The sequence below is a fragment of the Oncorhynchus nerka genome, unplaced genomic scaffold, assembly GCF_034236695.1.
Source record: "Oncorhynchus nerka isolate Pitt River unplaced genomic scaffold, Oner_Uvic_2.0 unplaced_scaffold_1032, whole genome shotgun sequence".
Lineage (NCBI taxonomy): Eukaryota > Metazoa > Chordata > Actinopteri > Salmoniformes > Salmonidae > Oncorhynchus > Oncorhynchus nerka.
In genome coordinates, this window is record NW_027040272.1 from 96,525 (window position 1) to 223,254 (window position 126,730).

Sequence of the window (126,730 nt, forward strand, 5' to 3'; positions counted from 1 at the left end):
GAGGAGATACCTAATCATCATCTAACAGGGGGGGAGGAGATACCTAATCATCATCTAACAGGGGAAGGGAAGGAGAGGAGATACCTAATCATCATCTAACAGGGGAAGGGAGAGGAGATACCTAATCATCATCTAACAGGGGAAGGGAAGGAGAGGAGATACCTAATCATCATCTAACAGGGGAAGGGAGAGGAGATACCTAATCATCATCTAACAGGGGAAGGGAGAGGAGATACCTAATCATCATCTAACAGGGGAAGGGAGAGGAGATACCTAATCATCATCTAACAGAGGGGGGAAGGAGAGGAGATACCTAATCATCATCTCTAATCAACTAACAGGGAAGGGAAGGGAGAGGAGATACCTAATCATCATCTAACAGGGATACCTAATCATCATCTAAAGGGAAGGGAGAGGAGATACCTAATCATCATCTAACAGGGGAAGGGAGAGGAGATACCTAATCATCATCTAACAGGGGAAGGGAAGGGAGAGGAGATACCTAATCATCATCTAACAGGGGAAGGGAAGGGAGAGGAGATACCTAATCATCATCTAACAGGGGAAGGGAAGGGAGAGGAGATACCTAATCATCATCTAACAGGGGAAGGGAAGGGAGAGGAGATACCTAATCATCATCTAACAGGGGAAGGGGAAGGGAGAGGAGATACCTAATCATCATCTAACAGGGGGGGAGAGGGATACCTAATCATCATCTAACAGGGGAAGGAGAGGAGATACCTAATCATCATCTAACAGGGGAAGGGGGAGAGGAGATACCTAATCATCATCTAACAGGGGAAGGGAAGGGAGAGGAGATACCTAATCATCATCTAACAGGGGAAGGGAGAGGAGATACCTAATCATCATCTAACAGGGGAAGGGAGAGGAGATACCTAATCATCATCTAACAGGGGAAGGGAGAGGAGAGATACCTAATCATCATCTAACAGGGAAGGGAAGGGAGAGGAGATACCTAATCATCATCTAACAGGGGAAGGGAAGGGAGAGGAGATACCTAATCATCATCTAACAGGGGAAGGGAGAGGAGATACCTAATCATCATCTAACAGGGGAAGGGAGAGGAGATACCTAATCATCATCTAACAGGGGAAGGGAAGGGAGAGGAGATACCTAATCATCATCTAACAGGGGAAGGGAGAGGAGATACCTAATCATCATCTAACAGGGGAAGGGAAGGGAGAGGAGATACCTAATCATCATCTAACAGGGGAAGGGAGAGGAGATACCTAATCATCATCTAACAGGGGAAGGAAGGGAGAGGAGATACCTAATCATCATCTAACAGGGGGGAAGGGATACCTAATCATCATCTAACAGGGGAAGGGAGAGGAGAGGAGATACCTAATCATCATCTAACAGGGGAAGGGAGGGGAAGGGAGAGGAGATACCTAATCATCATCTAACAGGGAAGGGAAGGGATACCTAATCATCATCTAACAGGGGAAGGGGAGATACCTAATCATCATCTAACAGGGGAAGGGAAGGAGAGGAGATACCTAATCATCATCTAACAGGGGAAGGAGAGGAGATACCTAATCATCATCTAACAGGGGAAGGGAAGGGAGAGGAGATACCTAATCATCATCTAACAGGGGAAGGGAAGGAGAGGAGAGATACCTAATCATCATCTAACAGGAAGGGAAGGGAGAGGAGATACCTAATCATCATCTAACAGGGGAAGGGGGAGAGGAGATACCTAATCATCATCTAACAGGGGAAGGGGAGAGGAGATACCTAATCATCATCTAACAGGGGAAGGGAGAGGAGAGAGGAGATACCTAATCATCATCTAACAGGGGAAGGGAAGGGAGAGGAGATACCTAATCATCATCTAACAGGGGAAGGGAAGGGAGAGGAGATACCTAATCATCATCTAACAGGGGAAGGGAAGGGAGAGGAGATACCTAATCATCATCTAACAGGGGAAGGGAGATACCTAATCATCATCTAACAGGGGAAGGGAGATACCTAATCATCATCTAACAGGGGAAGGGAGATACCTAATCATCATCTAACAGGGGAAGGGAGATACCTAATCATCATCTAACAGGGGAAGGGAGAGGAGAGGAGATACCTAATCATCATCTAACAGGGGAAGGGAAGGAGAGGAGATACCTAATCATCATCTAACAGGGAGAGGGAACAGGGAAGGGAGAGGAGATACCTAATCATCATCTAACAGGGGAAGGAGAGGAGATACCTAATCATCATCTAACAGGGGAAGGGAAGGAGAGGAGATACCTAATCATCATCTAACAGGGGAAGGGAAGGGAGAGGAGATACCTAATCATCATCTAACAGGGGAAGGGAGGGAGAGGAGATACCTAATCATCATCTAACAGGGAAGGGAAGGAGAGGAGATACCTAATCATCATCTAACAGGGGGAAGGGAGAGGAGATACCTAATCATCATCTAACAGGGGAAGGGAGAGGAGATACCTAATCATCATCTAACAGGGAAGGGAAGGAGAGGAGATACCTAATCATCATCTAACAGGGGAAGGGAGAGGAGATACCTAATCATCATCTAACAGGGATACCTAATCATCATCTAACAGGGAAGGGAGAGGAGATACCTAATCATCATCTAACAGGGGAAGGGAGAGGGATACCTAATCATCATCTAACAGGGAAGGGAGAGGAGATACCTAATCATCATCTAACAGAAGAAGGAAGAGGGAGAGGAGATACCTAATCATCATCTAACAGGGATACCTAATCATCATCTAACAGGGGAAGGGAGAGGAGATACCTAATCATCATCTAACAGGGGGGGAAGGGAGAGGAGATACCTAATCATCATCTAACAGGGAAGGGAGAGGAGATACCTAATCATCATCTAACAGGGGAAGGGGAGAGGAGATACCTAATCATCATCTAACAGGGGGGAAGGAGAGGAGATACCTAATCATCATCTAACAGGGGGGAAGGGAGAGGAGATACCTAATCATCATCTAACAGGGGAAGGGAGAGGAGATACCTAATCATCATCTAACAGGGGGAAGGAGAGGAGATACCTAATCATCATCTAACAGGGGAAGGGAAGGAGAGGAGATACCTAATCATCATCTAACAGGGGAAGGGAAGGGAGAGAGAGATACCTAATCATCATCTAACAGGGGAAGGGAGGAGAGGAGATACCTAATCATCATCTAACAGGGGAAGGGAGAGGAGATACCTAATCATCATCTAACAGGGGAAGGGAAGAAGGAGAGGAGATACCTAATCATCATCTAACAGGGAAGGGAAGGGAGAGGAGATACCTAATCATCATCTAACAGGGAAGGGAAGGAGAGGAGATACCTAATCATCATCTAACAGGGGAAGGGAGAGGAGATACCTAATCATCATCTAACAGGGGAAGGGAAGGAGAGGAGATACCTAATCATCATCTAACAGGGGAAGGGAAGGAGAGGAGATACCTAATCATCATCTAACAGGGGAAGGGAAGGAGATACCTAATCATCATCTAACAGGAGAGGAGATACCTAATCATCATCTAACAGGGGAAGGGAGGAGATACCTAATCATCATCTAACAGGGAAGGAGAGGAGATACCTAATCATCTAACAGGGGAAGGGAAGGAGAGGAGATACCTAATCATCATCTAACAGGGAAGGGAAGGGAGAGGAGATACCTAATCATCATCTAACAGGGGGGGGAGAGGAGATACCTAATCATCATCTAACAGGGGAAGGGAGAGGAGATACCTAATCATCATCTAACAGGGGAAGGGAAGGAGAGGAGATACCTAATCATCATCTAACAGGGGGAAGGAGAGGAGATACCTAATCATCATCTAACAGGGGAAGGGAAGGGAGAGGAGATACCTAATCATCATCTAACAGGGGAAGGGAGAGGAGATACCTAATCATCATCTAACAGGGGAAGGGAGAGGAGAGGAGATACCTAATCATCATCTAACAGGGAAGGGAAGGGAGAGGAGATACCTAATCATCATCTAACAGGGGAAGGGAGAGGAGATACCTAATCATCATCTAACAGGGGAAGGAGAGGAGATACCTAATCATCATCTAACAGGAGATACCTAATCATCATCTAACAGGGGAAGGGAGAGGAGATACCTAATCATCATCTAACAGGGGAAGGGAGAGGAGATACCTAATCATCATCTAACAGGGGAAGGGAGAGGAGATACCTAATCATCATCTAACAGGGGAAGGGAAGGGAGAGGAGATACCTAATCATCATCTAACAGGGGAAGGGAAGGGAGAGGAGATACCTAATCATCATCTAACAGGGGAAGGGAAGGGAGAGGAGATACCTAATCATCATCTAACAGGGGAAGGGAGAGGAGATACCTAATCATCATCTAACAGGGGAAGGGAAGGGAGAGGAGATACCTAATCATCATCTAACAGGGGAAGGGAGAGGAGATACCTAATCATCATCTAACAGGGGAAGGGAAGGGAGAGGAGATACCTAATCATCATCTAACAGGGGAAGGGATACCTAATCATCATCTAACAGGGAAGGAAGGAGAGGAGATACCTAATCATCATCTAACAGGGAAGGGAAGGGAGAGGAGATACCTAATCATCATCTAACAGGGGAAGGGAAGGGAGAGGAGATACCTAATCATCATCTAACAGGGGAAGGGGAGGAGATACCTAATCATCATCTAACAGGGAAGGGAAGGGAGAGGAGATACCTAATCATCATCTAACAGGGGAAGGGAGAGGAGATACCTAATCATCATCTAACAGGGGAAGGGAAGGGAGAGGAGATACCTAATCATCATCTAACAGGGGAAGGGAAGGGAGAGGAGATACCTAATCATCATCTAACAGGGGAAGGGAAGGGAGAGGAGATACCTAATCATCATCTAACAGGGGAAGGGGAGAGGAGATACCTAATCATCATCTAACAGGGGAAGGGAGAGGAGATACCTAATCATCATCTAACAGGGGAAGGGAGAGGAGATACCTAATCATCATCTAACAGGGGAAGGGAGAGGAGATACCTAATCATCATCTAACAGGGGAAGGGAGAGGAGATACCTAATCATCATCTAACAGGGGAAGGGAAGAGAGGAGATACCTAATCATCATCTAACAGGGGAAGGGAGAGGAGAGGAGATACCTAATCATCATCTAACAGGGGAAGGGAGAGGAGAGGAGATACCTAATCATCATCTAACAGGGGAAGGGAAGGGAGAGGAGATACCTAATCATCATCTAACAGGGGAAGGGAAGGGAGAGGAGATACCTAATCATCATCTAACAGGGGGGAAGGAGAGGAGATACCTAATCATCATCTAACAGGGGGGAAGGGAGATACCTAATCATCATCTAACAGGGAAGGAGAGGAGATACCTAATCATCATCTAACAGGGGAAGGGAAGGGAGAGGAGATACCTAATCATCATCTAACAGGGAAGGAAGGAGAGGAGATACCTAATCATCATCTAACAGGGGAAGGGAAGGGAGAGGAGATACCTAATCATCATCTAACACAGGGAAGGGAAGGGAGAGGAGATACCTAATCATCATCTAACAGGGGGGAAGGGAGAGGAGATACCTAATCATCATCTAACAGGGGAAAGGGAGAGGAGATACCTAATCATCATCTAACAGGGGAAGGGGGGAAGGGAAGGGAGAGGAGATACCTAATCATCATCTAACAGGGGGGAAGGGAGAGGAGATACCTAATCATCATCTAACAGGGGAAGGGAAGGAGAGGAGATACCTAATCATCATCTAACAGGGGGGAAGGAGAGGAGATACCTAATCATCATCTAACAGGGGAAGGGGGAGAGGAGATACCTAATCATCATCTAACAGGGGAAGGAAGGAGAGGAGATACCTAATCATCATCTAACAGAGGGAAGGGAAGGAGAGGAGATACCTAATCATCATCTAACAGGGGAAGGGAGAGGAGATACCTAATCATCATCTAACAGGGGAAGGGAGAGGAGATACCTAATCATCATCTAACAGAGGGATACCTAATCATCATCTAACAGGGAAGGGAGGAGAGGAGATACCTAATCATCATCTAACAGGGGAAGGGAGAGGAGATACCTAATCATCATCTAACAGGGGAAGGGAGAGGAGAGGAGATACCTAATCATCATCTAACAGGGGAAGGGAAGGGAGAGGAGATACCTAATCATCATCTAACAGGGGAAGGGAAGGGAGAGGAGATACCTAATCATCATCTAACAGGGAAGGGAGAGGGAAGGGAAGGGAGAGGAGATACCTAATCATCATCTAACAGGGGAAGGAGAGGAGATACCTAATCATCATCTAACAGGGGGAAGGGATACCTAATCATCATCTAAGAAGGGAGAGGAGATACCTAATCATCATCTAACAGGGGAAGGGAGAGGAGAGGAGATACCTAATCATCATCTAACAGGGGAAGGGAAGGGAGAGGAGATACCTAATCATCATCTAACAGGGGAAGGGAAGGGAGAGGAGATACCTAATCATCATCTAACAGGGGAAGGGAAGGGAGAGGAGATACCTAATCATCATCTAACAGGGGAAGGGAAGGGAGAGGAGATACCTAATCATCATCTAACAGGGGGGAGAGGGATACCTAATCATCATCTAAAGGGAAGGGAGGAGATACCTAATCATCATCTAACAGGGAAGGGAAGGGAGAGGAGATACCTAATCATCATCTAACAGGGAAGGGAAGGAGAGGAGATACCTAATCATCATCTAACAGGGGAAGGGAGAGGAGATACCTAATCATCATCTAACAGGGGAAGGGAGAGGAGATACCTAATCATCATCTAACAGGGGAAGGGAGAGGAGATACCTAATCATCATCTAACAGGGGGGAAGGAGAGGAGATACCTAATCATCATCTAACAGGGAAGGGAAGGGAGAGGAGATACCTAATCATCATCTAACAGGGGAAGGAAGGAGAGGAGATACCTAATCATCATCTAACAGGGGAAGGGAAGGAGAGGAGATACCTAATCATCATCTAACAGGGGAAGGGAGAGGAGAGGAGATACCTAATCATCATCTAACAGGGAAGGGAAGGAGAGGAGATACCTAATCATCATCTAACAGGGGAAGGGAAGGAGAGGAGATACCTAATCATCATCTAACAGGGGAAGGGAGAGGAGATACCTAATCATCATCTAACAGGGGAAGGGAGGGGGAGAGGAGATACCTAATCATCTAACAGGGAAGGGAGAGGAGATACCTAAATCATCATCTAACAGGGGAAGGGAGAGGAGATACCTAATCATCATCTAACAGGGGAAGGGAGAGGAGATACCTAATCATCATCTAACAGGGAAGGGAAGGAGAGGAGATACCTAATCATCATCTAACAGGGGAAGGGAAGGAGGAGATACCTAATCATCATCTAACAGGGAGATACCTAATCATCATCTAACAGGGAAGGGAGAGGAGATACCTAATCATCATCTAACAGGGAAGGGAAGGAGAGGAGATACCTAATCATCATCTAACAGGGGAAGGGAAGGGAGAGGAGATACCTAATCATCATCTAACAGGGGAAGGGAAGGGAGAGGAGATACCTAATCATCATCTAACAGGGGAAGGGAGAGGAGATACCTAATCATCATCTAACAGGGAAGGGAAGGAGAGGAGATACCTAATCATCATCTAACAGGGGAAGGGAAGGAGAGGAGATACCTAATCATCATCTAACAGGGAAGGGAAGGGAGAGGAGATACCTAATCATCATCTAACAGGGGAAGGGGAAGGGAGAGGAGATACCTAATCATCATCTAACAGGGGAAGGGAGAGGAGATACCTAATCATCATCTAACAGGGGAAGGGGGAGAGGAGATACCTAATCATCATCTAACAGGGGAAGGGAAGGAGAGGAGATACCTAATCATCATCTAACAGGGGAAGGGAAGGAGAGGAGATACCTAATCATCATCTAACAGGGGGGAAGGGAGAGGAGATACCTAATCATCATCTAACAGGGAAGGGAAGGAGAGGAGATACCTAATCATCATCTAACAGGGGAAGGGAAGGAGAGGAGATACCTAATCATCATCTAACAGGGGGGGAAGGAGAGGAGATACCTAATCATCATCTAACAGGGGAAGGGAGAGGGAGGGGAAGGGAGAGGAGATACCTAATCATCATCTAACAGGAGAGGAGATACCTAATCATCATCTAACAGGGGGAAGGGAGAGGAGAGGAGATACCTAATCATCATCTAACAGGGGGGGGGAAGGGGAAGGGAGAGGAGATACCTAATCATCATCTAACAGGGGAAGGGAAGGAGAGGAGATACCTAATCATCATCTAACAGGGGGAAGGAGAGGGATACCTAATCATCATCTAAAGGGAAGGGAGAGGAGATACCTAATCATCATCTAACAGGGAAGGGAGGGGAGGGAAGGAGAGGAGATACCTAATCATCATCTAACAGGGAAGGGAGAGGAGATACCTAATCATCATCTAACAGGGGGGAAGGAGAGAGGAGATACCTAATCATCATCTAACAGGGGAAGGGAAGGGAGGGAAGGGAAGGAGAGGAGATACCTAATCATCATCTAACAGGGGAAGGGAAGGGAGAGAGAGATACCTAATCATCATCTAACAGGGGGGAAGGGAGAGGGAGAGGAGATACCTAATCATCATCTAACAGGGGAAGGGAGGAGAGGAGATACCTAATCATCATCTAACAGGAAGGGAAGGGGAGGAGATACCTAATCATCATCTAACAGGGGAAGGGAAGGAGAGGAGATACCTAATCATCATCTAACAGGGGAAGGGAAGGGAGAGGAGATACCTAATCATCATCTAACAGGGGAAGGGAAGGAGAGGAGATACCTAATCATCATCTAACAGGGGAAGGGAAGGGAGAGGAGATACCTAATCATCATCTAACAGGGAAGGGAAGGGAGAGGAGATACCTAATCATCATCTAACAGGGAAGGGAGAGGAGATACCTAATCATCATCTAACAGGGGAAGGGGAGGGAGAGGAGATACCTAATCATCATCTAACAGGGGAAGGGAAGGAGAGGAGATACCTAATCATCATCTAACAGGGGAAGGGGAGGGAGAGGAGATACCTAATCATCATCTAACAGGGGAAGGGAGAGAGGAGATACCTAATCATCATCTAACAGGGGAAGGAGAGGGGGAGATACCTAATCATCATCTAACAGGGAAGGGAGAGGAGATACCTAATCATCATCTAACAGGGGAAGGGAAGGAGAGGAGATACCTAATCATCATCTAACAGGGGGGAAGGGAGAGGAGATACCTAATCATCATCTAACAGGGAAGGAAGGGAGAGGAGATACCTAATCATCATCTAACAGGGGAAGGGAGGGAGAGGAGATACCTAATCATCATCTAACAGGGAAGGGAAGGAGAACCTAATCATCATCTAACAGGGGAAGGAGAGGAGATACCTAATCATCATCTAACAGGGGAAGGGAAGGGAGAGGAGATACCTAATCATCATCTAACAGGGAAGGGAAGGGAGAGGAGATACCTAATCATCATCTAACAGGGGAAACACCTAATCATCATCTAACAGGGGAAGGGAGAGGAGAGGAGATACCTAATCATCATCTAACAGGGGAAGGGAAGGGAGAGGAGATACCTAATCATCATCTAACAGGGGGGAAGGGAAGGGAGAGGAGATACCTAATCATCATCTAACAGGGGGGGAAGGGAGAGGAGATACCTAATCATCATCTAACAGGGGAAGGGAAGGGAGAGGAGATACCTAATCATCATCTAACAGGGGAAGGGAAGGGAGAGGAGATACCTAATCATCATCTAACAGGGAAGGGAAGGGAGGGGAAGGGGAGGAGATACCTAATCATCATCTAACAGGGGAAGGGAAGGGAGAGGAGATACCTAATCATCATCTAACAGGGGAAGGGAAGGGAGAGGAGATACCTAATCATCATCTAACAGGGGAAGGGAGAGGAGATACCTAATCATCATCTAACAGGGGAAGGGAAGGGAGAGGAGATACCTAATCATCATCTAACAGGGGAAGAGGGATACCTAATCATCATCTAACAGGGAGAAGGGAGAGGAGATACCTAATCATCATCTAACAGGGAAGGGAAGGAGAGGAGATACCTAATCATCATCTAACAGGGGAAGGGAAGGGAGAGGAGATACCTAATCATCATCTAACAGGGGAAGGGAAGGGAGAGGAGATACCTAATCATCATCTAACAGGGGAAGGGAGGGAGAGGAGATACCTAATCATCATCTAACAGGGGAAGGGGAGGAGATACCTAATCATCATCTAACAGGGGAAGGGAGAGGAGATACCTAATCATCATCTAACAGGGGAAGGGAAGGGAGAGGAGATACCTAATCATCATCTAACAGGGAAGGAGAGGAGATACCTAATCATCATCTAACAGGGGAAGGGAAGGGAGGAGATACCTAATCATCATCTAACAGGGGAAGGGAGAGGAGATACCTAATCATCATCTAACAGGGGGAAGGGAACCTAATCATCATCTAACAGGGAAGGGAGAGGAGATACCTAATCATCATCTAACAGGGGGGAAGGGAGAGGAGATACCTAATCATCATCTAACAGGGGAAGGGAAGGGAGAAGATACCTAATCATCATCTAACAGGGAAGGGAAGGAGAGGAGATACCTAATCATCATCTAACAGGGAAGGGAAGGAGAGGAGATACCTAATCATCATCTAACAGGGGAAGGGAAGGGAGAGGAGATACCTAATCATCATCTAACAGGGGAAGGGAGAGGAGATACCTAATCATCATCTAACAGGGGAAGGGAAGGGAGAGGAGATACCTAATCATCATCTAACAGGGAAGGGAAGGGAGAGGAGATACCTAATCATCATCTAACAGGGGGGGAAGGGGAAGGAGAGGAGATACCTAATCATCATCTAACAGGGGAAGGGAGAGGAGATACCTAATCATCATCTAACAGGGGAAGGGAGAGGAGATACCTAATCATCATCTAACAGGGGAAGGGAGAGGAGAGGAGATACCTAATCATCATCTAACAGGGGAAGGGAAGGGAGAGGAGATACCTAATCATCATCTAACAGGGGAAGGGAAGGGAGAGGAGATACCTAATCATCATCTAACAGGGGAAGGGAGAGGAGATACCTAATCATCATCTAACAGGGGGAAGGAGAGGAGATACCTAATCATCATCTAACAGGGGAAGGGAAGGGAGAGGAGATACCTAATCATCATCTAACAGGGAAGGGGGAGAGGAGATACCTAATCATCATCTAACAGGGGGGAAGGAGAGGAGAGGAGATACCTAATCATCATCTAACAGGGGAAGGGAGAGGAAGGGAAGGGAGAGGAGATACCTAATCATCATCTAACAGGGGAAGGGAGAGGAGATACCTAATCATCATCTAACAGGGGAAGGGAGAGGAGATACCTAATCATCATCTAACAGGGGAAGGGAAGGGAGAGGAGATACCTAATCATCATCTAACAGGGGAAGGGAAGGGAGAGGAGATACCTAATCATCATCTAACAGGGGAAGGGAAGGGAGAGGAGATACCTAATCATCATCTAACAGGGGAAGGGAGAGGAGATACCTAATCATCATCTAACAGGGGAAGGGGGAGAGGAGATACCTAATCATCATCTAACAGGGGAAGGGAGAGGAGAGGAGATACCTAATCATCATCTAACAGGGGGGAAGGGAGAGGAGATACCTAATCATCATCTAACAGGGGAAGGGAGAGGAGATACCTAATCATCATCTAACAGGGGGGAAGGAGAGGAGATACCTAATCATCATCTAACAGGGAGGGAAGGGAGAGGAGATACCTAATCATCATCTAACAGGGAAGGGAAGGGAGAGGAGATACCTAATCATCATCTAACAGGGGAAGGGAAGGAGAGGAGATACCTAATCATCATCTAACAGGGGAAGGGGGAGAGGAGATACCTAATCATCATCTAACAGGGGGGGAAGGAGAGGAGATACCTAATCATCATCTAACAGGGGAAGGGAGAGGAGATACCTAATCATCATCTAACAGGGGAAGGGAAGGGAGGAGATACCTAATCATCATCTAACAGGGGGGAAGGGAGAGGAGATACCTAATCATCATCTAACAGGGGAAGGGAGGAGATACCTAATCATCATCTAACAGGGAAGGAGAGGAGATACCTAATCATCATCTAACAGGGAAGGGAAGGGAGAGGAGATACCTAATCATCATCTAACAGGGAAGGGAAGGGAGAGGAGATACCTAATCATCATCTAACAGGGGGAAGGGAGAGGAGATACCTAATCATCATCTAACAGGGGGGGAAGGAGAGGAGATACCTAATCATCATCTAACAGGGGGGAAGGGAGAGGAGATACCTAATCATCATCTAACAGGGGAAGGGAGAGGAGATACCTAATCATCATCTAACAGGGAAGGAAGGGAGAGGAGATACCTAATCATCATCTAACAGGGGAAGGGAAGGAGAGGAGATACCTAATCATCATCTAACAGGGAAGGGAGAGGAGATACCTAATCATCATCTAACAGGGAAGGGAAGGGAGAGGAGATACCTAATCATCATCTAACTAGGAGATACCTAATCATCATCTAACAGGGAAGGAAGGAGAGGAGATACCTAATCATCATCTAACAGGGAAGGAGAGGAGATACCTAATCATCATCTAACAGGGGAAGGAGAGGAGATACCTAATCATCATCTAACAGGGGAAGGGGGGAGAGGAGATACCTAATCATCATCTAACAGGGAAGGAGGAGGAGATACCTAATCATCATCTAACAGGGGAAGGGAAGGAGAGGAGATACCTAATCATCATCTAACAGGGGAAGGAGAGGAGATACCTAATCATCATCTAACAGGGGAAGGAGAGGAGATACCTAATCATCATCTAACAGGGAAGGGAAGGGAGAGGAGATACCTAATCATCATCTAACAGGGGAAGGGAAGGAGAGGAGATACCTAATCATCATCTAACAGGGGAAGGGAGGAGAGGAGATACCTAATCATCATCTAACAGGGGAAGGAAGAGAGGAGATACCTAATCATCATCTAACAGGGAAGGAAGGGAGAGGAGATACCTAATCATCATCTAACAGGGGAAGGGAAGGGAGAGGAGATACCTAATCATCATCTAACAGGGGAAGGGAGAGGAGATACCTAATCATCATCTAACAGGGGAAGGGAAGGGAGAGGAGATACCTAATCATCATCTAACAGGGGAAGGGAAGGGAGAGGAGATACCTAATCATCATCTAACAGGGGAAGGGAAGGGAGAGGAGATACCTAATCATCATCTAACAGGGGAAGGGAAGGGAGAGGAGAGGAGATACCTAATCATCATCTAACAGGGGAAGGGAAGGGAGAGGAGATACCTAATCATCATCTAACAGGGGGGAAGGGAGAGGAGATACCTAATCATCATCTAACAGGGAAGGAGAGGAGATACCTAATCATCATCTAACAGGGGGGGAAGGGAGAGGAGATACCTAATCATCATCTAACAGGGGAAGGGAAGGGAGAGGAGATACCTAATCATCATCTAACAGGGGAAGGAGAGGGAGGGGAAGGGATACCTAATCATCATCTAAAGGGAAGGAGAGGAGATACCTAATCATCATCTAACAGGGGAAGGGAAGGAGAGGAGATACCTAATCATCATCTAACAGGGGAAGGAGGGAGAGGAGATACCTAATCATCATCTAACAGGGGAAGGGAGAGGGAAGGAGAGGAGATACCTAATCATCATCTAACAGGGAAGGAAGGGAGAGGAGATACCTAATCATCATCTAACAGGGGAAGGGAAGGAGAGGAGATACCTAATCATCATCTAACAGGGGAAGGGAAGGGAGAGGAGATACCTAATCATCATCTAACAGGGGAAGGAAGGGAGAGGAGATACCTAATCATCATCTAACAGGGAAGGGAAGATACCTAATCATCATCTAACAGGGGAAGGGAGAGGAGATACCTAATCATCATCTAACAGGGGAAGGGAGAGGAGAGGAGATACCTAATCATCATCTAACAGGGGAAGGGAAGGGAGAGGAGATACCTAATCATCATCTAACAGGGGAAGGGAGAGGAGATACCTAATCATCATCTAACAGGGGAAGGGAAGGGAGAGGAGATACCTAATCATCATCTAACAGGGGAAGGGAAGGAGAGGAGATACCTAATCATCATCTAACAGGGGAAGGGAGAGGAGATACCTAATCATCATCTAACAGGGGAAGGGAAGGGAGAGGAGATACCTAATCATCATCTAACAGGGGAAGGGAGAGGAGATACCTAATCATCATCTAACAGGGGAAGGGAAGGGAGAGGAGATACCTAATCATCATCTCATCTAACAGGGGAAGGGAAGGGAAGGGAGAGGAGATACCTAATCATCATCTAACAGGGGAAGGGAAGGAGAGGAGATACCTAATCATCATCTAACAGGGGGAAGGGAGGGAGAGGAGATACCTAATCATCATCTAACAGGGGGGAGAGGGAAGGGGGGAGAGGAGATACCTAATCATCATCTAACAGGGAAGGGAAGGGAGGGGAAGGGAGAGGAGATACCTAATCATCATCTAACAGGGGAAGGGAAGGGAGAGGAGATACCTAATCATCATCTAACAGGGAGGGATACCTAATCATCATCTAAAGGGGAAGGGAGAGGAGATACCTAATCATCATCTAACAGGGGAAGGGAGAGGAGATACCTAATCATCATCTAACAGGGGAAGGGAGAGGAGAGATACCTAATCATCATCTAACAGGGAAGGAGAGGAGATACCTAATCATCATCTAACAGGGGAAGGGAGAGGAGATACCTAATCATCATCTAACAGGGAAGGGAAGGGAGAGGAGATACCTAATCATCATCTAACAGGGGAAGGGAAGGGAGAGGAGATACCTAATCATCATCTAACAGGGGAAGGGAAGGGAGAGGAGATACCTAATCATCATCTAACAGGGAAGGGAAGAAGGAGAGGAGATACCTAATCATCATCTAACAGGGGAAGGGAAGGAGAGGAGATACCTAATCATCATCTAACAGGGGGGAAGGGAGAGGAGATACCTAATCATCATCTAACAGGGGAAGGGAAGGAGAGGAGATACCTAATCATCATCTAACAGGGAAGGAAGGAGAGGGATACCTAATCATCATCTAACAGGGGAAGGGAGAGGGATACCTAATCATCATCTAACAGGGGGGAAGGAGGGGATACCTAATCATCATCTAACAGGGAAGGAGAGGAGATACCTAATCATCATCTAACAGGGGGGAAGAAGATACCTAATCATCATCTAACAGGGGAAGGGAGAGGAGATACCTAATCATCATCTAACAGGGGAAGGGAAGGGAGAGGAGATACCTAATCATCATCTAACAGGGGAAGGGAGAGGAGAGGAGATACCTAATCATCATCTAACAGGGGAAGGGAAGGGAGAGGAGATACCTAATCATCATCTAACAGGGAAGGGAAGGGAGAGGAGATACCTAATCATCATCTAACAGGGGAAGGGAAGGAGAGGAGATACCTAATCATCATCTAACAGGGGAAGGGAGAGGAGATACCTAATCATCATCTAACAGGGGAAGGGAGAGGAGATACCTAATCATCATCTAACAGGGGAAGGGAAGGGAGAGGAGATACCTAATCATCATCTAACAGGGGAAGGGAAGGAGAGGAGATACCTAATCATCATCTAACAGGGGAAGGGAAGGGAGAGGAGATACCTAATCATCATCTAACAGGGAAGGGAAGGGAAGGAGAGGAGATACCTAATCATCATCTAACAGGGGAAGGGAAGGAGAGGAGATACCTAATCATCATCTAACAGGGGGGGGGACAGGGAAGGGAGAGGAGATACCTAATCATCATCTAACAGGGGAAGGGAAGGGAGAGGAGATACCTAATCATCATCTAACAGGGGAAGGGGAAGGAGATACCTAATCATCATCTAACAGGGAAGGGAAGGGAGGAGATACCTAATCATCATCTAACAGGGGAAGGGAAGGAGGAGATACCTAATCATCATCTAACAGGGGAAGGGAAGGAGAGGAGATACCTAATCATCATCTAACAGGGGAAGGGAGAGGAGATACCTAATCATCATCTAACAGGGGAAGGGAGAGGGAAGGGAAGGGAGAGGAGATACCTAATCATCATCTAACAGGGGAAGGGAAGGGAGAGGAGATACCTAATCATCATCTAACAGGGGAAGGGAAGGGAGAGGAGATACCTAATCATCATCTAACAGGGAAGGGGGAGAGGAGATACCTAATCATCATCTAACAGGGGAAGGGAAGGGAGAGGAGATACCTAATCATCATCTAACAGGGGGGAAGGGAGAGGAGATACCTAATCATCATCTAACAGGGGAAGGGAAGGGAGAGGAGATACCTAATCATCATCTAACAGGGAAGGAGATACCTAATCATCATCTAACAGGGGAAGGGAGGGAGAGGAGATACCTAATCATCATCTAACAGGGGAAGGGGGAGGAGATACCTAATCATCATCTAACAGGGGAAGGGAGAGGAGATACCTAATCATCATCTAACAGGGGGGAGATACCTAATCATCATCTAACAGGGGAAGGGAGAGGAGATACCTAATCATCATCTAACAGGGGAAGGGAAGGGAGAGGAGATACCTAATCATCATCTAACAGGGGGGGAAGATACCTAATCATCATCTAACAGGGGAAGGAGAGGAGATACCTAATCATCATCTAACAGGGGAAGGGAGAGGAGATACCTAATCATCATCTAACAGGGGGAAGGGAGAGGAGATACCTAATCATCATCTAACAGGGGAAGGGAGAGGGATACCTAATCATCATCTAAGGGAAGGAGAGGAGATACCTAATCATCATCTAACAGGGGAAGGGAAGGGAGAGGAGATACCTAATCATCATCTAACAGGGGAAGGGAGAGGAGATACCTAATCATCATCTAACAGGGGAAGGGAAGGGAGAGGAGATACCTAATCATCATCTAACAGGGGAAGGGAGAGGAGATACCTAATCATCATCTAACAGGGAAGGGAAGGGAGGGAGATACCTAATCATCATCTAACAGGGGAAGGGAGAGGAGATACCTAATCATCATCTAACAGGGGAAGGGAAGGGAGAGGAGATACCTAATCATCATCTAACAGGGGAAGGGAGAGGAGATACCTAATCATCATCTAACAGGGGAAGGGAGAGGAGATACCTAATCATCATCTAACAGGGGAAGGGAGAGGAGATACCTAATCATCATCTAACAGGGGAAGGGAGAGGAGATACCTAATCATCATCTAACAGGGGGGGAAGGGAGAGGAGATACCTAATCATCATCTAACAGGGAAGGGAAGGGAGAGGAGATACCTAATCATCATCTAACAGGGGGGAAGGGAAGGGAGAGGAGATACCTAATCATCATCTAACAGGGGAAGGGAAGGGAGAGGAGATACCTAATCATCATCTAACAGGGGAAGGGAAGGGAGAGGAGATACCTAATCATCATCTAACAGGGGAAGGGAGAGGAGATACCTAATCATCATCTAACAGGGGAAGGGAGAGGAGAGGAGATACCTAATCATCATCTAACAGGGGAAGGGAAGGGAGAGGAGATACCTAATCATCATCTAACAGGGGAAGGGAAGGGAGAGGAGATACCTAATCATCATCTAACAGGGGAAGGGAAGGGAGAGGAGATACCTAATCATCATCTAACAGGGGAAGGGAAGGGAGAGGAGATACCTAATCATCATCTAACAGGGAAGGGAAGGAGAGGAGATACCTAATCATCATCTAACAGGGGAAGGGAAGGGAGAGGAGATCTAATCATCATCTAACAGGGAAGGGAGAGGAGATACCTAATCATCATCTAACAGGGAAGGGGGAGAGGAGATACCTAATCATCATCTAACAGGGGAAGGGGGGAAGGGAAGGGAGAGGAGATACCTAATCATCATCTAACAGGGGAAGGGAAGGGAGAGGAGATACCTAATCATCATCTAACAGGGGAAGGGAGAGGAGAGGAGATACCTAATCATCATCTAACAGGGGAAGGGAAGGGAGATACCTAATCATCATCTAACAGGGGAAGGGAAGGAGAGGAGATACCTAATCATCATCTAACAGGGGAAGGGAGGAGAGGAGATACCTAATCATCATCTAACAGGGGGGGAAGGGAGAGGAGATACCTAATCATCATCTAACAGGGGAAGGGAAGGGAGAGGAGATACCTAATCATCATCTAACAGGGAAGGGAAGGGAGAGGAGATACCTAATCATCATCTAACAGGGGAAGGGAAGGAGAGGAGATACCTAATCATCATCTAACAGGGGGGAAGGGAGAGGAGATACCTAATCATCATCTAACAGGGGAAGGGAAGGGAGAGGAGATACCTAATCATCATCTAACAGGGGAAGGGAAGGAGAGGAGATACCTAATCATCATCTAACAGGGGAAGGGGAGGGGAAGGAGAGGAGATACCTAATCATCATCTAACAGGGGAAGGGAAGGGAGAGGAGATACCTAATCATCATCTAACAGGGGAAGGGGGAGAGGAGATACCTAATCATCATCTAACAGGGGGGAAGGGAGAGGAGATACCTAATCATCATCTAACAGGGGAAGGAGAGGAGATACCTAATCATCATCTAACAGGGGGGAAGGAGAGGAGATACCTAATCATCATCTAACAGGGGAAGGGAGAGGAGATACCTAATCATCATCTAACAGGGGAAGGAGAGGAGATACCTAATCATCATCTAACAGGGAAGGGAAGGAGAGGAGATACCTAATCATCATCTAACAGGGGAAGGGAAGGGAGAGGAGATACCTAATCATCATCTAACAGGGAAGGGGGAGAGGAGATACCTAATCATCATCTAACAGGGGAAGGAAGGAGAGGAGATACCTAATCATCATCTAACAGGGGAAGGGAAGGGAGAGGAGATACCTAATCATCATCTAACAGGGGAAGGGAGAGGAGAGGAGATACCTAATCATCATCTAACAGGGGAAGGGAAGGGAGAGGAGATACCTAATCATCATCTAACAGGGGAAGGGAAGGAGAGGAGATACCTAATCATCATCTAACAGGGAAGGGAAGGGAGAGGAGATACCTAATCATCATCTAACAGGGGAAGGGAAGGAGAGGAGATACCTAATCATCATCTAACAGGGGAAGGGAAGGGAGAGGAGATACCTAATCATCATCTAACAGGGGAAGGGAAGGGAGAGGAGATACCTAATCATCATCTAACAGGGGAAGGGAGAGGAGATACCTAATCATCATCTAACAGGGGAAGGGAAGGGAGAGGAGATACCTAATCATCATCTAACAGGGGAAGGGGAAGGGAGAGGAGATACCTAATCATCATCTAACAGGGGGAAGGAGAGGAGATACCTAATCATCATCTAACAGGGGAAGGGGAGGAGATACCTAATCATCATCTAACAGGGGAAGGGAGAGGAGATACCTAATCATCATCTAACAGGGGAAGGGAGAGGAGATACCTAATCATCATCTAACAGGGGAAGGGAGAGGAGATACCTAATCATCATCTAACAGGGGAAGGGAGAGAGGAGATACCTAATCATCATCTAACAGGGGAAGGGAGAGGAGATACCTAATCATCATCTAACAGGGGAAGGGAAGGGAGAGGAGATACCTAATCATCATCTAACAGGGGAAGGGAAGGGAGAGGAGATACCTAATCATCATCTAACAGGGAAGGGAAGGGAGAGGAGATACCTAATCATCATCTAACAGGGGAAGGGAGAGGAGAGGAGATACCTAATCATCATCTAACAGGGGAAGGGAAGGGAGAGGAGATACCTAATCATCATCTAACAGGGGAAGGGAGAGGAGATACCTAATCATCATCTAACAGGGGAAGGGAAGGGAGAGGAGATACCTAATCATCATCTAACAGGGGAAGGGAAGGAGGAGATACCTAATCATCATCTAACAGGGGAAGGGAAGGAGAGGAGATACCTAATCATCATCTAACAGGGAAGGGAAGGGAGAGGAGATACCTAATCATCATCTAACAGGGAAGGAGATACCTAATCATCATCTAACAGGGGAAGGGAGAGGAGATACCTAATCATCATCTAACAGGGGAAGGGAAGGGAGAGGAGATACCTAATCATCATCTAACAGGGGAAGGGAGAGGAGATACCTAATCATCATCTAACAGGGGAAGGGAAGGGAGAGGAGATACCTAATCATCATCTAACAGGGGAAGGGAAGGGAGAGGAGATACCTAATCATCATCTAACAGGGGAAGGGAAGGGAGAGGAGATACCTAATCATCATCTAACAGGGGAAGGGAGAGGAGAGGAGATACCTAATCATCATCTAACAGGGGAAGGGAGAGGAGATACCTAATCATCATCTAACAGGGGAAGGGAGAGGAGATACCTAATCATCATCTAACAGGGGAAGGGGGAGAGGAGATACCTAATCATCATCTAACAGGGGAAGGGAGAGGAGATACCTAATCATCATCTAACAGGGAAGGGAGAGGAGATACCTAATCATCATCTAACAGGGAAGGGAAGGGAGAGGAGATACCTAATCATCATCTAACAGGATACCTAATCATCATCTAACAGGGAAAGGGAAGGGAGAGGAGATACCTAATCATCATCTAACAGGGGAAGGGAAGGAGAGGAGAGGAGAGGAGATACCTAATCATCATCTAACAGGGGAAGGGAAGGAGAGGAGATACCTAATCATCATCTAACAGGGAAGGGAAGGAGAGGAGATACCTAATCATCATCTAACAGGGGAAGGGAGGGAAGGAGAGATACCTAATCATCATCTAACAGGGGGGAAGGGAGAGGAGATACCTAATCATCATCTAACAGGGGAAGGGAGAGGAGATACCTAATCATCATCTAACAGGGGAAGGGAAGGGAGAGGAGATACCTAATCATCATCTAACAGGGGAAGGGAAGGGAGAGGAGATACCTAATCATCATCTAACAGGGGAAGGGAGAGGAGAGGAGATACCTAATCATCATCTAACAGGGAAGGGAAGGGAGAGGAGATACCTAATCATCATCTAACAGGGAAGGGAAGGAGAGGAGATACCTAATCATCATCTAACAGGGGAAGGGAAGGAGAGGAGATACCTAATCATCATCTAACAGGGAAGGGGGGAAGGGAAGGGAGAGGAGATACCTAATCATCATCTAACAGGGGAAGGGAAGGGAGAGGAGATACCTAATCATCATCTAACAGGGGAAGGGAGAGGAGATACCTAATCATCATCTAACAGGGGAAGGGAAGGGAGAGGAGATACCTAATCATCATCTAACAGGGGAAGGGAAGGGAGAGGAGATACCTAATCATCATCTAACAGGGGGGGAAGGGAGAGGAGATACCTAATCATCATCTAACAGGGAAGGAAGGAGAGGAGATACCTAATCATCATCTAACAGGGGAAGGGAAGGGAGAGGAGATACCTAATCATCATCTAACAGGGAAGGGAAGGAGAGGAGATACCTAATCATCATCTAACAGGGGAAGGGAAGGGAGAGGAGATACCTAATCATCATCTAACAGGGGAAGGGAAGGGAGAGGAGATACCTAATCATCATCTAACAGGGAAGGGAGAGGAGATACCTAATCATCATCTAACAGGGAAGGGAAGGAGAGGAGATACCTAATCATCATCTAACAGGGGGGAAGGAGAGGAGATACCTAATCATCATCTAACAGGGGAAGGGGAAGGGAGAGGAGATACCTAATCATCATCTAACAGGGGAAGGGGGAGAGGAGATACCTAATCATCATCTAACAGGGGGGGAAGGGAGATACCTAATCATCATCTAACAGGGAAGGGAGAGGAGATACCTAATCATCATCTAACAGGGGAAGGGAAGGGGGGAGAGGAGATACCTAATCATCATCTAACAGGGGAAGGGAGAGGAGATACCTAATCATCATCTAACAGGGGAAGGGAGGAGATACCTAATCATCATCTAACAGGGGGAAGGAGAGGAGATACCTAATCATCATCTAACAGGGGAAGGGGGAGAGGAGATACCTAATCATCATCTAACAGGGGAAGGGAAGGGAGAGGAGATACCTAATCATCATCTAACAGGGGAAGGGGGGATACCTAATCATCATCTAACAGGGAAGGGAGAGGAGATACCTAATCATCATCTAACAGGGGAAGGGAGGAGAGGAGATACCTAATCATCATCTAACAGGGGAAGGGAGAGGAGATACCTAATCATCATCTAACAGGGGGGAAGGGAGAGGAGATACCTAATCATCATCTAACAGGGAAGGGAGAGGAGATACCTAATCATCATCTAACAGGGGAAGGGAGAGGAGATACCTAATCATCATCTAACAGGGGAAGGAGAGGAGATACCTAATCATCATCTAACAGGGGAAGGGAAGGAGAGGAGATACCTAATCATCATCTAACAGGGGAAGGGAAGGAGAGGAGATACCTAATCATCATCTAACAGGGGAAGGGAGAGGAGATACCTAATCATCATCTAACAGGGGAAGGGAAGGAGAGGAGATACCTAATCATCATCTAACAGGGGAAGGGAAGGGAGAGGAGATACCTAATCATCATCTAACAGGGGAAGGGAAGGAGATACCTAATCATCATCTAACAGGGGAAGGGAGAGGAGATACCTAATCATCATCTAACAGGGGAAGGGAAGGGAGAGGAGATACCTAATCATCATCTAACAGGGGGAAGGGAGAGAGATACCTAATCATCAGAGAGGAGATACCTAATCATCATCTAACAGGGGAAGGGAAGGGAGAGGAGATACCTAATCATCATCTAACAGGGGAAGGAGAGGAGATACCTAATCATCATCTAACAGGGGAAGGGAGAGGAGATACCTAATCATCATCTAACAGGAAGGAAGGGAGAGGAGATACCTAATCATCATCTAACAGGGAAGGAGAGGAGATACCTAATCATCATCTAACAGGGGAAGGGAAGGGAGAGGAGATACCTAATCATCATCTAACAGGGGAAGGGAGAGGAGATACCTAATCATCATCTAACAGGGGAAGGGAGAGGAGATACCTAATCATCATCTAACAGGGGAAGGGAGAGGAGATACCTAATCATCATCTAACAGGGAAGGGAAGGAGAGGAGATACCTAATCATCATCTAACAGGGGAAGGAAGGGAGGAGATACCTAATCATCATCTAACAGGGAAGGGAAGGGAGAGGAGATACCTAATCATCATCTAACAGGGAAGGGAGAGGAGATACCTAATCATCATCTAACAGGGGAAGGGAGAGGAGATACCTAATCATCATCTAACAGGGGAAGGGAAGGGAGAGGAGATACCTAATCATCATCTAACAGGGGAAGGGAGGGAGAGGAGATACCTAATCATCATCTAACAGGGGAAGGGAGAGGAGATACCTAATCATCATCTAACAGGGGAAGGGAGAGGAGATACCTAATCATCATCTAACAGGGGAAGGGAAGGGAGAGGAGATACCTAATCATCATCTAACAGGGGAAGGGAAGGGAGAGGAGATACCTAATCATCATCTAACAGGGGAAGGGAAGGGAGAGGAGATACCTAATCATCATCTAACAGGGGAAGGGAGAGGAGATACCTAATCATCATCTAACAGGGGGGAAGGGAGAGGAGATACCTAATCATCATCTAACAGGGGAAGGAAGGGAGAGGAGATACCTAATCATCATCTAACAGGGGAAGGGAAGGAGAGGAGATACCTAATCATCATCTAACAGGGGAAGGGAAGGAGAGGAGATACCTAATCATCATCTAACAGGGGAAGGGAAGGAGATACCTAATCATCATCTAACAGGGGAAGGGAAGGAGATACCTAATCATCATCTAACAGGGGGAAGGAGAGGAGATACCTAATCATCATCTAACAGGGGGAGGGAGAGGAGATACCTAATCATCATCTAACAGGGGAAGGGAGAGGAGATACCTAATCATCATCTAACAGGGGAAGGGAAGGGAGAGGAGATACCTAATCATCATCTAACAGGGGAAGGGAGGAGAGGAGATACCTAATCATCATCTAACAGGGGGGGAAGGAGAGGAGATACCTAATCATCATCTAACAGGGGAAGGGAGAGGAGATACCTAATCATCATCTAACAGGGGGGAAGGGGGAGAGGAGATACCTAATCATCATCTAACAGGGGAAGGGAGAGGAGATACCTAATCATCATCTAACAGGGGAAGGGGAGGAGATTCCTAATCATCATCTAACAGGGGAAGGAGAGGAGATACCTAATCATCATCTAACAGGGGAAGGGAGAGGAGATACCTAATCATCATCTAACAGGGGAAGGGAAGGGAGAGGAGATACCTAATCATCATCTAACAGGGGGAAGGAGAGGAGATACCTAATCATCATCTAACAGGGGGAGGAGATACCTAATCATCATCTAACAGGGAAGGGAGAGGAGATACCTAATCATCATCTAACAGGGGAAGGGAGAGGAGATACCTAATCATCATCTAACAGGGGGAAGGGAGAGGAGATACCTAATCATCATCTAACAGGGGAAGAAGGAGAGGAGATACCTAATCATCATCTAACAGGGGAAGGGAAAGAAGGAGAGGAGATACCTAATCATCATCTAACAGGGGAAGGGAAGGGAGAGGAGATACCTAATCATCATCTAACAGGGAAGGGAAGGGAGAGGAGATACCTAATCATCATCTAACAGGGGAAGGGAGAGGAGATACCTAATCATCATCTAACAGGGGAAGGGAAGGAGAGATACCTAATCATCATCTAACAGGGGGAAGGGAAAAGAGGAGATCAATCATCATCTAACAGGGGAAGGGAAGAGGAGATACCTAATCATCATCAGGCAGACAAGGGAAGGGAGAGGAGATTAATCCTAATCATCATCTAACAGAGGAGATACCTAATCATCATCTAACAGGTTGGGATTGGAGATACCTAATCATCATCTAACAGGGGAAGGGAAGGAGAGGAGTCCCTAATCATCATCTCAGGGGAAGGGAAGGTGAGGAGATCCCCCTAATCATCATCTAACAGGGGGTGAGAGGAGATACCTAATCATCATCTAACAGTGGGAAGTCCCCCAGTCCTGAGAGGAGATACCTAGTCCCATCATCTGTCAGGGATTGGAAGGGAGAGGAGATACCTAATCATCATCTAACAGGAGATACCTAATAATCATCTAAAGGGGGGAGAGGAGATACCTAATCATCATCTAACCCTAATCATCATCTGTCTGGTGATTGGAGATACCTAATCATCATCTAACAGGGGAAGGGAAGGGAGAGGTGATTGTAATCCCCAGGGGAAGTCCTGTACCACTGTGTTTTATATATTTATTAAAAGTTTTTGTTTTGTCAAACCTGTAGTGTTCATCATATTAACATGGCAGGTCAGAGTTCAGTTGTTGTTCCAATACACAAACATATATTTAGTCATACAAATGCAAGATCCTGTCAGAAAGTAATTTGATCCTCTCTGAAGCAGCACTAAAAGTCCCAGTCCCTGTCAGTGATTCAGGTCCTGCACAGCCTAGATCCACTGCACCCTGCCCTGTGGCATGTAGTGATTGTAGTCCCCAGCCCCAGTCCTGTCAGGTGATTGTACACCCCACATCCCTAGTCCACACGGTACAGATTCACAAGACAGGGAAAACAGTTCAAGCATGATTCAGTGATTGTAAAGAGTTGGATTCCCCCAGACAGAATTGTGGGAATCAGAGTTTCTCTGTTGAGGTTCCCCCCCATTTCTGAACAGATGTGATTGTAGTCCCAGTCCTGTCTGGTGATTGTAGTCCCCCCAGTCCTGTCAGGTGATTGTAGTCCCAGTCCTGTCAGGTGATTGTAGTCCCAGTCCTGTCAGTCCCAGTCCTGTCTGGTGATTGTAGTCCCAGTCCTGTCAGGTGATTGTAGTCCCCCCAGTCCTGTCTGGTGATTGTAGTCCCCCAGTCCTGTCAGGTGATTGTAGTCCCAGTCCTGTCAGGTGATTGTAGTCCCAGTCCTGTCAGGTGATTGTAGTCCCCCCCAGTCCTGTCAGGTGATTGTAGTCCCCCTGTCTGGTGATTGTAGTCCCAGTCCTGTCAGGTGATTGTAGTCCCCCAGTCCTGTCTGGTGATTGTAGTCCCAGTCCTGTCTGGTGATTGTAGTCCCCCAGTCCTGTCTGGTGATTGTAGTCCCCCCCCCAGTCCTGTCAGGTGATTGTAGTCCCAGTCCTGTCAGGTGATTGTAGTCCCCCCAGTCCTGTCTGGTGATTGTAGTCCCCCCAGTCCTGTCAGGTGATTGTAGTCCCCCCAGTCCTGTCAGGTGATTGTAGTCCCCCCCCAGTCCTGTCAGGTGATTGTAGTCCCCCAGTCCTGTCAGGTGATTGTAGTCCCAGTCCCCCCAGTCCTGTCAGGTGATTGTAGTCCCCCCAGTCCTGTCAGGTGATTGTAGTCCCAGTCCTGTCAGGTGATTGTAGTCCCAGTCCTGTCTGGTGATTGTAGTCCCCCCCAGTCCTGTCAGGTGATTGTAGTCCCAGTCCTGTCAGGTGATTGTAGTCCCAGTCCTGTCTGGTGATTGTAGTCCCAGTCCTGTCAGGTGATTGTAGTCCCTCCCAGTCCTGTCAGGTGATTGTAGTCCCAGTCCTGTCAGGTGATTGTAGTCCCCCCAGTCCTGTCAGGTGATTGTAGTCCCCCCCAGTCCTGTCAGGTGATTGTAGTCCCAGTCCTGTCAGGTGATTGTAGTCCCAGTCCTGTCAGGTGATTGTAGTCCCAGTCCTGTCAGGTGATTGTAGTCCCAGTCCTGTCAGGTGATTGTAGTCCCAGTCCTGTCAGGTGATTGTAGTCCCAGTCCTGTCAGGTGATTGTAGTCCCAGTCCTGTCTGGTGATTGTAGTCCCAGTCCTGTCAGGTGATTGTAGTCCCCCCAGTCCTGTCAGGTGATTGTAGTCCCAGTCCTGTCAGGTGATTGTAGTCCCCCAGTCCTGTCAGGTGATTGTAGTCCCCCAGTCCTGTCAGGTGATTGTAGTCCCCCCAGTCCTGTCAGGTGATTGTAGTCCCCCAGTCCTGTCAGGTGATTGTAGTCCCAGTCCTGTCAGGTGATTGTAGTCCCCCAGTCCTGTCAGGTGATTGTAGTCCCCCAGTCCTGTCAGGTGATTGTAGTCCCAGTCCTGTCAGGTGATTGTAGTCCCAGTCCTGTCAGGTGATTGTAGTCCCTCCCAGTCCTGTCAGGTGATTGTAGTCCCTCCCAGTCCTGTCAGGTGATTGTAGTCCCAGTCCTGTCAGGTGATTGTAGTCCCCCCAGTCCTGTCAGGTGATTGTAGTCCCCCCAGTCCTGTCAGGTGATTGTAGTCCCCCCCAGTCCTGTCAGGTGATTGTAGTCCCAGTCCTGTCAGGTGATTGTAGTCCCCCAGTCCTGTCAGGTGATTGTAGTCCCAGTCCTGTCAGGTGATTGTAGTCCCCCCAGTCCTGTCAGGTGATTGTAGTCCCCCCAGTCCTGTCAGGTGATTGTAGTCCCAGTCCTGTCTGGTGATTGTAGTCCCCCCAGTCCTGTCAGGTGATTGTAGTCCCTCCCAGTCCTGTCAGGTGATTGTAGTCCCTCCCAGTCCTGTCATTGTAGTCCCAGTCCTGAGGTGATTGTAGTCCCAGTCCTGTCAGGTGATTGTAGTCCCCCAGTCCTGTCAGGTGATTGTAGTCCCAGTCCTGTCAGGTGATTGTAGTCCCAGTCCTGTCAGGTGATTGTAGTCCCAGTCCTGTCAGGTGATTGTAGTCCCAGTCCTGTCAGGTGATTGTAGTCCCAGTCCTGTCAGGTGATTGTAGTCCCAGTCCTGTCAGGTGATTGTAGTCCCCCAGAGTCCCAGTAACAGAGAAAGCCCACTGACATTACAACTGTGGGTAGTACTTCAGTTGTTTGATTTAAGGAGAGGGTTTACAGTCTGAATAAAATATTGAGTTGGTGTCCATTTATAAGTGCAACACAGAGATGATATTAAAACATGTTAAACAAGAAAACAACAGAAGTGTTAAAAACCTAATGAAAGCACCTAAAAGCTGTATCCTATTTCGCACAATTTAAATCACGATACAAAATCAAAACATGAACAGAGCATAAAAAAAACAAGTGAAAAGTGGATAATTGAGTCTTTAAGACCATAGAGTCAGTCATGTCTGGAGTCCTTATGGTGCTGAAAGACAGAGCAAATACTATGACTGTTTAAAAGGCTCCAGAGCAGGCTGTTTAAAGGCTCCTCCCTCATGGTCACAGGCTGAGATTTCAACTGGAGAAGACGCCCATTATACACACAGACAAATGAAACCACAAGGAAGAGATTGCTGCATAGCCGGATTCAACTTAAAGCGATGTCATCAAAAAGAGACAAAGCGAGAGAGGCGGGGACACAACCAACTGCTGTTACAACAACACTACTGTCTGTGTTGTCCCTCTGAGGGTCAGAGTTCAGAGGCGGGGACACAACCAACTGCTGTTACAACAACACTACTGTCTGTGTTGTCCCTCTGAAGGTCAGAGTTCAGAGGCGGGGACACAACCAACTGCTGTTACAACAACACTACTGTCTGTGTTGTCCCTCTGAAGGTCAGAGTTCTGAGGCGGGTGTCGCTGGGTTCAGAGGTCAGATAGACAGCGGAGCTGGACTTGGGCCGGGCCTGACCTTCTCCCCTGTTGTTGTTCACCTCTGACCCCCTGGTATCTGTGGTGATGACCCAGGTGGCGGGTCGCCAGCGCTTCAGGGAGTCAGGCGGTGTCTTCAGGCTGTGAGGGCTTCTTAATCTTCTCCCTGTTCCCTGGTTCTGGACCAAGGCCTCCCCTGGAACACAAACACAGGGTTAAGGTCAGGGGGTCAGGGGTAGGGTCAGGCTGTGAGGGGTATGGTCAGGCTGTGAGGGGTAGGGTCAGGCTGTGAGGGGTAGGGTCAGGCTGTGAGGGTCAGGGTCAGGCTGTGAGGGGTAGGGTCAGGCTGTGAGGGGTAGGGTCAGGCTGTGAGGGGTAGGGTCAGGCTGTGAGGGGTATGGTCAGGCTGTGAGGGGTAGGGTCAGGCTGTGAGGGGGGTAGGGTCAGGCTGTGAGGGTCAGGGTCAGGCTGTGAGGGTAGGGTCAGGCTGTGAGGGGTAGGGTCAGGCTGTGAGGGGTAGGGTCAGGCTGTGAGGGGTAGGGTCAGGCTGTGAGGGGTAGGGTCAGGCTGTGAGGGTGCTCTGCTCACCCAGTGAGACCAGGTCTCTGGTGGTGAAGGACAGGTCCAGGGAGTTGGGTCTCTCCGGCCGCCGGCCTCCTTTAGGTTGCCTGAGTAGGGCTTCACCTCTCATGGGGACGGGGTTGGGGTCAGGTCCAGACAAGGAACCAGACACAGAACTCTCCCCCAGGGAGCAGGGGGTCTCTACACTGGTACTTCCTCCTGCTCCCTCCTCCTCTTCCTCTCCTCCCCCGTCACTCTCCCCCTCTCCCTCCCCCAGTACCAGTCCGTTGCTGTTGTTGTTGTTGTTGTTGGGCCGTGCGTTAGAGGAGTGGACATCTGGTTGTCCTGTCTCTCTGCTCAGCAGGGGTTGGTGTTCGTCTGGGCTGGCAGTGATCAGCCCCAGCTGGCCGTCCTCAGAGCTCTGGGGGTTCGTGCTCTGAGTTAGAGTGAGCCCCACCGCGCTGCTGGCGCCCCTGCTGGCAAGGACCCGGCCGCGTGCCCGTTGACAGAGAGGTCCCGTAGGACCAGCAGGTTGTTGGTGGCGCTGACCCGGAGGGGCTCGGAGGAGACGCGGTGACGTTGGACACGCCGTTGGTCTTAGCTCCGCCCTCTACCTGTCGTAGGTTGGACTTGCCACGGCGACCGAATTTAAACCTCAGAGAGGATGAGTCTTTCTTAGGCGGCTTGGTGCGGAGCAGCAGGCTTGAGGGTCGTTTGGGGAGGTTTTGCTGCTTGGGGAGAGGGAACGCGGCAGGGGAGACGCCTCGGCAGCCATCTTGATGAAGGGGAAGAGCAGGGAGGAGGAGGCGGGGCTCAGCAGGTCCGGAGAACAGAACTGTTTCTGGCTGTGTTCCATCAGGTTCTCATCAGAACTCTCCTTCAGGTTCTTATCCACCTCCCTGGGGTCCAGCTTGGTGGTCTCCAGATCCTCCTGGGTCAGGGTCAGGTGGAGGTTAGGGTTGGGGTCATGACCCTGGCTGGACTCTGAGATGAAGGTCATGGAGGTTCCAGCGGAGGGGTTGCCGGGGAGACGGGCGTGAGCCGCCTGCTGCCGCTCGTAGTTTATAGAGTTCCTGTTCCTCTCTCCAGCCACACCTCCATCTCTCGTCCGGCCAATCAAAGCGGAGGGGGTGTCGCTGTGTGTGCTCTTGCCGTCCTGCTCCTCGATGTAGGACGAGGCAGGGTCAGGGCCGGACTGTGGACCCATGCGGTTTCTGTTGGGGCCACAGACACGTTAACAACACAACAGGTACTTATCACCAAGGAGGACTACAAGGTGTGTGTGTGTGTGTCGTTGTGCAGTGCAGTTGGTATGAGTAGGTATGAGTGTAAGGGTGTGTGTGTGTGTGTGTTACAGCTGGGTTGAGAGGAGGGTGTGTATAGTGTCTGTACCTATCATTGAACAGTGTGGTACAGTGGAGGGTGTGTATAGTGTCTGTACCTATAGAGGGTGTGTATAGTGTCTGTACCTATAGAGGGTGTGTATAGTGTCTGTACCTATAGAGGGTGTGTATAGTGTCTGTACCTATAGAGGGTGTGTATAGTGTCTGTACCTATAGAGGGTGTGTATAGTGTCTGTACCTATAGAGGGTGTGTATAGTGTCTGTACCTATAGAGGGTGTGTATAGTGTCTGTACCTATAGAGGGTGTGTATAGTGTCTGTACCTATAGAGGGTGTGTATAGTGTCTGTACCTATAGAGGGTGTGTATAGTGTCTGTACCTATAGAGGGTGTGTATAGTGTCTGTACCTATAGAGGGTGTGTATAGTGTCTGTACCTATAGAGGGTGTGTATAGGGTCTGTACCTATAGAGGGTGTGTATAGAGTCTGTACCTATAGAGGGTGTGTATAGTGTCTGTACCTATAGAGGGTGTACCTATAGGGTCTGTACCTATAGGGGGAAGTGTATAACATAGTGTCTGTACCTATAGAGGGTGTGTATAGTGTCTGTACCTATAGAGGGTGTGTATAGTGTCTGTACCTATAGAGGGTGTGTATAGTGTCTGTACCTATAGAGGGTGTGTATAGTGTCTGTACCTATAGAGGGTGTGTATAGTGTCTGTACCTATAGAGGGTGTGTATAGGTCTGTACCTATAGAGGGTGTGTATAGTGTCTGTACCTATAGAGGGTGTGTATAGTCACCACCTATAGTGTAGGGTGTGTATAGAGGGTCTGAGTCTGTACCTATAGAGGGTGTGTATAGAGTCTGTACCTATAGAGGGTGTGTATAGTGTCTGTACCTATAGAGGGTGTGTATAGTGTCTGTACCTATAGAGGGTGTGTATAGTGTCTGTACCTATAGAGGGTGTGTATAGAGTCTGTACCTATAGAGGGTGTGTATAGTGTCTGTACCTATAGAGGGTGTGTATAGTGTCTGTACCTATCAGGGTGAACAGCATGTGTCTGTACCTATCATTGGGGACACAGTGTGGTCCCAGATCCAGTAGGGTTAACCATGCAGTGTGTGTGTGTGTGTGTTAACCTGGCCTCAGACATCTGGTCCCACCAGTCCTCCATGCAGTGTGTCTCCTTCAGGGACCCGCCTGGGGGAAGGGATAACTAACATACCACACCACAGTAGTTCAGCCATGCGCATACCCACCTAACACACCTAAGCGGTCAGCCTACCACACCATCCTGGTCCACAACAGTCCTCCATGGTCTCCTTCAGGGACCACACCGCCATACCACACCAGGGACACACCATAACATACCACACCACACTACACCATACCATAACACACCATACCACACCACAACATACCACACCATAACATACCACACCATACCACACCATACCATACCACACCATAACATACCCACACCACACTACACCATACCATACCACACCATACCACACCATAACATACCACACCATAACATACCACACCATAACATAACATACCACACCACCATACCACACCATACCACCACCACCCATACACCATAACATACACACCATAACATACCACACCATAACATACCACACCATACCATACCATACCACACCATAACATACCACACCATAACATACCACACCATAACATACCACACCATAACATACCACACCATAACATACCACACCACACCACACCATAACATACCACACCATACCACACCACACCATAACATACCACACCATAACATACCACACCATAACATACACACACCATAACATACCACACCATAACATACCACACTACACACCATAACATACACACACCATAACATACCACACCATAACATACCACACCATAACATACCACACCATACCACACACACCATACCACACCACACCATAACACCAACATACCACCACACCTCCATGCTCTCCTTCAGGGACCGCACCGCCTGGGGGAAGGGTACAGAGGATAACCACACCACACCATACCACACCATACCTCACCACACCACACCATAACATACCTCACCATACCACACCATAACATACCACACCATAACATACCATACCATAACATACCATACCACAACATACCACACCACACTACACCATATAACATACCATACCACACTACACCATAACATACCACACCACACCATACCACACCATAACATACCCATACCATACACACCACACCATACCATACCACACCATAACATACCACACCATAACATACCACACCATACCACACCATACCATACCCATACCACACCATATACCCACCACACCACACCATACCATACCACAACACCACACCATACACCATAACACCATACCATACCATACCACCATACCACACACATAACACCATAACATACCATACCACACATACACCATAACATACCACACACACCATACCACACTACACCATACACATAACCATACCACACCATACCACACCATACCATAACTCACTTCACATACCACACCACACCTGGGGACACCATAACATACACACCAGGATAACCACACCACACCATACACCATAACATACCACACCATACTACACCATAACATACCACACCATAACATACCATAACATACCATACCACACCATAACCATACCACACCACACTACACCATACCATACCACATACCATACCACACCATAACATACCACACCATAACACCATACCATACCATACCACACACACCAACATACCACACCATAACACACCATACCACACCATAACACACCACACCATACCATACCACACCATAACATACCACACACACCACACCATAACATACCCACACACACCACCACCATACACAGGAATACCATACCACACCATAACATACCACACCATAACATACCACACCATACCACACCATAACATACCATACCACACCACACACACCATAACATACATACCACACCATACCACACCATAACATACACACCATACCACACCATAACATACCACACCATACCACACTACACCATAACACACCATAACACACCACACCATACCACACCACACCACAACATACCACATAACATACCACACCATACCATACACACCATACCACACCACAACATACCACACCACAACACAACATACCATAACACACCATAACATACCACACCATAACATACCACACCACACCACACCATAACATACCACACCACACCATACCACACCATACCATACCACAACATACCACACCATACCACACCACACCATACCACACCACAATACCACACCATACCACACCACACATACCACACCATAACATACCATAACATACCACACCATAACATACCATACCACACCACACCATACCATACCACAACACCACACCATAACATACCACACCATAACACCACACTACACCATACCACATACCACACCATAACATACCACACCATACCACATATAACATACCACACCATAACACACCACACCACACCATACCACACCATACCACACCATACCACACCACACCATAACATACCACACCATACCACATACCATACCATACCACACCATACCACACACCACACCACACCATACCACACCACACCATACCACACCACAGGTCTCACCAGGCTGTTTTCCTTCCAGGCCTCTGGGAACTTGGGTCTCCTCTGGACACCAGGACCTGCATGTCCTCAAAGGAAGGGTGGTTCCCCGCCATAACACCTGGAGGTCTGGGACTGACTCCTGGAGAGAAAGGATACCAGAACACATGGAAACCACACACACCATACCATCTCACTAGAGGAGTCACTACCACACCATAACATACCACACAGACACTGGTTCAGTACCATAACATACCATACCACACAGCTGTCTAACCACTACTCACTAACATACAGACCCTGGTTCATAAGGCACACACCATACCACAGACAGTGGTCTAACACACACCATAACACTACAGACACTGGTTCATAACAAGGCACATACCACTACCACACTAAGGCATGCACCATAACATACCACAGACCATAACACACCACACCACACCATACTACACACCATACCAGTAACATATCTCAGTGCCACAATAGAGACTGGTTCACCTGTCTAAGGCACTGCACCACACCATACAGACCCACAGTGGTCTAAGGCACTATCTCCACACCACAGACCCTAACATGGTCTAAGGCACTGCATCTCAGTACCACACCACTACAGACCCTGGTTCAGTACAGGCACCAGTCATACTACACACTAAGGCATGCATCTCAGTGCACGTCACTACAGACCCTGGTTCAGTGGTCTAAGGCATGCATCTCATACCACACCATAACATAAGGCACCACACCAGTGCTAGACACTACCACCCTGGTTCACCATAAGGCACTGCATCTCAGTGCTAGAGGAGTAACCACACCCTGGTTAGATACCACATCCGGCCGTGAACATACCACACCATACATAAATAAAATACCACACACACCATAAGTACACCCATAAGGTCTCCCAGTAGACCAGGCCCAGGGTTACATACCATGAACACCATAACCATACCACACCATAACTCCCATACGGGGCCCCACACCTCATGAAGGTCTCCCATACCAGGCCCATACAGTACACCCATGAAGGTCTCCCAGTAGACCAGGCCCATAACATACACACCATAACATACCAGGCCCACCAGTACACCATAACATAGACCAGGCCCATACAGTACACCATAACACCACCACACCATGAATACCACAGTAGTACCACACCACACCACACCATACCACACCATAACATAGACCACACCATAACCTACCACACCACCACCATAACATACACCATGAAGGTCTCCCATACCAGGCACCACACCATTAGAGGTCAGGGTTATTACCTGGGAAGACCACACCATAAGGTCTCCCATAGGCCCAGGGCGTACATGTCCACCTGCTTCAACATCGCACCACAGCCCCCTCCAGAACCTCTGGGGCCATAGCGGACTGTACCCACCTGAAGAGAGACACCAGGGTTTAAATACGTAAATAACCACACCAGAATCCCAAGCCATACCAGTTAGATCCCACCAGGGAGAAACACGTGGGTACCAAAGGGTTCTATGGTCTCACCTCACTGATTAAATTGGTTTCAAAGGGTTCTATGGTCTCACCTCACCATTAACAAATATGGTCCACCTCACTGATTAAATTGGTTTCAAAGGGTTCTACCACACCATACCACAACATACATGGTTTCAAAGGGTTCTATGGTCTCACCTCACTGATGACATGGGTTTCAAACATACCTCACCTGTTTCAAACATACCACACCATAATGGGTTCTATACCACACTGAACATACCACACCATGGTCTACCACACCATAACATCAAAGGGTTCTATACCTCACTGATGACATGGGGTTCTATGGTCTCACCTCACTGATGACATGGGTTTCAAAGGGTTCTATGGTCTCAACATACATGGGTTTCAAACTACCACACCTCACTGATGACATGGGTTTCAAGGGTTCTATGGTCTACCACACCATGGTCTCACCCTGATAACATGGGTTTCAAAGGGTTCTATGGTCTCACCTCACCATGGGTTTCAAATACCACTACTCACCTACACACCACACTGATGACACCATGGTCTCACACATAACATAAATACTCACACCATGGGTTTAACATACCAGGACCATACCACACCACTGATGACATACTATGGTCTCACCATAACATACCACACCATAACATACTCACAACATACTATGGTCTCACTCACTGATGACATACCACACTCACTGAACATTCAGTGGTTCTACTGCACACCATAACATGGTCTCACTAACTGATGACATGGGTTTCAGGGTTCTACCACACTGATTAAATTGGCACATGGTCTCTCCTCACTGATGACATACCTCACCTAACATGACCTGGTTCAGTGGTTCACTGCACCTCAGATGACATAACATACTGATGACACCATAACATGTCTCCCCTCACATGACCATATGGTCTCACACACATAACATACCACACCATAACATATGGTCTCACTCACACCTGGGTTTAGTGGTTCATACACCATACCACACCATAACATCACCACACCACAACATATGGTCTCACCTCACCATTGATGACATGGGTTCACCACACCATACCATACCACACCATGCATACCTCACCATGACCAAAGGGTTCTACCACATGACCCTGGTTCAGTGGTCTACCACACCATACCACACTGATGAACATACCACACCATAAGGGTTCATACCACACCATAACATACCACACATGGGTTTAAGGGTTCATACCACACCATACCCTGGTTCACCATAACATACCACCTCACCATAAGGGTTCATACCACCTCACATTACACCATAACATACCACACCCACACCACACCCTGGTTAACATACCACACCATAACATACCACACATACCACATTGGTTTCCATAACATACCACACCATAACATGACCACACTCACTGAACATACAATGGTTCACCACTAACATACCACACCATGAACATATGGTCCACACTGATGACATACCATACCATAACATACCAGGGTTCTACCACTAACATACCACACCTGATGACAACATACTCACTAACATACCACATGGTCTCCTCACATACCACACCATGGGTTTAACATACCACACCATAACATACCACTGATGACCAGGGTTAACATCACCACACCATAACATCTCCCACTGATGACATGGGCAACATACCACACCATAACATACCACACCAGGCAACAGGGTACCAGGTCAGTCACATAACATGGTCTCCCACAGACCACCATAACACAAAGGGTTCATGGTACACCTCATGAATTGGTTTCCCATACCACACCATAGTCTCACCTCACATGAATACCACACCATAACAGGGTTAGGTTCACACACCTCATAACATACCACACCAGGGTTAACATACCACACCCACATGAAGGTCTCCCACATGACCAGGCAACATCACCACACCATAACATGGGTACCACACCAGGGTTCTAACATACCACACCAGGGTAACATACCACACTGATTAATTGGGAAGAGGTTCTAACATAGGTCTCCCTCACTGATACCACACCATCCACCTCACAGACACACTCCACAACATACCACACCATAACATACCACACCATAACATACCACACCCTAACATACCACACCATAACATACACCACACCAGGGACCAAACACCACACCAAACATGGTCTCACACCACTGAACAAATTGGTTTCACACCATAACTACCACATCCATGGACATGGTTTCAAAACACCATGGTCTCTCCTCACTGATGACATGTTCTATGGTCTCACACACATAACATTGGTTTCAACAGGGTTCTATGGTCTCACCCACTGTTTTCCTTCCAGGGTTCTATGGCCTCCTGGGATGACTTGGGTTCTATTCTCACACCAGGACCTGCATGGTCTCAAAGGAAGGGTGGTCTCCCCACTGATGACATGGGTTTCAAAGGGTTCTATGGTCTCACCTCAACGCCAAGGGTTCTATGAGGTCTGGGACACTATGGTCTCACCTTGATGACATGGGTTTCAAAGGGTTCTATGGTCTCACCTCACTGATGACATGGGTTTCAAAGGGTTCTATGGTCTCACCTCACTGATGACATGGGTTTCAAAGGGGTTCTATGGTCTCACCTCACTGATGACATGGGTTTCAAAGGGTGGTCAAAGTTTCAAAGGGTGGTCTCACCCACGAGACCTGGTTTCAAAGGGTTCTGTGGTCTCTCCTCACTGCATCTCAGTGCTAAGGTTTCAAAGTTCACTCACCTCAGACCCTGGTTCAGGGTTCTATGGTCTCCCTCAATGACACTGCATCTCAGTGCTAAAGGGTTCTATGGTCTCACTCACTGATGACATGGGTTTCCTGGTCTGTTTAAATTGGTTTCAAAGGGTTCTATGGTCTCCCTCACTGCATCTCAGTGGTCTCCCCTCACTGATGACAGGCAAAGGGTTCTACTCACCTCACTGACCATGGGTTTCAAAGGGTTCTAGGTCTCACCTCACTGATTAAATTGGTTTCAAAGGGTTCTATGGTCTCTCCTCACTGATGACATGGGTTTCAAAGGGTTCTATGGTCTCACTCACAGACCCTGGTTCAGTGGTCTAAGGCACTGCATCTCAGTGACTGGGTTTCCAAAGGCGTCTCACTACAGACCTGGGTTTCAGTGGTTCTAAGGCACTGCATGGGTTCAGTGCTAGAGTCACTCAGACCCTGGTTCAGTGGTCTCCCCTCAGGCATGGGTCTCAAAGGGTTCTATGGTCTCCCTCACTGCATCTCACTGATGACTGGGTTTCAATGGTGGCACTGCATCTCAGTGCTCAGGCGTCACTACAGACCCTGGTTCAGTGGTCTAAGGCACTGCATCTCAGTGCTAGAGGCGTCACTACAGACCCTGGTTCAGTGGTCACCTCAGGCACTGCATCTCAGTGCATGGGTGTCAGATGGTTCTATGGTCTCCCCTCACTACAGACCCTGGTTCATGGTCTCCCCTCACTGCATGACAGGCACTGCTCAGACCCTCACTGATGCTAGGGTTTCAAGGGTTCTATGGTCTCACCTCACTGATGACCCTGGTTCAGTGGTCTAAGGCACTGCATCTCAGTGCTAGAGGCGTCACTACAGACCCTGGTTCAGTGGTCCCCTCACTGAAGGCACTGCATCTCAGTGCTAGAGGCGTCACTACAGACCCTGGTTCAGTGGTCTCAAGGCACTGCATCTCAGTGCTCAGAGGCGTCACTCACTGAGAGACCACTGGTCTCACCTCACTGATGACTAGGGATGGTCTCACTCACTGATGACATGGGTCTCAGTGACAGGGCTAGAGGCGTCACCTCACAGACCATGGGTTCAGTGGTCTAAGGCACTGCATCTCAGTGCTAGAGGCAAAGGGTTCATGGTCTCACCTCAGACCCTGGTTCAGTGTCTCCCTCACTGATTAAAGGCACTGCATCTCAGTGCTAGAGGGCGTCACTACAGACCTGGTTCAGTTCTATGGTCTAAGGCACTGCATCTCAGTGCTAAAGGGTTCTATGGTCTCACTCACAGACCCTGGTTTCAAAGGGTTCTATGGTCTCCCCTCACTGATGACCTATGGTCTCCCTCACTGATGACATGGGTTTGGACTCCCATGACATGGGTTCAAAGGGTTCGGTCCACACTGATGACATGGGCCCATGGTCCGGGTTAGGCCGTCATTGTAAATAAGAATTTGTTCTTAACTGGTTGCCACCTTCTCCTCCTAGTTAGGTACACCTCACTGATGACCAGGTTCCAGGGTTGGTCTCTCAGATGACATGGGTCTCCCAGTAGGGCCCAGGGTTATGGTCAGTACACCTCATGAAGGTCTCCCCAAGACGGGGCCCAGGGTTAGAGGTCAGTACACCTCATGAAGGTCTCTCCCAGTAGGTCAGGGGCCCAGGGTTGAGGTCAGTACACCTCATGAAGGTCTCCCAGTCAGACCAGGCCCAGGGTTTGAAGGGTTCACCTCACTCCGAGGTGATCTCCGTAGACCAGGCCCAGGGTTTCTCATGAAGGGTTCTGATGGTCTCCCAGACCAGGCCCAGGGTTAGAGGTCAGTACAAGGGTTCTATGAAGGTCTCCCTAGTAGACCAGGCCCAGGGTTAGAGGTCAGTACACCTCATGAAGGTCTTCAGACCAGGCCCAGGGTTAGATGGTCAGTACACTCATGACAGGTCTTCCTGAAGGTCTCCCAGTAGACCAGGCCCAGGGTTAGAGGTCAGGGTTATTCACCTGGGAAGAGGTTCAGTCAAACACCTCATGAAGGTCTCCCAGTAGACCAGGCCCAGGGCGTACATGTCCACCTGCTTCAAGAGCCACTGGTGAAGGTCTCCTCAGGTTCACAGCCCCTCCAGAACCTCTGGGGCCATGTACCCACCTCCTGGAGTTCTGGTCCCACCTCAGGAACCATGGGAGACAGAAAGGGTTCGTAAACGTAAACCCTAACCACCCAATCCAGAATGTCCCAAGCCATGTGATGAAGTTAGATCCCACTGATGACAGGGAGAAACAGGTCTCTCCTCACTGTGACATGGGTTCCAAAGGGTTCTATGGTCTCACCTCACTGATTAAATTGGTTTCAAAGGGTTCTATGGTCTCACCTCACTGATCATGGGTTTCAAACCTCACTGATTAAATTGGTTTCCTCAAAGGGTTCTATGGTCTCCCCTCACTGATTAAATTGGTTTCAAAGGGTTCTATGGTCTCACCTCACTGATTAAATTGGTTTCAAAGGGTTCTATGGTCTCTCCTCACTGATGACATGGGTTTCAAAGGGTTCTATGGTCTCACCTGTTTCAAAGGGTTCTATGGTCTCACCTCACTGATGACATGGGTTCTATGGTCTCCCCTCACTGATGACATGGGTTCAAAGGGTTCTATGGTCTCCCCTCACTGATGACATGGGTTTCAAAGGGTTCTATGGTCTCTCCTCACTGATGACATGGGTTCTATGGTCTCACCTCACTGATGACATGGGTTTCAAAGGGTTCTATGGTCTCACCTCACTGATGACATGGGTTTCAAAGGGTTCTATGGTCTCACCTCACTGATGACATGGGTTTCAAAGGGTTCTATGGTCTCTCCTCACTGATGACATGGGTTTCAAAGGGTTCTATGGTCTCACCTTACTGATGACATGGGTTTCAAAGGGTTCTATGGTCTCACCTCACTGATTGAATTGGTTTCAAAGGGTTCTATGGTCTCACCTCACTGATGACATGGGTTTCAAAGGGTTCTATGGTCTCCCCTCACTGATGACATGGGTTCTATGGTCTCCTCACTGATGACATGGGTTTCAAAGGGTTCTATGGTCTCACCTCACTGATGACATGGGTTCAAAGGGTTCTATGGTCTCACCTCACTGATTAAATTGGTTTCAAAGGGTTCTATGGTCTCTCCTCACTGATGACATGGGTTCTATGGTCTCACCTCACTGATGACATGGGTTTCAAAGGGTTCTATGGTCTCCCCTCACTGATGACATGGGTTCTATGGTCTCCCCTCACTGATGACATGGGTTTCAAAGGGTTCTATGGTCTCACCTCACTGATGACATGGGTTCAAAGGGTTCTATGGTCTCACCTCACTGATTAAATTGGTTTCAAAGGGTTCTATGGTCTCTCCTCACTGATGACATGGGTTCTATGGTCTCACCTCACTGATGACATGGGTTTCAAAGGGTTCTATGGTCTCACCTCAATGATTAAATTGGTTTCAAAGGGTTCTATGGTCTCTCCTCACTGATGACATGGGTTTCAAAGGGTTCTATGGTCTCACCTCACTGATGACATGGGTTTCAAAGGGTTCTATGGTCTCCCCTCACTGATGACATGGGTTCCAAATGGTTCTATGGTCTCACCTTACTGATGACATGGGTTTCAAAGGGTTCTATGGTCTCCCCTCACTGATGACATGGGTTCCAAAGGGTTCTATGGTCTCCCCTCACTGATGACATGGGTTTCAAAGGGTTCTATGGTCTCCCCTCACTGATGACATGGGTTCCAAAGGGTTCTATGGTCTTCCCTCACTGATGACATGGGTTTCAAAGGGTTCTATGGTCTCACCTCACTGATTAAATTGGTTTCAAAGGGTTCTATGGTCTCACCTCACTGATGACATGGGTTTCAAAGGGTTCTATGGTCTCACCTCAATGATTAAATTGGTTTCAAAGGGTTCTATGGTCTCACCTATCTGATGACATGGGTTTCAAAGGGTTCTATGGTCTCACCTCACTGATTAAATTGGTTTCAAAGGGTTCTATGGTCTCCCCTCACTGATGACATGGGTTCTATGGTCTCCCCTCACTGATGACATGGGTTTCAAAGGGTTCTATGGTCTCTCCTCACTGATGACATGGGTGTCAAATGGTTCTATGGTCTCTCCTCACTGACATGGGTTCCAAAGGGTTCTATGGTCTCACCTCACTGATGACATGGGTTCTATGGTCTCACCTCACTGATGACATGGGTTTCAAAGGGTTCTATGGTCTCACCTCACTGATGACATGGGTTTCAAAGGGTTCTATGGTCTCTCCTCACTGATGACATGGGTTCTATGGTCTCCCCTCACTGATGACATGGGTTCAAAGGGTTCTATGGTCTCACCTCACTGATTAAATTGGTTTCAAAGGGTTCTATGGTGTCTCCTCACTGATGACATGGGTTATATGGTCTCACCTCACTGATGACATGGGTTTCAAATATGGTCTTCACTGATGACATGGGTTCTATGGTCTCTCCTCACTGATGACATGGGTTTCAAAGGGTTCTATGGTCTCACCTCACTGATGACATGGGTTCTATGGTCTCTCCTCACTGATGACATGGGTTTCAAAGGGTTCTATGGTATCACCTCACTGATGACATGGGTTTCAAAGGGTTCTATGGTCTCTCCTCACTGATGACATGGGTTCTATGGTCTCTCCTCACTGATGACATGGGTTTCAAAGGGTTCTATGGTCTCACCTCACTGATGACATGGGTTTCAAAGGGTTCTATGGTCTCTCCTCACTGATGACATGGGTTCAAAGGGTTCTATGGTCTCACCTCACTGATTAAATTGGTTTCAAAGGGTTCTATGGTCTCACCTCACTGATGACATGGGTTTCAAAGGGTTCTATGGTCTCCCCTCACTGATTAAATTGGTTTCAAAGGGTTCTATGGTCTCTCCTCACTGATGACATGGGTTTCAAAGGGTTCTATGGTCTCACCTCACTGATGACATGGGTTTCAAAGGGTTCTATGGTCTCACCTCACTGATGACATGGGTTTCAAAGGGTTCTATGGTCTCACCTCACTGATGACATGGGTTTCAAAGGGTTCTATGGTCTCCCCTCACTGATTAAATTGGTTTCAAAGGGTTCTATGGTCTCCCCTCACTGATGACATGGGTTCTATGGTCTCCCCTCACTGATGACATGGGTTTCAAAGGGTTCTATGGTCTCTCCTCACTGATGACATGGGTTCCAAAGGGTTCTATGGTCTCACCTCACTGATGACATGGGTTTCAAAGGGTTCTATGGTCTCACCTCACTGACGACATGGGTTTCAAAGGGTTCTATGGTCTCTCCTCACTGATGACATGGGTTCTATGGTCTCTCCTCACTGATGACATGGGTTTCAAAGGGTTCTATGGTCTCACCTCAATGATGACATGGGTTTCAAAGGGTTATATGGTCTCTCCTCATTGATGACATGGGTTCTATGGTCTCACCTCACTGATGACATGGGTTTCAAAGGGTTCTATGGTCTCACCTCACTGATTAAATTGGTTTGAAAGGGTTCTATGGTCTCACCTCACTGATGACATGGGTTTCAAAGGGTTCTATGGTCTCACGTCACTGATTAAATTGGTTTCAAAGGGTTCTATGGTCTCTCCTCACTGATGACATGGGTTTCAAAGGGTTCTATGGTCTCACCTCACTGATGACATGGGTTTCAAAGGGTTCTATGGTCTCACCTCACTGATGACATGGGTTTCAAAGGGTTCTATGGTCTCACCTCACTGATTAAATTGGTTTGAAAGGGTTCTATGGTCTCCCCTCACTGATGACATGGGTTTCAAAGGGTTCTATGGTCTCACCTCACTGATTAAATTGGTTTCAAAGGGTTCTATGGTCTCACCTCACTGATGACATGGGTTTCAAAGGGTTCTATGGTCTCACCTCACTGATTAAATTGGTTTCAAAGGGTTCTATGGTCTCACCTCACTGATGACATGGGTTTCAAAGGGTTATATGGTCTCCCCTCACTGATTAAATTGGTTTCAAAGGGTTCTATGGTCTCTCCTCACTGATGACATGGGTTTCAAAGGGTTCTATGGTCTCACCTCACTGATGACATGGGTTTCAAAGGGTTCTATGGTCTCACCTCACTGATGACATGTGTTTCAAAGGGTTCTATGGTCTCACCTCACTGATTAAATTGGTTTGAAAGGGTTCTATGGTCTCCCCTCACTGATGACATGGGTTCTATGGTCTCCCCTCACTGATGACATGGGTTTCAAAGGGTTCTATGGTCTCTCCTCACTGATGACATGGGTTTCAAAGGGTTCTATGGTCTCACCTCACTGATTAAATTGGTTTCAAAGGGTTCTATGGTCTCACCTCACTGATGACATGGGTTTCAAAGGGTTCTATGGTCTCACCTCACTGATTAAATTGGTTTGAAAGGGTTCTATGGTCTCCCCTCACTGATGACATGGGTTTCAAAGGGTTCTATGGTCTCTCCTCACTGATGACATGGGTTTCAAAGGGTTCTATGGTCTCTCAACACTGATGACATGGGTTCCAAAGGGTTCTATGGTCTCACCTCACTGATGACATGGGTTCTATGGTCTCACCTCACTGATGACATGGGTTTCAAAGGGTTCTATGGTCTCACCTCACTGATGACATGGGTTTCAAAGGGTTCTATGGTCTCTCCTCACTGATGACATGGGTTCTATGGTCTCACCTCACTGATGACATGGGTTTCAAAGGGTTCTATGGTCTCTCCTCACTGATGACATGGGTTCTATGGTCTCCCCTCACTGATGACATGGGTTCAAAGGGTTCTATGGTCTCACCTCACTGATTAAATTGGTTTCAAAGGGTTCTATGGTCTCTCCTCACTGATGACATGGGTTCTATGGTCTCACCTCACTGATGACATGGGTTTCAAAGGGTTCTATGGTCTCACCTCACTGATGACATGGGTTTCAAAGGGTTCTATGGTCTCTCCTCACTGATGACATGGGTTCTATGGTCTCACCTCACTGATGACATGGGTTTCAAAGGGTTCTATGGTCTCTCCTCACTGATGACATGGGTTCAAAGGGTTCTATGGTCTCACCTCACTGATTAAATTGGTTTCAAAGGGTTCTATGGTCTCTCCTCACTGATGACATGGGTGCTATGGTCTCACCTCACTGATGGCATGGGTTTCAAAGGGTTCTATGGTCTCACCTCACTGATTAAATTGGTTTCAAAGGGTTCTATGGTCTCACCTCACTGATGACATGGGTTTCAACGGGTTCTATGGTCTCCCCTCACTGATTACATTGGTTTCAAAGGGTTCTATGGTCTCTCCTCACTGATGACATGGGTTTCAAAGGGTTCTATGGTCTCACCTCACTGATGACATGGGTTTCAAAGGGTTCTATGGTCTCACCTCACTGATGACATGGGTTTCAAAGGGTTCTATGGTCTCCCCTCACTGATGACATGGGTTCCAAATGGTTCTATGGTCTCACCTTACTGATGACATGGGTTTCTAAGGGTTCTATGGTCTGCCCTCACTGATGACATGGGTTCCAAAGGGTTCTATGGTCTCCCCTCACTGATGAAATGGGTTTCAAAGGGTTCTATGGTCTCACCTTACTGATGACATGGGTTTCAAAGGGTTCTATGGTCTCACCTCACTGATTAAATTGGTTTCAAAGGGTTCTATGGTCTCGCCTCACTGATGACATGGGTTTCAAAGGGTTCTATGGTCTCACCTCACTGATTAAATTGGTTTCAAAGGGTTCTATGGTCTCACCTCACTGATGACATGGGTTTCAAAGGGTTCTATGGTCTCACCTCACTGATTAAATTGGTTTCAAAGGGTTCTATGGTCTCCCTCACTGATGACATGGGTTTCAAAGGGTTCTATGGTCTCTCCTCACTGATGACATGGGTTCCAAAGGGTTCTATGGTCTCACCTCACTGATGACATGGGTTCTATGGTCTCACCTCACTGATTAAATTGGTTTCAAAGGGTTCTATGGTCTCCCCTCACTGATGACATGGGTTTCAAAGGGTTCTATGGTCTCCCCTCACTGATGACATGGGTTCAAAGGGTTCTATGGTCTCACCTCACTGATTAAATTGGTTTCAAAGGGTTCTATGGTCTCTCCTCACTGATGACATGGGTTCTATGGTCTCACCTCACTGATGACATGGGTTTCAAAGGGTTCTATGGTCTCACCTCACTGATTAAATTGGTTTCAAAGGGTTCTATGGTCTCACCTTACTGATGACATGGGTTTCAAAGGGTTCTATGGTCTCACCTCACTGATTAAATTGGTTTCAAAGGGTTCTATGGTCTCACCTCACTGATGACATGGGTTTCAAAGGGTTCTATGGTCTCCCCTCACTGATTAAATTGGTTTCAAAGGGTTCTATGGTCTCACCTCACTGATGACATGGGTTCTATGGTCTCACCTCACTGATGACATGGGTTTCAAAGGGTTCTATGGTCTCACCTCACTGATGACACAAATGGTTCTATGGTCTCTTCTGATGACATGGGTTCTATGGTCTCACCTCACCGATGACATGGGTTTCAAAGGGTTCTATGGTCTCTCCTCACTGATGACATGGGTTCAAAGGGTTCTATGGTCTCACTGATTAAATTGGTTTCAAAGGGTTCTATGGTCTCTCCTCACTGATGACATGGGTGCTATGGTCTCACCTCACTGATGGCATGGGTTTCAAAGGGTTCTATGGTCTCACCTCACTGATTAAATTGGTTTCAAAGGGTTCTATGGTCTCACCTCACTGATGACATGGGTTTCAACGGGTTCTATGGTCTCCCTCACTGATTACATTGGTTTCAAAGGGTTCTATGGTCTCTCCTCACTGATGACATGGGTTTCAAAGGGTTCTATGGTCTCACCTCACTGATGACATGGGTTTCAAAGGGTTCTATGGTCTCACCTCACTGATGACATGGGTTTCAAAGGGTTCTATGGTCTCCCCTCACTGATGACATGGGTTCCAAATGGTTCTATGGTCTCACCTTACTGATGACATGGGTTTCTAAGGGTTCTATGGTCTGCCCTCACTGATGACATGGGTTCCAAAGGGTTCTATGGTCTCCCCTCACTGATGAAATGGGTTTCAAAGGGTTCTATGGTCTCACCTTACTGATGACATGGGTTTCAAAGGGTTCTATGGTCTCACCTCACTGATTAAATTGGTTTCAAAGGGTTCTATGGTCTCGCCTCACTGATGACATGGGTTTCAAAGGGTTCTATGGTCTCACCTCACTGATTAAATTGGTTTCAAAGGGTTCTATGGTCTCACCTCACTGATGACATGGGTTTCAAAGGGTTCTATGGTCTCACCTCACTGATTAAATTGGTTTCAAAGGGTTCTATGGTCTCCCCTCACTGATGACATGGGTTTCAAAGGGTTCTATGGTCTCTCCTCACTGATGACATGGGTTCCAAAGGGTTCTATGGTCTCACCTCACTGATGACATGGGTTCTATGGTCTCACCTCACTGATTAAATTGGTTTCAAAGGGTTCTATGGTCTCCCCTCACTGATGACATGGGTTTCAAAGGGTTCTATGGTCTCCCCTCACTGATGACATGGGTTCAAAGGGTTCTATGGTCTCACCTCACTGATTAAATTGGTTTCAAAGGGTTCTATGGTCTCTCCTCACTGATGACATGGGTTCTATGGTCTCACCTCACTGATGACATGGGTTTCAAAGGGTTCTATGGTCTCACCTCACTGATTAAATTGGTTTCAAAGGGTTCTATGGTCTCACCTTACTGATGACATGGGTTTCAAAGGGTTCTATGGTCTCACCTCACTGATTAAATTGGTTTCAAAGGGTTCTATGGTCTCACCTCACTGATGACATGGGTTTCAAAGGGTTCTATGGTCTCCCCTCACTGATTAAATTGGTTTCAAAGGGTTCTATGGTCTCACCTCACTGATGACATGGGTTTCAACGGGTTCTATGGTCTCCCCTCACTGATTACATTGGTTTCAAAGGGTTCTATGGTCTCTCCTCACTGATGACATGGGTTTCAACGGGTTCTATGGTCTCCCCTCACTGATTACATTGGTTTCAAAGGGTTCTATGGTCTCTCCTCACTGATGACATGGGTTTCAAAGGGTTCTATGGTCTCACCTCACTGATGACATGGGTTTCAAAGGGTTCTATGGTCTCCCCTCACTGATGACATGGGTTCCAAATGGTTCTATGGTCTCACCTTACTGATGACATGGGTTTCTAAGGGTTCTATGGTCTGCCCTCACTGATGACATGGGTTCCAAAGGGTTCTATGGTCTCCCCTCACTGATGAAATGGGTTTCAAAGGGTTCTATGGTCTCACCTTACTGATGACATGGGTTTCAAAGGGTTCTATGGTCTCACCTCACTGATTAAATTGGTTTCAAAGGGTTCTATGGTCTCGCCTCACTGATGACATGGGTTTCAAAGGGTTCTATGGTCTCACCTCACTGATTAAATTGGTTTCAAAGGGTTCTATGGTCTCACCTCACTGATGACATGGGTTTCAAAGGGTTCTATGGTCTCACCTCACTGATTAAATTGGTTTCAAAGGGTTCTATGGTCTCCCCTCACTGATGACATGGGTTTCAAAGGGTTCTATGGTCTCTCCTCACTGATGACATGGGTTCCAAAGGGTTCTATGGTCTCACCTCACTGATGACATGGGTTCTATGGTCTCACCTCACTGATTAAATTGGTTTCAAAGGGTTCTATGGTCTCCCCTCACTGATGACATGGGTTCAAAGGGTTCTATGGTCTCACCTCACTGATTAAATTGGTTTCAAAGGGTTCTATGGTCTCTCCTCACTGATGACATGGGTTCTATGGTCTCACCTCACTGATGACATGGGTTTCAAAGGGTTCTATGGTCTCACCTCACTGATTAAATTGGTTTCAAAGGGTTCTATGGTCTCACCTTACTGATGACATGGGTTTCAAAGGGTTCTATGGTCTCACCTCACTGATTAAATTGGTTTCAAAGGGTTCTATGGTCTCACCTCACTGATGACATGGGTTTCAAAGGGTTCTATGGTCTCCCCTCACTGATGACATGGGTTCCAAATGGTTCTATGGTCTCACCTTACTGATGACATGGGTTTCTAAGGGTTCTATGGTCTGCCCTCACTGATGACATGGGTTCCAAAGGGTTCTATGGTCTCCCTCACTGATGAAATGGGTTTCAAAGGGTTCTATGGTCTCACTTTACTGATGACATGGGTTTCAAAGGGTTCTATGGTCTCACCTCACTGATTAAATTGGTTTCAAAGGGTTCTATGGTCTCTCCTCACTGATGACATGGGTTCCAAAGGGTTCTATGGTCTCACCTCACTGATGACATGGGTTCTATGGTCTCACCTCACTGATTAAATTGGTTTCAAAGGGTTCTATGGTCTCTCCTCACTGATGACATGGGTTCTATGGTCTTCACTGATGACATGGGTTTCAAAGGGTTCTATGGTCTCACCTCACTGATTAAATTGGTTTCAAAGGGTTCTATGGTCTCACCTTACTGATGACATGGGTTTCAAAGGGTTCTATGGTCTCACCTCACTGATTAAATTGGTTTCAAAGGGTTCTATGGTCTCACCTCACTGATGACATGGGTTTCAAAGGGTTCTATGGTCTCCCCTCACTGATTAAATTGGTTTCAAAGGGTTCTATGGTCTCACCTCACTGATGACATGGGTTTCAACGGGTTCTATGGTCTCCCCTCACTGATTACATTGGTTTCAAAGGGTTCTATGGTCTCTCCTCACTGATGACATGGGTTTCAACGGGTTCTATGGTCTCCCCTCACTGATTACATTGGTTTCAAAGGGTTCTATGGTCTCTCCTCACTGATGACATGGGTTTCAAAGGGTTCTATGGTCTCACCTCACTGATGACATGGGTTTCAAAGGGTTCTATGGTCTCCCCTCACTGATGACATGGGTTCCAAATGGTTCTATGGTCTCACCTCACTGATGACATGGGTTTCAAAGGGTTCTATGGTCTCCCCTCACTGATGACATGGGTTCCAAAGGGTTCTATGGTCTCCCTCACTGATGAAATGGGTTTCAAAGGGTTCTATGGTCTCACCTTACTGATGACATGGGTTTCAAAGGGTTCTATGGTCTCACCTCACTGATTAAATTGGTTTCAAAGGGTTCTATGGTCTCGCCTCACTGATGACATGGGTTTCAAAGGGTTCTATGGTCTCACCTCACTGATTAAATTGGTTTCAAAGGGTTCTATGGTCTCACCTCACTGATGACATGGGTTTCAAAGGGTTCTATGGTCTCACCTCACTGATTAAATTGGTTTCAAAGGGTTCTATGGTCTCCCCTCACTGATGACATGGGTTTCAAAGGGTTCTATGGTCTCTCCTCACTGATGACATGGGTTCCAAAGGGTTCTATGGTCTCACCTCACTGATGACATGGGTTCTATGGTCTCACCTCACTGATTAAATTGGTTTCAAAGGGTTCTATGGTCTCCCCTCACTGATGACATGGGTTCAAAGGGTTCTATGGTCTCACCTCACTGATTAAATTGGTTTCAAAGGGTTCTATGGTCTCTCCTCACTGATGACATGGGTTCTATGGTCTCACCTCACTGATGACATGGGTTTCAAAGGGTTCTATGGTCTCACCTCACTGATTAAATTGGTTTCAAAGGGTTCTATGGTCTCACCTCACTGATGACATGGGTTTCAAAGGGTTCTATGGTCTCCCTCACTGATTAAATTGGTTTCAAAGGGTTCTATGGTCTCACCTCACTGATTAAATTGGTTTCAAAGGGTTCTATGGTCTCCCCTCACTGATGACATGGGTTTCAAAGGGTTCTATGGTCTCTCCTCACTGATGACATGGGTTCAAAGGGTTCTATGGTCTCACCTCACTGATTAAATTGGTTTCAAAGGGTTCTATGGTCTCACCTCACTGATGGCATGGGTTTCAGGGTTCTATGGTCTCACCTCACTGATTAAATTGGTTTCAAAGGGTTCTATGGTCTCACCTCACTGATGACATGGGTTTCAAAGGGTTCTATGGTCTCCCTCACTGATTACATTGGTTTCAAAGGGTTCTATGGTCTCTCCTCACTGATGACATGGGTTTCAAAGGGTTCTATGGTCTCACCTCACTGATGACATGGGTTTCAAAGGGTTCTATGGTCTCACCTCACTGATGACATGGGTTTCAAAGGGTTCTATGGTCTCCCTCACTGATGACATGGGTTCCAAATGGTTCTATGGTCTCACCTTACTGATGACATGGGTTTCAAAGGGTTCTATGGTCTGCCCTCACTGATGACATGGGTTCCAAAGGGTTCTATGGTCTCCCTCACTGATGAAATGGGTTTCAAAGGGTTCTATGGTCTCACCTCACTGATGACATGGGTTTCAAAGGGTTCTATGGTCTCACCTCACTGATTAAATTGGTTTCAAAGGGTTCTATGGTCTCACCTCACTGATGACATGGGTTTCAAAGGGTTCTATGGTCTCACCTCACTGATTAAATTGGTTTCAAAGGGTTCTATGGTCTCATCTCACTGATGACATGGGTTTCAAAGGGTTCTATGGTCTCACCTCACTGATTAAATTGGTTTCAAAGGGTTCTATGGTCTCCCCTCACTGATGACATGGGTTTCCAAAGGGTTCTATGGTCTCTCCTCACTGATGACATGGGTTCCAAAGGGTTCTATGGTCTCACCTCACTGATGACATGGGTTCTATGGTCTCACCTCACTGATTAAATTGGTTTCAAAGGGTTCTATGGTCTCCCCTCACTGATGACATGGGTTTCAAAGGGTTCTATGGTCTCCCCTCACTGATGACATGGGTTCAAAGGGTTCTATGGTCTCACCTCACTGATTAAATTGGTTTCAAAGGGTTCTATGGTCTCACTGATGACATGGGTTCTATGGTCTCACCTCACTGATGACATGGGTTTCAAAGGGTTCTATGGTCTCACCTCACTGATTAAATTGGTTTCAAAGGGTTCTATGGTCTCACCTTACTGATGACATGGGTTTCAAAGGGTTCTATGGTCTCACCTCACTGATTAAATTGGTTTCAAAGGGTTCTATGGTCTCACCTCACTGATGACATGGGTTTCAAAGGGTTCTATGGTCTCCCTCACTGATTAAATTGGTTTCAAAGGGTTCTATGGTCTCACCTCACTGATGACATGGGTTTCAAAGGGTTCTATGGTCTCCCTCACTGATTACATTGGTTTCAAAGGGTTCTATGGTCTCTCCTCACTGATGACATGGGTTTCAAAGGGTTCTATGGTCTCACCTCACTGATGACATGGGTTTCAAAGGGTTCTATGGTCTCCCTCACTGATGACATGGGTTCCAAATGGTTCTATGGTCTCACCTTACTGATGACATGGGTTTCTAAGGGTTCTATGGTCTGCCCTCACTGATGACATGGGTTCCAAAGGGTTCTATGGTCTCCCTCACTGATGAAATGGGTTTCAAAGGGTTCTATGGTCTCACCTTACTGATGACATGGGTTTCAAAGGGTTCTATGGTCTCACCTCACTGATTAAATTGGTTTCAAAGGGTTCTATGGTCTCGCCTCACTGATGACATGGGTTTCAAAGGGTTCTATGGTCTCACCTCACTGATTAAATTGGTTTCAAAGGGTTCTATGGTCTCACCTCACTGATGACATGGGTTTCAAAGGGTTCTATGGTCTCACCTCACTGATTAAATTGGTTTCAAAGGGTTCTATGGTCTCCCCTCACTGATGACATGGGTTTCAAAGGGTTCTATGGTCTCTCCTCACTGATGACATGGGTTCCAAAGGGTTCTATGGTCTCACCTCACTGATGACATGGGTTCTATGGTCTCACCTCACTGATTAAATTGGTTTCAAAGGGTTCTATGGTCTCCCCTCACTGATGACATGGGTTCAAAGGGTTCTATGGTCTCACCTCACTGATTAAATTGGTTTCAAAGGGTTCTATGGTCTCTCCTCACTGATGACATGGGTTCTATGGTCTCACCTCACTGATGACATGGGTTTCAAAGGGTTCTATGGTCTCACCTCACTGATTAAATTGGTTTCAAAGGGTTCTATGGTCTCACCTTACTGATGACATGGGTTTCAAAGGGTTCTATGGTCTCACCTCACTGATTAAATTGGTTTCAAAGGGTTCTATGGTCTCACCTCACTGATGACATGGGTTTCAAAGGGTTCTATGGTCTCCCCTCACTGATGACATGGGTTCCAAATGGTTCTATGGTCTCACCTTACTGATGACATGGGTTTCTAAGGGTTCTATGGTCTGCCCTCACTGATGACATGGGTTCCAAAGGGTTCTATGGTCTCCCCTCACTGATGAAATGGGTTTCAAAGGGTTCTATGGTCTCACTTTACTGATGACATGGGTTTCAAAGGGTTCTATGGTCTCACCTCACTGATTAAATTGGTTTCAAAGGGTTCTATGGTCTCTCCTCACTGATGACATGGGTTCCAAAGGGTTCTATGGTCTCACCTCACTGATGACATGGGTTCTATGGTCTCACCTCACTGATTAAATTGGTTTCAAAGGGTTCTATGGTCTCTCCTCACTGATGACATGGGTTCTATGGTCTCACCTCACTGATGACATGGGTTTCAAAGGGTTCTATGGTCTCACCTCACTGATTAAATTGGTTTCAAAGGGTTCTATGGTCTCACCTTACTGATGACATGGGTTTCAAAGGGTTCTATGGTCTCACCTCACTGATTAAATTGGTTTCAAAGGGTTCTATGGTCTCACCTCACTGATGACATGGGTTTCAAAGGGTTCTATGGTCTCCCCTCACTGATTAAATTGGTTTCAAAGGGTTCTATGGTCTCACCTCACTGATGACATGGGTTTCAACGGGTTCTATGGTCTCCCCTCACTGATTACATTGGTTTCAAAGGGTTCTATGGTCTCTCCTCACTGATGACATGGGTTTCAACGGGTTCTATGGTCTCCCCTCACTGATTACATTGGTTTCAAAGGGTTCTATGGTCTCTCCTCACTGATGACATGGGTTTCAAAGGGTTCTATGGTCTCACCTCACTGATGACATGGGTTTCAAAGGGTTCTATGGTCTCCCCTCACTGATGACATGGGTTCCAAATGGTTCTATGGTCTCACCTTACTGATGACATGGGTTTCTAAGGGTTCTATGGTCTGCCCTCACTGATGACATGGGTTCCAAAGGGTTCTATGGTCTCCCCTCACTGATGAAATGGGTTTCAAAGGGTTCTATGGTCTCACCTTACTGATGACATGGGTTTCAAAGGGTTCTATGGTCTCACCTCACTGATTAAATTGGTTTCAAAGGGTTCTATGGTCTCGCCTCACTGATGACATGGGTTTCAAAGGGTTCTATGGTCTCACCTCACTGATTAAATTGGTTTCAAAGGGTTCTATGGTCTCACCTCACTGATGACATGGGTTTCAAAGGGTTCTATGGTCTCACCTCACTGATTAAATTGGTTTCAAAGGGTTCTATGGTCTCCCTCACTGATGACATGGGTTTCAAAGGGTTCTATGGTCTCTCCTCACTGATGACATGGGTTCCAAAGGGTTCTATGGTCTCACCTCACTGATGACATGGGTTCTATGGTCTCACCTCACTGATTAAATTGGTTTCAAAGGGTTCTATGGTCTCCCCTCACTGATGACATGGGTTCAAAGGGTTCTATGGTCTCACCTCACTGATTAAATTGGTTTCAAAGGGTTCTATGGTCTCTCCTCACTGATGACATGGGTTCTATGGTCTCACCTCACTGATGACATGGGTTTCAAAGGGTTCTATGGTCTCACCTCACTGATTAAATTGGTTTCAAAGGGTTCTATGGTCTCACCTTACTGATGACATGGGTTTCAAAGGGTTCTATGGTCTCACCTCACTGATTACATTGGTTTCAAAGGGTTCTATGGTCTCACCTCACTGATGACATGGGTTTCAAAGGGTTCTATGGTCTCCCCTCACTGATTAAATTGGTTTCAAAGGGTTCTATGGTCTCACCTCACTGATTAAATTGGTTTCAAAGGGTTCTATGGTCTCCCCTCACTGATGACATGGGTTTCAAAGGGTTCTATGGTCTCTCCTCACTGATGACATGGGTTCAAAGGGTTCTATGGTCTCACCTCACTGATTAAATTGGTTTCAAAGGGTTCTATGGTCTCACCTCACTGATGGCATGGGTTTCAAAGGGTTCTATGGTCTCACCTCACTGATTAAATTGGTTTCAAAGGGTTCTATGGTCTCACCTCACTGATGACATGGGTTTCAACGGGTTCTATGGTCTCCCCTCACTGATTACATTGGTTTCAAAGGGTTCTATGGTCTCTCCTCACTGATGACATGGGTTTCAAAGGGTTCTATGGTCTCACCTCACTGATGACATGGGTTTCAAAGGGTTCTATGGTCTCACCTCACTGATGACATGGGTTTCAAAGGGTTCTATGGTCTCCCCTCACTGATGACATGGGTTCCAAATGGTTCTATGGTCTCACCTTACTGATGACATGGGTTTCTAAGGGTTCTATGGTCTGCCCTCACTGATGACATGGGTTCCAAAGGGTTCTATGGTCTCCCCTCACTGATGAAATGGGTTTCAAAGGGTTCTATGGTCTCACCTTACTGATGACATGGGTTTCAAAGGGTTCTATGGTCTCACCTCACTGATTAAATTGGTTTCAAAGGGTTCTATGGTCTCGCCTCACTGATGACATGGGTTTCAAAGGGTTCTATGGTCTCACCTCACTGATTAAATTGGTTTCAAAGGGTTCTATGGTCTCATCTCACTGATGACATGGGTTTCAAAGGGTTCTATGGTCTCACCTCACTGATTAAATTGGTTTCAAAGGGTTCTATGGTCTCCCCTCACTGATGACATGGGTTTCCAAAGGGTTCTATGGTCTCTCCTCACTGATGACATGGGTTCCAAAGGGTTCTATGGTCTCACCTCACTGATGACATGGGTTCTATGGTCTCACCTCACTGATTAAATTGGTTTCAAAGGGTTCTATGGTCTCCCCTCACTGATGACATGGGTTTCAAAGGGTTCTATGGTCTCCCCTCACTGATGACATGGGTTCAAAGGGTTCTATGGTCTCACCTCACTGATTAAATTGGTTTCAAAGGGTTCTATGGTCTCTCCTCACTGATGACATGGGTTCTATGGTCTCACCTCACTGATGACATGGGTTTCAAAGGGTTCTATGGTCTCACCTCACTGATTAAATTGGTTTCAAAGGGTTCTATGGTCTCACCTTACTGATGACATGGGTTTCAAAGGGTTCTATGGTCTCACCTCACTGATTAAATTGGTTTCAAAGGGTTCTATGGTCTCACCTCACTGATGACATGGGTTTCAAAGGGTTCTATGGTCTCCCTCACTGATTAAATTGGTTTCAAAGGGTTCTATGGTCTCACCTCACTGATGACATGGGTTTCAACGGGTTCTATGGTCTCCCCTCACTGATTACATTGGTTTCAAAGGGTTCTATGGTCTCTCCTCACTGATGACATGGGTTTCAAAGGGTTCTATGGTCTCACCTCACTGATGACATGGGTTTCAAAGGGTTCTATGGTCTCCCTCACTGATGACATGGGTTCCAAATGGTTCTATGGTCTCACCTTACTGATGACATGGGTTTCTAAGGGTTCTATGGTCTGCCCTCACTGATGACATGGGTTCCAAAGGGTTCTATGGTCTCCCCTCACTGATGAAATGGGTTTCAAAGGGTTCTATGGTCTCACCTTACTGATGACATGGGTTTCAAAGGGTTCTATGGTCTCACCTCACTGATTAAATTGGTTTCAAAGGGTTCTATGGTCTCGCCTCACTGATGACATGGGTTTCAAAGGGTTCTATGGTCTCACCTCACTGATTAAATTGGTTTCAAAGGGTTCTATGGTCTCACCTCACTGATGACATGGGTTTCAAAGGGTTCTATGGTCTCACCTCACTGATTAAATTGGTTTCAAAGGGTTCTATGGTCTCCCCTCACTGATGACATGGGTTTCAAAGGGTTCTATGGTCTCTCCTCACTGATGACATGGGTTCCAAAGGGTTCTATGGTCTCACCTCACTGATGACATGGGTTCTATGGTCTCACCTCACTGATTAAATTGGTTTCAAAGGGTTCTATGGTCTCCCCTCACTGATGACATGGGTTTCAAAGGGTTCTATGGTCTCCCCTCACTGATGACATGGGTTCAAAGGGTTCTATGGTCTCACCTCACTGATTAAATTGGTTTCAAAGGGTTCTATGGTCTCTCCTCACTGATGACATGGGTTCTATGGTCTCACCTCACTGATGACATGGGTTTCAAAGGGTTCTATGGTCTCACCTCACTGATTAAATTGGTTTCAAAGGGTTCTATGGTCTCACCTTACTGATGACATGGGTTTCAAAGGGTTCTATGGTCTCCCCTCACTGATTAAATTGGTTTCAAAGGGTTCTATGGTCTCACCTCACTGATTAAATTGGTTTCAAAGGGTTCTATGGTCTCCCCTCACTGATGACATGGGTTTCAAAGGGTTCTATGGTCTCTCCTCACTGATGACATGGGTTCAAAGGGTTCTATGGTCTCACCTCACTGATTAAATTGGTTTCAAAGGGTTCTATGGTCTCTCCTCACTGATGACATGGGTTCTATGGTCTCACCTCACTGATGACATGGGTTTCAAAGGGTTCTATGGTCTCACCTCACTGATGACATGGGTTTCAAAGGGTTCTATGGTCTCCCCTCACTGATGACATGGGTTTCAAAGGGTTCTATGGTCTCTCCTCACTGATGACATGGGTTTCAAAGGGTTCTATGGTCTCACCTCACTGATGACATGGGTTTCAAAGGGTTCTATGGTCTCACCTCACTGATGACATGGGTTTCAAAGGGTTCTATGGTCTCCCCTCACTGATGACATGGGTTCCAAATGGTTCTATGGTCTCACCTTACTGATGACATGGGTTTCAAAGGGTTCTATGGTCTCCCCTCACTGATGACATGGGTTCCAAAGGGTTCTATGGTCTCCCCTCACTGATGACATGGGTTTCAAAGGGTTCTATGGTCTCACCTTACTGATGACATGGGTTTCAAAGGGTTCTATGGTCTCACCTCACTGATTAAATTGGTTTCAAAGGGTTCTATGGTCTCACCTCACTGATGACATGGGTTTCAAAGGGTTCTATGGTCTCACCTCACTGATGAAATTGGTTTCAAAGGGTTCTATGGTCTCACCTCACTGATGACATGGGTTTCAAAGGGTTCTATGGTCTCACCTCACTGATTAAATTGGTTTCAAAGGGTTCTATGGTCTCCCCTCACTGATGACATGGGTTTCAAAGGGTTCTATGGTCTCTCCTCACTGATGACATGGGTTCCAAAGGGTTCTATGGTCTCACCTCACTGATGACATGGGTTCTATGGTCTCACCTCACTGATTAAATTGGTTTCAAAGGGTTCTATGGTCTCCCCTCACTGATGACATGGGTTTCAAAGGGTTCTATGGTCTCCCCTCACTGATGACATGGGTTCAAAGGGTTCTATGGTCTCACCTCACTGATTAAATTGGTTTCAAAGGGTTCTATGGTCTCTCCTCACTGATGACATGGGTTCTATGGTCTCACCTCACTGATGACATGGGTTTCAAAGGGTTCTATGGTCTCACCTCACTGATTAAATTGGTTTCAAAGGGTTCTATGGTCTCACCTCACTGATGACATGGGTTTCAAAGGGTTCTATGTTCTCCCCTCACTGATTACATTGGTTTCAAAGGGTTCTATGGTCTCACCTCACTGATTAAATTGGTTTCAAAGGGTTCTATGGTCTCTCCTCACTGATGACATGGGTTCTATGGTCTCACCTCACTGATGACATGGGTTTCAAAGGGTTCTATGGTCTCCCCTCACTGATTAAATTGGTTTCAAAGGGTTCTATGGTCTCTCCTCACTGATGACATGGGTTTCAAATGGTTCTATGGTTTCAAAGGGTTCTATGGTCTCACCTCACCGATGACATGGGTTTCAAAGGGTTCTATGGTCTCCCCTCACTGATGACATGGGTTCCAAATGGTTCTATGGTCTCACCTTACCGATGACATGGGTTTCAAAGGGTTCTATGGTCTCACCTCACTGATTAAATTGGTTTCAAAGGGTTCTATGGTCTCACCTCACTGATGACATGGGTTTCAAAGGGTTCTATGGTCTCACCTCACTGATGACATGGGTTTCAAAGGGTTCTATGGTCTCACCTCACTGATTACATTGGTTTCAAAGGGTTCTATGGTCTCACCTCACTGATTACATTGGTTTCAAAGGGTTCTATGGTCTCACCTCACTGATGACATGGGTTTCAAAGGGTTCTATGGTCTCACCTCACTGATGACATGGGTTTCAAAGGGTTCTATGGTCTCACCTCACTGATGACATGGGTTTAAAGGGTTCTATGGTTTCACTGAAATGGGTTTCAAAGGGTTCTATGGTCTCACCTCACTGATGACATGGGTTTCAAAGGGTTCTATGGTCTCACCTCACTGATGACATGGGTTTCAAAGGGTTCTATGGTCTCACCTCACTGATTAAATTGGTTTCAAAGGGTTCTATGGTCTCACCTCACTGATGACATGGGTTTCAAAGGGTTCTATGGGTTCTGATGGTCTCTACCTCACTGATTAAATTGGTTTCAAAGGGTTCTATGGTCTCACCTCACTGATGACATGGGTTTCAAAGGGTTCTATGGTCTCCCTCACTGATTAAATTGGTTTCAAAGGGTTCTATGGTCTCTCCTCACTGATGACATGGGTTTCAAAGGGTTCTATGGTCTCACCTCACACATGGGTTTCAAAGGGTTCTATGGTCTCACCTCACTGATGACATGGGTTTCAAAGGGTTCTATGGTCTCACCTCACTGATGACATGGGTTTCAAAGGGTTCTATGGTCTCCCTCACTGATGACATGGGTTTCAAAGGGTTCTATGGTCTCACCTCACTGATGACATGGGTTTCAAAGGGTTCTATGGTCTCACCTCACTGATGAAATTGGTTTCAAAGGGTTCTATGGTCTCACCTCACTGATGAAATTGGTTTCAAAGGGTTCTATGGTCTCACCTCACTGATGACATGGGTTTCAAAGGGTTCTATGGTCTCACCTCACTGATTAAATTGGTTTCAAAGGGTTCTATGGTCTCTCCTCACTGATGACATGGGTTCCAAAGGGTTCTATGGTCTCACCTCACTGATGACATGGGTTCTATGGTCTCACCTCACTGATGACATGGGTTTCAAAGGGTTCTATGGTCTCTCCTCACTGATGACATGGGTTCAAAGGGTTCTATGGTCTCACCTCACTGATTAAATTGGTTTCAAAGGGTTCTATGGTCTCTCCTCACTGATGACATGGGTTCTATGGTCTCACCTCACTGATGACATGGGTTTCAAAGGGTTCTATGGTCTCACCTCACTGATTAAATTGGTTTCAAAGGGTTCTATGGTCTCTCCTCACTGATGACATGGGTTTCAAAGGGTTCTATGGTCTCACCTCACTGATGACATGGGTTTCAAAGGGTTCTATGGTCTCACCTCACTGATGACATGGGTTTCAAAGGGTTCTATGGTCTCCCCTCACTGATGACATGGGTTCCAAATGGTTCTATGGTCTCACCTTACTGATGACATGGGTTTCAAAGGGTTCTATGGTCTCCCCTCACTGATGACATGGGTTCCAAAGGGTTCTATGGTCTCCCCTCACTGATGACATGGGTTTCAAAGGGTTCTATGGTCTCACCTTACTGATGACATGGGTTTCAAAGGGTTCTATGGTCTCACCTCACTGATTAAATTGGTTTCAAAGGGTTCTATGGTCTCTCCTCACTGATGACATGGGTTTCAAAGGGGGTTCTGACATGGGTTGGTCTCTCCTCACTGATGACATGGGTTCCAGAGGGTTCTATGGTCTCACCTCACTGATGACATGGGTTCAAAGGGTTCTATGGTCTCACCTCACTGATGACATGGGTTCTATGGTCTCACCTCACTGATGGCAGCGTTCTCCTCCTCTCCCTGTCGTACCGGCCGGTTCCCCGTCAACTTCATGGAGAGGCCAAAGTCGATGATGACACACGTTCCGTCGTTCTTCACCAGAATGTTCCGACTGTTCAGATCTCTGTGAGACACAGCTGGCTTGTAGAAGTCTGGAGGAGGACAAGGAGGGGGGAGAAGAGGAGGTATGGAGAGAGAAGGAGGGGGAAAGAGGAGAGAAGAGAGGATGATGAGGAATAGAGGGGGAGGAAGAGAGGAGGGAGAAGAGAAGGAGAGGGGGAAGAGAGGAGAGGAGGGAGAGGAGGGGGAGGAGGGAGAAGAGAGGAGGAGGAGGGAGAAGAGAGGAGGAGGGAGAAGAGAGGAGGAGAAGAGAGAAGAGAGGAGGAGGAGGGAGAAGAGAGGAGGAGGAGAAGAGAGGAGGAGGAGGAGGAGAAGAGGAGGAGGGAAGAGGAGGAGGGAGAAGAGAGGAGGAGGAGGGAGAAGAGAGGAGGAGGAGGGAGAAGAGAGGAGGATGAGGGAGAAGAGAGGAGGATGAGGGAGAAGAGAGGAGGAGGAGGGAGAAGAGAGGAGGAGGAGGGAGAAGAGAGGAGGATGAGGGAGAAGAGGAGGAGGAGGGAGAAGAGAGGAGGAGGAGGAGGGAGAAGAGAGGAGGGAGAAGAGAGGAGGATGAGGGAGAAGAGGTGGAGGAGGAGGGAGAAGAGGAGGAGGAGGAGGGAGAAGAGAGGAGGATGAGGGAGAAGAGAGGAGGAGGAGGGAGAAGAGAGGAGGGGGAGGGAGAAGAGAGGAGGAGGAGGGAGAAAGGAGTAAGAAGATAATATTTAGAACTAGGACCGGGGTGGTTCATAATAGATGAGGAGAACTGATCCTTACTACCAGGGCACAGGCAGAGATCTATTGACTTGGTGCAGTATCACAGTATCCACTAGAGGGCAGTGAGAGCCCTGTAGAACAGAGCAGTACTCTGGTGATAGTATTGTAGAATAGAGCAGCAGTCTGGTGATTGAACCACAGACAGAGGATGGCTACATTACTACTCTACATTGAACCACAGAGGATGGCTACATTACTACTCTACATTGAACCACAGCCAGAGGATGGCTACATTACTACTCCACATTGAACCACAGAGGATGGCTACATTACTACTCTACATTGAACCACAGCCAGAGGAAGGCTACATAACTACTCCACATTGAAACCCAGCCAGAGGATGGCTACATAACTACTCCACATTGAACCACAGCCAGAGGATGGCTACATTACTACTCCACATTGAAACCCAGCCAGAGGATGGCTACATTACTACTCCACATTGAAACCCAGCCAGAGGATGGCTACATAACTACTCCACATTGAACCACAGCCAGAGGATGGCTACATTACTACTCCACATTGAACCACAGCCAGAGGATGGCTACATTACTACTCTACATTGAACCACAGAGGATGGCTACATTACTACTCCACATTGAACCACAGAGGATGGCTACATTACTACTCTACATTGAACCACAGCCAGAGGATGGCTACATTACTACTCCACATTGAACCACAGCCAGCGGATGGCTACATTACTACTCTACATTGAACCCCAGAGGATGGCTACATTACTACTCCACATTGAAACCCAGCCAGAGGATGGCTACATTACTACTCCACATTAAACCACAGAGGATGGCTACATTACTACTCTACATTGAACCAATGTAATGTAATCAACACTGCTAGCTAGCCAGCTAGGATAGCTAGAAACTATTACACTCAACGGAACACATTGAACCACAGCCAGCCTACTTAGGATGCAGCTGCCATAGCCTACTCACATTGAACCATTTTAGTCAGCCAGAGGATGGCTAGTCCACTTGTCATTACTGCTTACATTGAACCCAGCCAGAGGATGGCACCCTACATGGTACTACTCTGGAACTCCAACAAGGCAGAGTTCATCTTCCTATGTCTCCCTCCAGTTGACTCTTGGCACTGACGGAAACATGGATCAACAGACAACACTGCTACTCCTCTGCCCACATTCGCACACCCCAGAGCTTCTGGTCATTGGCAACTCCCATCTCTCCCAGTGGTCATTCTCTCTTTCTCCCTTACCCATCTGAGGATGGTCACAGTTACATTACTATCCTTATCATTTATCGCCCTCCAGGTTTGAATCAAGAGCATGCCAGAGGAGTTCTGGCGACTTTAACCTCCCCACACCTTTTACTACTCTACATTGAACCACAAGGCAGACGGATAGATGCTGTTCTTACTAATTACTACTCACATTGAACCACACCTTGATCCTTTATCCAACACTTCCCACACTGCCCCTACTGGATGGTAACGTCCCAACCTTCGCTCTCTCCCCGCTACTCTCTCCAGAGGATCCTGATTCTGGCTCTCCTCCCTTTCTTACTACTCTCATTGAACCACAGCCAGTGGATGGCATTGCGAGCTCACAGAACATTACTACGGACATGGAGGAAAACCACGCCTCCCTGCGGACATCCTTTCACCATTTTCCTCTCTCTCTCTGCTGCTAAAGCCACTTTTACCACTCTAAATTCCAAGCATCTGCCTCTAACCCTAGGAAGCTTTGCAACCTTCTCCTCCCTCCTGAATCCTCCTCCCCCTCCCCCCTCCTCCTCTCTGGTCAACCATTTTGAAAAGAAGGTGGCTACATTGCTAAGTCAAACGACTGGTTCTGCTCACACTGCCCTACCCTACTGATTGAACCCCAGCTCCAGAGAAATGGCTACATTACTACTCACACAACCTGCCCGTGACCCTATCCCCTCCTCTCTTCTGAGACCATTTCCGGAGAGAGGATGGTCTTCAAGACATTGCACCTACATTGAACCACATGTCAACAACTACAGACCAGTATCCCTTCTTTCTTTTCTCTCCAAAACTCTTGAACGTGCCGTCCTTGGCCAGCTTACTATCTCTCTCAGCTCCAAACAGTCAGGTTTCAAGACTAGTCATTACTACTCCACATTGAACCACAGAGGATGGCTACATTACTACTCTACATTGAACCACAGCCAGAGGATGGCTACATTACTACTCCACATTGAACCACAGCCTACCTGACAGGGATGGCTACATTACTACTCTACATTGGAACCATTGAAACCCAGCCAGAGGATGGCTACATTACTACTCTACATTGAACCACAGCCAGAGGATGGCTACATTACTACTACATTGAACCACAGCCAGAGGATGGCTACATTACTACTCCACATTGAACCACAGCCAGAGGATGGCTACATTACTACTCACATTGAACCACAGAGGATGGCTACATTACTACTCTACATTGAACCACAGCCAGAGGATGGCTACATTACTACTCCACATTGAACCACAGAGGATGGCTACATTACTACTCTACATTGAACCACAGCCAGAGGATGGCTACATTACTACTCCACATTGAACCACAGAGGATGGCTACATCTTAAATGAATGTAAATGTAATGAACCACAGAATGCTACATTACTCCACATTGAACCACAGAATGCTACATTACTACTCTACTGGCTACATTACTACTCTATATTGAACCACAGAGGATGGCTACATTACTACTCTACATTGAAACCCAGCCAGAGGATGGCTACATTACTACTCTACATTGAACCACAGCCAGAGGATGGCTACATTACTACTCCACATTGAACCACAGCCAGAGGATGGCTACATTACTACTCACATTGAACCACAGCTAGAGGATGGCTACATTACTACTCTACATTGAACCACAGGCAGAGAATGGCTACATTACTACTCTACATTGAACCAGAGGATGGCTACATTACTACTCTATATTGAACCAGAGAGGATGACTACATTACTACTCCACATTAAACCACAGAGGATGGCTACATTACTACTCCACATTGAACCCAGCCAGAGGATGGCTACATTACTACTCTACATTGAACCACAGCCAGAGGATGGCTACATTACTACTCTACATTGAACCACAGCCAGAGGATGGCTACATTACTACTCCACATTGAACCACAGAGGATGGCTACAATACTACTACTCCACATTGAACCACAGAGGATGGCTACATTACTACTCTACATTGAACCACAGCCAGAGGATGGCTACATTACTACTCCACATTGAACCACAGAGGATGGCTACATTACTACTCTACATTGAACCACAGCCAGAGGATGGCTACATTACTACTCCACATTGAACCACAGAGGATGGCTACATTACTACTCTATATTGAACCACAGAGGATGGCTACATTACTACTCTACATTGAAACCCAGCCAGAGGATGGCTACATTACTACTCTACATTGAACCACAGCCAGAGGATGGCTACATTACTACTCCACATTGAACCACAGCCAGAGGATGGCTACATTACTACTCTACATTGAACCACAGAGGATGGCTACATTACTACTCCACATTGAACCACAGCCATAGGATGGCTACATTACTACTCTATATTGAACCACAGAGGATGGCTACATTACTACTCTACATTGAACCACAGAGGATGGCTACATTACTACTCTACATTGAACCACAGAGGATGGCTACATTACTACTCCACATTGAAACCCAGCCAGAGGATGGCTACATTACTACTCTACATTGAACCACAGCCAGAGGATGGCTACATTACTACTCTACATTGAACCACAGCCAGAGGATGGCTACATTACTACTCCACATTGAACCACAGAGGATGGCTACAATACTACTCCACATTGAACCACAGAGGATGGCTACAATACTACTCCACATTGAAGCACAGCCAGAGGATGGCTACATTACTACTCTACATTGAACCACAGCCAGAGGATGGCTACATTACTACTCTACATTGAACCACAGAGGATGGCTACATTACTACTCCACATTGAAACCCAGCCAGAGGATGGCTACAATACTACTCCACATTGAACCACAGCCAGAGGATGGCTACATTACTACTCCACATTGAACCACAGCCAGAGGATGGCTACATTACTACTCTACATTGAACCACAGAGGATGGCTACATTACTACTCCACATTGAACCACAGCCATAGGATGGCTACATTACTACTCTATATTGAACCACAGAGGATGGCTACATTACTACTCCACATTGAACCACAGCCAGAGGATGGCTACATTACTACTCTACATTGAACCACAGAGGATGGCTACATTACTACTCTACATTGAACCACAGAGGATGGCTACATTACTACTCCACATTGAAACCCAGCCAGAGGATGGCTACATTACTACTCTACATTGAACCACAGCCAGAGGATGGCTACATTACTACTCTACATTGAACCACAGCCAGAGGATGGCTACATTACTACTCCACATTGAACCACAGAGGATAGCTACAATACTACTCCACATTGAACCACAGAGGATGGCTACAATACTAATCCACATTGAACCACAGAGGATGGCTACAATACTACTCCACATTGAACCACAGCCAGAGGATGGCTACATTACTACTCTACATTGAACCACAGCCAGAGGATGGCTACATTACTACTCTACATTGAACCACAGAGGTCAGGTGGACAGGGCGTAGAGGTCAGGTGGACAGGGCGTAGAGGTCAGGTGGACAGGGCGTGGAGGTCAGGTGGACAGGGCGTGGAGGTCAGGTGGACAGGGCGTGGAGGTCAGGTGGACAGGGCGTAGAGGTCAGGTGGACAAGGCGCAGAGGTCAGGTGGACAGGGCGCGGAGGTCAGGTGGACAAGGCGCAGAGGTCAGGTGGACAGGGCGCGGAGGTCAGGTGGACAGGGCGCGGAGGTCAGGTGGACAGGGCGCGGAGGTCAGGTGGACAGGGCGCGGAGGTCAGGTGGACAGGGCGCGGAGGTCAGGTGGACAGGGCGCGGAGGTCAGGTGGACAGGGCGCGGAGGTCAGGTGGACAGGGTGTGGAGGTGAGGTGGACAGTGTGTGGAGGTCAGGTGGACAGGGTGTGGAGGTCAGGTGTATGTCTCACCTCCTTTAAGCAGCTCAGTATGCAGGTAGGCCAGGCCTCTGGTGATGGAATGGGCCAGACGACAGCTACTCATCCAGTCTCCTGTCTGCAGGCCCAGATAGCGATACAAAGAGCCCTGACAGAGAGAGAGAGAGAGAGGAGGGAAGGATATATACTGTATTAATACATCATAATACACCAGGACACAGAGAGAGAGAGAGAGAGAGAGAGAGAGAGAGAACCAGAGAGAGAGAGAGAGGAGGGAAGGATATATACTGTATTAATACATCATAATACACCAGGACACAGAGAGAGAGAGAACCAGAGAGAGAGAGAGAGAGAGAGAGAGGACCAGAGAGAGAGAGAGGAGGGAAGGATATATACTGTATTAATACATCATAATACACCAGGACACAGAGAGAGAGAGAGAGAGAACCAGAGAGAGAGAGACCAGAGAGAGGACCAGAGAGAGAGGGAAGGAAGGATATATACTGTATTAATACATCATAATACACCAGGACACAGAGAGAGAGAGAGAGAGAGAGAACCAGAGAGAGAAGAGAGAGAGAGAGAGAGAGAGAGAGGACCAGAGAGAGAGAGAGAGAGAGAGAGAGAGAAGAGGGAAGGATATATACTGTATTAATACATCATAATACACCAGGACACAGAGAGAGAGAGAGAGAGAGAGAGAGAACCAGAGAGAGAGAGGACCAGAGAGAGAGAGGAGGGAAGGATATATACTGTATTAATACATCATAATACACCAGGACACAGAGAGAGAGAGAGAGAGAGAGAGAGAGAGATAGAGAGAGATAACCAGAGAGAGAGAACCAGAGAGAGAGAGAGAACCAGAGAGAGAGAGAGAGAGAGAGGACCAGAGAGAGAGAGAGGAGGGAAGGATATATACTGTATTAATACATCATAATACACCAGGAGAGAGAGAGAGAGAGAACCAGAGAGAGAGAGAACCAGAGAGAGAGAACCAGAGAGAGAGAGAACCAGAGAGAGAGAGAACCAGAGAGAGAGAGAACCAGAGATAGAGAGAGAACCAGAGATAGAGAGAGAACCAGAGATAGAGAGAGAACCAGAGATAGAGAGAGAACCAGAGAGAGAGAGAACCAGAGAGAGAGAGAGCTGGAGGGAGACAGAGAGAGAGAGCTGGAGGGAGACAGAGGGATATATATATATCTATATACTGTATTAATACATCATAATACACCAGGACACAGAGAGAGAGAGAGTGCTGAGGTGGTTTGTCACTTTAAATAAAAGGGAATCAGCTGCCTAAGCCGTCTGTAACCAGTAGAACCCAGTAGAAGGTACTCTACTCGGCCCCCAGCCGTCTGGATCCAGTAGAACCCAGTAGAAGGTACTCCACTCGGCCCCCAGCCGTCTGGAACCAATCAAATCCAGTAGAAAGTACTCCACTCGGCCCCCAGCTGTCTGGAACCAGTAGAACCCAGTAGAAGGTACTTACGTGGGGGTAGTACTCCATGACCAGAAGGTACTCCACTCGGCCCTCGGCCCCCAGCCGCCTGGGACCAGTAGAACCCAGTAGAAGGTACTTACGTGGGGGTAGTACTCCATGACCAGAAGGTACCCCACTCGGCCCTCGGCCCCCAGCCGTCTGGGACCAGTAGAACCCAGTAGAAGGTACTTACGTGGGGGTAGTACTCCATGACCAGAAGGTACTCCACTCGGCACTCGGCCCCCAGCCGTCTGGGACCAGTAGAACCCAGTAGAAGGTACTTATGTGGGGGTAGTACTCCATGACCAGAAGGTACTCCACTCGGCCCTCGGCCCCCAGCCGTCTAGAACCAGTAGAACCCAGTAGAAGGTACTTACGTGGGGGTAGTACTCCATGACCAGAAGGTACTCCACTCGGCCCTCGGCCCCCAGCCGTTCGTCGGCAGCGATGAAGTGTGCGATGTTGTCATGCTCCAGCAGGGGGAGACAATAAATGGAACACTCGTTCAGGAAGTTCTGCCGATTGGCTGAGCTGAACACCTTCACAGCCACCTGTCGCTCGTCCAACGAACCACAGAACACCGAGCCGTACCGGCCTCGACCTATCAGCTGACAGAGAGAAAAAGAGGGAGAAGAAAGGTTGAGAAAACACGACTGGATCTCAATTACATTTTGGTCCTCAAACCAATTCTCTCTATGTGCAGCTGTAGCAGCTGTGGTAGGTGTAGATGTGTAGTAGGTAGAATAGTTGTGTAGATGTGTAGTAGGTGAATAGATGTAGGTGTAGAGTAGGTAGAATAGTTGTAGTAGGTGTAGATGTGTAGTAGGTAGAATAGTTGTAGTAGGTGTAGATGTGTAGTAGGTAGAATAGTTGTAGTAGGTGTAGATGTGTAGTCGGTAGAATAGTTGTAGTAGGTAGAATAGTTGTAGTAGGTGTAGATGTGTAGTAGGTAGAATAGTTGTAGTAGGTGTAGATGTGTAGTAGCTGTAGATGTGTATAAGGTAGAATAGTTGTAGTAGGTGTAGATGTGTAGTAGTTGTAGATGTGTATAAGGTAGAATAGTTGTAGTAGGTGTAGATGTGTAGGTAGAATAGTTGTAGTAGGTGTAGATGTGTAGTAGCTGTAGATGTGTATAAGGTAGAATAGTTGTAGTAGGTGTAGATGTGTAGTAGGTTGTAGAGGTGTAGTGTGTAGGGTAGGTAGCTGTAGATGTGTAGGTAGAATAGATGTGTAGTAGGTGTAGATGTGTAGTAGGTAGAATAGTTGTAGTAGGTAGAATAGTTGTAGTAGGTGTAGTAGGTGTGATGTGTAGGTAGGAGAAGTTGTAGTAGGTGTAGATGTGTAGTAGTTGTAGATGTGTATAGGTAGAATAGTTGTAGTAGGTGTAGATGTGTAGTAGTTGTAGATGTGTAGTAGGTAGAATAGTTGTAGTAGGTGTAGATGTGTAGTAGGTAGAATAGTTGTAGTAGGTGTAGATGTGTATAAGGTATAATAGCTGTAGTAGGTGTAGATGTGTAGTAGGTAGAATAGTTGTAGTAGGTGTAGATGTGTAGTAGGTAGAATAGTTGTAGTAGGTGTAGATAGTAGGTGTAGATGTGTATAAGGTAGAATAGTTGTAGTAGGTGTAGATGTGTATAAGGTAGAATAGTTGTAGTAGGTGTAGATGTGTAGTAGGTGTAGATGTGTAGTAGGTAGAATAGTTGTAGTAGGTGTAGATGTGTAGTAGGTGTAGATGTGTATAAGGTAGAATAGTTGTAGTAGGTGTAGATGTGTAGTAGTTGTAGAATAGAATAGTGTAGTAGGTGTAGATGTGTAGTAGGTGTAGATGTGTAGTAGGTAGAATAGTTGTAGTAGATGTGTAGAGGTGTAGATGTAAGGTAGAATAGTTGTAGTAGGTGTAGATGTGTAGTAGGTAGAATAGTTGTAGTAGGTGTAGATGTGTAGTAGGTGTAGATGTGTAGTAGGTATAGAATGCTGTAGGTAGTGTAGTGTGTAGTAGGTTGTAGATGTGTAGTAGGTAGAATAGTTGTAGATGTGTAGTAGTGTAGATGTGTATAAGGTAGAATAGTTGTAGTAGGTGTAGATGTGTATAATGTGGTAGAATAGTTGTAGTAGGTGTAGATGTATAGTAGGTAGTAGTTGTAGTAGGTGTAGATGTATAGTAGGTAGAATAGTTGTAGTAGGTGTAGATGTGTAGTAGGTAGAATAGATGTGTAGTAGGTGTAGATGTGTATAAGGTAGAATAGTTGTAGTAGGTGTAGATGTGTAGTAAGGTAGTAGCTGTAGTAGGTGTAGATGTGTAGTAGGTAGAATAGTTGTAGTAGGTGTAGATGTGTAGTAGGTAGAATAGTTGTAGTAGATGTGTAGTGTAGATGTGTATAAGGTAGAATAGTTGTAGTAGGTGTAGATGTGTAGTAGGTGTATGTGTAGATAGGTAGAATAGCTGTAGTAGGTGTAGATGTGTATAAGGTAGAATAGTTGTAGTAGGTGTAGATGTGTAGTAGTTGTAGAATAGCTGTAGTAGGTGTAGATGTGTATAAGGTAGAATAGTTGTAGTAGGTGAAGATGTGTAGTAGGTGTAGATGTGTATAAGGTAGAATAGTTGTAGTAGGTGCAGATGTGTATAAGGTAGAATAGTTGTAGTAGGTGTAGATGTGTATAAGGTAGAATAGTTGTAGATGTGTAGTAGGTGTAGTTGTAGATGTAGATGTGTAGGTGAATAGATGTGTAGTAGGTGTAGAATGTGTAGTAGGTGTAGATGTGTAGTAGGTAGAATAGTTGTAGTAGGTGTAGATGTGTAGTAGGTGTAGATGTGTAGTAGGTAGAATAGTTGTAGTAGTTGTAGATGTGTAGTAGGTGTAGATGTGTATAAGGTAGAATAGTTGTAGTAGGTGTAGATGTGTAGTAGGTGTAGATGTGTATAAGGTAGAATAGTTGTAGTAGGTGTAGATGTGTATAGGTAGAATAGCTGTAGTAGTTGTAGATGTGTATAAGGTAGAATAGTTGTAGTAGGTGTAGATGTGTAGTAGGTAGAATAGCTGTAGGTGTAGATGTGTAGTAGCTGTAGATGTGTATGAAGTAGAATAGTTGTAGTAGGTGTAGATGTGTAGTAGGTGTAGATGTGTAGTAGGTAGAATAGTTGTAGTAGGTGTAGATGTGTAGTAGGTAGAATAGTTGTAGTAGGTGTAGATGTGTAGTAGGTAGAATAGCTGTACTAGGTGTAGATGTGTAGTAGGTGTAGAGAATAGGTTGTAGTAGGTGTAGATGTGTAGTAGGTAGAATAGTTGTAGTAGGTGTAGATGTGTAGTAGGTAGAATAGCTGTAGTAGGTGTAGTGTGTAGGTAGAATAGTTGTAGATGTGTAGTAGGTGTAGATGTGTAGTAGGTAGAATAGTTGTAGTAGTAGTTGTAGATGTGTGTAGTAGGTAGAATAGATGTGTAAGGTAGAATAGTTGTAGTAGGTGTAGATGTGTAGTAGGTAGAATAGTTGTAGTAGGTGTAGATGTGTAGTAGGTAGAATAGTTGTAGTAGGTGTAGATGTGTAGTAGGTAGAATAGTTGTAGTAGGTAGTAGATGTAGGTAGCTGTAGATGTGTAGTAGGTAGAATAGTTGTAGTAGGTGTAGATGTGTAGTAGGGTAGAATGTTGTAGTGTATAAGGTAGAATAGGTGTAGATGTGTGTATAGGTGTAGTGTAGTAGGTAGAATAGTTGTAGTAGGTAGAATGTGTAGTAGGTGTAGATAGTGTGTAGATGTGTAGTAGGTAGAATAGTTGTAGTAGGTGTAGATGTGTAGTAGTGTAGAATAGTTGTATAAGTGTAGAATAGTTGTAGTAGGTGTAGATGTAGGTAGTAGAATAGTTGTAGATGTGTATAAGGTAGAATAGTTGTAGTAGGTGTAGATGTGTAGTAGGTAGAATAGTTGTAGTAGGTGTAGATGTGTAGTAGGTAGAATAGTTGTAGTAGGTAGAATAGTTGTAGTAGGTAGAATAGTTGTAGTAGGTGTAGATGTGTAGTAGGTAGAGAAGTTGTAGTAGGTGTAGATGTGTAGTAGTTGTAGATGTGTATAAGGTAGAATAGTTGTAGTAGGTGTAGATGTGTAGTAGTTGTAGATGTGTAGTAGGTAGAATAGTTGTAGTAGGTGTAGATGTGTAGTAGGTAGAATAGTTGTAGTAGGTGTAGATGTGTATAGAATAGTTGTAGTAGGTAGAATAGCTGTAGTAGGTGTAGATGTGTAGTAGGTAGAATAGTTGTAGTAGGTGTAGATGTGGTAGGTAGAATAGTTGTAGTAGGTGTAGATGTGTAGTAGGTGTAGATGTGTAGTAGGTAGAATAGTTGTAGTAGGTGTAGATGTGTATAAGGTAGAATAGTTGTAGTAGGTGTAGATGTGTAGTAGGTAGAATAGCTGTAGTAGGTGTAGATGTGTAGTAGATGTGTAAGGTAGAATAGTTGTAGTAGGTGTAGTAGTATAGATTGTAGTAGGTAGAATAGTTGTAGTAGGTGTAGATGTAGTAGGTAGAATAGCTGTAGTAGGTGTAGATGTATAAGGTAGAATAGTTGTAGTAGATGTGTAGTAGGTAGAATGTTGTAGTAGGTGTAGATGTGTAGTAGGTAGAATAGCTGTAGTAGGTGTAGATGTGTAGTAGGTGTAGATGTGCATAAGGTAGAATAGTTGTAGTAGGTAGAATAGCTGTAGTAGTGTGTAGATGGTAGAATAGTTGTAGAATAGATGTGTAGTAGGTGTAGATGTGTAGTAGGTAGAATAGTTGTAGTAGGTAGAATAGTTGTAGTAGGTGTAGATGTGTAGTAGGTAGAATAGTTGTAGTAGGTGTAGATGTGTAGTAGGTAGAATAGCTGTAGTAGGTGTAGATGTGTAGTAGGTAGAATAGTTGTAGTAGGTGTAGATGTGTAGAATAGTTGTAGGTAGAATAGTTGTAGTAGGTGTAGATGTGTATAAGGTAGAATAGTTGTAGTAGGTGTAGATGTGTAGTAGTAGTAGGTAGAATAAGTAGTTGTAGATAGGTGTAGATGTGTAGTAGGTGTAGATGTGTATAGTAGAATAGTTGTAGTAGGTGTAGATGTGTATATGTATAGGTAGGTGTAGTAGGTGTAGATGTGTAGTAGGTAGAATAGTTGTAGTAGGTGTAGATGTGTAGTAGGTAGAATAGTTGTAGTAGGTGTAGATGTGTATAAGGTAGAATAGTTGTAGTAGGTGTAGATGTGTGTAGTGTAGTAGTTGTAGGTGTAGATGTGTAGTAGTTGTAGATGTGTGTAGGTAGAATAGTGTAGTAGGTGTAGATGTGTAGTAGTTGTAGAATAGCTGTAGTAGGTGTAGATGTGTAGTAGGTGTAGATGTGTATAAGGTAGAATAGTTGTAGTAGGTGAAGATGTGTAGTAGGTGTAGATAAGGTAGAATAGTTGTAGTAGGTGCAGATGTGTAGTAGGTGTAGATGTGTATAAGGTAGAATAGTTGTAGTAGGTGTAGATGTGTGTAGGTGTAGATGTGTAGTAGGTGTAGATGTGTAGTAGGTGTAGATGTGTAGTAGGTAGAATAGTTATAGTAGAGTGTAGATGTGTAGTAGTTGTAGATGTGTAGTAGGTAGAATAGTTGTAGAAGTTGTAGATGTGTAGTAGGTGTAGATGTGTATAAGGTAGAATAGTTGTAGTAGGTGTAGATGTGTAGTAGGTGTAGATGTGTATAAGGTAGAATAGTTGTAGTAGGTGTAGATGTGTATAAGGTAGAATAGCTGTAGTAGTTGTAGATGTGTATAAGGTAGAATAGTTGTAGTAGGTGTAGATGTGTAGTAGGTAGAATAGCTGTAGTAGATGTGTAGTAGCTGTAGATGTGTATGAAGTAGAATAGTTGTAGTAGGTGTAGATGTGTAGTAGGTGTAGATGTGTAGTAGGTAGAATAGTTGTAGTAGGTGTAGATGTGTATAAGGTAGAATAGTTGTAGTAGGTGTAGATGTGTACTAGGTAGAATAGCTGTACTAGGTGTAGATGTGTAGTAGGTAGAATAGTTGTAGTAGGTGTAGATGTGTAGTAGGTAGAATAGTTGTAGTAGGTGTAGATGTGTATAGGTAGAATAGTTGTAGTAGGTGTAGATGTGTAGTAGGTAGAATAGTTGTAGTAGGTGTAGATGTGTAGTAGGTAGAATAGTTGTAGTAGGTGTAGATAGTAGGTAGTAGTTGTAGTAGGTGTAGATGTGTAGTAGGTGTAGATGTGTAGTAGTTGTAGATGTGTATAAGGTAGAAATAGTAGGTGTAGATGTGTGTAGGTGAATAGTTGTAGTAGGTGAATAGTTGTAGTAGGTGTAGATGTGTAGTAGGTAGAAATAGTTGTAGTAGGTGTAGATGTGTAGTAGGTAGAATAGTTGTAGTAGGTGTAGATGTGATAGGTAGAATAGTTGTAGTAGGTGTAGAATAGGTGTAGTAGGTGTAGATGTGTATAAGGTAGAATAGTTGTAGTAGGTGTAGATGTGTAGTAGGTAGAATAGTTGTAGTAGGTGTAGATGTGTAGTAGGTGTAGATGTGTATAAGGTAGACTAGTTGTAGTAGGTGCAGATGTGTAGTAGGTGTAGATGTGTATAAGGTAGAATAGTTGTAGTAGGTGTAGATGTGTAGTAGGTGTAGATGTGTAGTAGGTGTAGATGTGTAGTAGGTGTAGATGTGTAGTAGGTAGAATAGTTGTAGTAGGTGTAGATGTGTAGTAGTTGTAGATGTGTAGTAGGTAGAATAGCTGTAGTAGGTGTAGATGTGTAGGTAGAATAGTAGGTGTAGATGTGTAGTAGGTAGAATAGTTGTAGTAGGTGTAGATGTGTAGTAGGTAGAATAGTAGTAGGTGTAGATGTGTAGTAGGTAGAATAGTTGTAGTAGGTGTAGATGTGTAGTAGGTAGAAAGTTGTAGTAGGTGTAGATGTGTAGTAGGTTTAGATGTGTAGTAGGTAGAATAGCTGTAGTAGGTGTAGATGTGTAGTAGGTGTAGATGTGTAGTAGGTAGAATAGTTGTAGTAGGTAGAATAGTTGTAGTAGGTGTAGATGTGTAGTAGGTAGAATAGTTGTAGTAGGTGTAGATGTGTAGTAGGTAGAAGTTGTAGTATGTGTAGATGTGTAGTAGTGTAGATGTGTATAAGGTAGAATAGTTGTAGTAGGTGTAGATGTGTAGTAGGTAGAATAGTTTAGTAGGTGTAGATGTGTAGTAGGTAGAATAGTTGTAGTAGGTGTATAAGGTATAATAGCTGTAGTAGGTGTAGATGTGTAGTAGGTAGAATAGTTGTAGTAGGTGTAGATGTGTAGTAGGTAGAATAGTTGTAGTAGGTGTAGATGTGTAGTAGGTGTAGATGTGTATAAGGTAGAATAGTTGTAGTAGGTGTAGATGTGTATAAGGTAGAATAGCTGTAGTAGGTGTAGATGTGTAGTAGGTAGAATAGCTGTAGTAGGTGTAGATGTGTAGTAGGTGTCGATGTGTAGTAGGTAGAATAGTTGTAGTAGGTAGAATAGTTGTAGTAGTTGTAGATATGTAGTAGGTAGAATAGCTGTAGTAGGTGTAGATGTGTATAAGGTAGAATAGTTGTAGTAGGTGTAGATGTGTAGTAGGTGTAGATGTGTAGTAGGTAGAATAGCTGTAGTAGGTGTAGATGTGTAGTAGTTGTAGATGTGTATAAGGTAGAATAGTTGTAGTAGGTGTAGATGTGTAGTAGTTGTAGAATAGCTGTAGTAGGTGTAGATGTATAGTAGGTAGAATAGTTGTAGTAGGTGTAGATGTGTAGTAGGTAGAATAGTTGTAGATGTGTAGTAGGTAGAATAGTTGTGTAGATGTGTAGTAGGTGTAGATGTGTATAAGGTAGAATAGTTGTAGTAGGTGTAGATGTAGTAGGTGTAGATGTGTATAAGGTAGAATAGCTGTAGTAGGTGTAGATGTGTAGTAGGTAGAATAGTTGTAGTAGGTGTAGATGTGTAGTAGGTAGAATAGTTGTAGTAGGTGTAGATGTGTATAAGGTAGAATAGTTGTAGTAGGTGTAGATGTGTAGTAGGTGTAGATGTGTAGTAGGTAGAATAGCTGTAGTAGGTGTAGATGTGTAGTAGTTGTAGATGTGTATAAGGTAGAATAGTTGTAGTAGGTGTAGATGTGTAGTAGTTGTAGAATAGCTGTAGTAGGTGTAGATGTGTAGTAGGTGTAGATGTGTATAAGGTAGAATAGTTGTAGTAGGTGTAGATGTGTAGTAGGTGTAGATGTGTATAAGGTAGAATAGTTGTAGTAGGTGCAGATGTGTAGTAGGTGTAGATGTGTATAAGGTAGAATAGTTGTAGTAGGTGTAGATGTAGTAGGTGTAGATGTGTAGTAGGTGTAGATGTGTAGTAGGTGTAGATGTGTAGTAGGTAGAATAGTTATAGTAGGTGTAGATGTGTAGTAGTTGTAGATGTGTAGTAGGTAGAATAGTTGTAGTAGTTGTAGATGTGTAGTAGGTGTAGATGTGTATAAGGTAGAATAGTTGTAGTAGGTGTAGATGTGTAGTAGGTGTAGATGTGTATAAGGTAGAATAGTTGTAGTAGGTGTAGATGTGTATAAGGTAGAATAGCTGTAGTAGTTGTAGATGTGTATAAGGTAGAATAGTTGTAGTAGGTGTAGATGTGTAGTAGGTAGAATAGCTGTAGTAGATGTGTAGTAGCTGTAGATGTGTATGAAGTAGAATAGTTGTAGTAGGTGTAGATGTGTAGTAGGTGTAGATGTGTAGTAGGTAGAATAGTTGTAGTAGGTGTAGATGTGTATAAGGTAGAATAGTTGTAGTAGGTGTAGATGTGTAGTAGGTGTAGATGTGTACTAGGTAGAATAGCTGTACTAGGTGTAGATGTGTAGTAGGTAGAATAGTTGTAGTAGGTGTAGATGTGTAGTAGGTAGAATAGTTGTAGTAGGTGTAGATGTGTAGTAGGTAGAATAGTTGTAGTAGGTGTAGATGTGTAGTAGGTGTAGATGTGTAGTAGTTGTAGATGTGTAGTAGGTAAAATAGTTGTAGTAGGTGTAGATGTGTAGTAGGTAGAATAGTTGTAGTAGGTGTAGATGTGTAGTAGTTGTAGATGTGTAGTAGTTGTAGATGTGTACAAGGTAGAATAGTTGTAGATGTGTAGTAGGTGTAGATGTGTAGTAGGTAGAATAGTTGTAGTAGGTGTAGATGTGTAGTAGGTAGAATAGTTGTAGTAGGTAGAATAGTTGTAGTAGTTGTAGATGTGTAGTAGTGTAGAATAGTTGTAGTAGGTGTAGATGTGTAGTAGGTAGAATAGTTGTAGTAGGTAGATGTGTAGTAGGTGTAGTAGGTGTAGATGTGTAGTAGTTGTAGAATAGCTGTAGTAGTTGTAGATGTGTATAAGGTAGAATAGTTGTAGTAGGTGTAGATGTGTAGTAGGTAGAATAGTTGTAGTAGGTGTAGATGTGTAGTAGGTGTAGATGTGTATAAGGTAGACTAGTTGTAGTAGGTGCAGATGTGTAGTAGGTGTAGATGTGTATAAGGTAGAATAGTTGAAGTAGGTGTAGATGTGTAGTAGGTGTAGATGTGTAGTAGGTGTAGATGTGTAGTAGGTGTAGATGTGTAGTAGGTGTAGATGTGTAGTAGTGTAGAATAGTTGTAGTAGGTGTAGATGTGTAGTAGTTGTAGATGTGTAGTAGGTAGAATAGCTGTAGTAGTTGTAGATGTGTATAAGGTAGAATAGTTGTAGTAGGTGTAGATGTGTAGTAGGTAGAATAGCTGTAGTAGATGTGTAGTAGCTGTAGATGTGTATGAAGTAGAATAGTTGTAGTAGGTGTAGATGTGTAGTAGGTGTAGATGTGTAGTAGGTAGAATAGTTGTAGTAGGTGTAGATGTGTATAAGGTAGAATAGTTGTAGTAGGTGTAGATGTGTAGTAGGTGTAGATGTGTACTAGGTAGAATAGCTGTACTAGGTGTAGATGTGTAGTAGGTAGAATAGTTGTAGTAGGTGTAGATGTGTAGTAGGTAGAATAGTTGAAGTAGGTGTAGATGTGTAGTAGGTGTAGATGTGTAGTAGGTAGAATAGTTGTAGTAGGTGTAGATGTGTAGTAGGTGTAGATGTGTAGTAGTTGTAGATGTGTAGTAGGTAAAATAGTTGTAGTAGGTGTAGATGTGTAGTAGGTAGAATAGTTGTAGTAGGTGTAGATGTGTAGTAGTTGTAGATGTGTAGTAGTTGTAGATGTGTAGTAGTTGTAGATGTGTACAAGGTAGAATAGTTGTAGATGTGTAGTAGGTGTAGATGTGTAGTAGGTAGAATAGTTGTAGTAGGTGTAGATGTGTAGTAGGTAGAATAGTTGTAGTAGGTAGAATAGTTGTAGTAGTTGTAGATGTGTAGTAGGTAGAATAGTTGTAGTAGGTAGAATAGTTGTAGTAGTTGTAGATGTGTAGTAGGTAGAATAGTTGTAGTAGGTGTAGATGTGTAGTAGGTGTAGATGTGTACAAGGTAGAATAGTTGTAGATGTGTAGTAGGTGTAGATGTGTAGTAGGTAGAATAGTTGTAGTAGGTGTAGATGTGTAGTAGGTAGAATAGTTGTAGTAGTTGTAGATGTGTAGTAGGTAGAATAGTTGTAGTAGGTGTAGATGTGTAGTAGGTGTAGATGTGTAGTAGGTAGAATAGTTGTAGTAGGTAGGATAGTTGTAGTAGGTGTAGATGTGTAGTAGTTGTAGATGTGTAGTAGGTAGAATAGTTGTAGTAGGTGTAGATGTGTAGTAGGTGTAGATGTGTAGTAGGTAGAATAGTTGTAGTAGTTGTAGATGTGTAGTAGGTAGAATAGTTGTAGTAGGTGTAGATGTGTAGTAGGTGTAGATGTGTAGTAGGTGTAGATGTGTAGTAGGTAGAATAGTTGTAGTAGGTGTAGATGTGTAGTAGGTGTAGATGTGTAGTAGGTGTAGATGTGTAGTTGTAGATGTGTACAAGGTAGAATAGTTGTAGTAGGTAGAATAGTTGTAGTAGGTGTAGATGTGTAGTAGCTGTAGATGTGTAGTAGGTGTAGATGTGTACAAGGTAGAATAGTTGTAGTAGGTAGAATAGTTGTAGTAGGTGTAGATGTGTAGTAGCTGTAGATGTGTATAAGGTAGACTAGTTGTAGTAGCTGTAGATGTGTAGTAGGTAGAATAGTTGTAGTAGGTAGAATAGTTGTAGTAGGTGTAGATGTGTAGTAGGTAGAATAGTTGTAGTAGGTGTAGATGTGTAGTAGCTGTAGATGTGTATAAGGTAGAATAGTTGTAGTAGGTGTAGATGTGTAGTAGGTAGAATAGTTGTAGTAGGTGTAGATGTGTAGTAGGTAGAATAGTTGTAGTAGGTGTAGATGTGTATAAGGTAGAATAGTTGTAGTAGTTGTAGATGTGTAGTAGGTAGAATAGTTGTAGTAGTTGTAGATGTGTAGTAGGTAGAATAGTTGTAGTAGGTGTAGATGTGTAGTAGGTAGAATAGTTGTAGTAGGTGTAGATGTGTAGTAGCTGTAGATGTGTATAAGGTAGAATAGTTGTAGTAGGTGTAGATGTGTAGTAGGTAGAATAGTTGTAGTAGGTAGAATAGTTGTAGTAGGTGTAGATGTGTATAAGGTAGAATAGTTGTAGTAGGTGTAGATGTGTATAAGGTAGAATGCTGTAGTAGGTGTAGATGTGTATAAGGTAGAATAGCTGTAGTAGGTGTAGATGTAGTAGGTAGAATAGTTGTAGTAGGTGTAGATGTGTATAAGGTAGAATAGTTGTAGTAGGTAGAATAGTTGTAGTAGGTGTAGATGTGTACTAGGTAGAATAGCTGTAGTAGGTGTAGATGTATAGTAGGTAGAATAGTTGTAGTAGGTGTAGATGTGTTTAAGGTAGAATAGTTGTAGTAGCTGTAGATGTGTAGTAGGTAGAATAGTTGTAGTAGGTAGAATAGTTGTAGTAGGTGTAGATGTGTAGTAGGTAGAATAGTTGTAGTAGTTGTAGATGTGTAGTAGGTGTAGATGTGTATAGGTAGAATAGCTGTAGTAGGTGTAGATGTGTATAAAGTAGAATAGTTGTAGTAGGTAGAATAGTTGTAGTAGGTGTAGATGTGTAGTAGGTAGAATAGTTGTAGTAGGTGTAGATGTGTAGTAGGTGTAGATGTGTAGTCGGTAGAATAGTTGTAGTAGTTGTAGATGTGTAGTAGGTAGAATAGTTGTAGTAGGTAGAATAGTTGTAGTAGGTGTAGATGTGTAGTAGGTGTAGATGTGTAGGTAGAATAGTTGTAGTAGGTGTAGATGTGTAGTAGGTGTAGATGTGTAGTAGGTAGAATAGTTGTAGTAGGTGTAGATGTGTAGTAGGTAGAATAGTTGTAGTAGATGTGTAGTAGGTGTAGATGTGTAGAAAGTTGTAGTTGTAGAGTAGTAGGTGTAGATGTGTATAAGGTAGAATAGCTGTAGTAGGTGTAGATGTGTATAAGGTAGAATAGCTGTAGTAGGTGTAGATGTGTAGTAGTTGTAGATGTGTATAAGGTAGAATAGTTGTAGTAGGTGTAGATGTATAGTAGGTAGAATAGTTGTAGTAGGTGTAGATGTGTAGTAGGTGTAGATGTGTATAGGTAGAATAGTTGTAGTAGGTGTAGATGTGTATAAGGTAGAATAGCTGTAGTAGGTGTAGATGTGTATAAGGTAGAATAAGTAGGTGTAGATGTATAGTAGGTAGAATAGTTGTAGTAGGTGTAGATGTGTAGTAGGTAGAATAGTTGTAGTAGGTGTAGATGTGTAGTAGCTGTAGATGTGTATAAGGTAGAATAGTTGTAGTAGTTGTAGATGTGTAGTAGGTAGAATAGTTGCAGTAGGTGTAGATGTGTAGTAGGTGTAGATGTGTAGTAGTTGTAGATGTGTACAAGGTAGAATAGTTGTAGTAGGTAGAATAGTTGAAGTAGGTGTAGATGTGTAGTAGGTAGAATAGTTGTAGTAGGTGTAGATGTGTAGTAGGTAGAATAGTTGTAGTAGGTGTAGATGTGTAGTAGGTGTAGCTGTGTAGTAGGTGTAGATGTGTACAAGGTAGAATAGTTGTAGTAGGGTAGAATAGTTGTAGTAGGTGTAGATGTGTAGTGCTGTAGATGTGTATAAGGTAGAATAGTTGTAGTAGGTGTAGATGTGTAGTAGCTGTAGATGTGTATAAGGTAGAATAGTTGTAGTAGGTGTAGATGTGTAGTAGGTAGAATAGTTGTAGTAGTTGTAGATGTGTATAGTTGTAGATGTGTATAAGGTAGAATAGCTGTAGTAGGTGTAGATGTGTATAGGTAGAATAGCTGTAGTAGGTGTAGATGTGTAGTAGTTGTAGATGTGTATAAGGTAGAATAGTTGTAGTAGGTGTAGATGTGTATAGGTAGAATAGCTGTAGTAGGTGTAGATGTATAGTAGGTAGAATAGTTGTAGTAGGTGTAGATGTGTAGTAGGTGTAGATGTGTAGTAGGTAGAATAGTTGTAGTAGGTGTAGATGTGTAGTAGCTGTAGATGTGTATAAGGTAGAATAGCTGTAGTAGGTGTAGATGTGTAGTAGGTAGAATAGTTGTAGTAGGTAGAATAGTTGTAGTAGGTGTAGATGTGTAGTAGGTGTAGATGTGTAGTCGGTAGAATAGTTGTAGTAGGTGTAGATGTGTAGTAGGTAGAATAGTTGTAGTAGTTGTAGATGTGTAGTAGTTGTAGATGTGTATAAGGTAGAATAGCTGTAGTAGGTGTAGATGTGTATAAGGTAGAATAGCTGTAGTAGGTGTAGATGTGTAGTAGTTGTAGATGTGTATAAGGTAGAATAGTTGTAGTAGGTGTAGATGTGTATAAGGTAGAATAGCTGTAGTAGGTGTAGATGTATAGTAGGTAGAATAGTTGTAGTAGGTGTAGATGTGTAGTAGGTGTAGATGTGTAGTAGGTAGAATAGTTGTAGTAGGTGTAGATGTGTAGTAGCTGTAGATGTGTACTGTATAAGGTAGAATAGCTGTAGTAGGTGTAGATGTGTAGTAGGTAGAATAGTTGTAGTAGGTGTAGATGTGTAGTAGGTGTAGATGTGTAGTAGGTAGAATAGTTGAAGTAGGTGTAGATGTGTAGTAGGTAGAATAGTTAGTAGGTGCAGATGTGTAGTAGGTGTAGATGTGTAGTAGGTGTAGATGTAGTAGGTAGAATAGTTGTAGTAGGTGTAGATGTGTAGTAGGTAGAATAGTTAGTAGGTGTAGATGTGTATAGAATAGCTGTAGAGGTGTAGATGTGTAGTAGGTAGAATAGTTGTAGTAGGTGTAGATGTGTAGTAGGTGTAGATGTGTAGTAGGTGTAGATGTGTAGTAGGTAGAATAGTTGAAGTAGGTGTAGATGTGTAGTAGGGTAGAATAGTTGTAGGTGTAGATGTGTAGTAGGTGTAGATGTGTAGTAGGTGTAGATGTGTAGTAGGTAGAATAGTTGTAGTAGGTGTAGATGTGTAGTAGGTAGAATAGTTGAAGTAGGTGTATGTGCATAAGGTAGAATAGCTGTAGTAGGTGTAGATGTGTAGTCGGTAGAATAGTTGAAGTAGGTGTAGATGTGTAGTAGGTAGAATAGTTGTAGTAGTTGTAGATGTGTAGTAGTTGTAGATGTGTATAAGGTAGAATAGCTGTAGTAGGTGTAGATGTGTATAAGGTAGAATAGCTGTAGTAGGTGTAGATGTGTAGTAGTTGTAGATGTGTATAAGGTAGAATAGTTGTAGTAGGTGTAGATGTGTATAAGGTAGAATAGCTGTAGTAGGTGTAGATGTGTAGTAGGTAGAATAGTTGTAGTAGGTGTAGATGTGTAGTAGGTGTAGATGTGTAGTAGGTAGAATAGTTGTAGTAGGTGTAGATGTGTAGTAGCTGTAGATGTGTATAAGGTAGAATAGCTGTAGTAGGTGTAGATGTGTAGTAGGTAGAATAGTTGTAGTAGGTGTAGATGTGTAGTAGGTGTAGATGTGTAGTAGGTAGAATAGTTGAAGTAGGTGTAGATGTGTAGTAGGTAGAATAGTTGAAGTAGGTGTAGAAGTAGGTGTAGATGTGTAGTAGGTGTAGATGTGTAGTAGGTAGAATAGTTGTAGTAGGTGTAGATGTGTAGTAGGTAGAATAGTTGAAGTAGGTGTAGATGTGTATAGGTAGAATAGCTGTAGTAGGTGTAGATGTGTAGTAGGTAGAATAGTTGTAGTAGGTGTAGATGTGTAGTAGGTGTAGATGTGTAGTAGGTGTAGATGTGTAGTAGGTAGAATAGTTGAAGTAGGTGTAGATGTGTAGTAGGTAGAATAGTTGAAGTAGGTGTAGATGTGTAGTAGGTGTAGATGCCAGTAGGTGTAGATGTGTAGTAGGTAGAATAGTTGTAGTAGGTGTAGATGTGTAGTAGGTAGAATAGTTGAAGTAGGTGTAGATGTGCATAAGGTAGAATAGCTGTAGTAGGTGTAGATGTGTAGTAGGTAGAATAGTTGAAGTAGGTGTAGATGTGTGTAGGTGTAGATGTGTAGTAGGTGTAGTGTAGTAGGTAGAATAGTTAGTAGGTGTAGATGTGTAGTAGGTAGAATAGTGTAGTAGGTGTAGATGTGCATAAGGTAGAATAGCTGTAGTAATAGATGTGTAGTAGGTAGAATAGTTGTAGTAGGTGTAGATGTGTAGTAGGTAGAATAGCTGTAGTAGGTGTAGATGTGTAGTAGGTAGAATAGTTGTAGTAGGTAGAATAGTTGTAGTAGGTGTAGATGTGTAGTAGGTGTAGATGTGTAGTCGGTAGAATAGTTGTAGTAGGTGTAGATGTGTAGTAGGTAGAATAGTTGTAGTAGTTGTAGATGTGTAGTAGTTGTAGATGTGTATAAGGTAGAATAGCTGTAGTAGGTGTAGATGTGTATAGGTAGAATAGCTGTGTAGGTGTAGATGTGTAGTAGTTGTAGATGTGTATAGGTAGAATAGTTGTAGTAGGTGTAGATGTGTATAAGGTAGAATAGCTGTAGTAGGTGTAGATGTATAGTAGGTAGAATAGTTGTAGTAGGTGTAGATGTGTAGTAGGTGTAGATGTGTAGTAGGTAGAATAGTTGTAGTAGGTGTAGATGTGTAGTAGCTGTAGATGTGTATAAGGTAGAATAGCTGTAGTAGGTGTAGATGTGTAGTAGGTAGAATAGTTGTAGTAGGTGTAGATGTGTAGTAGGTGTAGATGTGTAGTAGGTAGAATAGTTGAAGTAGGTGTAGATGTGTAGTAGGTAGAATAGTTGAAGTAGGTGTAGATGTGTAGTAGGTGTAGATGTGTAGTAGGTGTAGATGTGTAGTAGGTAGAATAGTTGTAGTAGGTGTAGATGTGTAGTAGGTAGAATAGTTGAAGTAGGTGTAGATGTGTATAAGGTAGAATAGCTGTAGTAGGTGTAGATGTGTAGTAGGTAGAATAGTTGTAGTAGGTGTAGATGTGTAGTAGGTGTAGATGTGTAGTAGGTGTAGATGTGTAGTAGGTAGAATAGTTGTAGTAGGTGTAGATGTGTATAAGGTAGAATAGTTGTAGTAGGTGTAGATGTGTAGTAGGTGTAGAAGTAGGGTGTAGATAGTAGTGTAGATAGTTGTAGTAGGTGTAGATGTGTAGTAGGTAGAATAGTTGTAGGTGTAGATGTGTAGAATAGCTGTAGTAGGTGTAGATGTGTAGTCGGTAGAATAGTTGTAGTAGGTGTAGATGTGTAGTAGGTAGAATAGTTGTAGTAGTTGTAGATGTGTAGTAGTTGTAGATGTGTATAAGGTAGAATAGCTGTAGTAGGTGTAGATGTGTATAAGGTAGAATAGCTGTAGTAGGTGTAGATGTGTAGTAGTTGTAGATGTGTATAAGGTAGAATAGTTGTAGTAGGTAGATGTGTATAGTAGAATAGCTGTAGTAGGTGTAGAAGGTAGAATAGTTGTAGTAGGTGTAGATGTGTAGTAGGTGTAGATGTGTAGTAGGTAGAATAGTTGTAGTAGGTGTAGATGTGTAGTAGCTGTAGATGTGTATAAGGTAGAATAGCTGTAGTAGGTGTAGATGTGTAGTAGGTAGAATAGTTGTAGTAGGTGTAGATGTGTAGTAGGTGTAGATGTAGTAGGTAGAATAGTTGAAGTAGGTGTAGATGTGTAGTAGGTAGAATAGTTGAAGTAGGTGTAGATGTGTAGTAGGTGTAGATGTGTAGTAGGTGTAGATGTGTAGTAGGTAGAATAGTTGTAGTAGGTGTAGATGTGTAGTAGGTAGAATAGTTGAAGTAGGTGTAGATGTGTATAATAGAATAGCTGTAGTAGGTGTAGATGTGTAGTAGGTAGAATAGTTGTAGTAGGTGTAGATGTGTAGTAGGTGTAGATGTGTAGTAGGTGTAGATGTGTAGTAGGTAGAATAGTTGAAGTAGGTGTAGATGTGTAGTAGGTAGAATAGTTGAAGTAGGTGTAGATGTGTAGTAGGTGTAGATGTGTAGTATAATGTGTAATAGAATAGTTGTAGTAGGTGTAGATGTGTAGTAGGTAGAATAGTTGAAGTAGGTGTAGATGTGCATAAGGTAGAATAGCTGTAGTAGGTGTAGATGTGTAGTAGGTAGAATAGTTAGTAGGTGTAGATGTGTAGTAGGTGTAGATGTGTAGTAGGTGTAGATGTGTAGTAGGTAGAATAGTTGTAGTAGGTGTAGATGTGTAGTAGGTAGAAAGTTGAAGTAGTGTAGATGTGCATAAGGTAGAATAGCTGTAGTAGGTGTAGATGTGTAGTAGGTAGAATAGCTGTAGTAGGTAGAATAGTTGTAGTAGGTAGAATAGTTGTAGTAGGTGTAGATGTGTATAAGGTAGAATAGCTGTAGTAGGTGTAGATGTAGTAGGTAGAATAGCTGTAGTAGGTGTAGATGTGTAGTAGGTAGAATAGCTGTAGTAGGTAGAATAGTTGTAGTAGGTAGAATAGTTGTAGTAGGTGTAGATGTGTATAAGGTAGAATAGCTGTAGTAGGTGTAGATGTGTAGTAGGTAGAATAGTTAGTAGGTGTAGATGTGTAGTAGGTAGAATAGCTGTAGTAGGTAGAATAGTTGTAGTAGGTAGAATAGTTGAAGTAGGTGTAGATGTGTATAAGGTAGAATAGCTGTAGTAGGTGTAGATGTGTAGTAGGTAGAATAGTTGTAGTAGGTGTAGATGTGTAGTAGGTGTAGATGTGTAGTAGGTGTAGATGTGTAGTAGGTAGAATAGTTGAAGTAGGTGTAGATGTGTAGTAGGTAGAATAGTTGTAGGTGTAGATGTGTAGTAGGTGTAGATGTGTAGTAGGTGTAGATGTGTAGTAGGTAGAATAGTTGTAGTAGGTGTAGATGTGTAGTAGGTAGAATAGTTGAAGTAGGTGTAGATGTGCATAAGGTAGAATAGCTGTAGTAGGTGTAGATGTGTAGTCGGTAGAATAGTTGAAGTAGGTGTAGATGTGTAGTAGGTAGAATAGTTGTAGTAGTTGTAGATGTGTAGTAGTTGTAGATGTGTATAAGGTAGAATAGCTGTAGTAGGTGTAGATGTGTATAAGGTAGAATAGCTGTAGTAGGTGTAGATGTGTAGTAGTTGTAGATGTGTAGGTAGAATAGTTGTAGTAGGTGTAGATGTGTATAAGGTAGAATAGCTGTAGTAGGTGTAGATGTATAGTAGGTAGAATAGTTGTAGTAGGTGTAGATGTGTAGTAGGTGTAGATGTGTAGTAGGTAGAATAGTTGTAGTAGGTGTAGATGTGTAGTAGCTGTAGATGTGTATAAGGTAGAATAGCTGTAGTAGGTGTAGATGTGTAGTAGGTAGAATAGTTGTAGTAGGTGTAGATGTGTAGTAGGTGTAGATGTGTAGTAGGTAGAATAGTTGAAGTAGGTGTAGATGTGTAGTAGGTAGAATAGTTGAAGTAGGTGTAGATGTGTAGTAGGTGTAGATGTGTAGTAGGTGTAGATGTGTAGTAGGTAGAATAGTTGTAGTAGGTGTAGATGTGTAGTAGGTAGAATAGTAGGTAGGTGTAGATGTGTATAAGGTAGAATAGCTGTAGTAGGTGTAGATGTGTAGTAGGTAGAATAGTTGTAGTAGGTGTAGATGTGTAGTAGGTGTAGATGTGTAGTAGGTGTAGATGTGTAGTAGGTAGAATAGTTGAAGTAGGTGTAGATGTGTAGTAGGTAGAATAGTTGAAGTAGGTGTAGATGTGTAGTAGGTGTAGATGTGTAGTAAGGTGTAGATGTGTAGTAGGTAGAATAGTTGTAGTAGGTGTAGATGTGTAGTAGGTAGAATAGTTGAAGTAGGTGTAGATGTGCATAAGGTAGAATAGCTGTAGTAGGTGTAGATGTGTAGTAGGTAGAATAGTTGAAGTAGGTGTAGATGTGTAGTAGGTGTAGATGTGTAGTAGGTGTAGATGTGTAGTAGGTAGAATAGTTGTAGTAGGTGTAGATGTGTAGTAGGTAGAATAGTTGAAGTAGGTGTAGATGTGCATAAGGTAGAATAGCTGTAGTAGGTGTAGATGTGTAGTAGGTAGAATAGCTGTAGTAGGTAGAATAGTTGTAGTAGGTAGAATAGTTGTAGTAGGTGTAGATGTGTATAAGGTAGAATAGCTGTAGTAGGTGTAGATGTGTAGTAGGTAGAATAGTTGAAGTAGGTGTAGATGTGTAGTAGGTAGAATAGTTGTAGTAGGTGTAGATGTGTAGTAGGTGTAGATGTGTAGTAGGTAGAATAGCTGTAGTAACTGTAGTAACTGTAGTAACTGTAATAACTGTAGTAACTGTAGTAGCTGTAGTAACTGTAGTAACTGTAGTAGTTGTAATAACTGTAGTAGCTGTAGTAACTGTAGTAACTGTAGTAGCTGTAATAACTGTAGTAACTGTAGTAGCTGTAATAACTGTAGTAACTGTAGTAGCTGTAATAACTGTAGTAACTGTAATAACTGTAGTAACTATAATAACTGTAATAACTGTAGTAACTGTAGTAACTGTAGTAGCTGTAATAACTGTAGTAGCTGTAGTAGCTGTAATAGCTGTAGTAGCTGTAATAACTGTAGTAGCTGTAATAACTGTAGTAGCTGTAGTAGCTGTAGTAACTGTAATAACTGTAATAACTGTAGTAACTGTAGTAACTGTAGTAGCTGTAATAACTGTAGTAGTTGTAGTAGCTGTAATAACTGTAGTAACTGTAGTAGCTGTAGTAGCTGTAGTAGCTGTAATAGCTGTAGTAGCTGTAATAACTGTAGTAGCTGTAGTAGCTGTAATAACTGTAGTAACTGTAGTAGCTGTAGTAACTGTAGTAACTGTAATAACTGTAGTAGCTGTAATAACTGTAGTAGCTGTAATAACTGTAGTAGCTGTAATAACTGTAGTAGTTGTAGTAGCTGTAATAACTGTAGTAGCTGTAATAACTGTAGTAACTGTAGTAGCTGTAGTAGCTGTAATAGCTGTAGTAGCTGTAATAACTGTAGTAGCTGTAATAACTGTAGTAGCTGTAGTAGCTGTAGTAACTGTAATAACTGTAGTAGCTGTAATAACTGTAGTAGCTGTAATAACTGTAGTAGCTGTAATAACTGTAGTAACTGTAGTAGCTGTAGTAGCTGTAATAACTGTAATAACTGTAGTAGCTGTAATAACTGTAGTAGCTGTAATAACTGTAGTAACTGTAGTAACTGTAATAACTGTAGTAGCTGTAATAACTGTAGTAGCTGTAATAACTGTAGTAGTTGTAGTAGCTGTAATAACTGTAGTAGCTGTAATAACTGTAGTAACTGTAGTAACTGTAGTAGCTGTAGTAGCTGTAATAGCTGTAGTAGCTGTAATAACTGTAGTAGCTGTAATAACTGTAGTAGCTGTAGTAGCTGTAGTAACTGTAATAACTGTAGTAGCTGTAATAACTGTAGTAGCTGTAATAACTGTAGTAACTGTAGTAGCTGTAGTAGCTGTAATAACTGTAATAACTGTAGTAGCTGTAATAACTGTAGTAGCTGTAATAACTGTAGTAGCTGTAATAACTGTAGTAACTGTAGTAGCTGTAATAACTGTAGTAGCTGTAATAACTGTAGTAGCTGTAGTAGCTGTAATAACTGTAGTAGCTGTAATAACTGTAGTAACTGTAGTAGCTGTAATAACTGTAGTAACTGTAGTAGCTGTAGTAGCTGTAATAACTGTAGTAGCTGTAGTAGCTGTAGTAGCTGTAGTAGCTGTAGTAGCTGTAATAACTGTAGTAGCTGTAGTAGCTGTAGTAGCTGTAGTAACTGTAGTAACTGTAGTAGCTGTAATACCTGTAATAACTGTAGTAGCTGTAGTAGCTGTAATAACTGTAGTAACTGTAGTAGCTGTAGTAACTGTAGTAGCTGTAGTAGCTGTAATACCTGTAGTAACTGTAGTAGCTGTAATAACTATAGTAACTGTAGTAGCTGTAATACCTGTAGTAACTGTAGTAGCTGTAATACCTGTAATAACTGTAGTAGTTGTAGTAGCTGTAATAACTGTAGTAGCTGTAGTAGCTGTAATAACTGTAATACCTGTAATAACTGTAGTAGCTGTAGTAACTGTAACAACTGTAGTAACTGTAGTAACTGTAGTAGCTGTAGTAGCTGTAATAACTGTAGTAGCTGTAGTAGCTGTAATAACTGTAATAACTGTAGTAGCTGTAGTAGCTGTAATAACTATAGTAACTGTAGTAGCTGTAATACCTGTAGTAACTGTAGTAGCTGTAATACCTGTAATAGCTGTAGTAGCTGTAGTAGCTGTAATAACTGTAATACCTGTAATAACTGTAGTAACTGTAGTAGCTGTAGTAGCTGTAGTAGCTGTAATAACTGTAGTAGCTGTAGTAGCTGTAATAACTGTAATAACTGTAGTAGCTGTAGTAGCTGTAGTAACTGTAATAACTGTAGTAGTTGTAATAACTGTAATAACTGTAGTAGCTGTAATAACTGTAGTAACTGTAGTAGCTGTAATAACTGTAGTAGCTGTAATAACTGTAGTAGCTGTAGTAGCTGTAATAACTGTAGTAACTGTAGTAGCTGTAATAACTGTAGTAGCTGTAATAACTGTAATAACTGTAGTAGCTGTAATAACTGTAGTAACTGTAGTAGCTGTAATAACTGTAGTAGCTGTAATAACTGTAGTAGCTGTAGTAGCTGTAATAACTGTAGTAGCTGTAGTAGCTGTAATAACTGTAGTAGCTGTAATAACTGTAATAACTGTAGTAGCTGTAGTAGCTGTAATAACTGTAGTAACTGTAGTAGCTGTAATAACTGTAGTAGCTGTAATAACTGTAGTAGCTGTAGTAGCTGTAATAACTGTAGTAGCTGTAATAACTGTAGTAGCTGTAATAACTGTAGTAGCTGTAATACCTGTAATAACTGTAGTAGCTGTAGTAACTGTAATAACTGTAGTAGCTGTAGTAGCTGTAGTAACTGTAGTAACTGTAGTAGCTGTAATACCTGTAATAACTGTAGTAGCTGTAGTAACTGTAGTAGCTGTAATAACTGTAGTAGCTGTAGTAACTGTAGTAGCTGTAATAACTGTAGTAGCTGTAATAACTGTAGTAGCTGTAGTAACTGTAGTAGCTGTAATAACTGTAGTAGCTGTAGTAGCTGTAATACCTGTAGTAGCTGTAGTAGCTGTAGTAACTGTAGTAGCTGTAATAACTGTAGTAGCTGTAGTAGCTGTAGTAACTGTAGTAGCTGTAATAACTGTAGTAACTGTAGTAGCTGTAGTAGCTGTAATAACTGTAGTAGCTGTAGTAGCTGTAGTAACTGTAGTAGCTGTAATAACTGTAGTAACTGTAGTAGCTGTAGTAGCTGTAATAACTGTAGTAACTGTAGTAGCTGTAATAACTGTAATAACTGTAATAACTGTAATAACTGTAATAACTGTAGTAGCTGTAGTAACTGTAATAACTGTAGTAGCTGTAATAACTGTAGTAGCTGTAGTAGCTGTAATAACTGTAATAACTGTAGTAGCTGTAGTAGCTGTAGTAACTGTAGTAACTGTAGTAGCTGTAATAACTGTAATAACTGTAGTAGCTGTAGTAGCTGTAGTAACTGTAGTAACTGTAGTAGCTGTAATAACTGTAATAACTGTAATAACTGTAGTAGCTGTAGTAGCTGTAATACCTGTAATACCTGTAATAACTGTAATAACTGTAGTAACTGTAATAACTGTAGTAACTGTAATAACTGTAATAACTGTAGTAACTGTAATAACTGTAGTAACTGTAGTAACTGTAGTAGCTGTAATACCTGTAATAACTGTAGTAGCTGTAGTAACTGTAGTAACTGTAGTAACTGTAGTAACTGTAGTAACTGTAGTAGCTGTAATACCTGTAATAACTGTAGTAGCTGTAGTAACTATAGTAACTGTAGTAGCTGTAGTAGCTGTAATACCTGTAATACCTGTAATAACTGTAGTAGCTGTAGTAACTGTAGTAACTGTAGTAGCTGTAATACCTGTAATAACTGTAGTAGCTGTAGTAACTGTAGTAACTGTAGTAGCTGTAGTAACTATAGTAACTGTAGTAGCTGTAGTAGCTGTAATACCTGTAATAACTGTAGTAGCTGTAATACCTGTAATAACTGTAGTAGCTGTAGTAACTGTAGTAGCTGTAGTAACTATAGTAACTGTAGTAGCTGTAGTAACTGTAGTAACTGTAGTAGCTGTAGTAACTATAGTAACTGTAGTAGCTGTAGTAACTGTAGTAACTGTAGTAGCTGTAGTAGCTGTAGTAACTATAGTAACTGTAGTAGCTGTAGTAACTGTAGTAACTGTAGTAGCTGTAGTAACTATAGTAACTGTAGTAGCTGTAGTAACTGTAGTAACTGTAGTAGCTGTAGTAACTATAGTAACTGTAGTAGCTGTAGTAACTGTAGTAACTGTAGTAGCTGTAGTAGCTGTAATACCTGTAATAACTGTAATAACTGTAGTAGCTGTAATAACTGTAGTAACTGTAGTAGCTGTAGTAGCTGTAATACCTGTAATAACTGTAATAACTGTAGTAGTTGTAATACCTGTAATAACTGTAGTAGCTGTAGTAACTGTAATAACTGTAGTAGCTGTAATAACTGTAATAACTGTAGTAGCTGTAGTAACTGTAGTAGCTGTAATACCTGTAGTAACTGTAATAACTGTAGTAACTGTAATAACTGTAATAACTGTAATAACTGTAATAACTGTAGTAACTGTAATAACTGTAATACCTGTAATAACTGTAGTAACTGTAGTAACTGTAATAACTGTAATACCTGTAATAACTGTAGTAACTGTAGTAACTGTAATAACTGTAATACCTGTAATACCTGTAGTAACTGTAGTAACTGTAGTAACTGTAATAACTGTAATAACTGTAATAACTGTAGTAACTGTAATAACTGTAATACCTGTAATAACTGTAGTAACTGTAATAACTGTAATACCTGTAATAACTGTAGTAACTGTAGTAGCTGTAATACCTGTAATAACTGTAGTAACTGTAGTAGCTGTAGTAACTGTAGTAGCTGTAGTAGCTGTAATACCTGTAATAACTGTAGTAACTGTAGTAGCTGTAGTAACTGTAATAACTGTAGTAGCTGTAGTAACTGTAATAACTGTAATAACTGTAGTAACTGTAATAACTGTAATAACTGTAATAACTGTAGTAGCTGTAATAACTGTAGTAGCTGTAGTAACTGTAATAACTGTAATAACTGTAGTAACTGTAATAACTGTAATAACTGTAATAACTGTAGTAGCTGTAGTAACTGTAATAACTGTAATAACTGTAGTAACTGTAGTAGCTGTAGTAACTGTAGTAGCTGTAGTAGCTGTAATACCTGTAGTAGCTGTAATAACTGTAGTAACTGTAATAACTGTAGTAGCTGTAGTAGCTGTAGTAACTGTAATAACTGTAGTAACTGTAGTAGTTGTAATAACTGTAGTAACTGTAATAACTGTAGTAGCTGTAGTAACTGTAGTAACTGTAGTAACTGTAGTAGCTGTAATAACTGTAGTAACTGTAGTAGCTGTAATAACTGTAGTAGCTGTAATAACTGTAATAACTGTAACAACTGTAATAACTGTAATAACTGTAGTAGTTGTAATAACTGTAATAACTGTAGTAGTTGTAATAACTGTAATAACTGTAGCAGTTGTAATAACTGTAGTAGCTGTAGTAGCTGTAATAACTGTAATAACTGTAGTAGTTGTAATAACTGTAATAACTGTAGTAGTTGTAATAACTGTAGTAGCTGTAGTAGCTGTAATAACTGTAATAACTGTAGTAGTTGTAATAACTGTAATAACTGTAATAACTGTAGTAGCTGTAATAACTGTAATAACTGTAGTAACTGTAGTAGCTGTAATAACTGTAGTAGTTGTAATAACTGTAATAACTGTAATAACTGTAATAACTGTAGTAACTGTAGTAGCTGTAATAACTGTAGTAGTTGTAATAACTGTAATAACTGTAATAACTGTAATAACTGTAATAACTGTAGTAGCTGTAGTAGCTGTAGTAACTGTAGTAGCTGTAATAACTGTAGTAGCTGTAATAACTGTAGTAACTGTAATACCTGTAGTAACTGTAATAACTGTAATAACTATAATAACTATAATAACTGTAGTAACTATAATAACTATAATAACTGTAATAACTATAATAACTATAATAACTGTAGTAGTTGTAGCCATCTGACCTCCAGTTGTTTGAGGTTGTCCAGGTCCAGAGAGCTCTCAGAACCAGCTCCCTCCATCATGTTGAGATTATGAAGGCCCTGTTTACCACCTCCTGAGAATACATACACAGTCAGACAGAGGCTTAGGGGATAAACAGAGATAAGCATCATATTATTGTCTGGTCATCACCATGGTTACTCACTGTGCATCATGCGGTAACCGAAGAAGGCAGCAAAGATGATGACAGCCAGCACAGAGACAACAGCCAAGGAGATGACTATGGTCTCTTCACACTGCAACTGGTGGTCTACAGCAGGACATAGACAACCTGTTAGTCTCCATCTCTAACCTGGTAGTATTCTGGTGGTCTACAGCAGGACATAGACAACCTGTTAGTCTCCATCTCTAACCTGGTAGTATTCTGGTGGTCTACAGCAGGACATAGACAACCTGTTAGTCTCCATCTCTAACCTGGTAGTATTCTGGTGGTCTACAGCAGGACATAGACAACCTGTTAGTCTCCATCTCTAACCTGGTAGTATTCTGGTGGTCTACAGCAGGACATAGACAACCTGATAGTCTCCATCTCTAACCTGGTAGTATTCTGGTGGTCTACAGCAGGACATAGACAACCTGTTAGTCTCCATCTCTAACCTGGTAGTATTCTGGTGGTCAGGGTTAGGGTTAAAGGACATGTCAGTTACATACTGGCTGGGCTGTAGTGGGGTTGGTTAGGGGTTGGGGTCAGGGTTAAAGGACATGTCAGTTACATACTGGCTGGGCTGTAGTGGGGTTGGTTAGGGGTCAGGGTTAAAGGACATGTCAGTTACATACTGGCTGGGCTGTAGTGGGGTTGGTTAGGGGTCAGGGTTAAAGGACATGTCAGTTACATACTGGCTGGGCTGTAGTGGGGTTGGTTAGGGGTCAGGGTTAGGGTTAAAGGACATGTCAGTTACATACTGGCTGGGCTGTAGTGGGGTTGGGTTAGGGGTCAGGGGTTGAGGTCAGGGTTAAAGGACATGTCAGTTACATACTGGCTGGGCTGTAGTGGGGTTGGGTTAGGGTCAGGGTTGGGTCAGGGTTAAAGGACATGTCAGTTACATACTGGCTGGGCTGTAGTGGGGTTGGGTTAGGGTCAGGGTTAAAGGACATGTCAGTTACATACTGGCTGGGCTGTAGTGGGGTTGGTTAGGGGTCAGGGGGTTGGGGTCAGGGTTAAAGGACATGTCAGTTACATACTGGCTGGGCTGTAGTGGGGTTGGGTTAGGGGTCAGGGTTAGGGGTCAGGGTTAAAGGATATGTAAGTTACATACTGGCTGGGCTGTAGTGGGGTTGGGTTAGGGGTCAGGGTTAAAGGATATGTCAGTTACATATTGGCTGGGCTGTAGTGGGGTTGGGTTAGGGGTCAGGGTTAAAGGACATGTCAGTTACATACTGGCTGGGCTGTAGTGGGGTTGGTAAGGGGTCAGGGTTAGGGTTAAAGGATATGTCAGTTACATACTGGCTGGGCTGTAGTGGGGTTGGTTAGGGGTCAGGGTTAGGGGTCAGGGTTAAAGGACATGTCAGTTACATACTGGCTGGACTGTAGTGGGCTGGGTTAGGGGTCAGGGGTTAGGGTTAAAGGATATGTCAGTTACATACTGGCTGGGCTGTAGTGGGGTTGGTTAGGGGTCAGGGGTTAGGGGTCAGGGTTAAAGGACATGTCAGTTACATACTGGCTGGGCTGTAGTGGGTTTGGTTAGGGGTCAGGGTTAGGGTTAAAGGACATGTCAGTTACATACTGGCTGGGCTGTAGTGGGGTTGGGTTAGGGGTCAGGGATTAGGGTTAAAGGACATGTCAGTTACATACTGGCTGGGCTGTAGTAGGGTTGGTTTGGGGTCAGGGGTGAAAGGACATGTCAGTTACATACTGGCTGGGCTGTAGTGGGGTTGGGTCAGGGGTCAGGGTTAAAGGACATGTCAGTTACATACTGGCTGGGCTGTAGTGGGGTTGTTAGGGGTTAGGGGTCAGGGTTAAAGGACATGTCAGTTACATACTGGCTGGGCTGTAGTGGGGTTGGTTAGGGGTCAGGGTTAAAGGACATGTCAGTTACATACTGGCTGGGCTGTAGTGGGGTTGGTTAGGGGTCAGGGTTAGGGTTAAAGGACATGTCAGTTACATACTGGCTGGGCTGTAGTGGGGTAGAGTTAGGGGTCAGGGGGTTAGAGGTCAGGGTTAAAGGACATGTCAGTTACATACTGGCTGGGCTGTAGTGGGGTTGGGTTAGGGGTCAGGGGTTAGGGGTCAGGGTTAAAGGACATGTCAGTTACATACTGGCTGGGCTGTAGTGGGGTTGGGTTAGGGGTCAGGGTTAAAGGACATGTCAGTTACATACTGGCTGGGCTGTAGTGGGGTTGGGTTAGGGGTCAGGGTTAAAGGACATGTCAGTTACATACTGGCTGGGCTGTAGTGGGGTTAGTTAGGGGTCAGGGGTTAGGGGTCAGGGTTAAAGGACATGTCAGTTACATACTGGCTGGGCTGTAGTGGGGTTGGGTTAGGGGTCAGGGGTTAGGGGTCAGGGTTAAAGGATATGTAAGTTACATACTGGCTGGGCTGTAGTGGGGTTGGGTTAGGGGTCAGGGTTAAAGGATATGTCAGTTACATATTGGCTGGGCTGTAGTGGGGTTGGGTTAGGGGTCAGGGTTAAAGGACATGTCAGTTACATACTGGCTGGGCTGTAGTGGGGTTGGTAAGGGGTCAGGGTTAGGGTTAAAGGACATGTCAGTTACATACTGGCTGGGCTGTAGTGGGGTTGGGTTAGGGGTCAGGGTTAGGGGTCAGGGTTAAAGGACATGTCAGTTACATACTGGCTGGGCTGTAGTGGGGTTGGTTTGGGTCAGGGGTCAGGGTTAAAGGATATGTCAGTTACATACTGGCTGGACTGTAGTGGGGTTGGGTTAGGGGTCAGGGGTTAGGGTTAAAGGATATGTCAGTTACATACTGGCTGGGCTGTAGTGGGGTTGGTTAGGGGTCAGGGGTTAGGGGTCAGGGTTAAAGGACATGTCAGTTACATACTGGCTGGGCTGTAGTGGGTTTGGTTAGGGGTCAGGGGTTAGGGTTAAAGGACATGTCAGTTACATACTGGCTGGGCTGTAGTGGGGTTGGGTTAGGGGTCAGGGATTAGGGTTAAAGGACATGTCAGTTACATACTGGCTGGGCTGTAGTAGGGTTGGTTTGGGGTCAGGGGTGAAAGGACATGTCAGTTACATACTGGCTGGGCTGTAGTGGGGTTGGGTCAGGGTCAGGGTTAAAGGACATGTCAGTTACATACTGGCTGGGCTGTAGTGGGGTTGGTTAGGGGTTAGGGGTCAGGGTTAAAGGACATGTCAGTTACATACTGGCTGGGCTGTAGTGGGGTTGGTTAGGGGTCAGGGTTAAAGGACATGTCAGTTACATACTGGCTGGGCTGTAGTGGGGTTGGTTAGGGGTCAGGGGTTAGGGTTAAAGGACATGTCAGTTACATACTGGCTGGGCTGTAGTGGGGTTGGGTTAGGGGTCAGGGGTTAGAGGTCAGGGTTAAAGGACATGTCAGTTACATACTGGCTGGGCTGTAGTGGGGTTGGTTAGGGGTCAGGGGTTGGGGTCAGGGTTAAAGGACATGTCAGTTACATACTGGCTGGGCTGTAGTGGGGTTGGGTTAGGGGTCAGGGTTAAAGGACATGTCAGTTACATACTGGCTGGGCTGTAGTGGGGTTGGGTTAGGGGTCAGGGTTAAAGGACATGTCAGTTACATACTGGCTGGGCTGTAGTGGGGTTAGTTAGGGGTCAGGGGTTAGGGGTCAGGGTTAAAGGACATGTCAGTTACATACTGGCTGGGCTGTAGTGGGGTTGGGTTAGGGGTCAGGGGTTAGGGGTCAGGGTTAAAGGATATGTAAGTTACATACTGGCTGGGCTGTAGTGGGGTTGGGTTAGGGGTCAGGGTTAAAGGATATGTCAGTTACATATTGGCTGGGCTGTAGTGGGGTTGGGTTAGGGGTCAGGGTTAAAGGACATGTCAGTTACATACTGGCTGGGCTGTAGTGGGGTTGGTAAGGGGTCAGGGGTTAGGGTTAAAGGACATGTCAGTTACATACTGGCTGGGCTGTAGTGGGGTTGGGTTAGGGGTCAGGGGTTAGGGGTCAGGGTTAAAGGACATGTCAGTTACATACTGGCTGGGCTGTAGTGGGGTTGGTTTGGGGTCAGGGGTCAGGGTTAAAGGATATGTCAGTTACATACTGGCTGGACTGTAGTGGGGTTGGGTTAGGGGTCAGGGGTCAGGGGTTAGGGTTAAAGGATATGTCAGTTACATACTGGCTGGGCTGTAGTGGGGTTGGTTAGGGGTCAGGGGTTAGGGGTCAGGGTTAAAGGACATGTCAGTTACATACTGGCTGGGCTGTAGTGGGGTTGTTTAGGGGTCAGGGGTTAGGGTTACAGGACATGTCAGTTACATACTGGCTGGGCTGTAGTGGGGTTGGGTTAGGGGTCAGGGATTAGGGTTAAAGGACATGTCAGTTACATACTGGCTGGGCTGTAGTAGGGTTGGTTTGGGGTCAGGGGTGAAAGGGTCAGTTACATACTGGCTGGGCTGTAGTGGGGTGGGTCAGGGGTCAGGGTTAAAGGACATGTCAGTTACATACTGGCTGGGCTGTAGTGGGGTTGGTTTGGGGTCAGGGGTTAAAGGACATGTCAGTTACATACTGGCTGGGCTGTAGTGGGGTTGGGTCAGGGGTCAGGGTTAAAGGACATGTCAGTTACATACTGGCTGGGCTGCAGTGGGGTTGGTTAGGGGTCAGGGGTTAGGGTTAAAGGACATGTCAGTTACATACTGGCTGGGCTGTAGTGGGGTTGGTTAGGGGTCAGGGGTTATGGGTCAGGGTTAAAGGACATGTCAGTTACATACTGGCTGGGCTGTAGTGGGGGTTGGTCAGGGGTTAGGGGTCAGGGTTAAAGGATATGTCAGTTACATACTGGCTGGGCTGTAGTGGGGTTGGTTAGGGGTCAGGGTTATGGGTCAGGGTTAAAGGACATGTCAGTTACATACTGGCTGGGCTGTAGTGGGGTTGTTAGGGGTTAGGGTTAAAGGACATGTCAGTTACATACTGGCTGGGCTGTAGAGGGTTGGTTAGGGGTCAGGGTCAGGGTTAAAGGACATGTCAGTTACATACTGGCTGGGCTGTAGTGGGGTTGGGTTAGGGTCAGGGATTAGGGTTAAAGGACATGTCAGTTACATACTGGCTGGGCTGTAGTAGGGTTGGTTTGGGGTCAGGGGTGAAAGGAGATGTCAGTTACATACTGGCTGGGCTGTAGTGGGGTTGGGTCAGGGGTCAGGTTAAGGACATGTCAGTTACATACTGGATGGGCTGTAGTGGGGTTGGTTTGGGGTCAGGGTTAAAGGACATGTCAGTTACATACTGGCTGGGCTGTAGTGGGGTTGGGTCAGGGTCAGGGTTAAAGGACATGTCAGTTACATACTGGCTGGGCTGTAGTGGGGTTGGTTAGGGGTCAGGGTTATGGGTCAGGGTTAAAGGACATGTCAGTTACATACTGGCTGGGCTGTAGTGGGGTTGGTCAGGGGTTAGGGGTCAGGGTTAAAGGATATGTCAGTTACATACTGGCTGGGCTGTAGTGGGGTTGGTTAGGGGTCAGGGGTTATGGGTCAGGGTTAAAGGACATGTCAGTTACATACTGGCTGGGCTGTAGTGGGGTTAGTTAGGGGTTGGAGCGATCTGGTCGCATCCTCTCGGTCTGCAGGTTGTATAACTTTTTCATTACATTTCATTACATTTCATTATAGTACAACGGTCTGATTTGTCTAATCTTAGCAATTTCCTCTTAGCTAGCTACATAGTCGTCGTTGTATCAAAGATAATTGCGTAATTATCGTATTTCGTCGTCTCTATCTGTCCAACACGTTCACCGTCTACCGTAGCACTGTAGTACTATCACACTCAACTGAACGTCTTGATTAGTGTAGTGTTAGCTAGCTACATAGCTAGCTACATAGTTGTCTTTGCTGTCTTCGTTTCCAAGATAATTGTGTAGCTTAGAGTGTGGAGTCTTAGAGTGATAATTGCGTTATTATTGTATTTCGTCGCCTCTATCTGCCTAGCAGCTAGCATACGTTCACCGGCTACCGTAGCACTGTAGTAACTATCACACTCAACGAGCGACTTGATTAGTGTAGTATTAGATAGCTACATAGTTGTCTTTGCTGTCTTCGTATCCAAGATAATTGTGTAGTTTAGAGTGTGTAGTCTTAGAGTGATTATCTTAATTCACCGAGGTTAGCTAGCCAGCTATTTTGTCGTCCTTAACGTAGGAGACACTCCTAGCTAGCCAACAGCCAGCCAACGTCTACTGAATAGAACTTTCGCATTCCGGTCGCATTCGCGTCGCTCCACAGGTAGTATCACTTTTTCACTTCATTTCATTACAGTCCCAACGGTGTGATTTGTTTGATCGTAGCTAGCTACATAGCTAGCTACATAGCCGTCTTTGTTTCAAAGATAATTGTGAGTCTAGAGCGATTTTCTAGGTTAGTTAGCCAGCAGCCGTTCTCCTACAACGTAACGTAACCAACATTGCTAGCTAGCCAGCTAGCTCCGATAAGCAGCATTGGTAGAAACTTCACACTCAGCGGTGCGACTTGATTAGGGTAGTGTCAACAACGCAGCTAGCCTACCCCAGCAGTACTCTATCATTTTAATCATTTTAGTCAATTAGATTCTTGCTACGTAAGCTTAACTTTCTGAACATTCGGGAGACGTGTAGTCCACTTGTCATTCAATCTCCTCTGCATTAGCGTAGCCTCTTCTCTAGCCTGTCAACTATGTGTCTGTCTATCCCTGTTCTCTCCTCTCTGCACAGACCATACAAAACGCTCCACACCGCATGGCCGCAGCCACCTAATCTGGTGGTCCCAGCGCACGACCCACGTGGAGTTCAGGTCTCCGACAGCCTCTGGAACTGCCGATCTGCGGCCAACAAGGCAGAGTTCATCTCAGCCTATGTCTCCCTCAGTCCCTCGACTTCTTGGCTCTGACGGAAACATGGATCACCACAGACAACACCTTCTCCTACTGCTCTCTCTTCGTCCGCCCACGTGCTCTCGCACACCCGAGCTTCTGGTCAGCGGGGTGGTGGCACCGGGATCCTCATCTCTCCCAAGTGGTCATTCTCTCTTTCTCCCCTTACCCATCTGTCTATCGCCTCCTTTGAATTCCATGCTGTCACAGTTACCAGCCCTTTCAAGCTTAACATCCTTATCATTTATCGCCCTCCAGGTTCCTCGGAGAGTTCATCAATGAGCTTGATGCCTTGATTGCTTGGCGGAAATGGAGGGCTTCGCCTCCCTGCAGACCTGGCATCCTTTCCTCCCTCCTCTCTACATTTTCCTCCTCTGTCTCTGCTGCTAAAGCCACTTTCTACCACTCTAAATTCCAAGCATCTGCCTCTAACCCTAGGAAGCTCTTTGCCACCTTCTCCTCCCTCTTGAATCCTCCTCCCCTCCCCCCTCCTCCTCTCTGCAGATGACTTCGTCCAACCATTTTGAAAAGAAGGTCGGACATCCGATCCTCGTTTGCTAAGTCAAACGACACCGGTTCTGCTCACACTGCCCTACCCTGTGCTCTGACCTCTTTCTCCCCTCTCTCTCAGATGACATCTCACGTCTTGTGACGGCCGGCCGCCCAACAACCTGCCCGCTTGACCCTATCCCCTCCTCTCTTCTCCAGACCATCTCCGGTGACCTTCTCCCTTACCTCACCTCGCTCATCAACTCATCCCTGACCGCTGGCTACGTCCCTCCCGTCTTCAAGAGAGCGAGTTGCACCCCTTCTGAAAAACCTACACTCGATCCCTCCGATGTCAACAACTACAGACCAGTATCCCTTCTTTCTTTCTCTCCAAAACTCTTGAACGTGCCGTCCTGGCCAGCTCTCCCGCTATCTCTCTCAGAATGACCTTCTTGATCCAAATCAGTCAGGTTTCAAGACTAGTCATTCAACTGAGACTGCTCTTCTTCTCTGTATCACGGAGGCGCTCCGCACTGCTAAAGCTAACTCTCTCTCCTCTGCTCTCATCCTTCTAGACCTATCGGCTGCCTTCGATACTGTGAACCATCAGATCCTCCTCTCCACCCTCTCCGAGTTGGGCATCTCGGCGTGCCCACGCTTGGATTGCGTCCTACCTGACAGGTCGCTCCTACCAGGTGGCGTGGCGAGAATCCCCGTCTCCTCACCACGTGCTCTCACCACTGGTGTCCCCCAGGGCTCTGTTCTAGGCCCTCTCCTATTCTCGCTATACACCAAGTCACTTGGCTCTGTCATAACCTCACATGGTCTCTCCCTATCATTGCTATGCAGACGACACACAATTAATCTTCTCCTTTCCCCTTCTGACGACCAGGTGGCGAATCGCATCTCTGCATGTCTGGCAGACATATCAGTGTGGATGACGGATCATCACCTCAAGCTGAACCTCGCGGCAAGACGGAGCTGCTCTTCCTCCCGGGAAGGACTGCCCGTTCCATGATCTCGCCATCACGGTTGACAACTCCCATTGTGTCCTCGTCCCAGGCGCTAGAACCTTGGCGTGATCCTGGACAACACCCTGTCGTTCTCAAATAACATCAAGGCGGTGGCCCGTTCTGGTTCATGCTCTACAACATCAGAGTACGACCCTGCCTCACACAGGAAGCGGCGCAGGTCCTAATCCAGGCACTTGTCATCTCCCGTCTGGATTACTGCAACTCGCTGTTGGCTGGGCTCCCTGCCTGTGCCATTAAACCCCCTACAACTCATCCCAGAACGCCTGCAGCCCGTCTGGTGTTCAACCTTCCCAAGTTCTCTCACGTCACCCCGCTCCCTCCGCTCTCTCCACTGGCTTCCAGTTGAAGCTCGCATCCGCCAAGACCATGGTGCTTGCCTACGGAGCTGTGAGGGGAACGGCACCCCTCACTACCTCCAGGCTCTGATCAGGCCCTACACCCAAACAAGGGCACTGCGTTCATCCACCTCTGGCCTGCTCGCCTCCCTACCACTGAGGACGACAGTTCCCGCTCAGCCCAGTCAAAACTGTTCGCTGCTCTGGCCCCCAATGGTGGAACAAACTCCCTCACGACGCCAGGACAGCGAGTCAATCACCACCTTGAGACACCTGAAACCCCACCTCTTTAAGGAATACCTAGGATAGGATAAAGTAATCCTTCTCCCCTCCCCCCTTAAAGACCTAGATGCACTATTGTAAAGTGGCTGTTCCACTGGATGTCATAAGGTGAAAGCACCAATTTGTAAGTCGCTCTGGATAAGAGCGTCTGCTAAATGACTTAAATGTAAAATGATGTCTTAAATGGGTTAGGGTTAAAGGACATGTCAGTTACATACTGGCTGGGCTGTAGAGGGGTTGGTTAGGGGTCAGGGTTAAAGGACATGTCAGTTACATACTGGCTGGGCTGTAGTGGGGTTGGGTTAGGGGTCAGGGTTAAAGGACATGTCAGTTACATACTGGCTGGGCTGTAGTGGGGTTGGGTTAGGGGTCAGGGTTAGGGTTAAGGACATGTCAGTTACATACTGGCTGGGCTGCAGTGGGGTTGGTCAGGGGTCAGGGGTTAAAGGACATGTCAGTTACATACTGGCTGGGCTGTAGTGGGGTTGGTTAGGGGTCAGGGATTAGGGGTCAGGGTTAAAGGACATGTCAGTTACATACTGGCTGGGCTGCAGTGGGGTTGGTTAGGGGTCAGGGTTATGGGTCAGGGTTAAAGGACATGTCAGTTACATACTGGCTGGGCTGTAGTGGGGTTGGTTAGGGGTTAGGGGTCAGGGTTAAGGACATGTCAGTTACATACTGGCTGGGCTGTAGTGGGGTTGGGTCAGGGTCAGGGTTAAAGGACATGTCAGTTACATACTGGCTGGGCTGTAGTAGGTTGGTTAGGGGTCAGGGTTAGGGTTAAAGGACATGTCAGTTACATACTGGCTGGGCTGTAGTGGGGTTGGTTAGGGTCAGGGGTCAGGGTTAAAGGATATGTCAGTTACATACTGGCTGGGCTGTAGTGGGGTTGGGTTAAAGGGGTCACTGGCTGGGTTTAGGGGTCAGGGGGGTTAAAGGACATGTCAGTTACATACTGGCTGGGCTGTAGTGGGGTTGGTTAGGGGTCAGGGGTCAGGGTTAAAGGACATGTCAGTTACATACTGGCTGGGCTGTAGTGGGGTTGGTTAGGGGTCAGGGGTCAGGGTTAAAGGACATGTCAGTTACATACTGGCTGGGCTGCAGTGGGGTTGGTTAGGGGTCAGGGTTTGGGGTCAAGGTTAAAGGACATGTCAGTTACATACTGGCTGGGCTGTAGTGGGGTTAGTTAGGGGTCAGGGTTAAGGACATGTCAGTTACATACTGGCTGGGCTGTAGTGGGGTTGGTTAGGGGTCAGGGGTCAGGGTTAAAGGACATGTCAGTTACATACTGGCTGGGCTGTAGTGGGGTTAGGGGTTAGGGGTCAGGGTTAAAGGACATGTCAGTTACATACTGGCTGGGCTGTAGGGGGTCAGGGGGGGGTTCAGGTAGTGGGGTTGGAGTTAGGGTCAGGGTTAAAGGACATGTCAGTTACATACTGGCTGGGCTGTAGTGGGGTTGGTTAGGGTCAGGGTTAAAGGACATGTCAGTTACATACTGGCTGGGCTGTAGTGGGGGGTTAGGGGTCAGGGTCAGGGTTAAAGGACATGTCAGTTACATACTGGCTGGGCTGTAGTGGGTTGGTTAGGGGTTAGGGTCAGGGTTAAAGGACATGTCAGTTACATACTGGCTGGGCTGTAGTGGGGGGTTAGGGGTCAGGGTTAAAGGACATGTCAGGGTTAGTGGGGGTTGAGTTAGGGGTCAGGGGTTAAAGGACATGTCAGTTACATACTGGCTGGGCTGTAGTGGGGTTGGTTAGGGTCAGGGTTAAAGGACATGTCAGTTACATACTGGCTGGGCTGTAGTGGGGTTGGTTAGGGGTCAGGGTTAAAGGACATTCAGTTACATACTTAGTGGGTCAGTCAGGGGTCATGGGTCAGGGTTAAAGGACATGTCAGTTACATACTGGCTGGGCTGTAGTGGGGTTAGTTAGGGGTTGGAGCGATCTGGTCGCATCCGCGCTCGGTCTGCAGGTTGTATAACTTTTTCATTACATTTCATTACATTTCATTATAGTACAACGGTCTGATTTGTCTAATCTTAGCAATTTCCTCTTAGCTAGCTACATAGTCGTCGTGTATCAAAGATAATTGCGTAATTATCGTATTTCGTCGTCTCTATCTGTCCAACACGTTCACCGTCTACCGTAGCACTGTAGTACTATCACACTCAACTGAACGTCTTGATTAGTGTAGTGTTAGCTAGCTAGCATAGCTAGCTACATAGTTGTCTTTGCTGTCTTCGTTTCCAAGATAATTGTGTAGCTTAGAGTGTGGAGTCTTAGAGTGATAATTGCGTTATTATTGTATTTCGTCGCCTCCTATCTGCCTAGCAGCTAGCATACGTTCACCGGCTACCGTAGCACTGTAGTAACTATCACACTCAACCGAACGACTTGATTAGTGTAGTAGATAGCTACATAGTTGTCTTTGCTGTCTTCGTATCCAAGATAATTGTGTAGTTTAGAGTGTGTAGTCTTAGAGTGATTATCTTAATTCACCGAGGTTAGCTAGCCAGCTATTTTGTCGTCCCTTAACGTAGGAGACACTCCTAGCTAGCCAACAGCCAGCCAACGTCTACTGAATAGAACTTTCGCATTCGGTCGCATTCCGTCGCTCCACAGGTAGTATCACTTTTTCACTTCATTTCATTACAGTCCCAACGGTGTGATTTGTTTGATCGTAGCTAGCTACATAGCTAGCTACATAGCCGTCTTTGTTTCAAAGATAATTGTGTAGTCTAGGCGATTTTCTAGGTTAGTTAGCCAGCTATTGTCGTTCTCCCTACGCAACGTAACGTAACCAACATTGCTAGCTAGCCAGCTAGCTCCCGATAACAGCATTGGTAGAAACTTCACACTCAACGGTACGACTTGATTAGGGTAGTGTCAACAACGCAGCTAGCCTACCCCAGCAGTACTCTATCATTTTAATCATTTTAGTCAATTAGATTCTTGCTACGTAAGCTTAACTTTCTGAACATTCGAGACGTGTAGTCCACTTGTCATTCCAATCTCCTCTGCATTAGCGTAGCCTCTTCTCTAGCCTGTCAACTATGTGTCTGTCTATCCCTGTTCTCTCCTCTCTGCACAGACCATACAAACGCTCCACACCGCATGGCCGCAGCCACCCTAATCTGGTGGTCCCAGCGCGCACGACCACGTGGGAGTTCCAGGTCTCCGGTAGCCTCTGGAACTGCCGATCTGCGGCCAACAAGGCAGAGTTCATCTCAGCCTATGTCTCCCTCCAGTCCCTCGACTTCTTGGCTCTGACGGAAACATGGATCACCACAGACAACACCGCCACTCCTACTGCTCTCTCTTCGTCCGCCCACGTGCTCTCGCACACCCCGAGAGCTTCTGGTCAGCGGGGTGGTGGCACCGGGATCCTCATCTCTCCCAAGTGGTCATTCTCTCTTTCTCCCTTACCCATCTGTCTATCGCCTCCTTTGAATTCCATGCTGTCACAGTTACCAGCCCTTTCAAGCTTAACATCCTTATCATTTATCGCCTCCAGGTTCCTCGGAGAGTTCATCAATGAGCTTGATGCCTTGATTAGCCGAGCGGAAATGGAGGAAAACTCGCCTCCCTGCAGACCTGGCATCCTTTCACTCCCTCCTCTCTACATTTTTCCTCCTCTGTCTCTGCTGCTAAAGCCACTTCTACCACTCTAAATTCCAAGCATCTGCCTCTAACCCTAGGAAGCTCTTTGCCACCTTCTCCTCCTCTTGAATCCTCCTCCCCCTCCCCCTCCTCCCTCTGCAGATGACTTCGTCAACCATTTTGAAAAAGAAGGTCGACGACATCCGATCCTCGTTGCTAAGTCAAACGACACCGCTGGTTCTGCTCACACTGCCCTACCCTGTGCTCTGACCTCTTTCTCCCTCTCTCTCCAGATGACATCTCACGTCTTGTGACGGCCGGCCGCCCAACAACCTGCCCGCTTGACCCTATCCTCCTCTCTTCTCCAGACCATCTCCGGTGACCTTCTCCCTTACCTCACCTCGCTCATCAACTCATCCCTGACCGCTGGCTACGTCCCTCCCGTCTTCAAGAGAGCGAGAGTTGCACCCTTCTGAAAAAAAACCTACACTCGATCCCTCCGATGTCAACAACTACAGACCAGTATCCCTTCTTTCTTTTCTCTCCAAAACTCTTGAACGTGCCGTCCTTGGCCAGCTCTCCCGCTATCTCTCTCAGAATGACCTTCTTGATCCAAATCAGTCAGGTTTCAAGACTAGTCATTCAACTGAGACTGCTCTCTCTCTGTATCACGGAGGCGCTCCGCACTGCTAAAGCTAACTCTCTCTCCTCTGCTCTCATCCTCTAGACCTATCGGCTGCCTTCGATACTGTGAACCATCAGATCCTCCTCTCCACCCCTCTCCGAGTTGGGCATCTCCCGGCGGCCCACGCTTGGATTGCGTCCTACCTGACAGGTCGCTCCTACCAGGTGGCGTGGCGAGAATCCGTCTCCTCACCACGTGCTCTCACCACTGGTGTCCCCCAGGGCTCTGTTCTAGGCCTCTCCTATTCTCGCTATACACCAAGTCACTTGGCTCTGTCATAACCTCACATGGTCTCTCCTATCATTGCTATGCAGACGACACACAATTAATCTTCTCCTTTCCCCTTCTGACGACCAGGTGGCGAATCGCATCTCTGCATGTCTGGCAGACATATCAGTGTGGATGACGGATCATCACCTCAAGCTGAACCTCGGCAAGACGGAGCTGCTCTTCCTCCCGGGAAGGACTGCCCGTTCCATGATCTCGCCATCACGGTTGACAACTCCATTGTGTCCTCGTCCCAGAGCGCTAAGAACCTTGGCGTGATCCTGGACAACACCTCCCTGTCGTTCTCAAATAACATCAAGGCGGTGGCCCGTTCCTGTAGGTTCGTCCCACTCTACAACATCCGCAGAGTACGACCCTGCCTCACACAGGAAGCGGCGCAGGTCCTAATCCAGGCACTTGTCATCTCCCGTCTGATTACTGCAACTCGCTGTTGGCTGGGCTCCCCTGCCTGTGCCATTAAACCCCTACAACTCATCCAGAACGCCGCAGCCCGCCTGGTGTTCAACCTTCCCAAGTTCTCTCACGCCACCCCCGCTCCTCCGCTCTCTCCACTGGCTTCCAGTTGAAGCTCGCATCCGCTACAAGACCATGGTGCTTGCCTACGGAGCTGTGAGGGGAACGGCACCTCACTACCTCCAGGCTCTGATCAGGCCCTACACCCAAACAAGGGCACTGCGTTTCATCCACCTCTGGCCTGCTCGCCTCCCTACCACTGAGGACGTACAGTTCCCGCCTCAGCCCAGTCAAAACTGTTCGCTGCTCTGGCCCCCAATGGTGGAACAAACTCCCTCACGACGCCAGGACAGCGGAGTCAATCACCACCTTCCGGAGACACCTGAAACCCCACCTCTTTAAGGAATACCTAGGATAGGATAAAGTAATCCTTCTCCCCCCCCCTTAAAAGACCTAGATGCACTATTGTAAAGTGGCTGTTCCACTGGATGTCATAAGGTGAAAGCACCAATTTGTAAGTCGCTCTGGATAAGAGCGTCTGCTAAATGACTTAAATGTAAAATGATGTCTTAAATGGGTTAGGGTTAAAGGACATGTCAGTTACATACTGGCTGGGCTGTAGAGGGGTTGGTTAGGGGTCAGGGTTAAAGGACATGTCAGTTACATACTGGCTGGGCTGTAGTGGGGTTGGGTTAGGGTCAGGGTTAAAGGACATGTCAGTTACATACTGGCTGGGCTGTAGTGGGGTTGGGTTAGGGGTCAGGGGTTAGGGTTAAAGGACATGTCAGTTACATACTGGCTGGGCTGCAGTGGGGTTGGTTAGGGGTCAGGGTTAAAGGACATGTCAGTTACATACTGGCTGGGCTGTAGTGGGGTTGGTTAGGGGTCAGGGATTAGGGGTCAGGGTTAAAGGACATGTCAGTTACATACTGGCTGGGCTGTAGTGGGGTTGGTTAGGGGTCAGGGGTTATGGGTCAGGGTTAAAGGACATGTCAGTTACATACTGGCTGGGCTGTAGTGGGGTTGGTTAGGGGTTAGGGGTCAGGGTTAAAGGACATGTCAGTTACATACTGGCTGGGCTGTAGTGGGGTTGGGTCAGGGGTCAGGGTTAAAGGACATGTCAGTTACATACTGGCAGGGCTGCAGTGGGGTTGGTTAGGGGTCAGGGGTTAGGGTTAAAGGACATGTCAGTTACATACTGGCTGGGCTGTAGTGGGGTTGGTTAGGGGTCAGGGGTTAGGGTTAAAGGATATGTCAGTTACATACTGGCTGGGCTGTAGTGGGGTTGGGTTAGGGGTCAGGGTTTAGGGGTCAGGGTTAAAGGATATGTCAGTTACATACTGGCTGGGCTGTAGTGGGGTTGGTTAGGGGTTAGGGGTCAGGATTTAAGGACATGTCAGTTACATACTGGCTGGGCTGTAGTGGGGTTGGTTAGGGGTCAGGGGTCAGGGTTAAAGGACATGTCAGTTACATACTGGCTGGGCTGCAGTGGGGTTGGGTTAGGGGTCAGGGTTTGGGGTCAAGGTTAAAGGACATGTCAGTTACATACTGGCTGGGCTGTAGTGTGGTTGGGTTAGGGGTCAGGGTTAAAGGACATGTCAGTTACATACTGGCTGGGCTGTAGTGGGGTTGGTTAGGGTCAGGGTTAAAGGACATGTCAGTTACATACTGGCTGGGCTGTAGTGGGGTTGGGTTAGGGGTCAGGGTTAAAGGACATGTCAGTTACATACTGGCTGGGCTGTAGTGGGGTTGGTTAGGGTCAGGGTCAGGGTTAAAGGACATGTCAGTTACATACTGGCTGGGCTGTAGTGGGGTTGGGTTAGGGGTCAGGGTTAAAGGACATGTCAGTTACATACTGGCTGGGCTGTAGTGGGGTTGGTTAGGGGGTCAGGGATTAGGGTCAGGGTTAAAGGACATGTCAGTTACATACTGGCTGGGCTGTAGTGGGGTTGGTTAGGGGTCAGGGGTTATGGGTCAGGGTTAAAGGACATGTCAGTTACATACTGGCTGGGCTGTAGTGGGGTTGGTTAGGGGTTAGGGGTCAGGGTTAAAGGATATGTCAGTTACATACTGGCTGGGCTGTAGTGGGGTTGGGTTAGGGGTCAGGGTTAAAGGACATGTCAGTTACATACTGGCTGGGCTGTAGTGGGGTTGGGTTAGGGGTCAGGGGTTAGGGTTAAAGGACATGTCAGTTACATACTGGCTGGGCTGTAGTGGGGTTGGTTAGGGGTCAGGGTTAAAGGACATGTCAGTTACATACTGGCTGGGCTGTAGTGGGGTTGGTTAGGGGTTAGGGTTAAAGGACATGTCAGTTACATACTGGCTGGGCTGTAGTGGGGTTGGGTCAGGGGTCAGGGTTAAAGGATATGTCAGTTACATACTGGCTGGGCTGTAGTGGGGTTGGTTAGGGGTCAGGGTTAAAGGACATGTCAGTTACATACTGGCTGGGCTGTAGTGGGGTTGGTTAGGGGTCAGGGTTAAAGGACATGTCAGTTACATACTGGCTGGGCTGCAGTGGGGTTGGGTTAGGGGTCAGGGGTCAGGGTTAAAGGATATGTCAGTTACATACTGGCTGGGCTGTAGTGGGGTTGGTTAGGGGTCAGGGTTAAAGGACATGTCAGTTACATACTGGCTGGGCTGTAGTGGGGTTGGTTAGGGGTTAGGGGTCAGGGTTAAAGGACATGTCAGTTACATACTGGCTGGGCTGTAGTGGGGTTGGGTCAGGGTCAGGGTTAAAGGACATGTCAGTTACATACTGGCTGGGCTGTAGTGGGGTTGGTTAGGGTTAGGGTCAGGGTTAAAGGACATGTCAGTTACATACTGGCTGGGCTGTAGTGGGGTTGGGTCAGGGGTCAGGGTTAAAGGACATGTCAGTTACATACTTGCTGGGCTGCAGGGGTTGGTTAGGGGTCAGGGGTTAGGGTTAAAGGACATGTCAGTTACATACTGGCTGGGCTGTAGTGGGGTTGGTTAGGGGTCAGGGGTTAGGGTTAAAGGATATGTCAGTTACATACTGGCTGGGCTGTAGTGGGGTTGGGTTAGGGGTCAGGGTTTAGGGGTCAGGGTTAAAGGATATGTCAGTTACATACTGGCTGGGCTGTAGTGGGGTTGGTTAGGGGTTAGGGGTCAGGATTTAAGGACATGTCAGTTACATACTGGCTGGGCTGCAGTGGGGTTGGGTTAGGGGTCAGGGTTTGGGGTCAAGGTTAAAGGACATGTCAGTTACATACTGGCTGGGCTGTAGTGTGGTTGGGTTAGGGGTCAGGGGTCAGGGTTAAAGGACATGTCAGTTACATACTGGCTGGGCTGTAGTGGGGTTGGTTAGGGGTCAGGGGTCAGGGTTAAAGGACATGTCAGTTACATACTGGCTGGGCTGTAGTGGGGTTGGGTTAGGGGTCAGGGGTCAGGGTTAAAGGACATGTCAGTTACATACTGGCTGGGCTGTAGTGGGGTTGGTTAGGGTGGGGGTCAGGGTTAAAGGACATGTCAGTTACATACTGGCTGGGCTGTAGTGGGGTTGGTTAGGGTCAGGGTTAGGGGTCAGGGTTAAAGGATATGTCAGTTACATACTGGCTGGGCTGTAGTGGGGTTGGTCAGGGTTAAAGGACATGTCAGTTACATACTGGCTGGGCTGTAGTGGGGTTAGTTAGGGGTCAGGGTTAAAGGACATGTCAGTTACATACTGGCTGGGCTGTAGTGGGGTTGGTTAGGGGTTAGGGGTCAGGGTTAAAGGACATGTCAGTTACATACTGGCTGGGCAGTGGTGGTTGGTTAGGGGTTGGGGTCAGGGTTAAAGGACATGTCAGTTACATACTGGCTGGGCTATAGTGTGGTTGGTTAGGGGTCAGAGGTTAGGTTAACTTACATAGCGGCTGGGCTGTAGTGGGACTGGGCAGGGGAGAACGGTTAGGGTCAGAGGTTAGGGTTAGGTTAACACATAGCGGCTGGGCTGTAGTGGGACTGGGCAGGGGAGAACGGTTAGGGTCAGAGGTTAGGGTTAGGTTAACTTACATAGCGGCTGGGCTGTAGTGGGACTGGGCAGGGGAGAACGGTTAGGGTCAGAGGTTAGGGTTAGGTTAACTTTACATAGCGGCTGGGCTGTAGTGGGACTGGGCAGGGGAGAACGGTTAGGGTCAGAGGTTAGGGTTAGGTTAACTTACATAGCGGCTGGGCTGTAGTGGGACTGGGCAGGGGAGAACAGTTAGGGTCAGAGGTTAGGGTTAGGTTAACTTACATAGCGGCTGGGCTGTAGTGGGACTGGGCAGGGGAGAACGGTTAGGGTCAGAGGTTAGGGTTAGGTTAACTTACATAGCGGCTGGGCTGTAGTGGGACTGGGCAGGGGAGAAACGGTTAGGGTCAGAGGTTAGGGTTAGGTTAACTTACATAGCGGCTGGGCTGTAGTGGGACTGGGCAGGGGAGAAGTTAGGGTCAGAGGTTAGGGTTAGGTTAACTTACATAGCGGCTGGGCTGTAGTGGGACTGGGCAGGGAGAAACGGTTAGGGTCAGAGGTTAGGGTTAGGTTAACTTACATAGCGGCTGGCTGTAGTGGGACTGGGCAGGGGAGAACGGGTAGGGTCAGAGGTTAGGGTTAGGTTAACTCACATAGCGGCTGGGCTGTAGTGGGACTGGGCAGGGGAGAACGGTTAGGGTCAGAGGTTAGGGTTAGGTTAACTTACATAGCGGCTGGGCTGTGGGGACTGGGCAGGGGAAAGTCCTCAGTGAAGTTGACGTTACACATGTCAGTACTACAGCAGCAGAAGTGATACGTCCCATTCTGGATCTGGAGAGGCAGGTTGGTTACCACGCAACGGTCGTCACGACACTCCTGCTGGTCGCCAAGGTGAGTCCAACAACCTAGAGGTGACAGGAGGGAGGGGAGATGAAGTGATGGGGAGAAAGAGAGGCAGTATTTCTGTGCTTCAGTGGACCTTGCTGATCCAGCAGGCAGATGTCCCTGGGGAGAGAATTCATATACAGAACCAGTCAACAGTCTGGACACACCTACTCATTACAGGGGTTTTCTTTATTTTACTATTTTCTACATAGACTAGTAGTGACTAGTAGTGACTAGTAGTGACTAGTAGTGAAGACATCAGAACTATTAAATAACACATATGGAATCATGTGTGTGTGTGGTGCTGGGTTAGTTGTAGACTGTGTGGTGCTGGGTTAGTTGTAGACTGTGTGGTGCTGGAGTTAGTTGTAGACTGTGTGGTGCTGGGTTAGTTGTAGACTGTGTGTGGTGCTGGGTTAGTTGTAGACTGTGTGCTGGTGCTGGGTTAGTTGTAGACTGTGTGGTGCTGGGTTAGTTGTGTAGACTGTGTGGTGCTGGGTTAGTTGTAGACTGTGTGGTGCTGGGTTAGTTTTAGACTGTGTGGTGCTGGGTTAGTTGTAGACTGTGTGGTGCTGGGTTAGTTGTAGACTGTGTGGTGCTGGGTTAGTTGTAGACTGTGTGGTGCTGGGTTAGTTGTAGACTGTGTGTGGTGCTGGGTTAGTTGTAGACTGTGTGTGGTGCTGGGTTAGTTGTAGACTGTGTGGTGCTGGGTTAGGTTAGTTGTAGACTGTGTGTGGTGCTGGGTTAGTTGTAGACTGTGTGGTGCTGGGTTAGTTGTAGACTGTGTGGTGCTGGGTTAGTTTTAGACTGTGTGGTGCTGGGTTAGTTGTAGACTGTGTGGTGCTGGGTTAGTTGTAGACTGTGGTGCTGGGTTAGTTGTAGACTGTGTGGTGCTGGGTTAGTTGTAGACTGTGTGTGGTGCTGGGTTAGTTGTAGACTGTGGTGCTGGGTTAGTTGTAGACTGTGTGGTGCTGGGTTAGTTGTAGACTGTGTGGTGCTGGGTTAGTTGTAGACTGTGTGGTGCTGGGTTAGTTGTAGACTGTGTGGTGCTGGGTTAGTTGTAGACTGTGTGTGGTGCTGGGTTAGTTGCAGACTGTGTGTGGTGCTGTGGTTGCTGGGTTAGTTGTAGACTGTGTGGTGCTGGGGTTAGTTGTAGACTGTGTGGTGCTGGGTTAGTTGTAGACTGTGTGGTGCTGGGTTAGTTGTAGACTGTGTGTGGTGCTGGGTTAGTTGTAGACTGTGTGGTGCTGGGTTAGGGTTAGTTGTAGACTGTGTGTGGTGCTGGGTTAGTTGTAGACTGTGTGGTGCTGGGTTAGTTGTAGACTGTGTGGTGCTGGGTTAGTTGTAGACTGTGTGGTGCTGGGTTAGTTGTAGACTGTGTGGTGCTGGGTTAGTTGTAGACTGTGTGTGGTGCTGGGTTAGTTGTAGACTGTGTGGTGCTGGGTTAGTTGTAGACTGTGTGGTGCTGGGTTAGTTGTAGACTGTGTGGTGCTGGGTTAGTTGTAGACTGTGTGGTGCTGGGTTAGGGTTAGTTGTAGACTGTGTGGTGCTGGGTTAGGGTTAGTTGTAGACTGTGTGGTGCTGGGTTAGTTGTAGACTGTGTGGTGCTGGGTTAGTTGTAGACTGTGTGTGGTGCTGGGTTAGTTGTAGACTGTGTGTGGTGCTGGGTTAGTTGTAGACTGTGTGGTGCTGGGGGTTAGTTGTAGACTGTGTGTGGTGCTGGGTTAGTTGTAGACTGTGTGGTGCTGGGTTAGTTGTAGACTGTGTGGTGCTGGGTTAGTTGTAGACTGTGTGGTGCTGGGTTAGTTGTAGACTGTGTGGTGCTGGGTTAGTTGTAGACTGTGTGGTGCTGGGTTAGTTGTAGACTGTGTGGTGCTGGGTTAGTTGTAGACTGTGTATGGTGCTGGGTTAGTTGTAGACTGTGTGGTGCTGGGTTAGGGTTAGTTGTAGACTGTGTGGGTGCTGGGTTAGTTGTAGACTGTGTGGTGCTGGGTTAGGGGACTGTAGACTGTGTGGTGCTGGGTTAGTTGTAGACTGTGTGGTGCTGGGTTAGTTGTAGACTGTGTGTGGTGCTGGGTTAGTTGTAGACTGTGTGTGGTGCTGGGTTAGTTGTAGACTGTGTGGTGCTGGGTTAGTTGTAGACTGTGTGTGGTGCTGGGTTAGTTGTAGACTGTGTGGTGCTGGGTTAGTTGTAGACTGTGTGTGGTGCTGGGTTAGTTGTAGACTGTGTGGTGCTTGGGTTAGTTGTAGACTGTGTGGTGCTGGGTTAGTTGTAGACTGTGTGGTGCTGGGTTAGTTGTAGACTGTGTGTGGTGCTGGGTTAGGGGTTGTAGACTGTGTGTGGTGCTGGGTTAGGTTGTAGACTGTGTGTGGTGCTGGGTTAGTTAGTAGACTGTGTGGTGCTGGGTTAGTTGTAGACTGTGTGGTGCTGGGTTAGTTGTAGACTGTGTGTGGTGCTGGGTTAGTTGTAGACTGTGTGGTGCTGGGTTAGTTGTAGACTGTGTGTGGTGCTGGGTTAGTTGTAGACTGTGTGGTGCTGGGTTAGTTGTAGACTGTGTGGTGCTGGGTTAGGGTTAGTTGTAGACTGTGTGTGGTGCTGGGTTAGGGTTAGTTGTAGACTGTGTGTGGTGCTGGGTTAGTTGTAGACTGTGTGTGGTGCTGGGTTAGTTGTAGACTGTGTGTGGTGCTGGGTTAGTTGTAGACTGTGTGTGGTGCTGGGTTAGTTGTAGACTGTGTGGTGCTGGGTTAGGGTTAGTTGTAGACTGTGTGGTGCTGGGTTAGTTGTAGACTGTGTGGTGCTGGGTTAGTTGTAGAGTGTGTGGTGCTGGGTTAGTTGTAGACTGTGTGGTGCTGGGTTAGTTGTAGACTGTGTGTGGTGCTGGGTTAGGGTTAGTTGTAGACTGTGTGGTGCTGGGTTAGTTGTAGACTGTGTGGTGCTGGGTTAGTTGTAGACTGTGTGTGGTGCTGGTTAGGTTAGTTGTAGACTGTGTGGTGCTGGGTTAGTTGTAGACTGTGTGTGGTGCTGGGTTGCTGGTTGTAGTTGTAGACTGTGTGTGGTGCTGGGTTAGTTGTAGACTGTGTGGTGCTGGGTTAGTTGTAGACTGTGTGGTGCTGGGTTAGGGTTGTAGACTGTGTGGTGCTGGGTTAGGGTTGTAGACTGTGTGGTGCTGGGTTAGTTGTAGACTGTGTGTGGTGCTGGGTTAGTTGTAGACTGTGTGGTGCTGGGTTAGTTGTAGACTGTGTGGTGCTGGGGGGTTAGTTGTAGACTGTGTGTGCTGGTGCTGTGTGGTGCTGGGTTAGTTGTAGACTGTGTGGTGCTGGGTTAGTTGTAGACTGTGTGTGGTGCTGGGTTAGTTGTAGACTGTGTGGTGCTGGGTTAGTTGTAGACTGTGTGGTGCTGGGTTAGTTGTAGACTGTGTGGTGCTGGGGGTTAGTTGTAGACTGTGTGTGGTGCTGGGTTAGTTGTAGACTGTGTGGTGCTGGGTTAGGTTAGTTGTAGACTGTGTGGTGCTGGGTTAGTTGTAGACTGTGTGTGGTGCTGGGTTAGACTGTGGGTTAGTTGTGTAGACTGTGTGGTGCTGGGTTAGTTGTAGACTGTGTGTGGTGCTGGGTTAGTTGTAGACTGTGTGTGGTGCTGGGTTAGTTGTAGACTGTGTGTGGTGCTGGGTTAGTTGTAGACTGTGTGTGGTGCTGGGTTAGGGTTAGTTGTAGACTGTGTGGTGCTGGGTTAGTTGTGGACTGTGTGTGTGGTGCTGGGTTAGTTGTAGACTGTGTGTGGTGCTGGGTTAGTTGTAGACTGTGTGTGTGGTGCTGGGTTAGTTGTAGACTGTGTGTGGTGCTGGGTTAGTTGTAGACTGTGTGGTGCTGGGTTAGTTGTAGACTGTGTGGTGCTGGGTTAGGGTTAGTTGTAGACTGTGTGTGGTGCTGGGTTAGTTGTAGACTGTGTGTGGTGCTGGGTTAGGGTTAGTTGTAGACTGTGTGTGGTGCTGGGTTAGTTGTAGACTGTGTGGTGCTGGGTTAGGGTTAGACTTGTGGACTGTTGTGTAGACTGTGTGGTGCTGGGTTAGTTGTAGACTGTGTGGTGCTGGGTTAGGTTAGTTGTAGACTGTGTGTGGTGCTGGGTTAGCTGTAGACTGTGTGTGGTGTTGGGTTAGTTGTAGACTGTGTGTGGTGCTGGGTTAGTTGTAGACTGTGTGTGGTGCTGTGTTAGTTGTAGACTGTGTGGTGCTGGGTTAGTTGTAGACTGTGTGGTGCTGGGTTAGGGTTAGTTGTAGACTGTGTGGTGCTGGGTTAGTTGTAGACTGTGTGGTGCTGGGTTAGTTGTAGACTGTGTGTGGTGCTGGGTTAGTTGTAGACTGTGTGTGGTGCTGGGTTAGTTGTAGACTGTGTGGTGCTGGGTTAGTTGTAGACTGTGTGTGGTGCTGGGTTAGTGTTAGTTGTAGACTGTGTGGTGCTGGGTTAGTTGTAGACTGTGTGTGGTGTTAGGGTTAGTAGACTGTGTGGTGCTGGGTTAGTTGTAGACTGTGTGTGGTGCTGGGTTAGTTGTAGATGTGTGTGTGGTGCTGGGTTAGTTGTAGACTGTGTGGTGCTGGGTTAGTTGCAGACTGTGTGGTGCTGGGTTAGTTGTAGACTGTGTGGTGCTGGGTTAGTTGTAGACTGTGTGTGGTGCTGGGTTAGTTGTAGACTGTGTGGTGCTGGGTTAGTTGTAGACTGTGTGTGGTGCTGGGTTAGTTGTAGACTGTGTGGTGCTGGGTTAGGTTAGTTGTAGACTGTGTGGTGCTGGGTTAGTTGTAGACTGTGTGGTGCTGGTGTTGGTGTAGACTGTGTGGTTGTTGCTGTAGACTGTGTGGTGCTGGGTTAGGGTTAGTTGTAGACTGTGTGGTGCTGGGTTAGTTGTAGACTGTGTGGTGCTGGGTTAGTTGTAGACTGTGTGGTGCTGGGTTAGTTGTAGACTGTGTGTGGTGCTGGGTTAGTTGTAGACTGTGTGGTGCTGGTTAGGTTAGTTGTAGACTGTGTGTGGTGCTGGGTTAGTTGTAGACTGTGTGGTGGTGCTGGGTTAGTTGTAGACTGTGTGTGGTGCTGGGTTAGTTGTAGACTGTGTGTGGTGCTGGGGTTAGTTGTAGACTGTGTGGTGCTGGGTTAGTTGTAGACTGTGTGTGGTGCTGGGTTAGTTGTAGACTGTGTGTGGTGCTGGGTTAGTTGTAGACTGTGTGGTGCTGGTTAGGGTTAGTTGTAGACTGTGTGGTGCTGGGTTAGTTGTAGACTGTGTGGTGCTGGGTTAGTTGTAGACTGTGTGTGGTGCTGGGTTAGGTTAGTTGTAGACTGTGTGGTGCTGGTTAGTTAGTTGTAGACTGTGTGTGGTGCTGGGTTAGTTGTAGACTGTGTGGTGCTGGGTTAGTTGTAGACTGTGTGTGGTGCTGGGTTAGTTGTAGACTGTGTGGTGCTGGGTTAGTTGTAGACTGTGTGGTGCTGGGTTAGTTGTAGACTGTGTGGTGCTGGGTTAGTTGTAGACTGTGTGTGGTGCTGGGTTAGTTGTAGACTGTGTGGTGCTGGGTTAGTTAGTTGTAGACTGTGTGGTGCTGCTGGGTTAGTTGTAGACTGTGTGGTGCTGGGTTAGGGGTTAGTTGTAGACTGTGTGTGGTGCTGAGGGTTAGTTGTAGACTGTGTGGTGCTGGGTTAGTTGTAGACTGTGTGTGGTGCTGGGTTAGGTTAGTAGACTGTGGTGTGCTGGGTTAGTTGTAGACTGTGTGGTGCTGGGTTAGTTGTAGACTGTGTGGTGCTGGGTTAGTTTAGTAGTGTGGTGTGGTGTGTAGACTGTGGAGTTGTAGACTGTGTGGTGCTGGGTTAGTTGTAGACTGTGTGGTGCTGGGTTAGTTGTAGACTGTGTGTGGTGCTGGGTTAGTTGTAGACTGTGTGTGGTGCTGGGTTAGTTGTAGACTGTGTGTGGTGCTGGTTAGGGGGTTAGTTGTAGACTGTGTGGTGTGGTGCTGGGTTAGTTGTAGACTGTGTGTGGTGCTGGGTTAGTTGTTAGACTGTGTGGTGCTGGGTTAGTTGTAGACTGTGTGTGGTGCTGTGGTGCTAGGTTAGTTGTAGACTGTGTGGTGCTGGTTAGTTGTAGACTGTGTGTGGTGCTGGGTTAGTTGTAGACTGTGTGGTGCTGGGTTAGTTGTAGACTGTGTGTGGTGCTGGGTTAGTTGTAGACTGTGTGGTGCTGGGTTAGGGTTAGTTGTAGACTGTGTGGTGCTGGGTTAGGTTAGTTGTAGACTGTGTGTGGTGCTGGGTTAGTTGTAGACTGTGTGGTGCTGGGTTAGGTTAGTTGTAGACTGTGTGGTGCTGGGTTAGTTGTAGACTGTGTGGTGCTGGGTTAGGTTAGTTGTAGACTGTGTGGTGCTGGGTTAGGTTAGTTGTAGACTGTGTGTGGTGCTAGGGTTAGTTGTAGACTGTGTGTGGTGCTGGGTTAGTTGTAGACTGTGTGGTGCTGGGTTAGTTGTAGACTGTGTGTGGTGTTAGGGTTAGTTGTAGACTGTGTGTGGTGCTGGGTTAGTTGTAGACTGTGTGTGGTGCTGGGGGTTAGTTGTAGACTGTGTGGTGCTGGGGTTAGTTGTAGACTGTGTGTGGTGCTGGGTTAGTTGTAGACTGTGTGGTGCTGGTTAGTTAGTTGTAGACTGTGTGGTGCTGGGTTAGTTGTAGACTGTGTGTGGTGCTGGGTTAGTTGTAGACTGTGTGGTGCTGGGTTAGTTGTAGACTGTGTGTGGTGCTGGGTTGTAGACTGTGTGGTGCTGGGTTAGGTTAGTTGTAGACTGTGTGGTGCTGGGTTAGTTGTAGACTGTGTGTGGTGCTGGGTTAGTTGTAGACTGTGTGGTGCTGGGTTAGTTGTAGACTGTGTGGTGCTGGGTTAGTTGTAGACTGTGTGTGGTGCTAGGGGTTAGTTGTAGACTGTGTGGTGCTGGGTTAGTTGTAGACTGTGTGGTGGTGCTGGGTTAGTTGTAGACTGTGTGGTGCTGTTAGGTTAGTTGTAGACTGTGTGGTGCTGGGTTAGGGTTAGTTGTAGACTGTGTGGTGCTGGGTTAGTTGTAGACTGTGTGGTGCTGGGTTAGTTGTAGACTGTGTGGTGCTGGGTTGGGTTAGTTGTAGACTGTGTGTGGTGTTGGGTTAGTTGTAGACTGTGTGGTGCTGGGTTAGTTGTAGACTGTGTGTGTGGTGTTAGGGTTAGTTGTAGACTGTGTGGTGCTGGGTTAGTTGTAGACTGTGTGTGGTGCTGGGTTAGGTTAGTTGTAGACTGTGTGGTGCTGGTTAGGTTAGTTGTAGACTGTGTGTGCTGGGTTAGGGTTAGTTGTAGACTGTGGTGCTGGTTAGGTTAGTTGTAGACTGTGTGGTGCTGTTAGGGTTAGTTGTAGACTGTGTGTGGTGCTGGGTTGGGTTGTAGACTGTGTGGGTGTTAGGGTTAGTTGTAGACTGTGTGTGGTGCTGGGTTAGTTGTAGACTGTGTGTGTGTTAGGTTAGTTGTAGACTGTGTGGTGCTGGGTTAGTTGTAGACTGTGTGTGGTGCTGGGTTAGGGTTAGTTGTAGACTGTGTGTGGTGCTGGGTTAGTTGTAGACTGTGTGGTGCTGGGTTAGTTGTAGACTGTGTGTGGTGCTGGGTTGTAGACTGTGTGGTGCTGGTTAGGGTTAGTTGTAGACTGTGTGGTGCTGGGTTAGTTGTAGACTGTGTGTGGTGCTGGGTTAGTTGTAGACTGTGTGGTGCTGGGTTAGTTGTAGACTGTGTGGTGCTGGGTTAGTTGTAGACTGTGTGGTGCTGGGTTAGTTGTAGACTGTGTGTGGTGCTGGGTTAGTTGTAGACTGTGTGGTGCTGGGTTAGTTGTAGACTGTGTGTGGTGCTGGGTTAGTTGTAGACTGTGTGTGGTGCTGGTTAGGGTTAGTTGTAGACTGTGTGGTGCTGGGTTAGTTGTAGACTGTGTGTGGTGCTAGGGTTAGTTGTAGACTGTGTGGTGCTGGGTTAGTTGTAGACTGTGTGGTGCTGGGTTAGGGTTAGTTGTAGACTGTGTGGTGCTGGGTTAGTTGTAGACTGTGTGGTGCTGGGTTAGTTGTAGACTGTGTGTGGTGTGTTGTAGACTGTGTGGTTGGGTTAGTTGTAGACTGTGTGGTGCTGGGTTAGGTTAGTTGTAGACTGTGTGTGGTGCTGGGTTAGTTGTAGACTGTGTGGTGCTGTTAGGTTAGTTGTAGACTGTGTGGTGCTGGAGTTAGCTGTAGACTGTGTGGTGCTGGGTTAGTTGTAGACTGTGTGGTGCTGGGTTAGTTGTAGACTGTGTGGTGCTGGGTTAGTTGTAGACTGTGTGTGGTGCTGGGTTAGAAGTTGTAGACTGTGTGTGGTGCTGGGTTAGTTGTAGACTGTGTGGTGGGTTAGTTGTAGACTGTGTGGTGCTGGGTTAGTTGTAGACTGTGTGTGGTGCTGGGTTAGTTGTAGACTGTGTGTGGTGTTAGGGGTTAGTGTAGACTGTGTGTGGTGCTGGGTTAGTTGTAGACTGTGTGTGCTGTTGGGTTAGTTGTAGACTGTGTGGTGCTGGGTTAGGGTTAGTTGTAGACTGTGTGGTGCTGGGTTAGTTGTAGACTGTGTGTGGTGTTAGGGTTAGTTGTAGACTGTGTGTGGTGCTGGGTTAGTTGTAGACTGTGTGGTGCTGGGTTAGTTGTAGACTGTGTGTGGTGCTGGGTTAGTTGTAGACTGTGTGGTGGTGCTGGGTTAGTTGTAGACTGTGTGGTGGTGCTGGGTTAGTTGTAGACTGTGTGGTGCTGGGTTAGTTGTAGACTGTGTGGTGCTGGGTTAGGGTTAGTAGACTGTGTGGTGCTGGGTTAGACTGTGTGGTGCTGGGTTAGTTGTAGACTGTGTGTGGTGCTGGGTTAGTTGTAGACTGTGTGTGGTGCTGGGTTAGTTGTAGACTGTGTGGGTGCTGGGTTAGTTGTAGACTGTGTGTGGTGCTGGGTTAGTTGTAGACTGTGTGGTGCTGGGTTAGTTGTAGACTGTGTGTGGTGCTGGGTTAGTTGTAGACTGTGTGTGGTGCTGGGTTAGTTGTAGACTGTGTGGTGCTGGGTTAGTTGTAGACTGTGTGGTGCTGGGTTAGGGTTAGTTGTAGTGTGTGTGTGTTGTGTGTGGTGCTGGGTTAGTTGTAGACTGTGTGGTGCTGGGTTAGTTGTAGACTGTGTGGTGCTGGGTTAGGGTTAGTTGTAGACTGTGTGGTGCTGGGTTAGTTGTAGACTGTGTGGTGCTGGGTTAGTTGTAGACTGTGTGGTGCTGGGTTAGTTGTAGACTGTGTGTGGTGCTGGGTTAGTTGTAGACTGTGTGGTGCTGGGTTAGTTGTAGACTGTGTGTGGTGCTGGGTTAGTTGTAGACTGTGTGTGGTGCTGGGTTAGGGTTAGTTGTAGACTGTGTGGTGCTGGTGTTGGGTTAGTTGTAGACTGTGTGGTGCTGGGTTAGGGTTAGTTGTAGACTGTGTGTGGTGCTGGGTTAGGGTTGTAGACTGTGTGTGGTGCTGGGTTGGGTTAGTTGTAGACTGTGTGTGGTGGTTAGGTTAGTTGTAGACTGTGTGGTGCTGGGTTAGTTGTAGACTGTGTGTGGTGCTGGGTTAGGGTTAGTTGTAGACTGTGTGTGGTGCTGGGTTAGTTGTAGACTGTGTGTGGTGCTGGGTTAGGGGTTAGTTGTAGACTGTGTGGTGCTGGGTTAGTTGTAGACTGTGTGGTGCTGGGTTAGTTGTAGACTGTGTGGTGCTGGGGTTAGTTGTAGACTGTGTGGTGCTGGGTTAGTTGTAGACTGTGTGTGGTGCTGGGTTAGTTGTAGACTGTGTGGTGCTGGGTTAGTTGTAGACTGTGTGGTGTTGGGTTAGTTGTAGACTGTGGTGCTGGTTAGGGTTAGTTGTAGACTGTGTGGTGCTGGGTTAGTTGTAGACTGTGTGGTGCTGCACAGTTAGTTGTAGACTGTGTGTGGTGCTGGGTTAGTTGTAGACTGTGTGGTGCTGGGTTAGTTGTAGACTGTGTGGTGCTGGGTTAGTTGTAGACTGTGTGGTGCTGGGTTAGTTGTAGACTGTGTGGTGCTGGGTTAGGGTTAGTTGTAGACTGTGTGGTGCTGGGTTAGTTGTAGACTGTGTGGTGCTGGGTTAGTTGTAGACTGTGTGTGGTGCTGGGTTAGTTGTAGACTGTGTGTGGTGCTGGGTTAGTTGTAGACTGTGTGTGGTGCTGGGTTAGTTGTAGACTGTGTGTGGTGCTGGGTTAGTTGTAGACTGTGTGTGGTGCTGGGTTAGTTGTAGACTGTGTGTGGTGCTGGGTTAGGGGTTAGTTGTAGACTGTGGTGCTGGGTTAGTTGTAGACTGTGTGTGGTGCTAGGGTTAGTTGTAGACTGTGTGGTGCTGGGTTAGTTGTAGACTGTGTGGTGCTGGGTTAGGTTAGTTGTAGACTGTGTGGTGCTGGGTTAGTTGTAGACTGTGTGGTAGTTGTAGACTGTGTGGTGCTGGGGTTAGTTGTAGACTGTGTGGTGCTGGGTTAGGGGTTAGTTGTAGACTGTGTGTGGTGCTGGGTTAGTTGTAGACTGTGTGGTGCTGGGTTAGTTGTAGACTGTGTGTGGTGCTGGGGTTAGTTGTAGACTGTGTGTGGTGCTGGGTTAGTTGTAGACTGTGTGTGGTGCTGGGTTAGTTGTAGACTGTGTGTGGTGCTGGGTTAGTTGTAGACTGTGTGTGGTGCTGGGTTAGGGTTAGTTGTAGACTGTGTGTGGTGCTGGGTTAGTTGTAGACTGTGTGTGGCCAAGTTAGACTGGGTTAGTTGTAGACTGTGTGTGGTGCTGGGTTAGTTGTAGACTGTGTGGTGCTGGTTAGTTGTAGACTGTGTGGTGCTGGGTTAGTTGTAGACTGTGTGGTGCTGGGTTAGTTGTAGACTGTGTGGTGCTGGGTTAGTTAGTTGTAGACTGTGTGGTGCTGGGTTAGTTGTAGACTGTGTGGTGCTGGGTTAGTTGTAGACTGTGTGTGGTGCTGGGTTAGTTGTAGACTGTGTGGTGCTGGGTTAGTTGTAGACTGTGTGGTGCTGTTAGGGTTAGTTGTAGACTGTGTGTGGTGCTGGGTTAGTTGTAGACTGTGTGGTGCTGGGTTAGTTGTAGACTGTGTGGTGCTGGGTTAGTTGTAGACTGTGTGGTGCTGGGTTAGTTGTAGACTGTGTGGTGTTAGGGTAGAGTTGTAGACTGTGTGCTGGGTTAGGTTAGTTGTAGACTGTGTGTGGTGCTGGGTTAGTTGTAGACTGTGTGGTGCTGGGTTAGGGTTAGTTGTAGACTGTGTGGTGCTGGGTTAGTTGTAGACTGTGTGGTGGGTTAGTTGTAGACTGTGTGGTGCTGGGTTAGTTGTAGACTGTGTGTGGTGCTGGGTTAGTTGTAGACTGTGTGTGGTGCTGGGTTAGTTGTAGACTGTGTGGTGCTGGGTTAGTTGTAGACTGTGTGTGGTGCTGGGTTAGTTGTAGACTGTGTGTGGTGCTGGGGGTTAGTTGTAGACTGTGGTGGTGCTGGGTTAGTTGTAGACTGTGTGGTGCTGGGTTAGGGTTAGTTGTAGACTGTGTGTGGTGCTGGGTTAGTTGTAGACTGTGTGTGGTGCTGGGTTAGTTGTAGACTGTGTGGTGCTGGGTTAGTTGTAGACTGTGTGGTGCTGGGTTAGGGTTAGTTGTAGACTGTGTGGTGCTGGTTAGTTAGACTGTGTGGTGCTGGGTTAGTTGTAGACTGTGTGGTGCTGGGTTAGGGGTTAGTTGTAGACTGTGTGTGGTGCTGGGTTAGTTGTAGACTGTGTGTGGTGCTGGGTTAGTTGTAGACTGTGTGGTGCTGGGTTAGTTGTAGACTGTGTGGTGCTGGGTTAGTTGTAGACTGTGTGGTGCTAGGGGTTAGTTGTAGACTGTGTGGTGCTGGGTTAGTTGTACACTGTGTGGTGCTGGGTTAGTTGTAGACTGTGTGTGGTGCTGGGTTAGTTGTAGACTGTGTGTGGTGCTGGGTTAGTTGTAGACTGTGTGTGGTGCTGGGTTAGGGTTAGTTGTAGACTGTGTGTGGTGCTGGGTTAGTTGTAGACTGTGTGTGGTGCTGGGTTAGTTGTAGACTGTGTGTGGTGCTGGGTTAGTTGTAGACTGTGTGTGGTGGTTACTGTAGACTGTGTGGTGCTGGGTTAGTTGTAGACTGTGTGGTGCTAGGGGTTAGTTGTAGACTGTGTGTGGTGCTGGGTTAGTTGTAGACTGTGTGGTGCTGGGTTAGTTGTAGACTGTGTGGTGCTGGGTTAGGGTTAGTTGTAGACTGTGTGTGGTGCTGGGTTAGTTGTAGACTGTGTGTGGTGTTAGTTGTAGAGGGTTAGTTGTAGACTGTGTGGTGCTAGACTGTGTGGTGCTGGGTTAGTTGTAGACTGTGTGTGGTGCTGGGTTAGTTGTAGACTGTGTGTGGTGCTGGGTTAGTTGTAGACTGTGTGTGGTGCTGGGTTGAAGCTAGTTGTAGACTGTGTGTGGTGCTGGGTTAGTTGTAGACTGTGTGGTGCTGGGTTAGACTGTGTAGACTGTGTGTGGTGCTGTGTGGTGCTAGTTGTAGACTGTGTGGTGCTGGGTTAGTTGTAGACTGTGTGGTGCTGGGTTAGTTGTAGACTGTGTGTGGTGCTGGGTTAGTTGTAGACTGTGTGTGGTGCTGGGTTAGTTGTAGACTGTGTGTGGTGCTGGGTTAGTTGTAGACTGTGTGGTGCTGGGTTAGTTGTAGACTGTGTGGTGCTGGGTTAGTTGTAGACTGTGTGGTGCTGGGTTAGTTGTAGACTGTGTGGTGCTGGGTTAGGGTTAGTTGTAGACTGTGTGGTGCTGGGTTAGGGTTAGTTGTAGACTGTGTGTGGTGCTGGGTTAGTTGTAGACTGTGTGGTGGTGGGTTGGGTTAGTTGTAGACTGTGTGTGCTGGGTTAGCTGTAGGTTAGACTGTGTGTGGTGCTAGTTAGTGTAGACTGTGTGGTGCTGGGTTAGTTAGACTGTGTGGGGTTAGTTGTAGACTGTGGTGCTGGGTTAGTTGTAGACTGTGTGGTGCTGGGTTAGTTGTAGACTGTGTGGTGCTGGGTTAGCTAGTTGTAGACTGTGTGTGGTGCTGGGTTAGTTGTAGACTGTGTGTGGTGCTGGGTTAGTTGTAGACTGTGTGGTGCTGGGTTAGTTGTAGACTGTGTGTGGTGCTGGGTTAGTTGTAGACTGTGTGGTGCTGGGTTAGGGTTAGTTGTAGA

General features: G+C 46.0%; 1 pseudogene; it reads right to left on the reverse strand.

Annotated features, from left to right (window-relative positions):
- Nucleotides 1–27,922: 27,922 nt before the first annotated feature.
- Nucleotides 27,923–113,506, reverse strand: LOC135570204 (bone morphogenetic protein receptor type-2-like; annotated as a pseudogene).
- Between the last annotated feature and the right edge of the window lie 13,224 nt (nt 113,507–126,730).